Here is a 144,179-nt window from a genome sequence, read left to right on the forward strand (position 1 = left end):
TTCCGACGACGACTAGAGCTAACAAGTCGATTGCCATCGCTACTGATTACATGACACGCTATGCGATAACAAAGGCATTGCCGACTAGTTGTGCAACAGACATCGTCAATATTCTCCTCCACGACGTCATTCTCCACCATGGTGCACCTCGACAGTTATTACAGACCGCAGCTGCTCATTCCTGTCTCTAGTTGTCGATGATCTCGTTCGCTCTTGTGCCACTGAGCATAAGCTGTCCACCGCCTACCACCCACAAACAAACGGTCTTATGGAATGTCTCAACCGAACAATCACAGAGATGCTGTCAATGTAGGTCTCCAACGATCACCACGACTGGGACGCCACGCTGGCCTACGTGCCGTTTGTGTATAACTTGTCCCGAAGTGACACTGCAGGATATTCACCCTTTTATCTCTCGTATGGTCGTGACCCCACTTTGCCCTTTGACACCATCCTCCCTTCTGTGCCACGTGTTGCAACTGAGTATGCTCGTAAAGTCATCGATCGCGCTCACAGGGCATGTCAAGTCACCTGATCTCGTTTATTAGCCCCGCAGCATATACCAAAAGAGTTATGACTGTGCCATCGTGATGTTAAGTTCGCGCCAGGTGCTTGGATGCTCCTTTGGTCACCATGTCGTCGGGTTGGCCTCTCCCAGAAGCGTCTCTCTCGCTACACAGGGCCTTATGAAGTCCTAAGTCAAGTTAACGACGTAAATTACGAGATTTCGCCGCTTCAGTTTGATGCATCCTCAAGTCCGACGCCTGTTGACGTCGTGCATGTTTCGCGGCTGAAGCCATACTTTGCTCGCGATTCTTTGCCTACCATGAGCCGAGACGGCGCTTCACCACCCGGGGTCCTGTTACGGAAGGATGAAAAAAGATAGGAAGAAGACCGCAGCACGCTGGCTGCTGCGTGCTGTTGGTGGTCAGCCATCTTAACTACTCTGCCTCATCTTGTATATTGACACGTGTACTTCATCTTTATTGGGCGACCACTTCTCGCCCAAATGTTATCGCACAGCACAGGACATGCCTGCATGTAAAAGAAGTTTCTGGAATGTTATCGATGGTTCCGTCCACTGTCTTTCACCGCAACTTGTGTTATCTGATTGCATGTGTGCGCGATGCAAATAATGTGAAACATTGTGGAAGGCACGCAGGTCCCAGTGACTGCTCTGGAACATTCGACGACAGATGTATAAAAACCGACGCGCTTGACCCGCTCATCAGATTTTCGACGACCCCCGATCGTGTTCGCCGCTACCATCCTTCTTTGAGTGTAGCTTCTTTTGAGGGCACAAGTTCGCCCAATAAAACGCTCGTTTCATTAATCATAGTTTTGCTGCCTTCTCAACCGTCACTATCACGTGACAATATATATTGTAAATACAGTCTTTCTATACTCCCAACATCCCCGTAACAGTATGCTTTGCCTCTGGCATGTTCATGATCTCTGATGGTATATAAAACTGTGATGCAGACTAAGCTTCACAAAGAATTATGTTCCGTCTCTTCCTTACAGGCTGCTGTGTTTCAGCTAAATCTGCTTTTCCTGTGTCCAGTGGTCTTGTCGCTCAATTAGTGCTTGCCTATTTCTGTTACACTGCAACCTCTCTTCTCCTCTCTCCTCTTGTCCTCCTGTCCTTTTACACTCCTGCAAACTTTTAGATTTCAATACTCGAATGATTAATACAAAGATTGATCCTACCATATTATATGTGACGGCTGTCATGAAGGCAATAATTTAGGTGGACCTGAAACTAAGTGAAAAAAACAGGCATGTGTGAGTAGGAATAACTTCCTTGTGACAAAACTGGCTCCATGCTAAACTTTGCCTCAAGGAATTTGGTCTTATAGTCTCAAACCCATTTGCGCATACTGCATAAGCCAAGTTTTCCACTCGTCAAAACAGCAGCCGCCACAAAGTGTTAGGAAAGAGGCAAAGAAACCATGCCTTTGTATTCGTACTCTCCTCACAAAGCTTGTGTCATATATGCAATCACTCACCATACACAAACACATTGGTCAACACTGCAATGTTTGGAAGAACCCGAACCAACACTATGTAGCCATTTACCTACAGTATGCCTCCTGTAACATGAATCCCCACTGTGCTTGGAATCTACATAATTTTTTTTAATTTCTCAGGCATTTGGTGGTAGAGGCCAATGCATTAGACAGAAATCCTGCTACACTGCAGCAATGTTCAGAATGTAGTATGAGGTACTCTGTCTGGCTGGAAGTTGAAGATAGAAATTATATTAGTCATCAAAATATAGTAGCCAGTATTGAAACTACACTTGCACTCAAGGCTGAGCCACATCATGAGAACATGGAAGAGCGGACACACACTTGAGCTGCATTGTGTAGCTTTACCAACAAGTCCAGCTGTACACTGAAGTAAGGCATGTTTTGGGCTAATCAGCTCGTAGCTTCAGCAAAATTTTAAACTCTGCGAGGAAGACAGGACATGAACCAAAACATAGATGCATGCACAAAGTGCAGACTTCCGACTGGCTTTGTTTGGTGAAGGCAGAGAGTTTATAAGGTTCTTCAAAATGGTAAAACAAAGAACATTTGCAAATAAATTGTGCACGAGGCAGTGACAAAAAATAGCAAGGCCACCTGTGCATTAAGAGCGCAGTAGAGTCCCAATGTGCCCATCTAAGAATTCTATTTCTTTCCTTGATAGGGATCAAAAAGGTGAGCTAACTTATCACAACTTTTAGCAATGTGGAATGCCTTGATGACTTCTCTTTCTCTTCTTGAGTTTGCCTTCGAAAGGAATTTATTCTGTTCCTCATAAGGCAGGCAGCTTTTGCTGTCGCAGCTCCTGCACTGCAAGAGGAGATTCTCAAGGAAAGAATTAGTCTTAGATTGGCACATTAAGACGCTCCTGCACTCTTAATGCATACATGGCCTTGATATTTTTTGTCAATACCTCGTGCGCAAATTATTTGCAATTGCTCCTTGTTTTGCTATATTGAAGTACCTTATATATTCTTTGCTTTCACAAAATAAAACCAGTTGGAAGCCTGTGCTTTGTGTGTGTCTATGTTTCAGTTCACGTCCTGTCTTCCTCGCGCAGTTTTAAATTTTGCCTAAACAGTTGTATAGCTTGTGTATACGATGAGTAATTAATATTATGATGACTGCAGCACAGCAATGGTCTAGTGGCATAGTGTCAACATAGTATAGAGATGGTACTAAGTTAAAAATTTGGAAATGCCATAAATTGTGCAATCAACCCTTATCCCTCGGTTTCCTACAGCTGCAGAGCACTTGACCACTGCAGCAGTCAAGCATGCTGTATATTGGGCAGTGCCAGGAATTGCGAGATCGAGACAGGCTGCCACTAGAAGTTCCTTGGGCCAGGTGATAACTCAAATACATCCAGATATTTCTATATTTCACTATATAAACCTTTGTAGAATGAGGAACTTTTCAAGGGTGAAGTTGTTTCACACAAAGGAAAACTGTTACTAAATAGTGACCAGTTCCTTTTGTTTTGTAAGCCAGATTGCATGTATTTGACATTGCTTACTGACTCTTAATTATTCTCGCTGTCAAATACAAGCATATGTACTCACATATGTTTTCAAACAAAACTATTGTGTGGAGCCATGTTTGTGGTGGAATAAAATTGGTCCCAATACAGAGCTTTGTGGCACACCAGATCTTACTAGCGATCGCAGAGAAGAAAGTTAATTAGTAGTTACAAATTGGTACCGGTTAGTTAAAGGGACTTTAAAGCGAAACAATAAATCAATTTAGACTAATGCAGCATTGTTTGAGAACCCTGCAGGCAGTCATTTCAAAAAGATAGTTTGATTAATAGATGAGAAAATGAAGTTCCAAGTATCAGTATTTGAATTTCGTGCCGAAACCCGAGCGCCGGTATGTCAGCGTGACGTCAGGGATTCCAAAGTATGTTTTCGCATTTGGGCCGCGTTGGCTGAATAAAGGTTCCCGAAACTTGGCATGTTTAATATTTGGTTCCTTTAGAACACAATGTAGTCAATCTGTACCGCGATATATAATTAGTAGGCCCTAGAAGATGTCATCAAAATCCAAGATGTCACAGCCCCTAGGTGCGGGAACTTAAGTAGGCGTCGCCACCCGTATTTCGTTTTTGCGCTTTTTCTGGCTTACCAAACGTCTTATCGATGTAAGAGTGGTGTTTTTGGTGTTGTAGAACGGTAATTTACTGATGCAGAAGAAATCATTTTTCACTTTAGTGTCTCTTTAAGAATTTACTAATCCAATTTGTAGTCCTGTCAATTCGAAGTTTACTGTCGTTTTGGTATCGGACCAAGCCGATGTCCCCTGGCCTGGGCGGTCCCTGGCGCTTCACCTAGTGGTGGCCTTTGAAAATAGCAGCGTGGCACCAGTGGTTGCATCAGGATCTAGGCTCATGAAGATAGACAGCAACGTGCACAGGGCAAGGAGTTCGGCGGCCTGGTACTCGTCACAGTTGTGGATAACACCATAGTTTTTGCGAGTCCTAGCCCCTACCTAGGGTACCAGTCTGTGCACTGCGTGTGTGTATATATGTGTGTGTGTGTGTGCGTGTGTTGTGCAGGATTGCTCGTTGGCAGCACGTGCTCATGCAGCCGCTGACGGGCCTTTGATGTGTTTCGCCCTGGTAGTGCGGTCGTCTTTATGGTTCTAGAGCTGCGTTGGCATTGCCCAAGAACAGGATATATCGGCATGGCGCAGAATTGCAGAGTGGGGGCGCTCCATTCTATTCCCACTTCATTCCTTCAGAGTTGTGGTTTATGTGATTCCAGTCCTTTTGTCGGAGTTCTGACAGTTGAACCATTCCCACTCCTTCAGTGGTCGAACTAATCTACTGCAATCCTCCAATTACAGTACATAAAACGCTTTCTGTATAATTACTTACTACTTGCGCCCCGATGCGATAGCATAGAGGTAGAGCATCTGCCTCATGTGCAAAAGCACTGTGGTTCAAATCCCGGTGCCACGCAATTTTCCACTGGATAAAAAAAAATCCACATGTTGATACAGCTGTATAAACAGGCCTGGTAGCCCGACCCCGGTGACCAGAACCGGTAATGCACTCCCTCACCAGAGCAGGATTGGCCACCTTGGTGCAGTACTTGGCCACAACCTTCTATATGAATAGAACAATCAAATCCCGGCTCTCAGTCCCCAGCAGCTACAAAGCAACTGACCATTGCGGTGGTCAGACCTGTGATGCAGCAGAGCGTGCTAAGAATCTCTGGATCTGGACAGGCTGGTATTGGAATCTGAACCTGGCAGTGTTTAACGCTAGAATGTTTTCTAGTGAGGAGAGTCTAACAGTGCTATTGGAGGAATTAGCGGGCATTAAATGGGATATAATAGAGCTCAGTGAGGTTGGGAGGACAAATGAAGCATATACAGTGCTAAAAAAGCGGGCACATGCTGTGCCACCAGGGCTTAGCAGAGAGACAAGAACTAGGAGTCGGATTCCTGATCAATAAGAATATAGCTGGTAACATACAGGAATTGTGTAGCATTAACGATAGGGTGGCAGGTCTTGCTGTGAAACTTAATAAGAGGTACAAATTGAGGTCATACAGGTCTACACCCGTACATCTAGTCATGATAACCAGGAAGTCGAAAGCTTCTATGAAGACGTGGAATTGGCGATAGGTAAAGTCAAAACAAAATACACTATACTGATGGGCGACTTCAATGCCAGGGTAGGCAAGAAGCAGGCTGGAGAAAAGTCAGTGGGGGAATATGGCAAAGGTTCTAGGAATAGTAGGGGAGAGTTATTAGTAGAGTTTGCAGAACGGAATAATTTGCGGACAATGAATACCTTCTTCCGCAAGCGGGATAACCGAAAGTGGACGTGGAGGAGCCCTAATGGCGAGACTAAAAATGAAATAGACCTCATACCCTGTGCTAACCCTGGCATCATACAAGATGTGTACGTGCTCGGCAAGGTGCGCTGCAGTGACCATAGGATGGTAAGATCTCGAATTAGCCTAGACTTGAGGAGGGAATGGAAAAAACTGGTACATAAGAAGCCGATCAATTAGTTAGCGGTAAGAGGGAAAATAGAGGAATTTCGGATCAAGCTACAGAAGAGGTATAGGGCTTTAACTCGGGAAGAGAACCTTAGGGTTGAAGCAATGAACGAAAATCTTATGGGCATCATTAAGGAGTGTGCAATAGAAGTAGGTTGTAACTTCGTTAGACAGGATACCAGTAAGCTATCGCAGGAGACGAAAGATGTCATTTTACTACCACACCTTATACATAGCTTTCATTGATTACAAGAAACTGTTTGATTCAGTCAAAACCTCAGCAGTCATGCAGGCATTATGGAATTGGGGTGTAGACGAGCCATATGTAAAAATACTGAAAGATATCTACAGCGGCTCCACAGCCACCGTAGTCCTTCATAAAGAAAGCAACAAAATCCCAATAAAGAAGGGTGTCAGGCAGGAAGATACGAACTCTCCAATGCTATTCACAGCATGTTTACAGGAGGTATTCAGAGACCTGGATTGGGAAGAATTGGGGATAAGAGTTAATGGAGAATACCTTAGTTACTTGCAATTCGCTGATGATATTGCCTTGCTTAGTAACTCAGGGGACCAATTGCAATGCATGCTCACTGACCCAGAGAGGCAAAGCAGAATGGTAGGTCTGAAAATTAATCTGCAGAAAACTAAAGTAATTTTTAACAGTCTCGGAAGAGAACAGCAGTTTACGATAGGTAGCGAGGCACTGGAAGTGGTAAGGGAATACATCTACTTAGGGCAGGCAGTGACCGCGAGTCCAGATCATGAGACTAAAATAATCAGAAGAATAAGAATAGGCTGGGGTGCGTTTGGCAGGCATTCTCAGATCATGAACAGCAGGTTGCCATTATCCCTGAAGAGAAAAGTGTAGAACTGGTGTGTCTTACCAGTACTCACCTACGGCGCAGAAACCTGGAGGCTTATAAAAAGGGTTCTACTTAAACTGAGGACGACACATCGAGCTATGGAAAGAAGAATGATGGGTGTAACGTTAAGGGGATAAGATGAGAGCAGATTGGGTGAGGGAACAAACGCGAGGTATTGATATCTTACTTGAAATCAAGAAAAATCTGCATGGGCAGGGCATGTAATGAGGAGGGAAGATAACCGATGGTCATTAAGGGTTATGGACTGGATTCCAAGAGAGGGGAAGCGTAGCAGGGGGCGGCAGAAAGTTAGGTGGATGGATGAGATTAAGAAGTTTGCAGGGTCAGCATGGCCACAATTAGTGCATGACCGGGGTAGTTGCTGTTTATTCAAGCATTTTGCAAATGTGGCTCACTTTTACGCACCCCTTCTTATGTCTAAAAAAAAAAACAGAAATGAACATCCAGTATTCTTTTTTAACTTTCACTAAGCTTATCGTATAGCTCAGTGTTAACATGTAGGTCAACATACAGTATTTACAGGTGAAGTTACAGAAAGCAGTAATAATTGACAGTAAACACTGCTTGGATGATGAAAAATATGGAAATCAGGTCATCTTATTTCCGACAATTTTTTTTGGCATAGGAGGCTTAACAAATGGTGATGTAGCAACACTGTAAAGACTGAATAAGATGGATGTGGAATGCCTTGATGACTTCTCTTTCTGTTTTTTATTTTGCCTTCGAAAGGAATTTATTCTGTTCCAGATAAGGGAGGCAGCTTTTGCATCGGCAACAGAACATCAGTGGATGTTGTGTGAAGCACTTTTTCCATGCTTTTTTCACTACCTGAGCAAGGTAACTTTCTTGGTGCTTCATCACGCAATTTATACAATCAACTTCCATTAATTCTACCCTCACGAGACTGACGGGTCGAATTAAGATGCAAAAACCTGCTGAAGCACCGTTGATTCATTCGGCAATATGTGCTTGAGTAACACGCCTCTGAAACGAACGTGCATCAAATTTCTATTTGTCCACAGTATAAAACTAAAGTAGAAATGACTTAACTCCAAACCAAAGTAGAAACCTACATGTACCTCATTTTTTAGAATGGCAGCTGATTTTCTAAAGCGAGCTTCGCCGTATTACAGCCATGATATGTGGTAAAGCATACGAATGCTACAACCACGGTTTTAGTTTCGCAATCGATTGCACAGCTAGACAATTTTCGTCTCAATGTCCTTCTAAAACAAAAAGTGTTCATTAGAATCAGATAAGTACCACAAACGGACATTGTCAGCTACCGTTACTCCTTGAAAATCTTTTTCGGGTGGGTCAAAAATAGGCATTTCAGAGAGGAGATGGCATTTGTTTAACGCATTCACTGTCCCCTAAGCTCTACTGAGACATGCGCTGCCACTAAAAGGGGTCATTATTGGGGTCTGGTCAAGTTCGCATTATCCGGCGCATGCCAGTTTTAGGATCGAAATGATGAATGTTTAATCCCATAGAAATGCATGGGCGTCGGCCAGGTTCGAATTAACTGAAAAAATTAAATTAACGTAGTCAGATTATTGGAAGTTTACTATACACCCTTTTCTGTTCTCCAAGAAGTTGCCATTTTAATATGTAGTTTTCTACTATCAGTGTGGCAATGGTGCTAAATTTAGCATTTGTTTGAATCATCCATTGTTCCAAGGACAAGCTACAAAGTAGGGGCACACTTTGAGACTTGAAACATTTCCACATATAAAGGAAGGGCATGTTAACATCTGTACAATTAACATAAGTTGGCTGTATTGTCTGCATATATATGCATGTGGTTGCTTTTTTGGAATGTGGTCTTTCTGTAAAACAAAGTTGCATTTGTTTCAAATAAATTGCTGAACAATTGCTTGTGTGTTTTCCTGTGCTCTCTGTGCTGATTGCGCTTTTGAAAGTGCAGTGAGCAACTGCAGACTGAAATGCACAAGGCTTCACTTTATCATGCCAGGAAGCATTTTGGCTTGACAAAGGAGCCTTAACCCCTTCCATGCACACACTTTTTTTTTTTTGTATAAACACATCAAATGAAAGACAGTGACCTCTTCTCATGTATTTTAAAGCCTGGCAGTGTTAAAGACAGAGTGAAGTTGTACAAATACAATTTACTGTTAAGTATTGCTGCTAAAACCTCATGCTTGTGTATAGTATATGCATGCAGTGCTGGCTATGCCGTGGTAGAGCCGTGAAACAGCTTTCACCACACTGCTTGCTATAGCATTGCTGTGTTCTGCAACCTGAGGTCAAAACTATAAATCTCTAGAAGTTCAGCAGCACAATTGACAGCTATTTCCGTATGTTCGATGCACTCCTGGCCAAGGACTTTTCGTCCTGTAGGCAAAATAGATGGCTGCCTCGGACGCTGTTTTGGAAAGAGCGCAGCATACCTCGAAAGCTTGCTCACAATGCTTCACCAGCAGGTTTTGCCAGCGAGAGTGGAGGGGGGCACAATAATTTGACTTTACATGGTGCGGCACAATACCTTAAAATGCTGCTGCTTCTGGCTTCCATTTAACTATGACCTGCTGGTGCACCTCAACATGGAGCAACCCCATTTCACTAAAATTCTTAATTCTTCTACCAACATGGTGTGGTGTGGCTATCTATGATCACTGTATAAAACCGGGGCAAACAGCATGTCTAAAAAGTACAAAAGCTGGTATAACTAATGAATGACCTGCAGTCATCTGAAATGTGCAAAATCGCAAGAATTGGTCAAACTCAAACACTGCAGAGTTTAAGTAGTCCTGGCACAATTTTTTTCTTATGCGTGTGTAGCTGTCATTCAGTTAACTACACTACAAAACTTCAAATTCCTTTTATGCGCAACAAATATATCCTAAACGCCAACATTTAAACATGTGCCAAAGGCAGTGTGGCCCCATAATCTGGTGACAACATTGCATGGTAGGTCACAAACAAATGATGCATGCTGCAGTTGTTCATCAGTAAGCGATGCCATTATTAGGTCATTGAAAACTGAGCATGTTAGGACCACTATGCAGCACAACATTGGTCTTTATGTCTTGGTGCACACTGTGGAGTGGGTCATGTTAAAAACCTCAGGCGATTAAAGTTAAGCCGGAGTTCGCAACTATGGCATGCCTCGTAATCGTATCGTGGTTGTGATTTATAGAACACTAGAATTAAATTAATTTTAATTTAGATGTTTGAGAAGAGTCATAAGAAAATTTATTTAGTGAAGCAAGTCTTAGCACACAAAGAATCACTCAAAGCACATGCAGCTTTCAGTGGCATGGTGTGGTCATGAAAGCTGCCATTTGGAACCAGATTGATATAAAAAAAAATTCAGTCCAAAAGTTAAATGTCAGTGCTCTTTTACATGTAAGCATGAGGGACACATATTTAAAGGCATCATCTAAATCCTGTGGAAGTATTTATTGGTGAATATCAAATGGCCCTACATCTAAGGAAGTTATAGAGTGTTATGATAACAGGAAGCCACAAGATTTTTGTTGTGCACTCTTCCTATAGAGACAATATAGGGCAGCAACAAAATAGTTGGGTCTAGTGAAGAATCCATTCAAGATCCTTGCCAATTTGGCAAGTTCACTATGACTAGAGATAATGAAGGCCAAGCACGTTGAAATGCATGCCCAAACCTCATCAGCATTGCATCACTTATTTCAAATAACTTTCATTTTGTCATCTTGCCAGATTAAAAGTTCTCAAAAACCTGCTTGACTGGTTTCAAGAACTTTTCGAGAACAGTTTGTTTCTATTCGAATGCAGCATTGTCAGTCTTTAGTGAACTAGACACATCTTTACTGATATGCAATTAGGTAGGTCAAAGCAGATGCTGTCAAAGTGCATGTGCAAGAGTGTTTGGAGTGGGCATTCCTGGGTTATGTTGCCAAGAAGGGAGTTTTGAGCTTAATGCACACTGCAGCTATAGCATATGAAAACCAGCACTTTACTCATTTTTTAGATACCGCAGGGCTTGCGCTAATGCTGGTCATAGCCTATTATAATTTCTACCGTATATTGCCCTTGTCATGACAAGTTATTTTTATTGTCCAACAATATATTCCCTCTGTGTACAATCAACATCTCTGCCAAGGACAACAGAAACAGTATGATTGGAAACTGCAGAACTCTCCATCTGCAGAGGTGGCTGGCTGATTGCCGTATTAGATGCTTTGTGAGCTGGCATTGATGTGTAAATCTCAACTCATCTGCAAGCATACAAAATAGGCTTTGGGATACTTTTACCATAAGAAGAGAGACTAAAATGACTGTTGCCTGTGACATATGGCACATGCCCATGACGACGGATCGGCTAGGATTCCCTATGAATACAACATCAAATAGCTTTATATTCCCACTAACTTGATAGTACATAACACTGATATGTAACAAAAATAAACAACAAAGTAACTGAAAAACGAACAGGTCTACTACGATTGAGCCACAAGGGGAAAGATGGAAACATTTGTGTTAATTGTATGAAGAAAATGTGCCTAATATGTCATCTTCCCAGCAGCAACAATATGATCATGCACAAACTAGCATTGCTCTTCAGGCACACCCCAGGCTGCTCACACCATTTTTTACAAGATTTGAAGCCCAACAGGCAAAAGGGGTGAATACCTTCAGCATCAAAGAAGAAAGTTATTCTATTCCATATCCTCACATGAAACACAGCAATATTGTTACAAGCCATTTTCATACATTGAAGGCATCAGCAATGTGATGAAGACAATTGAAGCACTCATGTTCTTATTTCCATTGCAATACAAACCTACACTTGGTCATATGAAGGTGCATGTGCCAAATTCAACTGTGTACTGTTATGAGGCACATGGAACAGACATTCTAAGGAAGTGAAATATTTGTAATGCAGTTACTTAATTTGTCCAGTCAGAAGAACAATGCGCTAAATACAAAAAAAAAACCTACAGGCCCACTATGCAATGCTTTTGCCAAACTATCCAAAACTTCAATGTGTGCAAGTCCACAATGACCAGGAAAAGAAGTAAACAAATTTCTTGAAGATGGAATGAAAAAGAAATGTTGCGACCATTGAGAAATGAGTTCTTTGCTTTCTATTGGCACAGGGATAGACAGTCGGTGGGCACAATTTGAACTTGAACTCATGGCAGTGTTGCAGGGCCAAATACCACTCACACTTCCGAGAACCGTCGGTTACAATGCTGAATTGGAAGGGAAACTTTACAAATACTTCTTCGGAAGTTCAAGCATCTGACCAGTAAGTAGTTGAGCATGACTAGGGGAAATGCGATCAATTTCACAAATAGCACCATTCCAAAAGAACTGGCACACTGCATTGATTTCTCAGGTGACAACTATTTTTCCAAAAGCCTCTGCGCGCGTTAATACAACCTGAGGCAGCTTAAATCTAGGTCACATGGAATCGAAAAATACAGCAGCGGGTGTAACACTTAAATTTGCTATATCTCGCGAACATGAGCGAAAACTTCAATTTGAAAAGGTTTGCTCGAAAGGAAAACTCACGGCCGTAACACTGCTGCCCATCGCCAGTTGTGTGAATAAAAAAAAAAAAAAACATCTGCACGATCGATACAATAGACAGTTCGTTGATATTTGAAGCAGATCGTTAGTGGATATCAAGAAATGTGCACTGGATAAGAGCGAAACATCTACCCGACTGACTGACGGAAGTAAGGCTCACAGGATAAGTTTTCTCTATCTGCACCGATAATGCAGCACGTATTGTGCAATTAAATCGCCCGTAATGCGCAGCAATTACCGCACTCGACTGAAGTCACCATCGCAGCGACGCGCTATTTATTTCAGGACCACGAAAAACAAGGTATTCACCTAAGTTCAGCGGCGGTTTACCTGTCGGCAAGCCCCTAACTCGCATATGACGAAAGCAAGTCTCACGGAGTCCAAGCCCACAATTGCTCAAGTCAAACTGCGCTCGCACGAATATCGCGCACGTTATACGCTCTCGACACGCACAAAAGCGCGCCAAGCGCGCGCAGAATGTCTTGTAGCCGACACGACGGCAATGGCTAATCTACGTTCGAGACAGTGTTGCCACGACACATTGAAAAATAGTAGTAGATTTTTTTGCGAAAAATCAGTAGAAATCAGTAGAATTTTTATTTCAATTTTTGCCCTCAGTTTATGAGCCCACGAATTCAGCGCTTATATTAGTACTCTGTTGAAGTATTGTAGCTTCTAGGAAATAGTACAACAATTGACCCCGAGATTCTTAGCGATACTTTTCAAAAACCCGGGGATCCAGAGAGCCGTTGTCAAGCACGAATTTAAAACAGTGACGCCCTCTGATGGCCTATTCAAAGGCGTCAGATGGTAGTTAGTACCTGAAAGCTTTAGAGTATAGTATCTTCCAGACAGGGGTAATTGGAGATCGCTGGGAGAGGCCTCCATAGAGGCCTCCGTGCTGCAGTGCACATAACAATAGGTTCTCATGATGATGATGATAAATGTCGTTTCGTAGTTGTGCAGTTTGGTAGTGCACCCACTTTCACAAATTCACCGCCTCACCATTTCCCATAGAGCATAGAAACTCTATGCCTTTTCCCCACTTTGCTCAAAGACAGAGGTAGCGCCACGTTTTTGTCTCGAAGCGCAGGAGTGTATGTTAACCTCGGAGCCAACCACGCTTTTTTTTTTCTCTCGCTAGGTGACATCACATTAATATAACCTCTGTAACCTCTATAACCATCTATCCATCTAATCCCTGTACTGAAAAGTTGTAGATTTCGCTTTCGTTTTTGTAGAAAAGCAAGAAAATCAGCAGATTCAAGAGCTTTATCACTGAATCAGCAGAAAATTTTAAAAATCAGTAGATCTACTGATAAATCAGCAGCCGTGGCATCACTGGTTCGAGAGTAGCTCTTTCAAAAAAGCAAAAACAAGCAACAATGTGACGTCACATCCTGCGAAAAAGAGTTGTTCTCCTTTCTCACCTTCTCTCAGCTCACGCATGCGCAGCGATCACGGAGCACTCGGGGGCGATGTTCAGGTGTGGTTACGGCGGCGCCCAGCTGTCGTCTGCTCGACGCGCCGCCGTCTCCTGAACACGCCGTCGTGCTTGTGTTTATTTCGTCATTTTCTCTCTAATTGATTTTTGTACCAAGTATGTAAAAAAAGAATACAATAAAATTACTACTTTGCCATGAATTGAGGTTCCTCGCTTCCGTCAAACGATGCCGTCTGCACGATATCTGCGCGCGCAGACGGCCCTCGCATGTGTGTTATGTTTGTCTCGTAATCGGCGACCTGGCACAGTGTTCGATGAATGAGAGGATGAGCACACTTCGGCGAAAGAACTACTGTTGTGTAGTCGGTTGTATAAGATTGAAAGGTCAGACCAAGCTCTCGCTCTTCGGAGTCCCTAAAGATGAAGAACGGCGACGTGTGCAGAAGCTCATTCTTCACCGCACCGATCGGCCCTTTGGAAGACACCGACTGCATTCGTGAGCTGCACTTTGATGCAAAGTACATACTGAGGCATTATGTGCATATATCATTGAAGGCCAGGAAGTATATACACAGCGTGGAAAGCCTGCGCTTCGGTCTGTTGCGGTGCCCACAATCGTTTGCCATATTTTCAGGATTATCTCTACGAGGAGCCTACACCAGAGCAGCCCACGCGAAAGAGAACGACCGAACTCATATGCAACAGATGAAGACCGGTCATCAAAGAGAACGCTCCCGCTCTCAGTTGAACGGTCATTCAGATTGGAGGCATGTGTCAATGGAAACCTGCGCGAGCTCGAAGACATAGACAACCGATAACATGCTTCCTAATCCAAGCAAATATATAAACAATCTGTTTTGCTTTATTCGCAACTCCAGCAATTCATGCGACACCTAGCGGCAGTAGGGAGAAACGAAATACAGAGGTCCAGTCGCCGTGTGTGCCGTGGAGGCTGCTGTCGCGGACGGAAGAATGAAGCTGCTAGCAAAGAAAAAGCGAACGGCCAAGCAGTTCTGCTGTGTTCCTCGGTGCGTGCCAGCGAGATGGAAGGACCGCGATATTTCCGTTCACGCACTTCCCTCCGAGTGGAAAGGCTGAAGCCGCAGAACCAGGTGGATCGCTAACCTCCGCATCGGCAAGGCTGTGACGCTTACAGTGACTGTTTGCTCACGGCATTTTGCACGGGATAATTTCTCCTTACCAGGTGAGACACTATTGTGAACTTGTGAACTCGACCCTAATGCATGACCATTGTGCGTGGCCATTATACATGTCACTGTGTCACCTTATGTAAACACGTTTCGCATTGCGGGCACTGGCGATTGGGATATGCATTATTTGCTGCATATGTTAGCCGCAACGCGAAATTCGAGCACAGGTTCGAGACCTGTCACAGCGGTTTCTCCGAGGAACGTCTCTTCTGCACTCGTTAACCACATTGGCTGTAATTAGAGCTCATGTTCGACGCTTCACAGCGGTTTCTGCGAGCAACGTCACCTCTGCGCTCGTTGGCTACACCCGGCTGTAACTCGGGAGGCTTTTGATGCCCAGCACGTCTCGCGCAACTTATACGGGCGTCGGAGATTCAAATGTTTACGAATGATGTACTAGCAAGTTCGGGAAGTGTTGAGTGTAAACGTGCCACGTATGTGGCATGCTAAAGCGGAATAAATATCATGCGTGGTGCGGATGAACTTGCAGCACAGGCGCACTGCACGCGGGCACTTCCCAGCGCGACTGATTACGAATTTGCCACTTGCACTTGAGAATCTCCGACGTGCTCAAGAGTGGCCATATGACACTGGTATTTCGCACCGACGGCGAGCCTATCGCGTTCATTGCAGAAGTTTGCCACTTACGCGACAGCCACATGTCAATTTTACACGCGTTTGCTAGTTTCGAGGAAAATTTACGGCGTCCGCCGTCTACTGACGTGTCGCATATGTATGTGCAGTATTAGTACCTAAGCTAGCTTTATCTGTGTTATTAAATCATGCCCAACTCAGTGGCATAACTACTCCGGTCATGTGGTGGTGTTTGCACCTGTGTACTTTGTGTTATGAGCAGCTTTCAACTACGTTTTGCAGATGCTACATTCGGTGTACATCGTTGCATAGCCTTGCACACTCAAACCGTGCTTCATTTCCTTGCAAATGCTTTTTTATAAATATTGTGGCTTTGTTTCTGAGGTAAAAAGAAAAAAAATTCTGGGTGCAGCCCATATTGAGGCACAACAAAGCATAAACAATTCATTTATTTTTTCAGATGTAGCATGTCAAAGACAGCGGCTGAAAAAAATGCAATACCAACTGAAAACCTGCCAAGGACGTCATGTTATGATGAGAACAAGGATGCTCATATGAAAGAGCTTTCACTGGCAAGACTTCGCTGACGTGTGTATCGGTCAGCCAGAGTAAGTTAATTTGACTACATGGTGCAGCACTTATATGCTTATGGTACATACACCATGTCTCAAAGCATGCAATAGATGTCAACACCTTTTAATGCATTACAGAATGAATCAAGCAAAGAAACTGTTGCCTCCCCATTAGAAGCAAAGGTGTTGCCCCATGCACCTGTCAGCACGACCACCATGGTAAATTGGCTGCCTGCAACTTGTGCACACATTGCTTCACCACTAATTCCTTGGGATTAAACTCTGACATTGCAGGACGATCTCCCATCCCCTGACCGCAACAGCATGGACCAAATAAGTGACAAAGGAAATATGGTAATTTCTTTTTGTATATGTATGTGTTGTGGTAGCTGTCTTTACCTAGACGGTGGCATGCTTTCTGGATTTACATCGTAAAAGCATTGTAGCACGTGGTGTGTGATGGGTGCACATTAATTGCAACTTGTGCACACATTGCTTAACCACTGGTTTCTTGAACTGAACTCTATCTGACATTGCAGGACGATTTCCCATCCCCTAACAGCATTGACCAAAGCCTTGCAAACACCATAAGGGACAAGGACATAGCAAATATGGCAATTTATTTTTTCTATATATTTGTGATGTGGTAGCTGTCTTTACCTAGCCGGCAGCATGTTTTCTGGATTAATTCGTGAAAGGATTGTGGTGTGTGATGGGTGCAAATTAACTGATGCAAAAAGCTTGGCTTTCCTACTTCCAACATTGAATTTAATACACTGACGTGCATTATTGGAATGACAAAAAGAAGCTGCATTTCGCGTCAGATATGTCAGACATTACAACTCTTGCTTTTGTTTTGTGACAGGAATGTGCTTGCCAACCTGGCCTCCAGACATTAATGGCAGAGTACTCAAGAGAAGAAAAAGACGTGGCAAATTTCCTACTAGAAATGGCTTCACGGACAAGGCTTACAGAAAGCAAGGCTGCCCAAGTGACATCGGGTACTTTTCCACAGAAGTTTGTGAACACGATAAATAGTAGCGACGTAAATACATTCACAGGCCTGCCATCATTCGATGTTCTGAATGCTCGTGTGACGTGCTACACAAAAATTCATCCACTTTCAGGACGGCACCAGTTATGTGTAAAAACAATTGCATTGACATTGGTGAAATTGAAGCATATTTCCACTGCATTCTTGAGTCACCTTTTTAACTGTTCTCTAACTACATGTAGCAACATAATTGCAGAGACTGCTCAGTTGATGTGTGAAATTTTAAAAGTAACTGTGGCTGTGCCACCAAAAGATGAATTCCAGTGGCGCGTTTGCATATTCGGCATTAGGTGATTCACCTGAAGTCGTGCCATGGCTGGCGATATTGCAAGTAGCCTGTATTGCATAGAGGCATTTGTGCGTGTGACCTTGGCTCCATCAAAGCGTGGCGGCCTTGAGAGTAAGTGCAGTCTTCTGTTTGGAAATCCAGCATTTTTTATGCCACTCAGCCACTTCATACTTTTCAGACACGGTCGTTGCCATGTGATCTACATGCTGCACTTGTTTGCATTGGCCAAACCTGCAGACTTCAACTTCAACACACTTTTTGTAAATTAGCAATGCACATTCTTTTGCAACTTGTATTCTTCATTGAAGTGCTGATTTACACTACGCATTCTGATGCAAGTTTTCATCTTATGGTATTCCGAGATATTTGCAGTTCACTTATGATCTGTGTGCATAGAGTTGTGGTTATTCTTCAATGGCGGTTTGTTGTCCCTTTCCTTACTTGTATTTTTTCACAAAATAAACCACATGCACTCAATATTTTGTTCACTGTACTTGCCTCATACGTTTTACTCAAGCCCATTTTTGTTGCACTTTTTAGCATATGAGGGTATATCTGGCCAAACAGAACATGAGAAGTAACATGGAACAGTGTCAAACCTGCATACGATGAGTATTTAAAAAGTTTGGCCACCAGAGTTGAGTACTCTGAAAGAATGGTTTGATTCAAATGACCCCAGCTGGTATATGTACCATAATTTATGCTTCTTCCCAGCTTGTTGAATACAGTGCAAATGGCTGTCCTGGGAAGCATAACTAAACCACTGGTAATACAACATGGGGAGACACTTGTGCAGACTTAACATCAGTGAATGATAATTATTGACCTCCAGAGAGCATATAGAGCTGTCCTTACTATCAACATATCAATAAATGGAAAGTAAGTGACATAAAAGTTTAACACGCACTTAAAGCACTTAACAAACACTTAAAGGGGCACTGAAACACTTCCGACTGATCATAGTTACCTCACTACAAAAGGACACCGCCTGCTGCAAAAATTTTTCGAATCATTGAACTGTAAGCGGAATTAGTAGTTATTGCACTGATGCATTGCTTTCTCCTTTCGCCTCAGCTAGTGTGCTGGAAGCTACACGGTGCATGGCAAGGTAGCAAGGTCCTGGTCAAGTTTTTTTTTTTACACATTGCTACTTGTGGTTCAGGCATGTGTGGCACTCTCTAAACGCGAGATGGACGCCTGGAGCTACATCACTTACAGAGACCAATAAATACACACGGCTGTCTGATCGTCCTGCGAACAGAGCTTGTGGTGGTCGTGGTATCTATATCATGCGGCATGCCAGTTTCAGGGCCCCTTTAAGAAGGGCACTAACAAAGACAACAAAAGTTGGTTTCATGAGTTCTGCCTGAGTCGCCACTGATATCACGCAGTTGCTCGAGCACAAATTGTGAAACAATAGCGTATGAGCCATAGGAAACGAACAGTCATGTCGGCAAAAAAAAAGAAAAAAAGCAGGATATGTATTGTGATAGGTAACCCCAAGCGCCACAGCACAAGGTGAAGCTAAGTTGCAGTTCGGCACATAATAGGATCTCTTCTGCTTACAACGGTGCACGCACATGAACATTCCACTTTACTACGATCTTTGCACTATGAACAGCATTGAAACGCAATGTAGAGACGAAACGTTAAAGGGACTGACAACTACACCAAATGTTCCAGGATAAGGTGCCAGGAGAAACAGCCGAGATGTGCTTGCACTTTTGCGACAATCCAGCAGTGCACGAACACTTTGCCTCCACGATCGATGGGTCCCGGAATGCGTCGGCGATTCTCACCACAATCTCGTGCGGGTCCGCTGTCACGCCGGAGGTTTGCACACACGCGCGACCACTTCTACTTAATTACTCTTTATACCACTGGTGCCGACTAAAATGAGGTGCTCGACGTCCACTACCCGTTCTCCCCCCACAAAACAGCGCGAATTAACATCGCAGTGCAACAAACTTAATGTTTTCACCAAGGAAAGCGTACGCGGGGACCTCCGTAAAGCCGCCATACTGCACAGTGTAGCCAGACCGGGTCAGGCTCCGCAGCGCCCCCTAATGTTGATTTGAGTTGCCAATACACCCAGGGGGTCTGGAAAACCAACTACATCTCAGGCGTACATGACGCATAAAAATAGGGAAGAGAAAGGCTATTCCGTAACTATTTTCAAAACCCACAATTAACCTACAAAAAAAAAATGTGCTGCACGTAAAGAATAATGTGACCCATATAGCTAGGCTCCCTAAATCTCAAATTGCTGCATTTCTTAGGGCATCGGAGAAATTTTGTTAGCATTCAATATATCGCCTTGAGAAAGGAAGAAAACAAAGGTTTACCAATTTTTATTTAACACCTAATTATGCCACACAGTTCATTAATTCCTGTAACTCATCCCATTACTGCGCATGATCAGTGGCATAGCAACAGGGGGGGGGGGGGGGGGGCCGTGGGCCCCGGGTGCAAGGGGCCAGTGGGGGGAGGGGGGGGTGTCATATACGTCTGAAGACATCCCTCTTTCCGCCGGCTACACCCGGGGGGGGGGGGGGGGGGGTGACAGAATACCTATGGGCCCCGGGTGCCAGACCTAGCTACACCACTGCACATGTTCCCTATTTCTTCGGAATATCAGTTATGTATTTCGTTTTCTCATGACACAGTGAAACACGCACATAAGGTAAGGAAAGCAAACTGCAAACGCGATCCATCTGACTGCGTGCCTCCAGCTAATCCAGGCACGGTCATCCTCGAATGCAACTGCAACGCTGCGAACTTTTTTTTTTCTTTCGTGCTTCTGTTCGGCACGCTCTCCGACCGGCGCCGGCGCCGCGGCGGCCGCCGCCGCGCGCGGGAGCGTGGCCTCCAGAAGAAGGCGATGGTGGCGCCCTCTGGATTTTCAATAAAAAATGCCTCAGCGCGGCGCCCTCGTTGGACCCACTCTCCGAATCTAGTACTTTCAACGCCCCACATGGCGCCACTATCGCGCCGCCCTTCTCTCTCTAGGCGCCTAGGATCAGGTCACGTGAGGGATTTTGAACGACATTTTAGACGCACGCCCCAGCCCGCGCTGTTTGGACGTTGTTGTTTCTAGCTTGTCAACGGCGCAAAATGGTCCGTAGCCCTGCGAGGTCGAAAGAGAGCAAATGGGACCATTTAAGGTGAGCACAGTCTTCCTGCCTTACAAACGCACAAGTGCAAACAAGTTGTTTTGCTTATATAGCGAAGACAGCTTCGTTGCACTTCACAGTAGTTTTGCCTAGAAAGAATAAAACAGCAATATCTGTCGCACAAGTAGCCATAGATTGTCGCAGAATGTGGGAACTTGTCTGTGTGACGCTTCACTTGCTCATGCATAAGAACTATGTCTTGTTTTCTAGTGACCACAGAGGTATGGTCTGTGTTAGGTTGCATGGTTTGTTCATAATTGCGTGCACGAAAGCATGCATGTCCATCTTCCCGCGGCACTGTAGTTTCGGCCACTTTAATTCAGGCAGCTCTGCTTCCCATTGAGTGTGCCTGTAAAATCGTGCCGCTTATTACGTGTCATCCTGCCTGCAGAAATCGCCTGCCGGTTGCCACCATGACTTTCGGTCACATTGGTTCTCAGCATTTTCACCAGTCAACGTTACTATCAGCTGAGAAGTAACGTTGGTACTCCTCAACCATTTACAGTCGTCTGCAAGGGTATTCCAGGCTGTTGTGCTAAAAGCATTGCGTTGCTTTGTAGGAGCGGCTAGGCCAGGTTGCGCATAGCCCCTGGAGTAATCTTTTAGGTCTGTTCTGAATTTTGTTTTGCCCATTCAACGTGGCAATTTGTCGGCTGCGCGTTGACAACGCCCTTTCTCGTCTGAAGAACCCCGAACCCCCCCCCCCCCCTTGCTATTTCATTTTTTTTCCGACTTCCTGCGTCATTTTGATAGCGTGTGAAAATACCTGGCCAGGTGAAAATTTTAGCCCGTGTTCCTGCTGCTAATCAAAATGAGAGTACAGGCTTTGCTTGAGTTAAATCTGTTCTCAAACAGTGGAGGTGCGATTCTACACCTTACCACCATCTGAAATTTCACTGAAGCAAGGTTCAATATTTATAGTCATGGCTACAGCCTGCCCCATGAACCTGAAAGGATAACCATCCTGTATCATGCTCTGCTTGCCCTCATTCAGCATGTAGCCGTGCATCTCATCTTCCCTTGTCGAATTCAGAGAGCTTATCAATGAGACATAATGACTCCACGAAAGTTCTAAGCTGAGCTAGTTGGTTTCCATTCAACATAGCAAACAGCACAGACGCGACAAGTGAAGGAACAGAACAGATGCGCTGACTATCAACTAAATTTTGCTTGCAGTTGTAAAGTATATAAGGCACATGATACAATCAAAGCACACGAAGTTGCTCGGCCAACCGGCAAGAAAACTCTGTGAAAGCAAAATACTCGAAGGGCAATAGCATATATGGCAAGAACATGACAATCTAACTGCAGAAGATCTTATGTGGCGCGAACCGGAAGGTGCCTTAATGACAGACTGGGTGAGCATCCAAATTTAGTTAAAAGAACATCAGGCAGTGATCTAGTTATTCGTTGCAACATGTGTGGTTGCTTGCAGCTGTTCTATGGAATAGATATGTTGCAGTAAACAAGTGTGTTCCACTTCTCTGCCAGTGTAAATTTTCCAAAGCAGCCTAATAGTGTTCATAATTATGCCGTTGCCGAAAATTTACACCATCAGCAAAGTAGAATGCACATTGTAACTGCAGTAATAGCTCTGTCTGGTTGAGCTCTAAGCCACCAGGTGGCTGCACTATGCAGGCCAGTCACGTTTGCGTCCCCGCTCACCCGCTATTTGGCCTGATCTGCCAGTGTTTTGTGGAATCAGGACATGCTAAAAAACTGAGTTTTAGCGTGTCTGGTATTCCGGTAAATGCAGGCGGACTGCGTGTTTTGCTAGATGGGCAAAGCTGCAAGCGTGAGCGGCCTACAGGGTGCAGCGACCTGGTGGCACACACGGAAATAGTTAATATAGCAGTACTCAAGCGTATTCTGCTTTGCTGCTGGTGTAAACTTTAGGCAGCAGCGTGATCATGTATTTAAATTTGTAGACTGTTTTACGCTTGGTTACAGCAATATTAGTTCTTTATTTGCTAGTTAGGCCCTGTGCCCCCACGTGCCTGCACCATGCAGGCTGCTCACATTCAAGGTAAAGCCTCTTCATCACAGCACTAGTAATATGGAAGTACTTCAGTTTACGCCTCTGCCTATCTGTGAAAACGCCCAGCTCACCTACGTTTACCGCAATACCAGACATGCTCAGTGCTGTGATAGAACACGCACAATGCACGCTACTTGGATGGCTATCTGGGCATTGATGGCCAGGCGGCTACTGGAAAGGTTGGAGAGGCTTCGTGCGCTGGCTCCAAGACACCGGAGGGAAGGACTAAGCTCCGCCAGTGAAGGCAGAGCAAAGCATGGCTAGGTAGGAGGGTAACTTGTAGTTGTTCGCAGATCCCATATAAGGTGTATCACTTAAATTGTGGTGCGAGTGTTTTACTGTTTCTGTACCCTACGCGTCTACAAAATTTCTGCAAACCTTTTCAGGGACCCTTTAAACAGGAAAACCATGGAAAAATGAGGTTTTCATTATCTAGCAGCCTAAAGTTCACGATTTTCCTGGTAACTTTCACCATCGATATACACAGAAAATGGTCTTTTGGCCACAAACATTCTGATTAAACAAGTGAAGTCACTTCATGGGAACATGTAAAGAAAAATAATGCTGCTCGTAAATCGTGTGACGAGCTCATTTGTACAGATGTTCGTTGGCATGCAGGGATTATTAGTACTTTTAAAGGAAACCACATGAACAAAAACAACAAATAGACGTGTTTTTGTGATCCTTTCTTTACTTTGTTCTTTGTACTCTTTTAACAAGGGAAAAGCATACAAATATTAGTGCACACATACATGCTTTGCAAGAAGTGTGAGGCTTTACCTTCTTGCAAGCCTTTGTTCATGTGTATCATGTGGATTTCGTGGCATTTGTCCTAGACCTGTTGGTCCTTTCATCCTTGTCCTATTTTACTGGTTCCCACCATATCTTTTTGCAGCAAGGTTATTGGATTACCAACTACCCGAATCAGCTACCCTTTGAATGTAACATGGTTGGGTAAACGTAGTCACAGCTACTGTTTGCAATGTAAAGGAATGTCAGTGCTGTGGTCACTTTGTAGCACATTACCGGCATCTGCATGTATGCAACATGCATTAAATTCAGTGCAATGCGCCATAGTTGTATTCATGTAAATGCAGCTTCTGGGAAAGTAACACACTTTCGTTCACTCAAGGCCATCACAAGTTAAATAATGCAGAAAGAGGTGAACACACTTCAGCAATGTTAGTCGCCTTTTCTGCTAATGTTTCGTCTTTCTGCTGTTGATGCAAATGCAAAACAACCAATTCGACTCATCATAATCCAGTGCCACTGAGATTTGAGCATTTTTTTTCTGTACATTTGCAGTGCAGCTATGTTGAGCACTTGCCTGTTGTGAATTCTGGGTGCTACTGTACAAACTATGAGACATTATCACCGCAATGTCATTGTTGGCATTCATGCTGTTCATGCTTTTGATGTTGTTTTCCACTAACTGCCTCTATTGGGGCTGTGGGCCATATTTGAGGCTGATCACCATCATTGTGATGTATGCCTCCTTTATGTCACCGACAGTGAAGAATTTCATGCCAACACACTATCATCTTGTTAAGAACAATATCTATGCGATGCACATAATGTCATCTTCATGCAGTATTGGTTATTCTGGCATCCAAAATACATGCACAGGCTCCACCACCCTCAGAATATGTGTACAGCACAAAATCCTTGCTGCGATTGCCCAGTGCTGTGGTACGGTAGCCTGGTGGTTAGTGTGCCCTACTCCAAAATGCATATTGCTCCGGCAACATATGTTCAAATCCCATTAGTGGTGGTTGTAGATTTTTTTCTTTGTTTTGTGGCAATGAGGATGATGAGGTGGCCTGATGAAAAAATTGTTAGACGTTGTTGATGGTAATGGTCGTCGTCAGTATAATGGAGTGGATGGAAAAGGCAAAGGCAATTATGTGCACTTAACTGCTGTGGCAGTAAAAATTCAATTGTGAGTCAGCACTCATGCTTTGTTTCCATCCTTTGTGCACGGTTACCAGTTTCCCAAAGTGTTCCAACTTGCCCAGCTCTCGATTTTGGCAAATCGGTTAGCGGAATCTCGCAAGGTGGAAAATGGTTCATAAAAGGGAAAATCGTCATCCGTCCAAATGTAGCACAAAGCTGTAAAGGAAGCCCATATGGATTTCTCAGAAAGAAAGCTTCGCAGTTGATGAAAAATTCATCCTGATCTGGGATTTGAACCTGGGACCAGTGCCTTCCTGGGGAGGTGACTCTACTATCTGAGCTAACCAGGAGGATAGCAGATCGCAGCGTGAGGGTGAACTATTCAAGAACTCAAACCACGGGGACAATGAATATGGCAAATCAGTTCTGCAAAATCCTGCAAGATGGGGAACGGTTCATGAAAGGAAGAATTGTCATCCACCTGAATGTAGCGCGAAGCTACAACAAAAACCCGTACAGGTTTCTCGGAAAGCTTTGCAGTTGAGCAAAAATTTGCTGTGGTCTGGTATTCGAACCCGGGATGAACGCCTTTTTGGGGCAGTCTATCACGTGAGCTAACCAGGAAGGTAGCAAATTGCAGCACGTGGGCAAAATAACAACTCGAAGAACAGGGACACTGAATATGGACATTCGGGTGAATAATTTTGCCCTTTCATACACCCTGTTTGTATATCCTAGTATATTTACTTTTTGCCGATTGTGTATTTTTTCGCTCTATATATATCTACTTATTTATTTAAAATACCTACAGGCCCTATGGGGGCATTGTGTAATGTGGGCTACAAAATCAAGGCAAAAAAAAAGAGTAACCAGCCTTCTGAAGTCTAATACAAAAGATACGCCTCAATGCAGGACTTATCAACATTACTACCAAGATCAAAACATGAAAAAGGAAAAACTGAAGTAATGAAAGGCCACAAAGGTAATTTAGGAAATAACACGAGTAAAACTTAACGTAATGCACTAATACTAGAAAGCAAAATACACGAAAAAATAACAGATCAGGGAGTACAATTCTTGAAGGGATATTTCGGGAAAAAGACTAAAAAAAAGCAATAATATAGGGAGCATATAATATATACAGGCCATACAAGTGAACACGTGACGCAGCATAAAATAGCAATTCATAAGAGCGAGGTAGCAATGCATCAATAAAAATAAAAACATCACAAGAAGTTCGAAGCACATTGCCAAGTGTAAGAAACAAGATAGTGCTTTGTAAGTGCTATTATGAAAAATGCTCGTGTTGGAGATGACAATTTTTCTTGATCCGACTCGGAAGCAATGTGATCAGGCAGATTGTTCCACAAGCAAATGGCCGTAGGGAGTGTGGAAAAGTTAAAAGCATGTGTCGTACCGTACATGTGTACAAAACTTAAGTGCTTATTTAATCGGCGAGACGTGTTCGAGGTGATCTGGATGTGCAGTGTGGATTATGTGGCATTATAAGCATATTTGCGAAACAAGGATAACAGAGCGATACTACGGCGAAGAACTAAAGGCGGGATGGAATGATGGAGTTTGATTTGCGTTACGGTGGAGTGGTGGCTACAATTACGTGAATCGAAACGGGCAGCTCGGTTCTGGACTGATTCAAGCATGTCGATTAAAGTAGGTAGGATGTGGGGACCAAATGGATGATGCATACTCGAGCTGTGGACGAACAAATGTCTGATAGGCCAATTTGTGGATGTTGGAAGGTGAATTACCCAGATTACGATGTAGGTAACCTAATGTCCTTGAAGCTTTTGCGCAAACGACTGCAATGTGGTATGTCCAGGAGAGGTTTTTGGTTAGGTGAACACCCAAATATTTATGATACTGTATGTAACAATTCTTTATTATTGACGTATAAAAAATGAGTTGTCACGCTTACGACGAAAATAAATTACCTGACATTTTGATACATTTAAAGCCATTAACCAGGTGTGACACCAATTATGAATTAGGCTAAGATCATTTTGAAGGGCCAGGTGGTCGTCAGTACTGTTAATTGATCTGTAAATAATGCAGTCAGCGAAAATACGTAAGCGAGAAGAAACATTAAGTGGCAAATAATTTATGTGCATTGAATAGATCCCAACTAGTCATCGGCTAGTAGGGATTGGCTAGTTGACTAGTTGGGATTCTTGCGTACTCTTTGTGAGATTCTTTTTTCTGAATAAAAGGCGATGATCATATTGCTACAATAATGCACCATGCTTTACATGTCGCACAAAAGTTATTGCAGAACGATGACTGGATGATGTTTCTACTGATGAGTCCAGATAACGCGTCCAGATGATTTCAGTGCTCGTCTATGATATGTGTCAATCTTTCTGGTGCCCTATATTAAACTAATAGCCAGGCATAAGTCTTGCAATGTTCTGCAATATGCAATATGCCGGGTGGCCTTCTTTCATCATTATGAGGTCATTCACACTGGCGACTTGAGGAGGTCGCGCGATTGATTGGAACTGGCTACCAAAAAGCAGTTCAAGGCGACCAATGTTCCACACTGGTATGTGCTTCCGGCAAGTCGCCACATTCAAATGCCTTGCAATATGCTGTTCACACCATTCATGTACATATACTCGCAATACCATGGCAACGTAAAATAAGCTCCAGCATATACAGACGTCCTGTTTCTGCGCATCTGATTGAGTTTTGCAACTGCGGTCACATGAGTGAAAAATCTAGCTGCGGGCCACTGGCCCAATGTGGCCGATTTATTTGGTACTAACTTGGTCGCATAACCGTTGTCAGTAATTGGTGTGAAAGATCCTTAACAGATTTTTAAAAAAAATCATGATTGGCATCATTGTGTTGCACAGCTGAGCTCAAGGTCGTGGGTTCGACCCTAGTCACATTTCAATTAGGCCGAAATGTACAGCGCTCGTGTACTCTTTAAGTGCATGTTAGAGCCAAAGAGGTCAAAATTAGTCCCGAGTCCCACACTATGGCATGCCTCATCATATTGTGGCTTTGGCAAGTAAAAGCCCAGAACTTAAGTTCATTAAAAATTAATATCGGATCATAATTCAATTCTGTCTATCCAGGTGAAATACTTGTAAGTGTAGACATTACTTACACAACATTTGGCCATAGCAATATTTAGCTATCACAGAAAATGACAATCAATTTATTCGATTTGTGAAGTTTAATTATTTACTTTGGGCCACATGTTGCCATTGTGAAATTGAAGCCGGTCAGTTAGTCATGCCCATTTGGCAAAAATCGTGAGACAAGTTTCCTGCTATCTACTACAAAAGTCTGCTACGAAATATGGTGTTCTAGTTAACTTTCCCAAAAGCCTCCCGTAGCCCTTGCACACTTCAAAACAAAACTGACTTGAACACTAGTTAATTCTGTTGCACGTTTTGGGGATAGCTGTCCTGAAACTCAAGGAAAATGGACCTAATCTTGTATGTTCACTAAAGTCAGCAATTTAATAGTTTACTAGTGCACCTTTGTTCAATAAATTATTTAAATTTGCTGCACGAGTAATATCTGCATATACAAGGGATCCACCTGGGAAGATGGAATTGCACTGTCAGTACAATGTTCGGTGTAAAAAGACATCTGAGGACACCTTAGCTCTTATGAGTTGTGAATGTGAATGCCATTGAGCAGTCCTTTGAGGTTTGTGAATAAATTGCTGTGGGTTATAATGTTTCTTTTTACACTTTACGTTAGCATGTTGGCTGTAGACCGAAATCATTTTGGCAATATTGCTGAGAAATCAAGGATGTCCCATGCTACCAACATTCTGCACAACGAGAGACCAAGGAAGATACACTGGCCAGCAGGCACGTGCAGCAGCTAATCTATATGTTGCAACAAAACTGCTTGTTGGCCTAGTTGGTGCTTGCTAAGACGTTTTTTTTTTTGCTGCAAGTTAAAACACACACAAAAAACAAACAAAACACACACAATGCTGCCTGTGTCTGTCTTCCTTTTGTGTGCACTGTTGCAGCTAGTTAACAGAACTCAAGTAATTCAACTTCAATGTTATATGCCTTAAGATGCATGCTGCATTTGCAGAATTTAAGCCTATCAGTGCTTGAAGCATATCCATTTGATAGGCACCCTGACACTAGCACCAGTTTCGACATATGTCCCCAAAATGTGGCACAAGATATAGCACTCTATGTAGTGCTATGCAAAAGTTTTTTGGTAAAATCCCTAATATTAGGTATAACACCACTGTAGATTAAAGCGAAATTTCTTGTTCAAGTGCTTTTCATCACTACTGTAGTGTATTTCATGGCCCATGTTAGAGGCAGATGTGTTAAAAGTAGTACTAGTCTTGGAATTCTTGCGCAACAGACATGCCATGAGTGCTTATTGGGTTCAACTCCTCTATTGAAAGATATCTCCTAAAGTAAATTATTATGGTGGTAATTAAGACTCTAATTTAACTATTTTCATTTCCCGAGCTTAGTTGCATTGAAAATCGTGTATTTTTCGCAACAAAGTTTTCGGTCATTTAAATCATGTACTTGGAGCCTGTATGTCTAGTAAATCTAGCAAGAAACTATGTCGGCCGAGGCAAAAGTTATTTCAAGCGTCCTTCTGCATGAAAAGTTCGAGCGGCAAAACTGCTGTCAAAGAACACACGCCAAGATGCGGTAGGCGAGAAACACCGTTGTGCCATTTATTGCATTGTTAAATAACTCGGAGAAACATGAGAGCTGACGATTCCTTCTGCACAAAAGGGATAGAGGGAATGAAGCAGGTTGGGGGGAGGAAGGAAAGTGCACCCATCTGCCTTCTCCTCACTGTGCGGGCCACACGCCCTATCAATCTTGGAAGTACTCTCAATGGCAAGCCGAAACGGATTGTTATACCCGCACTTCTAGTGGTGCTGATTGTGTAATCTCAAGCTTCCGATACAGAGACATGGTACGAAGCGCTCGCTCGCGTTGTGACTGAGTTCATGGTCATTGAGTGAGATCTGTTAATGTTTGCCTGAGTGCGCATGACACCGATAAAACTACGAACCCTACTTTGTGTGGTCTCTTTGCTATCGCCATCAATGCTCCACCTTTCTAGTGAAACTGACTTTCCTTCTTCCTTTCTTTTCCTTTTGGCTCAGGACTAATATCCGTATCTTTCTACACTGTTGTTTTTAATTTGTGGTCACAGGCTGCGGCAGTCAGCAATGGCATACAAGATTTACCAGCGCTGCGTGATGCAACACGCGAATCTCGGATGCCATGAGCCATGTTGATGCATTGCTCTCGGTGCGATCTGCACCGCACACGCTGGTGCTCATAACCACGCTATTATTAGAGAGGTTTATCTTGTCCGGTATTCGGGTAAACGCAGGCTGACGGGGCGCGTTGGGGCAGAGCTCAAACAGACAAAAACAGCTATTATTGCCTTAACAAAATGTATTCTACTTCACTGCTGGTGTAAATTTTCGGCACTGGCATAATCGTGTTGCTGCCAAAAGTGTACACCTGCAGCAAAGCAAAATACACTTGGTTACTGCAATATTAGCTGTTTTTGCCTATCTGAACTCTGCACCATGCAGTCCACTCCCATTTACACCTCTGCCCCAACACCCTAACACCCTGTCCGCCTGTGTTTACCTGAATACTGGACAAGCTATACCTCTCTTATGGCCCGACATTCTTGCGATTTGTTTATAAGTGCCTACTAACAAGATAGTGTCCACCTGGAATGCTCTGGGAATTGGTAAAGTTGTTTTTAATGCTGAAACTTTAATACCTCAAATTAATGAAATTCACGGTCTAATAGTTTTTCGCTGCAAGTACAACTTTGTTCTATCGTGGCTCGACTGTATTCCTTGAAAACATTGTTTGCTTTGGTAACTGTAGAAAATGCGTTTTTTGTTTCAGTGTAAAGAACAGTAGATTATTTGTCTAAAGGCACGCTGCCATGTTTGGTTGAACCCTACAAAAGATTGTATTAGGATATGGTCCTCACTTGACATATAATGCAAGCTTCTCTACAGCAGTGAGTCATGTTGAGCTACCGTGCATTTAACCCTTTCAAGTGTCGCTGACTTACCGGTACATTTTCGAATTTCTGTCTTGCCATGTCGCTTGTGTCAGATAAGAATGTGAGGACCATACCAAAAGAGCATTTGCCTTTATCCATGTCATTGTTTCCCTTTGCGTAGCGAAAAACAAGCTGTTAGTTTTATTATCTAGAAAAAACCCGACGCAGGAGATGTAGCTTCTTCGAAAAACTTAACACTGAAAGGGCTAATATGTCGCTCTTTTTGCATAATTGCTTTGTATCTGCAGTACATTGAAATGTGGCATTCTTTTACAGGAGAAGACCTAGGTATTTCAAGCCAACACACCGTTCTTTCACAGTTACTTGGAAAGACAGTACGGTATGTACGATACTTTCACTTGAAGCTCTGTTGCACGCTTTCGCAGACTTAGTTTTTGTAAAGATGACTATTGAAAACTGAGTGATGCCCTTTTAACCTTTAACCTTGGATCATTCCATTTGTCTATGTTAGTGATTTGTACTACACTGATTTCTCTAGCTACTGGAGCTTTCATTTATTTATATTTGTTTGAATTATACATAGTGTTTTGGAAAAATGATTGCAAATATGGGGAAGGAAACATTGCTATATAATTGAGAGAGGTAGGTTCAAATAGGGAAATGTTCTAAACAAATAATATTTGAAGAGCATGTGCTTCAAAAATCAGGATGAATATAAAATATTTTTCCACCTCCTATAAATACAAAATGAAATATGCAAAACAAATATGACTGAAGAATGCAATTGATTTTTTACAGCTTGTGCAATGTTGTTCATAACTCTCTTCAACTCGGAAATTATCAGGAAGTGAAATATCACTGCAGTTCCTGGTTAGCTTTCTGCAGGGACTTGAAGCAGCTAGCAGTGACAGGTAGGGTCCAGTAACTTCAGTAACCTTGTATATCCAGTCACAATTGAATATTAAAAGAAATAGAGTATTAAATTCTTTAGTTGAACACCTTTATTCAACACAAGTATTTCATTTGTATTCAAAATTTCTAATGTCCATACAACCTTTGTTTAATACAGTTGAACTTTGATAGCAAAAGCTTTTCAGTTTTCATCTGAGCTCTGTTGAACTCCACATATTTCTTCGAACAATATAAGAAATTAATTGTTTCAGGGTTTCAATTTAACAAAGGGCACGCTCATTGCATGCAGATACTTAGAGCCTGTGTGGCAAACAGAAAAACGTTGTCCAACAGTGAATTTATCTTTTGCAAAGCATCCTTCTGTAAGCAAATGTGAACAGGTGCATATAACACTGACTGTCGAGCAGATTACAGTAAGGACGGAACATACCACTGTTCTATCTGTTGTGCTGAGTAACCATGATAGGCGTGCTCCATTCAGGATCTTATTATTGTGGATATCCTCCCAAGTGTGTCATTGGTCAGCCAGAACCGATAAATACTAGGGGTGTGCGAATATCAAAATTTTCGAATATGGCTCGAATACAAAAACTTCCCATAAAATATTGAATAATATGCACATGCACTTATTAGTAAGCTGGCTTATTTTGACATGTTCGAACATTGCAATTACATTGTCATAAATTAACTATTAAGTCATTATACTAAAAGATTGTATATTTGGCTCATGTTAGCTTTGGAAAATTTAATATCTGCTAGTTGTCTGTTCTCACCAACCTGTGCTTTAATATATACCGCATATACTGCATCAGTTTCCCGTTAACTCGGATACATCTGACCCTGCATCAGTCGTCACTCATCGCATTTGCTGTTGAGCAATAAGCTCAGGATTGGTTGGTGGAACCTGCAAAACTGTGCCCCCTCGCTGTTTGCAAACCCGTGCCCCTTGCTACTGAGAGGCTGGCTTTTCTGCAATTCTTAGGTGTCCAATGGCTAAGCGGGTTTTACAGGTGAAATTTTGCCACCATCATGAAATTATAGCAAAATTCAGCACAATATCACACTTTCTCAGATTAAATAGAAAAAGAAATGCTAAGAGCCATATTTGCTCCCGCACAGCCAGCAATATATTCGATTTTTTTTCGAGTCGGATGCAAATATTAAAAATAAAATATTCGATAACCCAAATTTTCTAATATTTGCACACCCATAATAAACACTCAAAGTGGGCCTACAAGAGTCTTGGCGACGATGAAAGGAATGCACATTGTCTCAGTGTCATCACACCATGTTGTTGTCATGACTGAATATAGGCGAGCTTGGCCTCACGACTCGCTACACCTCTGTAAACAAACAAAATGGCAGCTTATGATGATTACAACACACATGTACTCATTATGATACACATGCACATGTATTCAACTTACAGAAGTTGGGCTCATAACACAATCTCTACCGTACCCATCAGTGCTTCTGAATCTTGTAGGGGTCGAGGACGGACTTCGGGATGAAAACAAACTTGGAGGATTTATTTTACATTATATACAGTGAGATGAGAGTCAAGTAACAGTCGTACAGTCATTACGGGCTGGCAGCAACTCGGACGCTGCGGCCCGCGGCAAGAAGTTCGAGAGAGGTCAATCAGGGAATGCTCTGGTCTCTCTGGAATGCTCCTTTTAAACCCTTCGAGGACTGGAAGTCGCGTCATGTTCGGCCAATGGGAGAGTCTGCTCAGATAACGCCATTTTCGGCCAATGGTTGGCGCCCGTGTCGTGGTGTCACACCCGGCGGCTCTCTGCGGTCTTGCCTTGCAGACTTGCAATGCGCTCTTCAAAGGCGGAGAAGGGGGACGCTTGGGCTCCATTGTCCGAGGGCCCACCTACTCCCGACGGTACGGCCCCGCTGTGGTGGCAAATGCCTTCTTCAAAGGCGGAGAAGGGGGACGCTTGGGCTCCATTGTCCGAGGGCCCACCTACTCCCGACGGTACGGCCCCGCTGTGGTGGCAAATGCCTTCTTCAAAGGCGAAGAAGGGGGACGCTCGGGCCTTCCCGGTACATCACAGCCGTCCGGCTGTCACGGCGCATTACCGCCGTCAGGCCGTCCCGGCACAATACCGCCGTCTTGGTTTGGGACCCACTTTACTTCCAACAGTGCCGGGCTATCCCCTCGCTTTCTGGAAGAGTCAAGCAGAGAATAGCTACCGGCGGCGTACGAACTTGTTTGCACGTGAACGTGTGGCCTTCAACTTGTTTGCTCGAGTGCTCCTCTGGAATTTGCTGCGATTCGATGTGGTCTGGGGAACTCGAAGTAGGCACAGGAAACAGCTCCATATCTAACAATCTGTATGTTAGTTTGGTTTCCTGCGGGATTCTTTATATAAGTAATTCTGACAAGATGCCGTCCACAAGGACCTTTCTAAAAACGTGCAGTAATTTTTACAGTAGAAATGTTGTTACGGAAGGATGCAAGAAGACTGAGAAAGATAGCGAGACGCTGACTGCCGCATGTTGTTGGTGGTCAGCCATATTGTCTATGCTGACTCGTCCTGTATATATTGACACAATGATGTGGGGCTCCCGCACCGCAGGACGGCGCGCGCAAAGGTCGGCGCCACAAAAGACGATGCAGTGCGTAAGCTGCACACTCTTCTTCTGGCCCGCCATTAAAAGCGAAACAGCTATTTTGTAAGACTCCGTCTTCAATCTACGTTACATTGTTCTGGTGGAGGTGCTGGGTACATGCTACTACTCCCAGATCGAACGCCGCCTATGAGCCCAGTACGAAGTCCGGTCGAGCTGACTCCTGTTCACGTACGGACAAGCTGTCGACTTCAAGGACTGCCACCTGAGCACGAGCCTCTACCGAATACAGTCAGAAGGATGACCACATCGGTTCCGTCTTCTTCCTCAACGGCACCGATCGAGGTCTTCCTTAACCAGCTGCGAATCCCCACATCCTTCCATGGGGACACCTTCGTGGATGTTGAGGACTGGCTCGATCACTTTGAGCGTGTCGCAGAATTCAACAGCTGGACTCCAGAGCGCAAGCTACGCAACGCCTACTTTGCCCTCGAGGACTATGCGTGGACCTGGTTTGAGAACCATGAGGTGGCCTATCGACATGGGACGAATTCTGGCGGCAGCTAATCGGCACATATATAGCCTCGATCACAAGGAGCGAGCTGAATCTGCAATTCAGGCGAGAGTACAGTGGCCGAACGAAAGCGTAGCAATGTTTGTCAAAGATATGTGCCGACTTTTCCGATGCATGGATCCATCCATGCCGGAAGAAAAGAAGGTAAGGAACTTGATGCATGGCGTGAAGCAAAAGTTATTCGGTGGCCTAATACGCAACCCACCAAAGACCGTTGCAGAGTTTCTTGCCGAAGCCATATGAATAGAAAAGGCACTGCAGCAACGAACAAGGTAGTACAACCGCGACGTGTCGACCCTATCGCGTGACCCTTGGACAATACCGACGCCTTGCGGGAGCTCATCAGGCTTGTTCGAGAAGAGCTCCAAAAGCTTCAGGTGTCTCCGGTATCGGATCCGCAACTTGCTCTGGCTGAAGTCGTCCAGGAAGAAATCGGGCAGGCAGTACAGGTACCAGAGCGAAGCGAGACACCACAGCACGAGGTACGGCAGCCACAGCCTCGCATGTCGTATGCGGAAGCTGCGCGAAGTTCGTTGTCTCCGACTTTTCACGATGCGCGCGGCGTCCCGTACTTGCATGGTGTGCGCAGTTTAAAAAGCAACTGGCGACATCAGGACTCGCCACACGCCATTCATGGCTGGAGCGCGACCACCCTACAAGAGTGACGTATGGCGCACCGCAGACCGGAGGCCTTGCGATGAAGCCGATCACCTCTACAGGGCGTGTCCTTACCACCGGGCTGGGCTCTGTGGATTTTCACTGAATGCGCCGTGCCCGCGCAATGGTGAACGCCCCCTGGAGATTGAAGCATTCCTCACAGACGCCAGGACCTCGTTTGCCCCACGATTCCGTGAACCACGATCACCGTCACCCGCCCGAAACAGGTCTTCTAGCCCCCTACTCACGCCGATAGCAACGAGGCGTCGCTCGCCCAGCCCAGCCTCCCGGAAAAACTGAGTCCAGCGACCTGCGGAGGTGAGGTCGCTGACGTTGCGAACGCTGAAGATCCTCCACTACGACGACCACGATATGATAGATGACCACGAAGTCACGGCGTTAATCGACACGGGTGCGGACACGTCTGTTAGGAGCCACAATCTCGCACGTATACTGGACAAAGTTTCGACGCAATGGACCGGAACTCAGATTCGTACTGCAGGAGGGCATCTCATAACTCCAATGGGCTGGTGCATGGCACGAGTCAACATTCGGAGCTTCACATACATCGGCGACTTCGTCATTCTTCCTGAATGTTCAAAGGACGTTATACTCGGCATGGATTTCCTTCAGGCGAACGGTGCCATCATTGACCTGCGAGAGTCCAGAATCAGCTTCGCTACTGCGCAAGGCATAGTGAACAGTAATGACAGCGACCGTGACATCGCGCTTCACGTAGCTGATGATCACGTCGCATTGCCACCCAAGAGCAGCGTGTTTACCCTTGTCAGATGTGACATGGAGGACGACACTGAAGGAATTGCTGAGGCAAACATGCCCCTGCTTCTTGAGCGCCACATTTGTATAGCCAGAGGGCTTCAGGTGCGAAACAAATGTTCAGTCGTTTTACTAACAAACTTTAGCAACGAGTATCGGCATGTACTGCAAGGAACGACAATCGTATTTCTTCGCAAAATCACAGATGTTACTGACATTGCCACGTTGGAAACCGCATCATCTCGGCAATCTGAGTTACCCAGTCTAAAAGAACGGATTCACGGTAACGCCGCTCTGCCAGACCATCAGAAAGACCGTACTGAGTCTCGTCAATGAATTTGTGGACTGTTTTTCAATGTCATCACAAAGCACTGCATTATTACGGACTAGTCCGCACGTCCTGTTCGTCAGAATCCTTAAGGAAGCGATCAAGCATCAGGTGAAAGATGCTCCAAGACGACGTGATCCAGCCGTCCACCAGCCCGTGAGCCTCCCCTGTAGTGTAAGTCAGAAAGAAAGACAACACACTACACTTCTGTGTAGATTACAGAAAGTTGAACCGTGTCACCAAGCGTGATGTTTATCCATTGCCACGCATCGATGGCGCATTGGATCGTCTACAACATGCCAAGTTTTTTTCTTTGTTGGATCTTAAATCGGGGTATTGGCAAATCGAAGTTGATGAACAGGATTGCGAAGAAACAGCGTTTGTGACACCTGACGAGCTTTGAGTTCAAAGTTCTTCCCTTCGGTTTCTGTTCCGCACCTGCCACCTTTCAGCGGACGATGGATACCATGCTTGCTGAACTCAAATGGTAAATCTGCCTTGTATACTTGGACAACGTCGTCGTGTTCTCGAGCACGTTTGACGAACATCTCGCATGACTCGAGAGTGTCCTCGCTGCGATCCATACTGCTGGCCTCACCATCAAGCCTGAAAAATGCTACTTCGGGTTCCAAGAGCTCAAATTTCTTGGCCATGTCGTTGGTTCATGTACCTGAGGCTCAAAGTTGTGAGGATCGGTGCTAAACTTATTACGCAGGTTCTCCGAGAGGAACGAAGAAACAAAACAGCTGTTATCCCATACGTTCATGGAATATCCCACAAGCTTAAAAAAATAAGACAAAGAGCAGGTATCGACGTTGTTTTCTCTGCTCCAAAAAAACTTGCCCAGCTTTGTGTCGGCACCAATCCTGCTGCAAAGAAACATAGTATTTGCAGCATTAATCATAGAAAAAAGTATACAGTTTGTTCAAAAGGTGTTGTTTATAAGATACCTCTGAAATGCGGTAGGTCTTGTATAGGACAGACAGGTAGATGTCTTAGTGTTAGGTTGCAAGAACACAGAAATAAAGTGCGCAAAGGGCAGGAAGGCTTTCTAGGTGTTCATTGCACACAATGCGGCTGCGTCCCGATTTTTGAAGAAACCACTATCTTAGCTAGGCATTCTAATGAATGTACCAGACTTATCATTGAAGCAGCAGCGATTGCCGATGGTGACTCGGTTAGTAAGCCATCAATTGCATTAACAGACAAAGAACTGGTTTTTCTGAGGTTGCACATGCGCTCTCTTTCATCTTAGGTAATGGATTTTGAATGCATACTTATGTCAGCTTGACACTTTTTAGGTGGCGCTTTTGTCTTGGTGTCTCAGGATATGTAAGTTTGTTTCTGAAAATAAAAATCAGTTGGAAGTCAGCGCTTGTCTTCGTTGTCCTTTTTGTCCCTCGTCTATGTATGCGCTGTAAGTGACGATTGATACCATGGAATACAAACTAGCCCGTATCCAAACCTTGCTTCGATAAAGGCAGGCCGAGTTCCGTTTGGCGGCACGGCTGCCTTGGAATTTTTCACCGATTTCTGTACTTGGACGTCACTTTTTGTATTCTTTTTACACATTATTTAGACGTTTCGCATATTCAAAAAGTCTTCGAGCGCAGCCTTCTGCGTCGGATTACATCAACATCTACAGCCACAGCTCGTTGTTATCGTCAAATATTGTGGAAAAGGTCCATCGCTGGTATGAAAGTGTCAAAATGTAGCAAAACATGCATATCTGCGCATATGTGCCATGTTGTTACACACTGAGACGAGTCAATATGAGCGGCCGAACCACTTAAACAACGGCAACTGTGATCCAGATACATATATTACGGGCTGTTAACTCATTCTCGCTTTTCTTTAACTCCATCATATTTAGTTTTAGTGTGACATAGAGCATTATTAGAGAAAACTGTGCTCGCATAAGTGCTCATTTGTAGGCCATGTTGTGCTCTCACGAAAACGCACGGAAGCCATCGCTCACACGGCGTTGGTATAAATGAGGAAGGCGGTTGTTTATGCTGCTGTATACTGAATACACCGTCTCTTGTTTGCCGCTTGATGCAGAGGCAAACAGTGCATCTCTGAAATTGAGAAATGTCTGCAAAGCAACACGTACAGGCCCACCCATATACGTAGCGAATGCGGCCGACAGCCCTACAGGTGCGGTGACGTACAGACGTTGGCACAGCGCTGTGTTGCCGCTTACCGCTTATTGTGTACGCGCCGTGCGAAGTGAAGTGTAGCTGGTTTCAAATCGCTAAGGCCAGAATTGAACTATAAAGGCAGTTTTGTTCATCCTAACTGCTTACATTTCAGTTCAGGTCCGCCGGTAGCGAGTGCATGAACTCGACGGCGCCAGGTTGACCTTCGCTGAACAGGAACAACATTGGCTCAAACTTCGTGGGCACGGCTTGAGAGGGTTAAAGCTTGTGCATTTCAACTTGGTAGGCGTGTATGACTCATTCTGAGCACGACTAATTATATATACAAGCAAAGACGCTGTCGCTATTGTGTTGTCGATTCGACGGTGTCAGGATTGGGGGCTCAATCCCATCGCTCATGATCCGTTGTCAAGATTGGAGTCCGGCATGAATTCGAAGGTAGCTGGCCCATGCCGTCGTCCAACTTATCCACGCTGAGGACGTTGAAGGGAACAACTGCTTCTCATCGAGAACGAGGAATATGGGTTTATTTACAGTATTTATATCAGTCTAACATGACTGCTTGAGAAAAGTGGATCAGTCTAACATGACTGCTTAAGAAAAAAGAGTGTCAGTCCAACATGACTGCTCAAGAGAAGTGTCCCGAGCATTCGCACCACAGCAGTTTTTAAACACTCCGTCCTCCCGTGATACAAGGTGACGCCAACGTGCGTTTACTCATTGTAAATTCGCTGCCGCCCCGTAGAAGAGTTTACGCACACAAAGGCACACACATTCCGACGTCCGGAGCCGACGTCAGAGGGGCGCCGTCCCGGGAAGCTCTGAGCCATTCTGGGTAGCTCGTTGTCTTGCGTCCCGTTCGGCGCGTGGGAAGCAACGAAAAATGGCTTTCCCACGGCAGCTCGGGCACAATAGTTCGCCTGCCAAACTCGTTCCGTCACAACGGCGATTAGGCTAGAGGATGGCGGCGGTGTCAGCACAAAGCCCGCTTCATTGAACGCATCCTAGTTGAAGCGACGGAGCGTGGGGGATGCGTGTCTTGTTCCCCGGTCGTAACTGGGTGGCAATCTTGCATTGCAGCTCTCCATTCTTAACAATGGCCGGTCGCACGGGGTTCAGACGAACGATGGTCGGCATGCTGATTTTGCCGGTGCCTTCGACATAAAAGCCTGCCGCAGTACAACTCGCGCTTGTCGATTGCGCCATTGTCGACCTGGTATGATAAAAAGGTTTCAGTGATGCACAACAGTCGGTCAATCATTGGAGTGAGCGTCTTGTCGGTCTCGTATTGACCCAGTGTTGCAGCGCCCTACGAGTACGTGCAGTCAGGAACATGCTGCCACCACCAGCAAGTGAGGACCGACGCTGCAAAAAGATGTCAGCAATGTGATGTACTTAAATGTCGCCCAAGTGTAACGTACAGTTTTTTCGGTAAATTAGCCAGCCATTCATGAAAGGCGGCAACTACCCGGCTCACGGTGCAGTCCGGACAACTCGGACGATGCCCTGGCCGCTTTCTCTTTTAAAGTGGAGTTGCGGTCTTACGCTACGCACATTTTCGGCACCGCACCGACGTTGAGCTACCAGTAGTTTCAATGTGGTACACGGCACAAGTGCTTGCAGCAGCGTGCGTCCGAGCGCACTTATTTTTTTTTCGAGGGACTTCCCGGCGCGCGGCCACGCGCACGACCCTTCCAAAACGTTTCACGTCTAATCTGCTAGGGCAGAGCGCATGCGCCGTCGCGCCATGAAAGAGGCGGATTCTTCGCCTACCATGTTTGAGACGGTGCTTTACCACCCGGGGGTCCTATTACGGAAGGATGAAAGACAGGGGAAGAAGATAGCGAGACGCTGGCTGCTGTGTGTTGTTGGTGGTCAGCCATCTTGTCTACGCTGACTCATCCTGTATATATATATTATAAATACAGCCTTCATATACTCCTAACATCCCCGTAACAATATAAAGACTTCGAATGAATTCAATTTGCAAACTAGCTAAGTTTTTCGCTGCAAGTTAGACTTCATTATATTGTTACAGCACAACCAAGAGTGGCGCCAGTCAGAAGACAATTCGACATGTGGAGGAGGAAGCGGTCTCGACACTCATCTTGTTTATGCATCGTTCTCTCTTGTAAATATTGTAAACACATCTTTGTATTATGCAACCTCTGCAACATAACAAATTCATAGAGGTGTTGCGTAGCCAAGAGAAACAATGGAGTCGAGAGGAAATTGAATGTCCCGATGTCAGCTGTCATACTGGATCTTTTGTGCGGCCTAAGACTCGGTGAGCCAGAAGCCGGCAGTCTGGCGTGACCAAACCAAAGCCTTCTCCGCCCTCATACACTTGTTCATGGCTCCCCTGTTGCTGGCTCATTATGATTCATCTGCCGCCACTGAACTTCACACGGATGCTAGTGGCTATGGAATTGGGGCTGTACTTGTTTAATGGTAGCGTAACGCAGAGCGCGTAATTGCATGCGCCAGCCGCCTCCTGCCACCCACCGAGAGGAATTTTTCAATTTCCGAACGGGAGTGCCTGGCGTTCGTTTGGGCAGTTGCCAAATTCTGCCCCTTCTTGTACGGCCACACGTTTCGTGGTTACCGATCACCATACCTTGTGCTGGCTCGCCTCGCTTAAAGAACCCACTGGACGATTAGGTAGATGGGCATTGCGGCTCCAAGAATATTCATTTGCTGTTTTAACAAGTCGGGCTGTTTGCACAAGGACACCGACTGCCTCTCCCGTCATCCTGTAGACCGCCCTGAATATTATGCACATGACACCGAATGTTGCGTCCTATCCATTTTTGATCTTAAGACATCTACACTGAACAACAGCGTGATGACTGCTTATGTGTTCTCATCGATCATCTCAATTCTGGACATTCGGAGCCCACGCTGTGCATGTTTGTGCTCCGCAACAAAGTTCTCTACTGTCGCAGCTTACGCCCTGAAGGACCAGAATTTTTACTCCTTGTACCACGCCATCTCAGTGTTTCACGTACTTACGAGTGTGTGCGGCACCTCTTCTACTGGCCAGGCCTGTACCGCTCTCTGCATCGCTACGTTGCAGCCTGTGCACTCTGTCAGCAGCGGAAAAAACCTGCTGTGTTACCCGCTGGACGCCTTCACCCCATCAATGTGCCCTCGGAGCCATTCTTTCACGTCGGTGTCGATCTTCTCAGCCCTTCTCTGACGTCGAAATCTGGCAATAAGTGGGTCGTTGTTGTGACTGATTACGAGACCCGTTATGCAAGCTTTGTGCGCAAGCTGTGCAACTCAGATGTCAGATTTCCTTTTTTGATTTCCATCACGGCGCACAATGGCAGCTCCTCACTGATCGCGGCAGCACCTTCCTGTCCAGAATAGTTGAAGACCTACGTACTTTGCTTCTGTTCTGCCAAGCACTAGTTTTCCATTGCCTATCACCCACAGACAAATGGACTGACTCAATTGCATGTTGCAGGGCCTGCAAGGCTCAATCGCATGTTGCCAGAAATGCTGTCTATGTACGTTTCTGACTGCAGTGATTGGGACAGTACATTACCCTTTATGACCTTCGCCTATAATTTGTCCCGTTGCGAGACCTCTTTTCACCCTTTTACTTTCTGTTTGGCCACCACCCTTCTTTGTCTTTTGACACACTGTGTGCAATAGTATAAATTTTCTACTTTGTGGGTTTTGCAAGCATGCATGCACCATGTGTTCCACTGTTGAGGGCTGTATGAAAGGTGCAAGGTATTGCAGTGCTTTATTCACTGCTGTTTATAGTATGCGAAGTTTATTATACATTGTATTACATGTGCCGATCATTGAAAGAGTATTGTATTGTTGTCCTTGTTGCATTGGAATTCCATATATAAATGAAATTATGTTGGCTATTAAACCGTTCTTTTATCAGATGCTTACTGCACAGCTGAGCGTGAGTTCATAAATGTAAACAGCACAAGGCTAATTTGTCAAACTTTAAATAATGAAGTCCTCAATCCTTATCCCTGTCTCCTTGTATTTGTTGGATATTAATAGGTGCACAGAACTACTATACAGTTTTTGTCTGATGCAGCTTTTGTTGTGAACAGTACATATTATACTGAAAAATTCAGTTCTTTCCACTTAGCTAACTGGAGAACACAATTCAGCCTTCGTTTTGACTGCTAGAAAGTGGCGAGTTTTTAAAGGTACGTCACCTGTCTGTGCAGCTGCTCTAAAGTGTCAAGGTCCAAGCCTCGGGCAACATGTCACTTTCCCTACTTTATATTGGTACCTTTAGTCATACCCTTAAGAAAATTTCTCTAAAAATATCCATGCCTTGACAAAACTTTTTGCCACACATCCAAATTTGCTGTCTTGGTCTGCAAGCCTATGTAGGTACCTGACACATCAGGGATGGAAGCCTGCACAATAACAGAAGGCTGTGCTGTCAGATGTTTGTAACAACACAAAAAATTGCGTACATAGTTTTCATACTAGAATTTCTTTGCAGACACCACAAGCTTATGGCCTGTAGACCTGTATAACTGTAAAGGCTAAATTAGGAAAATCATTTACTGTGTATTAAAGGGAAGCTGAAGAGTGTCGAATTCAATAAGACGCTCATGTACGGATGCGGGAACCTTGTAAACCATGTAGGTAAAATTTGGTTGTTTGTTTTTTCCAATTAGGAGTGACGTAATCGTCGGTTGAAATTGCGCTGTAGCTCCGCCCCCCGTCGAGTGAACGAACGGAGCGGAGACTGGAAACCGCGGTGTTGTGACGTCAACTCTAGTGTTTCGTTCCTTCGCAGCATCAGCGACCGTGCCTGACCGCGCTTGTTTCTGCGTGCGTGCCATCATAATCTGCTTCGATTGACCCTGCATTCCTTTGTTGGTGCGTCTGCGTGTATGTAGAGTGGTAGTCAACGTGCGTGGTAGTCAACGTGCGTGGTAGTCAACGTGCGTGGTAGTCAACGTGCGGGGTAGTCAACAGATGGTCACTACACGTACTGCATGAACCGGTAAGCTTTTTACGCGTTTAAACCGTCTTTGTAGATTGCCGACAGCTTTGAACAGTGCACAAATGCCGACGATCGCATCCCCGCTTACGTTCCACGAGGAGGCATGCAGGAACACAACACTACAGTTGTTTGACCGGAAACGAGCTCACTAGATCGGCGAAAGATCGGCGAAAGATCGGCGAGATCACTAGATCGCTTTGCAAAAAACATACTCGCCAAAGAGCATTTCCAACACGAGGAGATCCCAAGACCTTGCTTTCGTTCGCGTCGAAAGCACTGCTCGTACCTGCATCGTTTGCTTCTTCGAGAGGCCGGCTCTTCGCAATCGGCTCGTGCATGTAGGGAGTAACGCCGAACTCCTCAGAAAAACGCAGTCTCTCTAAATTTTCCATTAGTCTCAGAAAAACAGCACCAAACTACCTGGCACCGCGCTTCATGTGTAGCGGCAGCGGTCGGTTACTAGAGTTGACGTCACGAGGCGCACCGACCAATCACAGGCGGAACCGAGACGCGCGAGCTGGGCGTGTCCGCTGCTGCACTTTTCGTCGAAATAAAATATATTTGCGCTTTCTTTCGCTCAATTTCGATACGATATTCAAATTCGGAGGGTTGAAAACCATTATGTATAGATGTTCACTCATTTTTTCTGAAAAACCTTTCAGCTTCCCTTTAAGAAAAACTCTGCACCTAAAATTTGACAGCTGACACTTTGTTGCTCTGCAGTCTGCTGTGAAATGCTATCTTTCTCACATCTAATTATCAACCTTGTTTTCTTCAAACAGCCTAATACCACTGAAGATGGCAAAGGCTCCTCTGGCAATGTCTCAAGTGCTGAAGCCGTGCCTACTGGAAACCCTGTTAATGACCCTCGTGCAAACCTTTTGGCGCAGTCAAAACTGGACTTGCTTGACAAGTCTCCAAGTTTGGAACTCGATACAGTCCCTCCATCATACTCCACATCACCCGACAGTGGGGAGGTTGTTAATAAACACACATTCGAAGTGGTGAGAAGTGGATATGAAAGTGAGCTAGAAGAAGACCCAGTTCCACATCATGTACCAAAACTGAGACTCTTGCCATCATCTGGAAAAGCCTTATCTGAGCTGCTACCCAACTTTCAGCCTCGCAAGTCCATTGGACTCTTGAGGCATCTGTGCGTTGACTCACACCCACTTATAAGTGAATGCACAAGAGAACCTCAGCTAGTAAAGAGGCCACTGCTAAATATAATTGCCGAGCAACAACCATCAAATAGTGAAAATCTAGCCGCAAACGGAATGTCAAGCTCTTTTGGAAAGGAGCGATCAAGAAAGAAACTAGACTTTCAAGCTGACACAAATGGTGTAGCTGTATCAACGTTTTGGAGGCAACATGGAACATTTTCTACAAATGAGAGTGCAAATCTTCATGGGAAAGAAGAAAGGTCTGCTGAAAAAGAATCAAAGAGCAGACATTCCAAGATGCATCATGTGGAAGTTCCAAAAGGCAGCTCACCTGAGAATCAAGAAGTAGCATCGGTTAAAAACCATATGTCAGACGTTGCATCCATGTCAAAGGGTCAATGCACAACTGTCGCCAAGAAGATCCAAAATGAAGAAAAATCTGTATGTGCCTGTGAAATGGAAAGTCATAAACACAACTTATTTGGAAATCAGCTAGTTGTGGCACCCAGAAAGCACACACTAGATCTTGCAGCATTCAGGCCAAAATCTCACAGTACACCTATAATTCCTATGAGACATGTTACTGCAAATGCCCATCCTAGTATTCCAATGGAGCTCGGCCCTGTGTTGTTACCAAGAATACTTAAAAGAATTGCACTGAAGTTGGAAGCACAGCCTGTCTCTTCAGACATCATTCATGCTGCCAAAAATGCACCGCATATGAGTTCCGCTTCCCCATGCACACCAGCTCAATATCAACAGCACAGCAGAGCTACTTCGCACTCATTAACAAAACAGAGGCAACATATAACACATCCAGATAACATTGCTTCTGGAGGAGCTGACAAAAACAATGAATCATCTATTGGCAAGGCAGGCAAAGTTATTTTGGTAGAGCAGCAAGATGTTTGTATTCCTAGACATCAAGACTGTGATAGTGCAAAACAGTTGTGTTTGCCAAAGCATAACCGAAGCCAAGACTGCGCTGAAGATATGCAAGCCAGTGAAAAATGCTTTGCACGACTACATGTCTCCTTCTTTGATGGTCAAAGTAGGCATTTGGAGCGCAGTGTCATCAACAATGTAAGTGACTTTTGTTCTGTATATGCACATATTGTCATCTAGGCTCTTGCAAACAATTCAGCTGCAACTTGGGCTCTTCAGCTGCATGTTTTTGTGCTGTAAGATGTTACTTTGTACTATTTAAGTTGAAAATTAAGGTTTCTGCATGTAACTGTTACAGTTCAAAAAGCATGTGCTCAAGATTATGCAAAGGTCTTTCGAGGTTGCCAGGGCTCCTTGAGCTGTTACTACGGCATTTTGCTTGGCCGTTCCTAACAATTTCCCCGGTTATAATATTATTATTATTATTTATATTATTATTATTATTATTATTATTATTATTATTATTATTATTATTATTATTATTATTATTATTTAAATTATTGGGGGTTATTTCTCACAAAGGCACGATCCCTGAAGTAATCTACGGGTAGCTATATTACAGTTAATTGTTTGCCAAGCTTTAAAATAAGTTGTGAAGATAAACACTGAATAATGTGCAAACTCTATTATCACGTACCACACAAAATAATATGGACTGTCCACTATAACACACCAGCCCTCTGTATTGGCTTTTAAGTAAAGATGGGCAAATATTAACTTTTTTTCAAAAATGAAATGAATACCAATAGTAAGTTTCGAATATTGAATAGACAAATGCAGGTGCATATATTTAAAGTAGGATATTTATTTTCATATAATTAAGCCTCTAAGCTTTAGAGCCTGATTTCAAGCAAGCTTTCCAAAAAATAATGGCTGCTGTATGACTAGCTTACCAAAAAGGCTAAATAATTTAATTGGTCACAGCAAAAAATTTTTTTGCAGAAATTTTAAAAAAATGCTGCTGGAGATCTTGTCTGCTATAAACACATGTAAAAGTGCCCATTGCAAGAAAAGCCTCGCAGGTTGTAGTGTAAAAGAAAAAAACTGCTACATAACAACTGTCGAAACACTAAATGAGACTACAAGCAAAAATTACAAATGTAGGTTTCCGCCATGAAACCAAATACAGAGCTCGCACTGCTAATTTTTCTTCATCATTGCATTGAAAACGTTGGTCATTGTCTCACTTCTGATAATTTGTGACACTTTGTTCAGCAGATGGAGAACAGTAACCAGATGTTAACATTCAGTTGTAAAATATGTGGTTACCTTTGAATGTCCAAAAATATCAAATAGTTACATCTTGAATACGAATACAAATAGTGTACAGTATTTGATTCACATTCAAAACTTTCGAATATTCACCCACCCCTACTTTTAAGTAATGGATGCCTGAAGCAGTGACAAAAAAACTAACAAATGAATCTGCGTATTGCATAAAAATATGTACTTGAAAATGGCCTTATCAGAAAACCATTAATTCTAGTTTACTTGCCATTATCTCTGAAGTCTTCAATAAATGTTTTCCTGTTTTTATATATGGCGGAGCAGTGCTAAAGGTCGTCCTATGATACATCTGTTGCGTCATACTACAGGCCTTGTGTTGCAAGTTGCTTGTAGCACTAATTCTGTAAATATGTTCAATTATTACCATACTTATAGTAGATTCTCTTGGGTGAGCAGGAGCACTCTCCAGACATTTAAAAGTGGCCTTTTCTTTTTTGCCGTGGGGAAATTTTATTGCGTGCTCTGTTTGCGTCGTGCAAAAGTTCTCTCCAACTACAGTGATGGGTGGAGATATGTACTGCAACAGCAAAATACTAGATTTTGTAAGCAAACTATCAAACATTCCCTTCAAGAGTCATCTTCTGGCCATTGGCCATGGCATGCTGATTATCCCAGTCCTCATCAAATCGCCAAAGCTGAGTAGTATTGTGCTTGGACAGCTTTTGGGAAGGAGATGACTTGGAAACACCGAGTGCTGTTCCTCTGCCAACAATAGTTGAGATATCCGTGATGAGCAAGACAGCTTTGGGGTGTGTGGCAGGAGGTCGTATCTTCAAGCCCCGAGATTTACCTTGCGTGTTTTTTCTTCCATATCTTCTGTCTTTAATGCAATGCCACAGCTTTCAATTACACCTCATTGCTTGTAGCAGCCACTGAATCCCCTTATATCTTCTCATGCTGGTACTATAAGCCATTGAAGGAGCTGGGAACCGTACCGGTTTTTGTTGGGGTCTTTGATACTGCTGTGGTATTGCCATTGCAACATCACACTATGAGAAATAACTCACTACCTGTAATGAAACTTCACAAGCATTTGAATGCATGAACAGAGCTGCTGCTGGGTCCATATGAATGGTTTCTGCAACACTTTAGGCACTCCAAAACTATGGAGTTTGGAGATGAGTCATCCTCACCCTCCCGAGCTTCATGGTTCTAGGTAAGCAAAGCAAGCCCCACTGCCGAGCCCAGAGTCGGCATTGATCACTCGTGCGTACTGTCCTCAGCAATTTTCAGCGAGTGTTTGTTACATACACTGTCCTATAGCACTGCCAAAGCAGACACTGCAGCCATTCTGGTCACGATTGGGATCAGGCACATGCACACTGAGCAGTCAAGTTTGAATTATCTGGCGAGGACCAATTTCAGGATTGAAAGAATGAAAGCCTTGTCTTATAGAAATGTGTGGGCATCTACCGGGACGGCACCTTCGGTCGAGATTGAACTAACAGAAAAGTTGAATTAACGAATGCCTACTTATATGCAGCCGTAGACTGTGTGCATATGAAGTTCTGCCAGCGGTGCCTTGAGCGTATAATTTATAATTGCCTTTAGGCTAATGATAAAGTGCATTTTATATGCCTGAATCGGGACACCTACAATAATTTCGGCCTTGGTTTAATGAAAACAGTGCTATGCTTTGTACTTTTTGGTACATGGCTATTTTTTTACAAGCCATTCACTTGTATAGGCAAAAAAAATTGTAGAATTAACTGCTTGTTTCATTTTATGAAATCCTAGTTATTTGTGATGATGCTACGTTCTTAAACAAGCCCTCAAACGATTTTGACAATTTTTACAAATGTACTGAGTCGTTGAAGTAGGTCCTTCTGATTATGTGACGCATTTAAGTGCTCCATGTAAAGCGTGTAATTTATAAGGTTTCAAAAATGTTCATTGCTACTGATTGCAGTGGCACCGCACCCCTGAATTTTCAGCTGCCCCCTCACAATTGTAGTTAGCCCAATTGATGCCAGTTCAGTGAGCTATACAATTGGCTACCCAGGTTGAGTCATCAATAATTTTCCAACTTTATGGTGAACAAATGTTGTTTGTAATAGTTGGAATCTTGGTGAACTTGTTTCTATAGAAAGCAATGTAACAGAGAAAGAATCCTAGACAAGTTTATCACTACACTCAAGCACTTCTGGCACACAGCGACGTCTGCTTGTGTTCCAACATTCTCCGTGTTGATGCAAGCTGCGTGGTCACTGTTAGTCTCGAGCTTTCTTTTCATGAGCACCATGGATAACCCCTGGCTATGTTGTGAGCTGCAATTCTAGATATTGGCTGCAGCACATCGGGCTGTCAGTAGATGATAGACACCAGCATCTGCACGTTTGCAGCAGTCACCATGCCGGAGGATTACTACCACAAGAGTTTTAACATGTTCGGTATTTGGATAAATGCAAATGCAAGCGGACTGGGCATTTTACTGTATGAGCAGAGGCACAAACATGAACAGTCCTGCAAGGTGCAGCCACCTGGTGGCACAGAGCTCAACCAGACAAACACAGAGCTAATATAGCAGTCACCGAGTGTATTCTACTTTTCTACTGGTGTACAGTTTCAGCAGCGTTCTAATTGTGAACATGTGGTCTGTTTAAATGTTAATGTTTTACACTGTATTACAGCAATATTAGCTTTGTGTTTGGCTGGTTGAGCTCTGCGCCACCAGGTGGCTGCACCATGCAGGCCGCTCACGTTTACGCTTCTGCCAATCTGTCAACACATCCAGCTTGCCTGTATTTGCAGGAATACCGAACGCGCTTGGCACTGCGACAGAATGCTTTAAATGCACGCTGCTTGGATAGCTCTCGCAGGATATCGACATCCAGGCGGCTAGCGGAGAGGTTGTAGAGGCTTTGTGCATGGCTCCAAGACAACTGGAAGTAGATGACACGATGTCGCATCATGACACAGAGCCAGTGAAGGTGGAGCTTAGCCCCAATTTCTCAGGGAATGAGTTAAGCAGAAAAAGCATGGCTAGGGAGGAGGGTAACTTGTAATCGTCCGTAGCTCTCGTAATGAGACGCTTCACTTAAATTGTGGCGGTAATGTTTTACTGTAGCTGTACCCCACGCATCTACAAAACTTGTCCCAACCATTTCTGGGGCCCTTTAACTCTTTCCTTACCGCACCTATAGTAATCGATCAATTTGATCTACAGTTTTTCTATGCACTGTTAAACATTTCTGTTGGATTCCACTAGCATGTCATGCACCATCTCAAGTGGCGACTGAAGTTTAAATATTTGTCACACATGAAAATTTTTGGCAAGAACAGCAACTTGGGCTTGTTGGTTTTTCATCCTGGTGTTAACAGTGCAGAATGTAGACGCGGATACGAGACGAGAGGACGACACCTTGAGCGCTCATCTCGTGTCCCCGTCTATGTTCTGTGCTGTTAACACCAGAATTTTTGGCAGATTGTGGAGCCTTGAAAATTAAAACTATGACTGGAGATACTGTCAAAACTAGCCTCCAGTGCTCCTAGCACTTCCTCAATAACACGACGTAAAATTTGCGCTTTGGCCGACTTGGCAACACAATTGTTAAATGACAGCAGCAGTGAAGACCGACGTTTCTCTCGAGTTGCCTAGTTCTCTGATGTGATGTCAAAGGAACTGACAACCGATTTTTATGGTACTCATTTTATTTAGTGCTATGGAGAGCTTACCCTTCGAAGTGTCTAATCGTGAAGTGCTAGTGCAGAAAATGCCGTGGAACATATTTTATCAGAATTTTTTTATCTGCAGTGAGGATGTAGTTCACTGGAAGCATGCTGAAAATGGTGATAGGTGAGCAAGATAGCGATTATACGCTGATATTAGTGGGAGGCAGACGGCAAGTGGTGGCCATAGCTGTAACAAAGCACGAGTTTGTTTATTGAGTCGATGTTCATGTTTTCAGAATTGTTAAATTATTTCTGCGATAATCCCTATGTGTTTTCATGGTTTTCTGTCCAACTGCTTAGGTATTTAACCAGTTGAAACAAAAGAGGTCAGTTCGAAAATAAAATGACACCTTTACGCGTGACACAGAGTCCAGCATGTTGCCGTAGCAATGTGGGCATTCTTGATTCCCAAAGCATAGAATAATTCACGCATGTCTAATAATATACTGACTGCAATTTTAAGCAATAGTTATGTGCTTAATAACAGTCGACTTATGTACAGTAATATCGTAGAATACATCCGAAGTACCAAGATTTAGCCGCCATGTCTCTCCACTTACTGGTATTTGAGACTTTCTTGGCCAATTTAAAATTATAATTCCTACTTAAATTGTGAACAGTGTGCTGGATTCTATTGCTATTAATCATGGTCATTTCATTTCCATCGTCTTGCAGCACATTCTGGGCAGTTGTCAGTCCCTTTATACTGCTTTAATGATGTCTCGAACAACAGTAGATAATCATGAGTGCATGTTATTTTGATAATTGTGTACATATAATATCAAGTGCAACATTATTTTCCCCACCACGGGCTGCTTTTATACATCAGCACTTCGACAGCGCATGTACAAATTATTATGAGTAATCCTGCTCATCATGTGGGGTTCTCACTCGCACAAGAGCATGCAGTCAGCCTCAGACTGACCTTCAATCGAAGCTTGACTAGCTGTATAATCTCGTACATTTTTAACGCTGCCTTTGCAAGTGCCCTTATTCATTACTGTACAATATTGTGCAACACTCCACATTACTGTACAGCACTGTACAGGAACTGAACAAAACCTGTGGAGGCTCCAGTGCCAGTTGAATGCACACTAGAGCATCTTGCTTGCACAGAAAAGCTCATCTAATGCAATAATCAAGTGTGCTGAAGTTTCTGCATATTTCCTGGCCTGAAAACTATTGCTTCTTGAGCCTATAGGTTGCAGTAAAAAGCAAACTAGGTGCCAGCTGCAATGAGTAAAAACAAATGCTCCCATTACAACAAAAGCTTGCCTGTTTTCACATTTGCAAAGCTACTGCTTTCTTACATAGCATGGGCATCACTATTGCTAGTATTGATGCAAACGAATCTTCATAATTTTTTTTTTGTCTGTGATCTGACTTGCAAAAGTTGGGAACTAGGAGCCAAATGCATATTGTATATTTTAGAATTTTGTTTAATCTCAGTATTTATACTAAAAATCGCAAATTATTATTTTCATTCATGTTCCTTGAGGTGGACCCGCCGTGGTTGCTTAGTGGCTATGGCATTGGGCTGCTAAGCATGAGGTCGTGGGATCGAATCCTGGCAATGGTCGCCATGTTTCGATGACTACGAAATGCGAAAACGCCCGTGTACTTAGATTTAAGTGCACATTAAAGAACCCCCTGGTGATCCAAATTATTCTGGAGTCCCCCACCGCAGTGTGCCTCATAATCAAATCGTGGTTTTGGCACATAAAACCCCATAATTTAAGTAATTTTTGTCCCTTGAGGTGCTTCTTTAATGTTTCGCATAAGAATTCTCAAAAACTGCCTGAGCAGTTATTACCGCTTAACATTCATTCTGGAAACCAGTGATCAGGCTATCATGTTATGTATCACGGTATACGTTCTGACTACCATGTATTGAAACAAAACATTCAGACATAAAAGCACCGAAAATGAGCACATTTTTAGTGGTAATGAAAGAGTTAAGACACTTCTTCATGCACTTAACTTAGTAGGTCATCACAACATTTATGCCAGCCTTGCTTGGCCTAAGAAACAGTGGAAAACTTTCAGAATTTTATTGCTTTTCATTTTTCTTAACTGCAGGAAGCAGTTGCTCCTTCTCTGTACATCTTTGTACAACTTGCCAGTAATGAGTTTCTCGACTGTTGGCCTTTCTTTGCTGCTATATCCTGCAGGCACAATGGGAATCAGATTTGATTCTCCGAAAGTTTGGAACAGACCCCAGACAAAAACCTAGTCAGTAGCTCGACTGGGTCTGAAGCCCCTGGTCACATGGCATCACATGGAAGCACGAAGTAACAAAAATGCATGATAGTGAAATAAAATGTACACACAAGTGGCCTATCGTACTGCCTAGTGTTTTCATGCAGCTAGTGCTAAAGATGAAAATAAATATAAAAACACATGGCACAATATTCAGAACAAAACAAGGGAAGATAGACTTAAATAAAACAAGAAAAGCACAAGTACCACTTATGATCAAAAACACAAAAAAAGGTATTATAATGTAAATAAATATGGACATACACAATTATTTTAGAGTGTATCTATACTATGCTATACTAATAGATGGTACCTGTTTAAAATCCAGTTAGAGCTCTGGACATTAAGTGTACCTTTTATTCAAGTAGTTATGCCCACTACAAGCTTTGAGCATTTCATGCTTTTCTTTTTTCTCTCGTTTCTTTAAACTTCTAGGACATGCAGAGTGAAGCAGGGTCTCCAGTCATACCTAAGCTTCAGGAAAGTGGTCGTACAAGAAAAGGCAAATTGGATGCATGCAGTGAAAGAGAGCATCAAGTACTCGAATTAAAGCTTCTGAAAAGTGGTCAGACAAAGAGCAGTAGGGATGCACAGTGTGGAACAGAGTCGCCAATCATACTCGAGCTTCAGGAAAGTGCTCAAGCAAAGAAGCCCAGAATGGACAAACATGACCTGCCGAAGTCTTCAGCCATAGCCAAGCTTCAAGAACGTGCTCAAAGGAAGAAGCGCAAAAAAGCCAGTTTGTACACTTTTATTCTTTTGATTGTGCATGCTATTTTAACTAAATACCCTGTATTTGCTACATAACTATATATATCCAACATGTATTCTGCTAACATTCGATTAAACTTCATGTGTGAAAATCCTGGTGTCCCTCAAGCCAGGTTTTCAGTAAACATATGCTCGCATCAAGATGAGTTTGAACAGTGCATCCTGTAAACGCGCTCCTAGAACACGAGGGTTGTCTCTGGTCGCTATTGTCCTTTTTTTTTCAAATATTGTACTAAACTTATTTTTAATCTAAATTAATGTTGTAGCTCTGAAAGTAGTCTGTGCTTACATATGTTATAAAACGGAGGTTTTTGTGCCTGTTCTTTAGACTTTTGCACTGTTGGCTGTGGCTGCTGTGTTCTTGCACGCCACGTCGGGGGTGGTTCAGAGTGTGTATATACATGGCAGGAGTATGGCAGAAAGGAAAGTCAATGTGAAAAACTCGTTTGGACCTCTCCATCGCGTCGGATGTGCACAATGCCCCCTGGTGCACCTTGGGTGTCGCCACATTAGTCTCTTTACAGCTGTAATTATCTGTGACCCCCCCCCCCCCTCAAGAGCATTGCAGAAACTGCATTGCTTACCTGAAAACTATTGCTTCGTGAGCCTAACGAACGCAGTAAAAAAACCGAATAAGTTGCTTGCTGCATTGAGTAAAAAACAAATGCTCCCATTACAATAAAGGCTTACCTATTTTCACATTTGCAAAGCTACTACTTTCTTGCGTAGTATGGACATCACTATGGCTAGTATTGACGCCAACAAGCCTTTCTTTTTTCTTCTCCTGCATGATCTGACTTGAAAAAATTGGAAACTAGACACTAGGTGCACATTGTTTGTTTCAGATTTTTTACTAAGTGCTTATACTTAGAAGAGCAAATAGTTACTTTCGTTGTTGTTCCTTGAGATGCTTCTTTAATGTTTCACATAAATCTCAAAATTGTCTGAGCAATTATTACTGCTACACATCAATTCAAAACCAGTGATCAGACTGAAATTTTATATATCCCAGTATACGTTGCAACTACTATGTCGAAATAAAATGTTCAAAACTTACAAGTACCAGAAATGAGCACATTGCTAGCGGTAAAAAAGGAGTTTAAGAAGTGCCTAGTTCGTACCTTTAAAATGTTCAGGGTAAGCAGTGCAAAATGACTAGAAACAAATGTGATAGAGCATTACTTTACTGGGCATATTTGTACGAGTACCATGTGGTGCTGTTAGTCAGTGTAGATGAATGTTTTACAGAGCATGCAGTTAAAACTACACAGTGGTTTGAAGTGTATTAAATGGCCCCTAAACCACCGAGTTGGAATGGGAGCAAGCAGTTTCTCTCACCTTCGCTACCCTCCCCAAGGTGCTTTCTTCTTGCTGTGTGCTTCTGTAGAAGACATGGGGACACACTGCGTCAGTACCGAACATACTGGCGAGCGAGCGGTTTCTCTCTCAGCTTAGCTACCCTTCCCCGGGCACTCTTCTTGCTGCGTACTTTTCTAGAAGACGCATGGATATTACATCAGTGCCGAACGTACTGGCAAATGAGTGGTTTCTCTCACCTTCACTAACTTCCCTCCAGGTGCTCTTTTCTTCTTGCCGGGTACTTCTCTAGAAAACATAGGCACTACATCAGTACCATATGTCACACTGGAATTCTTTTTTTGTTTGACCATACCATCAACTTCCACTTATCAGCACGCTTTAACTACATATTGTTGCCACTGCCCATGCAGTGCAGAACATCCTATGTGAGGTAAAATTAGCTGTTGGCACATGACTGTTTAATGAGACGACGAAAAAGAGCAGTTGTGCAATGGTATGGCAAAGACATGCTAGCAGATAGAGTGGAACTGATGTCCCTCGTATATGGATCAATTGACAGCCTTCACCCTGGTGGTGCTATCAAGCATTATCCACTTACCAGAGGTGGTTTTTGAAAAGGGAACCAGCATTTGCGGTGGCTACCATGGTAACAAAAAATAATGTATGAATGATTGTCATGTATTGCTTGTGCATTGAGCAAGGATAAGGGTATCTGAGAGGCTAAATTTTTTTTATTCACAATATGAAGAAATGGACGATGTAGCCACAGAAAGCATTGGGGAAATCGATTATGTTGAATAGAGATGTATAAGATAAAAGAAAATGAAAGACAAAACAGTAACTTGCCACAGGTTGGAGCCGAAGCCACATGTTTTTTGTAAATGTTTCTGAAGCATGCATAAAGCCTTTGTGTAACTGGTTCTGCACACATTCTTCCTTTATAAGCTGCATTCTCAACTTATTTCATTTACAGTAGAATCTAAGTGATCCAAATCTTAAAGGACTCTCCAAAGATTTGTAACATCACAAATTCATATTATATAATGCAAAATTAAAAGTAAGCAGTGAAGTAAAGGGCATGCATTGTTTTTTTTCTAGTCAATAGTTTCAGTAATGAAAATTGATACTCAATTGGGGCCTTCTCTCCTTATCATTATGGCACATAAAAATATACACACTCGCTCAGATTGCCAGAGTTGAGTGTTCCATGAGTTGTCTGATGAATAAAGTGTTTCAGCAATCAGTAGGACCTGGTCGTTAAGCTTGTACCCACTTGCACTGTCACTATTGTTCCTTTTGGGCTTCATCTTTGTCGACAATGCCCTCAACTTCCCCAAATAAACCCCGCAGGGGCGTCTGCGTCAGCAGGCGTTTGGTGTGTGGCGACACCACGTACCCGAGCACACGAGGGTTGGACCCTCCTGCGTGTAGCTGTGCGCGGCTTAGCCGTGTCTGGGGAAAGGGGGATCCTGGGGGTTGAGCTGATGCTGGGTGTTTGGACCTTTAAGGCCCCCCCGGCTGAGGCAACACACCTTTTTGGCCTCTGCTTCACATAGATGGCACCCCCGGACTGACCCACCCCGGGGGAAATCGGCAGTCGCCTTTTCCTGTCTCTTCCTGTCAAATCTTCGTCTTTATCTCTTACTTTTTGACCTTTCCTGTCTTCTCCTCTCTTCCATTTACTTCATTCTCCTCGGCGGCAAGGATTAACCTTGTGTGGGATAGCCAACCTTGGTTATAACAGATTTGGTTATAGTAGTGTCGTACAGCTGGCGCATGCAGGCCGTCTTTTCACGGTCCTGCAGCGTCCCCTTGTTGGGCTCCATGGTGGGTGGCTGGCGGCGCTGTCGAATTTTCACACATATCTATGGCAAGTTCTTTTCCAACACTTCCTGATCGCCCTCACAAACGAGGGCGCACCGAAGAAGTTCAAGTTTTTTGGCCGAAATAATGACAATTTTTTATGATTTCATGTTGTACATTCAGAGAAAAAAGAAAAGGCAGCGAGAATGATCTCACCTTTTCTTGTTGCAAAGACACTTAGTGAAGCTTTTGGCCCAAGTTATAAAGTCTCTAAGTTGGCAAGTGGCGACCTCCTCTTAGAACTGTGTGATAAGACGCAGTACGAGAAACTCTCTAATCTAGTATCCTTTGGGAATCTTCCAGTGGTGGTCACACCGCACCACACAATGAACACCACCCGCGGAGTCGTTTCCGATGCTGATCTCATGGAACTGACTGAAGCCGAACTACTGGAGGGCTGAAGCGATCAGAATGTGACCAATGTCAAGAGAATAAAGATCAGGCACGATGGCAAGGAGATTGAGACAAAGCACTTAATTCTAACTTTTGCATCAAGTATGCTACCTGAGACAATTGAGGCTGGCTACATAAAGATCAGAGTGAGACCGTACATCCCCAATCCTCTCCGATGCTTTAAGTGTCAAAGATTTGGCCACAGTTCACAGAACTGCCGAGGCTGCCAGACTTGCGCGAAATGTAGTGCCCAAGAACACCCATCTGACAATTGCGAGAATGCTCCACACTGCGTGAACTGTGATGGGGAACACGCCGCATACTCGAAGTCCTGTCCATCATGGAAAAAAGAAAGAAATAGTCACAATCAAAGTTAAGGAAAATATATCGTTCAGAGGCACGCAGGCGGGTAGCATACTTGCCAAAGAAAAGCTTTGCCGAAGTGGCGCGTCAGGGGGCAGCGTCACAACGGCCTCCGGTGGCTGTTTGACCCACACGCAGTGAGTCGGCAGTTACGCCATCTGCCCCCACGGTGGTTGCAGCTAGCGCTGCTTCGCTAACTGAGCAGAAGGGACCATCAACCCCGAAGGTGGGCGCAGCCGAGTCTGCCCCAACCTCCTCGGCCCCTTCCAGCGCTGGCAACAGCCGGCGCAGCCAAATTTCTCAGGGAGCCCCACCGACCTCCGGGGAGGTGGGCGCAGGGGTCTTGCCCTCCAAGGCGGGACTCCCTCTGAAAACTTCGCGCTCGCAAGAGCATGTGTCCGGAGCCTCACTAGAGGCAATGGACACAACACCTATCCTCAAGGCGCACCAAGCGCCTAAGGAGTGGCGAGGCTCCCTCGAACGCTCCAGAAAGGGCAAAACTCCCGTTACAGGGCCTCGAAAGGGCTCTGTAAGTTAATCTCTGTAATTTTCATAATCACTACTTCTGTTTCTGTACACACAGCACCAATTGACCTCCAATATGCATACACAAATAATTCAATGGAACATCAGAGGTCTTCTTAGGAACCTTGATGATGTGCAAGAGCTTATCCAAAAACACACTCCAACAGTGCTGTGTCTACAGGAAACACACCTAAAACCACAACATACAAACTTTCTCCGACCGTATGTCAAGTTTCGCAAAGATCGCGATGATGCTGTCGTATCATCAGGCGGTGTTGCCATTTTGATTCATAAAAGTATTTCCTGTCAGCGTTTACAGCTACAAACGCCCCTTGAAGCAGTGGCGGTTCGAGCTGTTCTTCTAAATAAACTCATCACCATTTGCTCCCTTTACGTACCCCCACACTACAAATTAACGAAACATGAATTCCAATCCTTTATAGATCAGTTGCCAGAACCTTATGTTCTTGGCGATTTCAATGCGCACAGCTCCCTGTGGGGTGGTTCTCGTATAGATGCGCGAGGTCGTCTTGTTGAACAGTTCCTTTTTTGGTGCGTGCCTTCTGAATAAGAAGAAACCGACATATTACTGTCTTGCAAACAATACCTTTTCTTCCATTGATCTGAGCATAGTTTCCCCGTCCATACTGCCTGAACTCGAATGGGAAGTTACGAATAATCCTTACGGAAGCGACCATTTCCCCATACTATTAAGAACACTTAAGACGAATATTCACCACAGACTCCTAGGTGGAAGATTGAGACAGCAGACTGGGCGAAATTCCGAAACTTAACTGGTATATCATGGAATGACATGTCCTCGTTAGGAATTGATGCTGCCGTGGAATATTTAACCCCCTTCATAATAGATGCCGCAACTAAATGTATATCACAAGTAAATGAATTAGCATGCAAACGGCGTGTCCCGTGGTGGAACGACGATTGTAGGATTGCTCGTAAGAAACAAAACAAAGCGTGGGGGTTGCTATGCGCCTCCCCCACTGCGGAGAATCTTATCAATTTTAAAAAAGTAAAATCCCAAGGCAGGCGAACCCGCCGACAGGCCAGAAGAGAGAGTTGGCAGAAGTTTTTATCTGGTATCAACTCCTATACAGATGAGGCCAAAGTCTGGAACAGGGTTAATAGGATAAAAGGGCGACAAACATACTCACTTCCTTTGGTGAACACACAAGGTGAAACACTGAAAGATCAGGCAGACTCACTTGGAGAACACTTTGAGAGCGTGTTGAGTTCAAACCATTACTCGCAATCCTTTTTGAAATACAAACAAATAGAAGAATGTGAGCCAATAATACAAAAATCCAGACAGAATAAACCTTATAACCGGCCGTTCAGTATTGCTGAGTTGAGAGCTGCCTTGACCACATGCAGAAGCTCTGCACTGGGACCTGATAGAGTCATGTACGAAATGATCAGAAACTTACACACTGACACCAAACTTACACTACTCACGCTTTTCAACGCTATTTGGGCTACGGGATACCTCCCATCCACATGGAAAGAAGCGATTGTGGTCCCTGTTCTTAAGCAGGGTAAAGACCCTTCCTTGGCAGCAAGTTACCGTCCGATAGCTCTTACAAATTGTCTTTGTAAGCTTTTTGAAAAAATGGTTAACCGCAGACTTGTACATTTCCTTGAACTCAACAATATTCTCGATCCCTTTCAGTGTGGCTTCAGAGAAGGGTGGTCCACAACCGATAACCTTGTGCGCATTGAGGGAAACATTCGCGACGCCTTACTACATAAACAATATTTCCTATCCGTATTCCTCGATATGGAGAAGGCGTACGACACTACGTGGCGCTATGGAATCTTGAGACTTGTCGGGAATTGGCATCCGTGGCAATATGCTCGTCCCCAATAGAATGCTATTTGTCCAACCGTACATTCCGCGTGAAACTCGGCAATGTATTGTCGCGACCTTTTATACAGGAAACTGGTGTACCTCAAGGAGGTGTACTTAGCTGCACGCTCTTCATCGTGAAAATGAACACCCTTCGTGCTTCATTACTGCCAGCCATTTTTTATTCTGTTTACGTGGACGACATACAGATGGGTTTCAAATCCTGCAACCTTACTGTATGTGAGAGGCAAGTTCAACAGGGCTTGAACAAAGTGTCCAAATGGGCAGAAGAAAACGGATTTACAGTTAACCCCAACAAAACTTCTTGTGTGCTTTTCACAAGAAAGAGAGGGCTCATTCCAGAACCCAGTATCGAAATGTATGGTCAGCGAATCCCTGTGAACAAAGAACACAAGTTCTTAGGCATCATACTTGATTCGAAATTAAATTTTATTCCACACATAAAGTACCTCAAGATCAAATGCTTAAAAACAATGAACTTGCTTAGTGTTATCCCACACAACATAGGGCAGCGACAGGAAATGTTTAATGAATCTTTACAAGAGCCTCATCCGATCACGGTTGGACTACGGTGCCGTGATCTATCATTCTGCAGCGCCGAGCCCGCTAAAGATGCTAGATCCGCTCCACCATCTAGGAATCCGACTGGCCACTGGAGCTTTCAGAACAAGACCTATTGAAAGCTTATATGCAGAATCAAATGAGTGGTCACTTCATCTGCAGAGAGCATACATCAGCCAAACATATTTTTTGAAAGTCCACTCTAATCCTCAGCATCCGTGTTTTAATACCATTAAAGATACGACATATGCTACACTCTTTCATAATCGTCCCTCCATAAGACAGCCTTTCTCGCTGCGTGTGAGGGAGCTTAGTGACGAAATGCGTGTCCCAATCCTCGGGCTTCGCCCAATGCATCCAGCCAAGCTGCTACCTCCTTGGGAGTGGCAGTTGATACAATGCGATATATCCTTCATGCAAGTTACAAAACATGCTCCAGAGATTGAAATCCAAATGCATCTCCGGGAACTCCAGCACAAATACTCCTGCACGGAGTTCTACACAGACGCATCGAAGTCACACGACGGGGTGTCCTATGCAGCCGTCGGCCCATCCTTCTCGGAAACCGATGTACTGCATCCGGAAACTAGTATCTTTACGGCTGAGGCTTACGCACTGCTTTCGGTCGCAAAGCATATAAATAAATCAAAACTCCAGAAATCAGTTATATATGCGGACTCGCTTAGTGTTGTGAAGGCCTTGATGTCTATCTGTAGCCACAAAAATCCGTTAATTAATGAACTCTACTCCGCACTGTGTAAAGCATATATAGCTAACCAACATGTGATTATATGCTGGGTACCTGGTCATAGGGGCATTGAGGGAAACGTACTAGCGGACCAGATGGCCACATCCATTTCAGTGCATGCAGTTAGTCCTACTGCTTCGGTCCCTGTCGCAGACCTGAAGCCTTAAGAAGAAAACTGCGAAACCACTGGCAACGTATGTGGGACGCAGAAGTAAATAATAAACTGCATGTATTAAAGCCACAGTTAGGTTCTTGGTCCTCCATAACAAAATTACGGCGAATAGATGTCCTGTTCTGTCGCCTCAGAATAGGACACACGTTTGGCACGCATAACTTTCTACTCACTGGAAGTGATCCTCCAACCTGTGGTAGATGCGGGGAGAGGCTGACCGTTCTCTACGTCCTCCTGGAGTGTCGGGCAGCCGAATCTGAAAGAAGGAAACATTTTTCCCTAGCATACCGGCAGCACATCCCCCTACATCCCGTAATGCTACTCGGCCCAGAACCTTTATTTGACACCAACGCAGACCTAAGTTTTCTTAAAGATGTTGCCTTGCATGTTTTTAGCCCCACATGTTCGTAGCGGGTCCTTTCTTCAGAGGATGCCGCTGCGATAGGTGTTTAGTATAGCACATGCCTCTAGGCCCTTGTGTTTCAAGGGCTCTGGCGAGGCAGCAGTGCTCCAAGTAATTTTACCTTCCTATATATTTTTTATTTTGCATCATTCTTCTACGATGGATTTTAATGTTCATAGTATTCGTCATTAGTCATCGCCATAATTTTATAGTACATAGATTTTACGCACTTTACAGCGACTATTTTTAGGTCACTTTACAGCCAAGTCACATCTTCCATAACACATCGTTAACACTACCACTTGTCATGGTGCTCTTTGGCCAAACCTGGCCCTTGCGCCACAAAACACCACACATCATTCCCCAAATGAAGCAGCGAGATCACCACCTGTGATGACAAGGTTATACACTAATGCTTCTGTCTCAAATTCTCAATCTTCATTCATCTAATTCTCCACTGAGCAGTGGAGACTCGCCAGATGAACCTAAATATGCATACTAGCTGAACCTGTTTAAAATGGTGGCTGCACTTGCATCACTGCATAGCATATCATTGTGTGGCATCCAACAGGCTTAGTTGAGTGCTCTTCCTAGTAATGCTTGTAAAGAGACTGCAGTAAGATCATGATTCCTTTGAAACTACGTCCAACATTTTGCTATGTGCCAGTGTTGGTGGCAGTGCCTTGTGCATACCTGGCAGCTGGGCTGTGTATAATCCACCACAGCCCAATAAAGCATTTGCTTCATTCCAAATGTGGCATATTGTACCTAATCTGATCTGGTTGGTATTCCTTAAAAAATTCATATTCGTAGATTTGCGGCAGGTTTTGTTTCAATCTAGAATGTGCTTACTACAGGGATTATTCATTCACTTCAATGCTTGTCTCAAACCATCTTGATATGAACTTGTTGGTGAAATTAATAAAAATAATACTATATTGTTTCAGAACAGATAAATATTTTTTAAATGTTTATTTCACCTATGCCTTGTTTTCGTTCTAAGGCATGGGAGCAGCGGGCAATTTAACGTTACAGAATTTTACAGCTACCAATTGTGCTTGTGGGCTGTATGTGCACATATTCTGCATTGCTGTTACTGTATAGTGGTAAAGGCACACTTTTATGCTGAGTGGATCGAACAAGGGAAAAAAACACTCGCTCACCAATGTGCTGTGGTTGTCCTTGCAGAGGTTTGGGTTCGAGTTCAACTATATGACCAGCCTAATGGAACGCGCTCAAAAGCTGATGTGAACATGTACGACATCTACCTCACACTTGCACTTGAAATAATTGAAGAGAACAGGTAAGTTGCTTTGGCTGTATTCAATTTGAGGCCACTTTTCTCAGTTCTGTGGCCTATCAATATTTCAAGGGGCACTAAAGGGAAAAATAGTTTTAGCTGTATCAGTAAATTACTCTTCCACAATACCAGAAAGGCTGCTGTTGCTGCGAGAACTTTGGCAACCCAGAAAAGATGAAAAAAAATGGAAGACTTGTAGTGATACCACCTTGATGTTACAGCACAAGCTCCGTGTGATGTCATGGATTTGGATGGTACCTGCTAAGACCTAGTCAATTTTTTGTTGGTTAAGATGGACTACATAGTATTCTAATAAAGCCAAGGACTTGGCAAGCTTTAGAAATTCTCATCGATCCATAACTGCTCAGAAGCGCAAAAGTACTTTTGAAACCCACAAAGTTGCACTAACTTGCCAGTGAAGGGGTTCAGGTGCAGAATTCAAAAAATTAAACTTTGATCTTTATTTTTTCTTATAATAACCAACATATCACCCTCAAAATTAACAAAAATAGTTTTGAAGCAATATTTTATCAGTTCAGACTGATTTAGTGTTTCTCTTTAATGTCCCTGTAAGTGTTTGTAATGGTGCTGTCATCTTTCTTTTTTTTTTTTTGTGCTAGTTAGCTGCCATGTTTGCTCAGTGACTATATTCTGTTGCGGAGCACATGATCATGGTATTCGTTACTCAGCACTGCAGCTACATTCCCATAAAAGAACTTCGAAATTCTCGTCCCTCTCTCAATCCAAGATTTCAACTATTCTCAATGCCCGTTCGGCTCATTTCAGTTCTGTGATAGCAGACAGTAAAAAGTCTAATCTCAATGTCGCTCTTTGGTCTTTTTTTTTTTACTTTTCTCCAAATATTGTACAAATCTTGTTGAAACTTTCCCAGAAGTATTAGTGTCCTCCAATGCTTGTAATACTGTAAGGTCCCCTTCAGTCTTTTACAAGTCATGTTCAGACCACACCTTCCCTTGACAATTTTACAGCATTTTCTGATGACACATTTTTATTGTACTTCTGCTGCTTTACTAATCTTTTCTGCTTCCTGCTACTTTGATTCATGTTTCTGTTCTTTGCACAGCTCTGCAACATCAAGCATCTTCCTGTCACTTGCAAAATGCATGCATATGTTCCCACGCTGCTGCTTATGTTTTTTTTTTCATGCTCCTTCATTCTATACAAAGCAGCATCGCACCTAACTGCAACTCTTTCTCTGCTTGAACGGTGAGTATCTTCCTGTTGTGTGGGAGCATCCTGCACTGAAATGTGCACCCGCCATGGTTGCTTATTGGCTATGGTGTTGGGCTGCTAAGCACGAGGTCGCAGGATCAAATCCCGGCCATGGCGGCCACATTTCAATCATGGCAGAATGCGAAAACATTCATGTACTTAGATTTAGGTGCATGTTAAAGAACCTTAGCTGGTCGAAATTTCTAGAGTACCCCCACTACAGCGTGCCTCATAATCAGATTGTGGTTTTCGCACGTAAAAAACCATAATTCTTTTTTGCACTGAGAGGTGCAGCACTGTGTGTTACTGCATGCTATCTTACATGAAAGAACTGCTGAATGCATTCTAGCATTTCGAGTCGTCTTAAGCTTTGTGAGTAGTAGTGATGTGCTAGCTATTGCTGTCATTGCTTCATGCAGTTGATGGAACTGCAGCCTTTAGATGTTTTTGTGCCTTATATTTACAACAGGTTAATAAGAAAGCAGTGATGCAGAAAGAGTGGTTTACATTTATTATCAGAATCTTGATATTGTTGTGGTCTGTTTTCTTCATGACTTGTGAAGGAACAGGTACCAGCACACACTGCAGTAATCAACTATGCAGGAAAAATTTATGCTGTGTACCGAACTTAATTTCTTTTTTCTTTTGAAGTAGCATATTCTAAACTTCACTTTAAGCCAGGGTTTTGTTTCAAGTTGTTTCCTCTGACTGTTCTTGCCTTCTTTTCTTTTTGCAGACAGAAGTGTCAGTCAGACAAAGAAAAAACAGTTATGAAGTGGTTTTATGAAGAAGTTGCCAAGGATGCCACTGCAATTGTAAGGCTGCCTTCAGTATCTATGTCTGGAAAACACCTAGCAAGCACAGTGTAATATTCTTTATCAAGGTGCTTTGCTCCTCGTGTGAGCATATGGTTGACTATGAACACACGTCTGTACTTGGTGTGTCCTAATTTATGAGGAAGTGACCATCTGCCTCTTTTTCATATGGTTTCTGATATCTCTGAGGCCATTTTATACATTAGAGCCTGTCTTTTTACATTTATTGGGTACAAAAGTGCACATGGTAGACAGTAGCACACATAGCCTGTATGTCGAGCAGTGTGAAGTGTCCACAACTCATGCAACATCCATTGTGACAGCCTGGAACAGCTGCCATTAAATTCTTTCCACTTATGTGTATTGTCTCATACGTTTTCTTGCCCATTTTGGTCTTTTTTTCTCTATCGCTCCACCAATACTCTCTCTCCCGTACTTATTTCAAACTGTGCTTTATTTCTTATCCTCTTTCTGCCTTTATTTTGCCAGGGCCCATCTCTTCAGTTTTTGGCACTGTGGCCACAAGTTAGCAGCAACACAAAAGCATTGTGGCTGGCCCTGGAGTGCCTTATATTTAATAATTATTTCCTGATACAAAGACTTTTGCCCTCATGTAGTTGATTGGAAGTTCTGAAACAGATCCAGTGCTGCATCTTTGAAAGCTGCAAATGCAATTCTTAAAAATGTGCAGTAAGTAAATTCTGAAAAGCAGTAAAGTGCACTTTCTTTATCTGAACTATTTTTTTCACCAAGCTGATTACATGCCAGGGACAGCACAAAAATCCTAATGCTGGCCCTCTTAATGCTGTGAAAAAGGGGGGGGGGGTGAGGGGGGTAAAAGTGAGCGTGGAATACTGATGTACATGAAATTGCAACACCACCAACAAAGCTATAATTTGTAATACCATCTATGATCAATTTGACCAGATGAATTTCGAACAACAAAGATGTAGCCCTCTTAAAAAAACGGTACCAAATAAGCCTTCCTCTTTCACAAGAAAAATTTAATTTATGGCTTTGGCATGTGTAACTACTATTATTGTTATCGCAATAGAAGGAACATTGACGCTAGCACTTGTCGACACCGCCGCTACACTTTCAGCGATAGATGCCCGTATTTGCCGCAACTTGGGAAAAGTGCCGACGACGCTTTCTGGACTGTCCCTTCGGACTGCCAATGCGCAGCACATCAAGCCATCCGGCGCCTGCACCGCTCGTGGCGTCATTCAGGAGGTCCTTTATATCGTAGAATTCATCATGTTGCCATCATGTTCACACGTCATTTTAGGTTCTATCGACACATCATGCGATCATTGACTGCGCCCGCGCCGAAATCGAGCTGTTTCAGTTTTCGGGCGATATTATCACTCACCACAGGGACCCTTGTCGCAAAATCGCCGTTTCTGAAGATACCGTTCTACCTGCTTGGTCTTCCGCTCTTGTCAGTATCTCTTGTGAATCTATAGATGACGGCGCAATACTCTTCGCTCCGTCTGAACTCTTAGTTCGCCGCCGTTCACCGTCCTCGAGTTCAAAACTGGCGCCTCTCACATGTGCGTGTCAAACCCGTCGACTGAACCAATTACTTTACGCCACCGTGAAAGCCTTGGCAGAGCAGAGCCCCTGGCCTCACCTTCAATATTTGACACGATGGACGACTCCACTTATCTTGCCGCTCTCGAGGCCTCGCCTCCTCAGTCACTGCCGCGTCCTTTTACGCCAGCTATTGTCAGTGACCTTACGATGACCCAGCATGAGGAACTTCTTCACTTGCTTGAAGGCTTCTCTTCTTTTGACTGCCAAGCAACATCACTCGGCCACACGACTGTCTTTCACACTCCGATGCCACACTCCGAAGCCTCCGCTGATGCCTTTACGACTCTTCGCCGCCTACTTACGTCTCTGCCGATCTTGCGCCATTTTGATCCAAGCGCACCTACAGAACTTCACACTGATGCCAGTGGTGTCGGCCTTAGTGCCATGCTCGCACAACGTAAGAACACTAATGCCAAATACGTGGTCACTTACGCCAGTCGTGCCCTCACAAAACCTGAGGCCAATTACTCAGCAAGAGAAAAAGTGTCTGGCTATCGTATGGGCTCTTTGTAAATTTCGCCCATATCTCTACGGTCGACCCTTTGATGTGGTGACGGATCATCACGCTCTTTGCTGGTTTTCTAACCTCAAAGACCCATCGGGCCGCCTCGCTCGGTGGGCCCTCCGAATCCAGGAATATATCCGTGTCATCTATCACTCTGGACGCAGAAAGGCTGACGCCGATGCCCTCTCGCGCTTCCCAGTTACATCAGACAGCAGTACTTCTACCTGCAGACATGATATCTCACCACTTGACATCCTGGACATGGCCTCGGAGCAACGAAAAGACCCGTGGATTGTCATATTAGACTTTTGTCAAATCCTGCGGCAGCTTCAGTACCTCGAGCGTTAACGCCGACAGGCGCAGCATTTCACCTTCCACGACGGACTTTTATACCGCCGAAACTACCACGATGATGGTTGCACATGGCTCTTGGTAGTGCCTCGCCACCTTGCACAAGATTTATGCTCTGCTTTTTACTCTGACCTGCAGTGTGGTCACGGCGGGGTGTCAAAAACCTACACACGGCTTCGCCTATATTATTGGCGAGGGATGTACAACTTCGTCCACAAATACGTACGCTCCTGCATTGCTGGCCAACGCCGCAAATGTGTCCCACATTTCTCCACCGCACCTCTCCAGCCGCTTCCCTGCCCAGCTCAGCCATGCGACCGTGTCGGCATTGATTTATATAGGCCTCTTCCATCTACTGGCACTGGCAACCAATGGATTGTTGTCGCCGTAGATCATTTGACACGATATGCTGAAACCGCCACCTTGCCTGCCGCATCAGCAAAAGACATCGCTTCATTCATTCTAAACAACTTCGTTCTCCGCCATGGCATACCTCGTGAACTGCTGAGCAATCGGGGTCACGTATTCCTCTCGGGCATCCTGCAGTCACTCCAATCGGAATGCCAAATCGATCACCGCACTAGTACTGCTTATCATCCACAAACCAATGGCTTAACAGAACGATTCAACAGAACTCTTGGTGACATGCTATCAATGTATGTTGTGTCCGACCACTCCAACTGGGATCTTGTACTTCCATTCGTCACATACGCCTATAACACTGCCTCTCAAGCCACTACCGAATTCTCGCCATTCTTTCTCCTTTACGGCCGCCATCCCTTCAGCACCATCGATATGGTTCTCCCCTACCGGCCGGACCCTGCTGAATGCTCACCTGTTTCTATGGTCGCTCAGTACGCCGAGAAATGCCAACAACTGGCCCGTTCTTTGACGTCTGCTCAACAGTGGCTTTGGGGTCCCGCCTGTTGCAGCTCCTGGCCTTTCGTCCAAGCTCCTCCCGAAGTACCACGGGCCCTACCATGTGGTTGCGCAACCATCACCAGTCAATTACGTGGTTGAACCCGTATAGCCATCTCCCGATCTGCGTCGTCGGGGGCGAGAGACTGTGCACATTGACCGGTCCAAGCCGTATTACGATCTGCTCACCTCTTCCTAGGTCGACAGGATACCTACTCTTCAATTCCGGGGTTGACTGTGACGAAGATCGGCAGACTAAAAAAGCCCCGTTGCCATCACGTGGCTCATACACAGTTCGCTGTCTGGCTGCGCCCTACCTGCCGTTGCTGCGTTGGTCGCTGCTTCTCTACGACCCGAATAAACCCCCTTTACATTATTATTATTCTCTGGAATGACATTTCTAAATCCGACAGTGACATCATAGAATGGGTTCAAAAACCGTTTTTAAGCATATATCATCACTGCTTTGCAAACACTGACACTGGGTCTTGTTCTAGCACCGTTAGAATATCAACACTTCCATGACTTTGTTGGCGACATATTCACGCTGACCTTGTATTCCTTTTCAAACTCCTTCCCTGTATCCTCACCTGCCCCAAACTCCTCAGTAGTATCATGTCTTGAATTCCACGCAAGATCACCAGGAAACAAGCTTTTCCATGTTCCTGCCTGCCCTAGCCAACACTCACCCATCCACAGAATAGTCTCTGTAACGCTTATTTTCTTGATCTCAATATTTTTCATACCTCAGTCGCTTTTTTTTTCTAAGGTTTGCATTGTTGTTCATAGTTTCCCACATTGTTAGTTTCTTTCTACTCTTTTTCTTTTGAACTTACCTTGTGTTTTGTTGTGTAAACTGTCCTTTTCATAATTGTCTTTTTTATTTATTGTGCTTGTTCTCGTATTATGCTTTGTTCTCACTTTGTTTATATTTTCTCTCATATTTTTGTTTATATTCTCCTGTAGTGTTCCTTTAACACTAAAGTGGTTTATGCCAGGAAGCACTGCAAATGTCTTGAGTGCCTACGTCACATGATCATCGTGCAAATCCACGAGTTGGCAATACTTTGCCTACCTGATTGTTAGGATAGTAGATATAGAAAGGTTAGAATAGTTTGGTATATTAAAGTAATTGTCCTCTTCAAGACATGTATTTGTTACAATGAGAATATTTAGCTAACATTTATTTTATCGCTGAGTAATTTCATAGACAATATGTCCTGCTGTCTGGAGACCTAGAAGGGTATTAAAGGTGAGGTCTGTTTGATTTGCCTGCACCACTGTGACCAAGGTCACAGTGGTTCACGAGAAGTTCAGAAATTGTGCAGATAGATTTCTGAGGTGCAGGCACAGCGAGACACTCGAAACGAATGCAAAAGTGCAGACACGGTGCAGGTGTTATCTCGAACTAATGTGCATGGAGTGCGTAAGTTTGAGAGGTCCTGAACTGCATGTATGATTGGCTTTTGGGACGTAAATATACAACACACTTGCATAGACACGCCAGACGTGTGAAAGTGGGGTTTTAACGGCGCTCGCGCCCGTGTGCATCGTCACGTGCTGCGCCTGTACGCTTGCACCAAGCGGGCGCCAACAGTGGAGTGGGTGCAACAAAATCATGAAGCAACCCTGCACACCTTTTGATATGAATGCCGTGGTTCAGTGGGTACCGTTGCTGCACCGCTGAAACGAATGGCAGGGTGCAGGCGAATCGAACATACCTATAGTAGTGCTTAAAAGTATCTTTGCCGTCATATTTTACCATTTTGTGACTACCTAATGGTTAGAGAATTGGACATAGAAAGGTTAGAAAGGTTTGCTTTATTTATCTAATTGTTCTTTTGATGACTTTTATTTGTTGCCATGAGGATATTTAGGTATCATCAATTTTATCACTGATTAATTTCGTGGACAATATGCCGTGTACCCTGGGCATCTAGAAGGGTAGTAAAGATGGCAGTGCTTTGAAGTGCTTTGCTGTCACTTGCTGTGTTCCTAGTAGGTGACAACCGTCACCGTTCAGGAGCGCTGCGGCACCTCAACTTTCAGACATTTTGTAAGGGCTGGAGATTAACCATAGGGCGGCGAGCCGACTGACTTTTGGGGCTCGTGGTAAAACCACAAATGAGGCAGTGCAAGGTGACATGGGTTGGGCTTCTTTTGAAGTCAGGGAAGCTCCGAGCAAGATTAGTTTTGAAGAAAGACTAAGGAACATGGATTGAAATAAATGGCCAGTTAAAGTGCACAAATATCTACCTCAAGAGTGTAGACACAGAATGGAGAAAGAGGTCAAAAAAGTTCGCAGCCAGGTGCAGGGTAAGTGAAAGTGTAAATAGACAACCAGGAGTCACAAGACGAAAGCGAGAGAAACAAACAGCAAATTGAATCGAAAGGATGGAAACAAAAAAGACCATGGATATTTACAAAAATAGCAAGAAAGACATCAAAAGGGAGATCTGTACGATTAGCAGGGGGGAGTGCCTTGCTTTTTAAGGCCCGAGCTAGCTGCCTTAAGACAAACATTCTGGAGCAAATTCGTGCCACAGTATGCGGCATGTGTATGCTGAAAAAAAAAAAAGCCAGAAAATGACTCGGCACATTGTAATGGAATGCCAAGATAGACCCAGCGAGACCCCTAGGGAGTGTCCACCTTCCAGAAGCATTGGGATTCAAAGGTGATGGAAGATTTTCAAAAGAGGAAGCACCAACAGAAACAGCACACCAATAAAGAAACAACACTGACAGCACAAGGTGCTACTTGCAACTGTTTATTGAGGTCAAAGGCAGCTGAATATATAGCCATGGGGAGAGGGGGGAGAAAAAGAGGAAGCACTGAATATTTGAATGTGTGCATGCAAGAACACCGAAGATGTATAGGAAGGGAATCGCAGGATTAACCTAGATCTAAAACCTATATGTTTAATGCTTTGTGCCTCTTATTGGATCTGATAACTCTAAAAAAGTAGTGTTCTATTAAACAAACAAACCCTTTTGTGAAGAGTGAAGAAAGGGTCGTATGTTGCATACCGCTGAAGTGTGAGAAAGAGTATATCGGCCAAGCTAGTTGATGTATTAATGAACACCTGCGGGGGAGCACAAGCTTTCGCTGAAGAATGGTTATGCCTCAAACTTGCCGCTTCATTGCAAGGCCTCTGGGAATGAAAATAAATGAAATAAGTAAGAATAATAAATGAAATCAGTATGTGAAGCAAGGCTTCATGATACGACAATCGTGTTTAAAAGCAAAGATACTGGTGCGCGTGAGCTGTTGGAGCCAAACCAGATTAAGAAAAGAGAGGATGCCTGTGTCAGTCTCTGAATATTTACAGAAATGAAAGCATATATTTAGGTAGGTTTTAGATTTTGTTTAATCTTGTCATTCCCTTCCTATACATCTGCTGTGTTCTCGTGCATGCGCACTCATATGTTCAGTTCTCCCTCTTTTTCTTCCGCCTTACCCCATGGGTTTATATTCAGCCGCTTTTGACCTCAATAAACAGTTGCAAGCAGTGCCTTGTCCTGTCATTGTTTCTCCATTGGTGTGCTGTCTCTGTTGGTACTTAATCTTTTGAAAGCTATGAACCAACTAGCCCCACAATGTGTTCTACTACAACATGGAAAGATTAAGTGGTCAGAAGTCGAGATAAGTAAGACTATTAGAGTATTGGAAGAAAAGCAGGGAAGAGGTTTATAGAACCGGAGTCATAGTAAGTAGGGCTCTCTGAATAATTTTTGAGGCCGAATCTAATATGAATATCGAATACTTCTCGAATGGTTCTCAAATAATAAACAGCCGTTGTCACAATTAATATCAAACGATGTTCGCACCTCAGTATTTTTCAGGTTAGCAAGTTTGTCATTACAAAGTATTTTATGAAGTATTGTTTATTAAAAGAACAAATGGAGCATTAGAAGCAAAGTAGTTTCTTTTGCATGCAAAGAGCTCTCGGAAAGTGTAAACAATTGCTGTACAGCCTGTAAAACATGGCTACCTAAATGACATAGCCTCACCATGCAAGTTCTCATACTTTATGTATACACTATACCTGCAGGGGGGAAAATTTACCGCACTTTTGCTCCAATTTTATGATTATTTAAGTGTAGTTGACGTTTCAAAATATCCTAAAAGCTTTAAAAAAATATTTGCGTTTATGAACTGTGACTATTCAATTCAAAGACCGAATAGGACACTATACGATTCATTATTCAAAAGTTCCAAATATTCACACACCCCTAGTGTAGGTAATGGTACAGTATGGTGATAGTTTTTAAATACGAAAGTTAAGATTGAGACCATATAGTCAAAAGGCTGGATAGCAATAGATGTAGTCAAACCTGATTAAGTCAAGCAGGCTTCAGGACTATTTGTCCCCGCCCGGTTCCATAGGGAAATGCCAATAAGCATCATCATCATAATTGTTAGAACATGTGTATTGGCACGCTGGAGCTCTAACAATGCACTCTCGCCACATACGAACTGACCATTGCATCAGACTACGACGCATTGGTAGCATTCAGGGTGCTGTTCATGCTGGGCAGCACCGCAGCTCTCGTGTGCTGACTATTGCTGTCATTGCTTTGCACTTCGACGAAACTAATTAATGAAATACTGTACGTTTATGGACTTGTTGATGTGCAGTGAAGCTGCCACTGGTTGTTAGAATACATGTTTCACTTTCGTGTTATGACCAAATCCCTTGAAAGAGGGGTGAAACAATTTTTTTCGTTAATGTATGCATGTGCCAGGCACTCAGACCTTAAGTATTTTCGTGGCAGGCTAAATAAACCTTGGCTGATTGACTATTATTATTATTATTATTATTATTATTATTATTATTATTATTATTATTATTATTATTATTATTATTAAAAAACAGCTTTTGCAAAAACTTTTGCGCTGCAACTAAGCACAATTTCTTATGTTACTGCATCAGTGAACGTGTCAAAGATTATGTTGTAGCTAAGTACAGCACAAAGTGAATTTCTTTGTTGGGAAATCGGAGAGGCACAGCACAGATCAGGAGCATGAAGATTTCTGTGAATCCACGTGCACTGCTGCTACTACATGAACTGTAACAACCTAGAGGTCATAGTACATGTATTCCTAAGGTGTCAGTCATATGTGAAACTCTTCAGGAATCTTGTAAGCCTGTCTCGAAGCTGTGCTAGTTGCTTTGAGCTGTGATCCAGCATTGAGTTTGCGATGCATACAGATCTGCGAAAGCAACTACATGCATGCTGAGGATACGTGAACGCATATATGTGTGTACTCATAGATATCGTATTGGTTCTTTGGCTTGATGACATGTCTCATGCAGCTCTTCCCTTTATATGCTAGAACATTAATTTTAAAAAATCGTAAGAGTTGGTTTCATTTAGTACAAATTAACTAATAAATTGTTGTTGGCAGTCCGTTGCACATCCAAGAGCATTTATGTCTCCCTTGAACCATGTACACTTATAAGCTATGAGCAGTCATCCTTAGTTTAGAAAATGTGAAGAGAATAAAGAACTAGTGTTCCATTTGCACTCATGGGAATACAGTTTCAGTACCACTAATCTGCACCTTCCGTAGAGACTGCTGCATGCTGCTTGAGTCGTGTCTTCTTTCTTTCCTTCTCTTGCTCTCTAACTGCAATTGTGTCAACATTGATATAGAATACAAACAAAATAGCTTAGAGAAGCCACAGCCAACAAGTGGTGTGAGCAAATACTTAACAGAAAGGGTGTAGTAGGAGCCAGAGCCCACAGTGAGGAAGCAATAATGGCATGGAAATCTGCTGAGAGGGGAGCATGTAGTACAGCAGTGTGATTGTTTTGTATATTGTGCTGAAAGAACCTCTTGAAGAGGCTTCATTTTTAACGCTAGGGCTGTATCACCTGCCACAGGCACATCTTGATGAAATTTACATGATCAAAGTACAAACTTGCATCCTGCGTTTACTCAAGGTGGTAGCTTAGCAGCTTTGGTGTTGCCCTGCTAAGCACATGGTTGGGATATAAAATCCCGGTCACGGCAGCTGCATTTTGATGGGGGCAGAATGCAAAAACACCCATGTACCGTGCATTGGGTGCACATTAAAGAACTCCAGGTGGTCAAAATTAATCCCGAGCATTCCACTATGGTTACCTCATAATCAGTTTATGGTTCGGCATGTAATGTTTAATTTTTATAAAAGTCCTGCATTTTCTGACTCGTTTTACTACCACTGGTTATGTTGCATGTTTAGGCCATGGATCAACTGAGCTTTGTTGTATTTCAATAATATCCTGTGGACAGGTATTATCTTTGTGTACAAATTGGTCCACAGTTGGAAACAGCTGTACGTATTCATGTCAATATAACGTAACAAAAAAAGAGTAGTTGACAAGCCTTTATGCCTATTCTATCCTGCGCATCTAATCAATGCTGAAATACTAGTAGTTAGGTGTTTTATCTATTAGTGCAGACTCTCTTGCACATCTTTATTCCATTTTACTTTGGATGCATCCTCACCATGAGTCTGAAGTTGATAGCTTACAAGTATCAGCAACAATGATCCGAAAGTAAGGCTTAAAACCTGTGTCGTTAAAATGTACACAAAGAACCCGTCGTGGTTGCTCAGTGGCTATGGTGTTGGGCTGCTGAGCACGAGGTCGCGGGATCGAATCCCGGCCACGGCGGCCGCATTTCGATGGGGGCGAAATGCGAAAGCACCCGTGTACTTAGATTTAGGTGCACGTTAAAGATCCCCAGGTGGTCGAAATTTCTGGAGTCCTCTACTACGGCGTGCCTCATAATCAGAAAGTGGTTTTGGCACGTTAAACCCCATAATTTATTTTTATACGTACACAAAGAATAGAGGCAGAAAAAGCAATTCGTGTGAAGCTCACCTGGTATGTGGCCAGCTGATGCAAAAATTCTGGTTGTCAAGCCGTTGTGCTAATCTTTACTGTCTATACGTTTCAATAAGCTGGAGGAACAAAACCACCACAAATAAAGGCAATGATTTGACTTCTCATGATAGGGGAAGCATAAAAGAAAAGGGACGTCCTAGGAATGGAGAGGACACAGTGCTGACTTTCAATAAAGCATTAATTGCATGACAATATGTACACGGAGGATTTTTCTCTGATTACTTTTGAAATTTATCTTTTAGATTGATGATGTCCAGCTGTACACCAATGAGCTCTTCGAATTGGAAAAGGTGAGACAATGTACAAAAATTCATACTTGCATTGGCAAAAATGTACATGCAGTGTTTTCACCCTTTTCCGAGAAAGCACCTTCAGTTGCTTTTGCTGCATGGAGCAAGCTGAAAGTTTCCAAACCTCTCAAATGAAGTAATTCCAGAATACTACATAATCGGAGAAAAGAAATATTGTGCGTGCAGTTGTGAATTGGTGCCGTTAAGTGCACACACACATTGCAGTGTTCCGTATGCCTCTTTCCCAATCATCTGGGGAAGCCAGATGGTGTGAGAAAAATTTGTGCTCTCCAGCCTTCACTAAAATCGGGAATTTCTGCCCTTGCTCTCCCTATTGTTCATAAACAACCTTTATGATTAAAAAAGAAAACGAGTATTGATGATTCTTACGCATAAAGTTTCTTACTGGCTTTAGCAGTATGACTTTAATTTTGTTAAAGGGCCCCCAAAGCACCCTTGACATTTTGAACACATTTTAAATTAAACACGTGCATTATATACTGAATGTCATGACGGTCATCTTTCACAAACATGGCAACGCTACGTGCCGCGTGGAAGCCACAAATTCATAAAACAATTGCATGCTCATCAGGGTAAAAGCTGTCGATTGGTTAATCTACAAGGGACATTGGTTCCAATCTGTATGCTAGCGTTCCTTTTCCATGATATTGCACGCCTCTTTATTGTAATCTTGCTTGCCTGACATTAAAAATGAACTAATTTCACGTCATGTACTGTGTTTTGCCCTGTGTGTGGGGCGGCAACTATGTGTAGCCAGAAAGCATGGAGTCATGGTAACCAGAAATAGATGGTGTTTGCAAGCAAAAAAAGAGCGCCATGACGTTCGGTATTAACTTGGTGTTCACGTGTCTCCTAGAGAAGTACGCTGTGAGGAGAGTACCCACGGGAAAGGTAATGAAGGCGAGCGAGCAGTTACTTGCTTACATTCGAGGTCTCGTCGTAGATTTTGGTTATAAACTAGAATTTCTTAGATGCCTCTCAAGGACAACTCCACCACAATATTCCTTGAAAGGGAATAGCAGAGATAGAAGCAAATTAAATGTTGCAAGTCAATGGTGCAAAAAGGTGCCTGATGGCGTGAAAAGGTGCCTGTAGCGGAGACTCTCTGCCATCACTTCGACCAGTTCCTGGAGGCAACATGCCTCCCCTGCCTTCTCTAATATCAGAGATAAGGGCTTATGTGACATTTGCATGACTACCTCCATTTTTCTGCCCCCCTCTCCCACTAGACCTTTCTTCTTTCAGCATGTGCCTGTGTGTCTGTTTTCTTTTCTTTCTGCACAGCATATCTACAAGGCAGCTTTACGTGCTCTGTATTTCACAGGTACCCATGAGTTCGTGTTGCTTCTTGTTATTCGTGTGCTGCATGTAGTACCCATGTGATGCAGAGGTGATAGCCTGTGATATCATCTCTGCTGGTGGAGAAAGTGGCTCCTTCTACAATAAGGGCAAATGTTTTCTTGTACACTGAGAAAACAGCTCAAAATTAAGACATCAATGTAATACTTTGCAGACACAATCATCCTGTCGTCTACCCACTGCACTTGTCTGTTTGCAATGCCCAAACAAGCGGAGGGGCTCTTCAGATTAGCTAAAAAAAGATGAACATGCATTTTTGCTAAAGAACATGTTTTCTTTTCTGTTGTCTTTTTTTTCTCCCTTGTTGTAAGTTGCGGAGATGGGCTTTTGCAAATCTTACAAGCAAAGGATCTTAAAAGGCCAATCAGTCTGCGTGGCCACTGTGTTATGGTGACTGGATAGTGGTTCTTTGAACTTGAGAAGTCATAGAAACAAATGGTCTATGTTCAACTCGTAGCATGCATGTAGAAAATCCACTGCAGTAAGAAAAGCACTCAGTGGTTCAGACTGTTCAGAACTCGGGTGTGAGAGGGTGCCCCGAGGGCAATCACAAGTCAATCGGGACAAATCATAGTGATGTATGCTTGCACATGTGACTCCACTCTTGGAATCAAAAGCATGGTTGGTGTAGGAAACTAGCTCTAGCATGCAATGTTCCTGCCCAAGGGACCACTCCCTGAGATAGAGCTTGACAAATGGCTGTCAAATGTATGAGCTGGGGTAATGTGTGAAAGGTTGCATTGATCCTCACAAAGTATTGTAATGGGCACGCTGCCATAAGTATTTTAGGAAAGCCATCAATGTTCCCACTTTAAGCATCAGCCTCTTTATCATCAGTCACCTTCCACTGGCCACTTTGCACAGGTGTCCTTATACCCCTCAGGGGGGTATTTCTGTAAGCGTCCAGCTAGTGCACTTTCCGTTTCGGCTGCTGCTGATTGACTGGAGCTCAAGCAGCAAGAAGGAAACTGGCTGTGGGTGACTGTTTCTTTCTCACTGGTACCTCAGCCCAGCCAATCAGCACTTCAGCAGCAGATGAAATGGACATGTACATAAGGTGAACACTTACAGAATACTTTATTTGATATGACAAGGCCTCCTGGCCACATTGAGGCAGGCCAGTCGTGATGAGGTGTCAGATGGTCAGTGTGGACAACTTCATGCCGGAGTATGTCTGGATGCTTCGTACTGAACAGCAGACTGTATAAATATGCATCAGTGTGTAGGGTCCTACCCACACATTAGAAGTGCTCGGGCAAATTAGTGATATTGCTGCAACTGAGCACATAGGCAACCACTGTAACTCTGCAACCTTTCTATGCAGTTAGGGTTACTAGACTCTAGCAGACGGCTGCCAAAAACCAAGACATGAAACAGCCATATACAGTTATGCCACTGGGTGCACAAATTTAACAAAGCTGAGGAAGCTCATGCTTTTTGTCTGTACTCCTGTCATCTGTATATGTATAGATGCAAATAAACTTGAATTGAATTGAAAAACTCAATTTAAGCTTTCAACTAAGCCATTTGACTGAGGGTGTAGTGTTGTGAGATGTTTACCAAGTGCTAACTGTTTCACACATTCTCTGGAAGAGGTCACTCAAATGTGACTCCGTGGACATTTATTTCCAAAAGGGGTACCATAGTACGCGTTCTCTGTGTGAGGCAACTATAGCTGCCATAAATGGCACACTGAAAAAACCTCTGGCCATTTGGTAGTCTAGTACAACCACAAAACATTTGTTCCTGCTTCGTACGTCAATACCAATACTCTTAAAAAACTGCACCAGACATGCACTTCTTTGTGGAGCTCTTCAAAATTTTCAGCATGCAGGCTGATGAGAAAAGAAACTGTGTGCTAGGAAAAGATCTATCATTTGGCTCACATTGTTGGTCTTGCAAAACTGGCTAGTCCTACATGACTCATATACATTGGAGGCTGAACTGGCTGATGAGAAAGCCTCCCAAGCCAGGTGGGATTCAGCCTCTTTCTAACATACAGCCAGGTAGTCTGATACAACTACCTACAAGGTACAGTTGAACGCCTTTTACAATGAACTTCTCTACAGCAATATGACCTGTATAACAAAGGATTGATTATGTCCCGGTCAAATTTTTACCTTTGTGTATTTTGAGCACCTCTACAACGAATTTGCCTGTGCACTGAAGGAATTTAGATGTAAAGCAACGAATCAGCGATTAAGGACAACGAATGCCATGTAGGGATGCCAGCACTGCCCTCTGCAAATGTCACCAAGGTATGCTCTCTGCGAGAGCTAATGGCAGTGCTAGCAACGCGCTTGTTGAATATGCTGATATAGGTAGTAGTCCTGCTGCACTACTCCAGAAATCGCTCAACTTGTGTGTTACTTGTAATGCAGCTATGGGTACAATGGATGACGAATACCTCGCAGTTGATTACGACTTGATCATGTAGTCGTAACTGATGACCGAGAACATCTTAAAATCCATCTAAGGCAGAAAGGACGCAAACGTCAACAAAGGCAACAGTGTTAAATATTCTGTAAACAAGCCAAGAATTTTGAAAGCGCGAGACGCAATAGCTGCATTCCATGATCTACAGCATTGCTTTCCTTAGCTCTTGCGTTTCGCCACGGAGCACACTGTGAACCTCTGTGCAATAACATTGGCTGCAGTCGCATATTCTGTCAAAGCTTACAGAGAATAGTTAGCAACCTACTTCGCTAAGTTTCTCTTGAATTCATATTAAAAAAGACAGGCAGACCCAACTCCAGTTGACATCTACGTAAAGCAAAGCATTCTTGGTGTGACTGGCTCATGAACCACTTGCATCTGTATATGAAGTGTGGTTTTTGAGGTATATATATTAGTATTAAAGAGCAGCATGTTATATGGAGAAATGATTTTATTTGCAGTGAGTTATAGACAGGCTGGATATTATACACATATTTTCATGCAGTACCTCATATATTCAGGTTTTCAGAAGTGAGTCATAGTGTCGTGTAGCACTCGTGGTGTTTCTGATACGTCAGTTTCTTATAGTGCAGCTGGGATCTATACGCACCAAGCGTCTCAGCACGCTGACTAGCCTGTGAGAAAGGGTGTTCTATGCCACTTGTCTACGCATGCATCCGTGCCGTAGGTTTCGATATCAGGCTTGTGTGCTAAAGGTCCTCTGTTCGAATTCTGCTGTAGGCCAGTTTTACTATTTATAACACCATACTTTGTTGAAAATGATAACTTAGCAAAGTCACAAAACTGTTTGAAACCAAAAGGATGGATTTTAGGCAAATCCATGTACTAACCATAATTTCCATGCTGGCTGAATCACCTGGCTTCTAGCTCCTGTTGACACTAGCACGACATTTTCCTTTCGCAATTATTGTATGAACCTCTATGCTTCAAATGGTAAACTCTTAAACTACTTGTTCACTGCACTATTCTTAGATGACGCCACCATTCCGTCTAATGCGTTTGGCATGAGAGACCAGATACATAAGAAAAAGCGCCTCGAACTCGGCAAGAAAGCTTTAATAAAGGTTTGCTTTTGTTGGACATGCTTATCCGATGTTGGACATGTTTATCCGATGCTTAACAAGGGACGTCTGACCAAGCGGTTGATTGTCAGTGTCAAATATGTCGCGGTAGGAAAGCAAAAGGCGATAGAGGGCGACTGCTTGGTCAGGTGCGAGGTCCGGAGCGACCATGGGACGTAAAGGGCCATAGAGGTTCAAGGTATCCTGTGGGCAATCGGAAGGATCTGGAGGCACATCGGCTGCAAAAGCAGTGACGTGGTCGTCTGTCACTGACCGGAGCAAGGCCACCGCTATGCCTTCAGGTAACACTTGCTTCGTCAAGCCAAAATTGATAATGGGGAGACACATCCTATTACCAGCAAGGGTTACGACGGAGTGTGGCGCAGAAATGTTGCGCACCAGGAGGACATCGCGAATAGGTGCGACGACAGTCTCCATCAGGCACAGTTGCCGTTGAGGCCAATTCGACGAAGGTTAGGGCTTTTGAAGGTAAGCAAACAAACACTGTAGTGCAGAGGGTGTTCAGTTGTTCAGGGTGGATGTCTGAAAGAAGAGGAGGCTCTAGGCACAGCGTACCGGTGGCACAATCTGAGGGCAGAATGCGTCATCAGAAAGTCGAGCCTGAAGATTAGGTCATCAGGGCAACTGGTCAGCACGGTGAACAGGACGAACGTTGTGATAGGCGCCGCAGGTCTAGGTGGCGACGACGTGGTTCCATCAGAAGCCATGGCTGAGAAGACGACGGTGGCGCCGTTTTGGAGCTCCGTGGCGAGGATGGGGAACGTTCCACCTCCACCACAGTGTTACCTGAAGAACGAGTCAGTAAGACGAGCAACTATTTACAGGTTATATTTACAACAGCGGTTGCAGCGCTGACCAGTTAGATTCACAGCGCGAGCCCAGTTTGTTCTTCTTCCTCTTTTTTCAAGTGATGGCGCCCACGCACCTCGTTCAAACAAGCAAATAGCACACGCGTGTAGCAAAATCAGCAAAATGTACGAACCACCAGTACAATACACAAAGGCATAGTGATTGAGGAACAAATACCAACATTGGTGCAAAATATTGATACTATATTGATGCACATACCTATAATATGCGCATACCAATAGTATGCACAAAAGCTTAGATGTATTAACTCTTTCATTACGGGGCCTGTAGAAATCAATCAATAGGATCAAGTCTTTCTACATGTTATTAAACACTTCTGTTAGAATTTTTCAACTAGCAACACCATTAACCGTCTGAAATGATGACTGAACTTTAACTATTGGTCAGATTTGACAATTTTTGGCAGGTTGTGAAGTCCGGAAAAATAAAACTTTGACTGGAGGTATCATTGAAATTAGCCTCTAATGTTCCCAGTGCTTCCCAAGTAAAGCAACACATTTGCTCTTTGGTCACCTCTACAATGTCATTTTTAAATGACGGCAGCAGTGAAGGCTAAGAAGCTTCTGTCAGGCTGCTGAAATTTCTGATCCGACGGCTAGGCCGTTTTAACTGTCTTAAACAATAGATGCTCCTGAGTACATGCTATTTTGATAATTATGATAATGAATATCAAGTGCAATATTATTGTGCCCCCCCCCCCCCCCCCCCCTGGGTTTCTTTCATCCATCAGCGTTACCATGGCGAATGTGCAATATATAACGAGCAATCCAACCCATCGTGTGAAGTTTTCACACATACAGGAGCAGGCAGTTGATTTCAGACAGACTTTCGACCGAAGTTTGACTACCAGTCTAATTTCTCACATTTTGAACACTCCCTGTGTTAGTGCTCTTCTTCATTACTGTATAATGTTGTGTGCAACATTGCACGTTACTGTACAGTACTGTACAGGAACTGAACAATGCATGTGGAGGCTGCAGTTCCAGTTAAACATGCACTGAACCAGCTTGCTTGCACAGAAAAGCTGATTGAACATAATAATCAAGTATGAGGAGGCTTCTGCGTGCACCCTGACCTGACAATTATTGCTTTGCGACCCTAAACGATGCAGTAAAAAAAGAACCAGGTGCTAGTTGCAATGAGTAAGAACAAATGCTCCCTGCACGGTAGAAACTTACCCGTTTTCACATTTGCGCAGCTACTGCTTTCTCGCATAGCATGGACATCACTGTCTAGTATTGATGCCAATAAATCTGCATAATAGTTTGTTTTGCATGGTCTGACTTACAGAAGTTCGGAACTAGGACCCAGCCGCATAATTTGTACATCTAAGTTTTTTTTCTCAGTACTTCTACTAAAATAGCAAATTATTATTTGCGTTCATGTTTTCTTGAAACACTTTTTGAAGTTTCACATACGAATCCTCTACCACAGTTAGAGCAATTACTGCTTTACATCCACTCGAAGCACCATTGGTCAGGCTATAATTTTATGTATCACTGTAAATGGTGCGACTGCTAATTCTTGAAATAAAACGTTGGAACATGAAGGCATTGAAAGTAAGCACATTTCTAGCGGTAAGGAAAGAAAAGAAAGCTAGCTCAAGGCCAACTGCATGTAAAGTGACAAAATGCTTTTGAGACAGGTACTGGACCAATTTGAATGAAATTTGCATTTAGGAGAGAAAGATAGCATTTTGGTGACTGTAGGAAGCAGAAATTCAATTTATGGTTATAATTTTTTTTAAAGGAATTCCCGAAATCAGTTAAGTTTGCAATCACGTCACTCTGCACCAAAAACAGGTATTGCTGTTCTGTAAACTGCATCTCCTAGAGCATCTGAAGCGGACAAATTTGATATGATACACCTTGCATGAAATTACAATACTTATGAGGGCTTTGCAAAAGTCCTACTCACAAATTTATTACATACTTCAGAGTGGTGTATAATACATGAATTTTGTTTGCTTTAGAGGCATTAAGTGCAGTTCACAGCATTGCGATATTGTTTTTTATTGCTGGGTTACAGAGTTGTAAACGTAACACTGGAGTTTTTCTCACTTTGGCAATTTTAAACTTTTTCTGTTAATAAAATCGATGACCTATATCGAAAATCGGCTTCCTACAGTCACTAGAATAAATTTTTATTTTAATGCGACAAACCTCATCAAATTGAGTGCCGTAATTGGCGAGAAAAATTTCTCCTTTCCCATGTGTTTGCGAGAGTGAGTCAAAATTATCTACACTTATCAGTCTACAACTTAATTTTCCACAGATAGCAGGGCTCCAATGTGTACATAATTTTTCTCATAATTTTTCTACATTGTCATCCCTCTTTTCAATGCATTTGGTACGGCAGTCTACAAGATTGCATATTCCTTCAAAAGAGAACGTTTTTAGTTGGTTGTGAAGCCACTTTTTCACTGCTTCTGGCAAGTCGTAAGTTTGTGGAAAATTGAGGACCTCATAAAGCATCCTTAAGCGACCAAAACAGATTAGTCTCCTCATGGATGATTTGGTGGGCAGAACCGTGACTGATGTTCAGAAAAGATGTTATAGACGCTAACTTGCCTATTCACTAGAGCCATCTCTCGTGCTTGCTGAATCTTGTCGTCCATAGTGGAGGTTGCCAGTATCCAGCTCCCGCTTCATGCCTCACACTCATCTGGCCAAATTTAAACTTCCCAATCGACGAAAAAAAAATCCTTTACCTGATAAAGCACTGTCTCCATAATGTCATAATGTCTATGTGGAAATTCAGCCCCTTTCTCATGCTCCAACCAGAGCAATCAGATCATGGCTCATTGTTCTTCCTTGGCACACACTTGCAGAAGAGTGATCATCTCATGCAACAGGGAAAAGAAAAAATGGAGCAATTAAGATTAAATTTTCATAGCATTATCTTAACATTACAATAAGCAAGGACAGAAGGCAGTGTACACAATATAAGGAGAGTTATAGTGAAAGTGTGTACTATCATTTTTTATTGTGATAGCAATTGTATGGACACTCCAGGCCCATTTTATCTGCTGCCGGCGTCAGTGGCCACATATATATATATATAGATATATATATATATATATATATATATATATATTTATATATATATATATATATTTCATATAATCCAAGTGCGATAACATCACGGCCACGTGCCGTATGCTGTGGGTGCTGTTAGATATGGCGCCGTTTCCTGAGGCTACTTCGAGTTCCCCAAACCACTTCGAATCGCAGCACAGCTAATTGAGGAATGCAGAAGCAGGAAAGCACATTCCAGAGGAGCACCAGACAAGTGCAAACAAGTTTGCGGCCCCCAGGTCGTGCGCCGCCGGGATTAGAAGAAGCCGTCGGACAATAGAGTCCAATCATCACCCCTCTTCGCCTTTGAAGAAGGCATTTGCCACCGCTGCGGAGCCGAGCCACCGGGAGCAGGTGGACCCTTGTACAATGGAGCATGAGTGCCCCCCCTCCTTCTCCACCTTAGAAGTGGGTGCAAACCAAGACGGCGGTAATGCGCCGTGACAGCCAGACGTGCCGGGAAGGCCCAAGCATACCTCTTCATCGCCTTTGAAGAAGACAATTGCTACCGCTGAGGGGGCGCAGCACCGGGATCAAGTGATCAAGAGAGGAGGACCAGGCGCCGACTCTCTTCGCCGGGTATGACACCATCGCACGGGCGCCTACCATTGGCTGAAAATGGCGTCATCGGAGCGGACTCTCCCATTGGTCAAACATGACGTGACTTCCAGTGCTCGAAGGGTTTATAAGAAGCCTTCCAGAGAGACCTGAGCTTTCTGGGGCAGTCCCCGATTCCCTGATTCACCTCTCTCGAACTTCTTGCCGCGGGCCGCAGCGTCCGAGTTACTGCCGGCCCGTAATGACTGTACAACTGTTAATTGACGTCTCACCTCCCTGTACATAATGTAAAATAAACCCTCCCAAGTTTTGTGTTTCCATCCCGAAGTCCGTCCTCCAACCCCTACATCTGGTTGGCAGCGGTGAGATCGCCTCCGAATGCATCAGCTGGTGGCAGCGCTAAGGATAAACCTTCGTCGAGAGAGATCCTAAGGAACCGGGAAGAGCGAAGAAGAGAGAGCCTTCGTCGAAAGAGGTCCGAAGAAACTGGGAGTAGCGAAGAAGGAGCGAGCCTTCAACCCAGGGAGTCCGGAGGAACCAGGAACAGCGGACGAATGAACCGGATGGCAGGGTGCTGCAACCGTGAGCGCGTGGTTTTTTTCCTTATGATTCGCCAGACTCAAATGTTGTGTGTTCATTTTGATAGTTCTGGGAATTGGGAGTTTGATGCATTGTGTGTTTGCACAAATTAATTAAGGAAAACAGTTTTAACCACCTGTCGGGGCAGCTGCCATGGATCTTAGAAGGTTGACGAGGTTAGACTTGTTGTTGGTGTGCGACGATTTGGGAGTTGAGGCGGACGAACGGATGAAAATGCCAGCTATCATAAAGGCGATTAACGATAGTGGCAATGATGGCAGAAGCATTGAGCTTGCTTGGGAGGTGATACAGGAGCCACGGGAGCCTGAGCGTCGTGTACGTTTGCGGGAGCGTCATGAACTTAAGAGTGAGCGTAAGCGTGAAGAACGCGAGAATGAACGGAAGCAGGAGCTTCAAGAACTTACTCTTAGGTGTGAGCGTCACGAACGTGAGAATAAACGCGAACGTGAGTATCAGGAATGTAAGCTGGAGCGTGAGCAAAAGTATGAGAGAGAGAAGGCAGCACTGATCAAAGAAATACAGCATTGTGATCAGTTATTGGCACAGAGACAATGGCTGTCTGAGAATTCTGTAGGAAGTACAGAGCGAAAGAATGAGGAAGTGTCTAGCAGATTTTCGCCAAAAGCCGACGAGAAGAGTAGTGCCTGTGAGATTGGCTGCCGATTCATAAGTGAAGGGAAAAGGCTAGCTGCTAACGATGCCTTAGTGGCAACAGAGGCCGTTAAAAGCCGCAAGGAGAGCGACGAGGTGCTGTGCCAACAGATGACTGTAGACAGCTAGGCCAGCTGCGAACAAATTGGCACAGTTACCGCGTGTGTGCGTCGCTGGTAATGTTAGCGAGTTTCCTAGCGAAGAAAAGGGTACTGCTGACCCGAGGGACGCGAGCACCCATGTAGAGCCAGATGTGCGTGCAAAAGTAAAGTGCGAACTGAGCGATGCAGTTGAGAGTAGTTCTCGGGATGGCGAGCTCCGTAGTCCACGAGAGAACAACTGCATTGTTCAGGGATCGGTGCGGCTCTCCGCCAGTCTAGATAGCCTAGATAGGGATGATTCCGTTGTTAATCATTCGGACTGTGCGCGTGAGACAGCGATCGATACCGACGGGCTGTGTGCCGATGCACAGCATGCACTGGGCAATGTAGTAGAGGGCAGTTTGCAAGAGTGCGAGTTGTCTAACTCGAGTAAAGCCTGCTGCATTGTTCCAGAGTCGGTTGAGCTGTCCGCCAGTCGAGGCAGAGAGAGTGTTGGTTTAAGTAAGAATCACTCAGACTGTGCGGGTAAGAGACCGATCCGGGCCGACGAAATGTGTACCGGCCAGCACGAGGCACGAGAAGGCGACATGAAAGCAAGTGCAAAGAGAAAGCGCCGTAAAAAGAAGCGCGGTAAAGACCGAAAGACGGTAATTAATGTAGCGCCGCCAAAGATGGCGAGAAACCCAAATGGGCAGGGCGCGAGGAGAAGAAAGGTGCGGTCGTCACTGACGATGTTGACGCATCCTAAACGTTCGAGCCACAGGTCAAAGGGGGACCGCGAAGCATGTTCTGCACGGACGCGGACAAAGGGCACGAGGCAGTTAAACTCCTCGTCGTTCCGTAGTTCTTTTCACAGCTCAGCGTGCAGTTCGAAGAAACGCAGGGTGGCAGGACGAGACCAGGTGGGGAGTAGCGACGCAGTCAGTCGAGTTTGTGAGGAAAGCGGGGCGCCAGGACGCAAATTGGCAGGAGACCGTAACGTCTTGGGGGAGCTGATAGTGAATCAGCCCTTTTGTTGTCTCTCGGCAGCCAGAGTAGCTTTGAGACCGCGCCCACCCCGAGTACGGCTCAAAGTATGAGTCGGTCAAAAACGTTTGAAACGGGAGGCCAAGAGCCCTTCCGTAGAAATGAAGTGTGTTGTTTTTATTTTTGAGCATCGGAAAATTTCGCGATTTGAGACTATGATTTCTTTCAATATGTAAGGTTTGAGCTTTGTTTATGTTTTTGTTCGAGAAGCTCGAGATTTGAAAGGTGTGTTTTAAGTAAACCTGTAGTCTCGCGAAATGCTCATTAATAAGTAGATAGGCTTTTTTTTTTGTGTGTGTGTGAGTAACCGAAGGTCAAGGTTATCGTCGAAAGGCCTATGGTAACGCGCGTGTGTGTTATTTAACCTTCTTTCTTTTTAAGTGTTTTTGAATTTTTTAAGGTTAAGCGCGTAGATTTTCAGTGAGTGCATGATTTGCACATAGAAGCGTTCTTAGTTCCATTAGCGCGTGTCCTGTGTGGACGGAAGGAAGCAGACTTTATGACTGGGTTGCTAGTGTGTGTGGAGGGCAGCCGTATTCTGACTTCTCTGATAAGTACGCGTGGAACGAGTTATTAAAAGACGCATCATTTTAAGGGTTCTGCGGAGTGTGCAAGTCCCGCGAGTTTAATTGTTCGTTTAAGCCACGTGTCCTAGAAGGACTAAAGGAAGAAACGTGAATAAGCGTAAATGAAATGTTTGCCTACAACGCAAGTACGCGTTTTGTTTAGTGACCACAACGCTAAGTGCGCTTGTGATTACGTGCTTGTGAGGTTGACCAGATTGTTCTGTGGCACCAATACGTGCGATAAGTACGCCACTGCGATAGATTGGAAACATGCTGTTCGTGTAGTTAGGCCACTTAAGTTATGTTCGGCTGTTTTCATTTGTTGTTTGCATCGTCAACGACCCTTTTGTTTTGCAACAACAATAGTACTCTGGTCTTGTCGGCATTCGAGGAGAAATGGATGGCTGTTTGGAAGGGTGGTTACAACTGCTTTGTCAAAATTGGGGAACTAAAAGATCAGGGTTGATTTTGACTCAGTAATAGCCTGGCGAGTCAGGGATGAAGAGCCTGCGCTTGCGCGTGGTGCAGCGCTGTGTTGTTTGGTTTGTTTGACGTTTGTTCTCCAGGGCCTAGGATCCCGAAGTTCGTCAAACGAGGCTCGAAACCAATACCCTGCAGGTTCTTTCAGCGTTCCTCATGGCCAGCGAATTGAGTTCACCGGCCATTCAGAACAACCGGGGCGAGGATGAGCTGTTAGATATGGCGCCGTTTCGTGAGGCTACTTCGAGTTCCCCAAACCACTTCGAATCGCAGCACAGCTAATTGAGGAATGCAGAAGCAGGAAAGCACATTCCAGAGGAGCACCAGACAAGTGCAAACAAGTTTGCGGCCCCCAGGTCGTGCGCCGCCGGGATTAGAAGAAGCCGTCGGACAATAGTCCAATCATCACCCCTCTTCGCCTTTGAAGAGGCATTTGCCACCGCTGCGGAGCCGAGCCACCGGGAGCAGGTGGACCCTTGTACAATGGAGCATGAGCGCCCCCCCTCCTTCTCCACTTTAGAAGTGGGTGCAAACCAAGACGGCGGTAATGCGCCGTGACAGCCAGACGTGCCGGGAAGGCCCAAGCGTACCTCTTCATCGCCTTTGAAGAAGACAATTGCTACCGCTGAGGGGCCGCAGCACCGGGATCAAGTGATCAAGAGAGGAGGACCAGGCGCCGACTCTCTTCGCCGGGTATGACACCATCGCACGGGCGCCTACCATTGGCTGAAAATGGCGTCATCGGAGCGGACTCTCCCATTGGTCAAACATGACGTGACTTCCAGTGCTCGAAGGGTTTATAAGAAGCCTTCCAGAGAGACCTGAGCTTTCTGGGGCAGTCCCTGATTCCCTGATTCACCTCTCTCAAACTTCTTGCCGCGGGCCGCAGCGTCCGAGTTGCTGCCGGCCCGTAATGACTGTACAACTGTTAATTGACGTCTCACCTCCCTGTACATAATGTAAAATAAACCCTCCCAAGTTTTGTCTTCATCCCGAAGTCCGTCCACCAACCCCTACAGTGCGAGTGTGAGCTCAGGAGGACGGGGGCTCAATCCCTCATGCTCAGGGGGGGAAAGGCGGGCAGGAAGTGCGCCATTTTCCATTGCGTGGGATATAGCAGGGGGAAAGGGGGAGACATTCTATTCCGGCAGTGACTGCATAAGGCACGGCTGCGTGGGTCCTGTCTTGAAAGCCATCTGTGGTAGGTACAGAGTCTAGGCACACTGAGGGCTTAGGGCTTTGTGTGCGCTCTGTTCTCACCACTTAGTTTGTGTTGAAGTGAGAGGCAGCACAAAGGGCAATTCGTTCACTGCTGCTGCCACTCTTCCTCATGCCAGCATTTTGACAGCGAGCATCCACGGTTATGGAGTCAGATATATCCATTTCGCCCTTGTGCAAGTAACACCATGCTTGTTAATTTAGTTAGTAAAGGAATGTTTATACAGCCAATAAAACTGCTATTTTTACATCGTATAGCTGTCTAATAATTTGATTGATGTTGTGCCTTTTGGGTGAAACTGCAGCATTTTTACTTTCCCACGTAGATAGGAGTGCCCGAGCTAAAGCTTCCTGTTTATGCTGGTTCATGGGCTATAACCTATTCTCTACACTACAATTCCACAGGGTCTGTTTTTTTGCGGGACGTGTTGCAGCTCGGCCTCCTACTTAAAGAATTTGTTGAGGGATCAAATACATGAATAACTGCATTACCATTGCCAAAGATGCTGCAACCGAATTCTTGAACGCTATGCACCGTCAAAACAAGTAAAAATATGTATTTCTTCATAAGAGAATATACAGTCGAACACTTATAACGATACCGGTTTTAACAATATATGTCAACTTTTGTATGTTTTGCATGGTGAAATAACCTGCTTACTACAATGCCCCGATGCCGCATTATCGCTTATAACAATGAAATCTGGCTGCTCGGTGTCCGAGCCTAAAGGTAGTGAAATGCGAAAGCCTTGAAAAGAAAACGTGAAATTTGAGCCACTGCATTCGAATGTTTCTGCTGTAAGCTTTGCCGTCATTTCAGGCTCATAGTAGTGGAGACATGGTTCGTCCCCGGTCACAATTGTAGACAAGAAGTCATCGCCCTCATTGTGATATCAGATTAGATGAGTCTAGGCAGCGCCGAATCTCTCCATTTTCTGGCGGTGGTTCAAAATCTTGGGCATCCGTTGCACGCACAAGAGCCGATAACTGAGATGTTCATGAATTATTGTGTGACATGAACTGTGACTGTTGTTCACAAACCCTGCCCATTCATCTACGCTTATCCTCCGATCTTGCCTGATGAGCTCGTCAACCTTTGCAGTTGTTGGGAGTGATTGCACAGCGGCTTTGGCCCGGTCTTGGATCATCATTGCAACTTTCACGTCCTTTTTTGAACCGTTTGCTCCAACGCTTCACAGTAGTGGCCAATAAAATGCAATGTTCAACATGCACAGCAGCCATATGGCGACTAATTTTCAATAAGTCTCCAATAAATCTACGTATCTAAGAAAAAAATCTATGTATGTAATGCGTCAAACAAGGCAAATAAACATGTTGAGCCCACAGATGCACAGATCACAGCACCCCTCCCGCCACTCGCACTGATATATTGCGCGCAACAGGAGGCGGTGTACTTCCTCCCCACTTTTCTCCCTTGTGAACACAAGACTGAGCCACCATCGTCGCCTCACCTATGCCCCCCCCGCGGTTTCACTCGCACATACAGCATGCAGGGTGCGGTCACAATGTTATCGCTCTTGGACTTTATCCAGAACATCAGGGGAACGGCGATGGCAGGAATGCACCTGGAGTGTTCATATAATTGCTATCGCAATAATATAAGAGTATCCGGCAGCTGAAGCGTCCCGTGGCCCATTACTTTCTTCCAAGGAAGTAACAAGATCGAACTTTCACCATGCGTTAATTTGCGGCACCGCAGCAATCTTTTTCTTTTGTGGGGTGGGGGCAAGGAAACAAAAACTCAAAGAAAACGTGTTGGCCACAATCGAATGCCTACTTTCGGCACGTAGTGTAACTACCGAAGGGAATATCGAAGAAAACATGAGAAAGAGAGAGAAAACATTATGTCCTTGATGGGGTTCAGGGGTGGCGGGGGTCGGGAGACTAACCCCCAATCCCCCCCTTCCTCAGACGGTGGCCAGTCCTTGCTTTCTGGCGGCATCTTCGGCCATCCGGACGACCCAGAGCTGCTCCTCTGGGTCCAAGCTGAGCAGCAATGTCTCCCACTGCTCGGCCATAGTTATGCATGTGTTAGTGTGGGAGGTGTTGGTGGGTGAGGCTTTGGGGCACTGCCAGATATGATCGAGGTCAGCGCGGGCCTCGCATGCTTTGCAGAGTGGAGAGTATGCATCAGGGTACATGCGGTTGTAAAGCAGGGGGTTCGGAAAAGTTCGTGTCTGAAGGAGTCGCCAAGTGGTAGATTGAGACTTATTCAGGGTTTTGTGTGCTGGGGGGTAGCGTAACCGCTCCCTGCAGTAGTGCAGGAGAATTTCTCTCAACGTGACCATTCGGTCCTGCGCGTGACCGCGATGCAGAACAGGGCTGGTCGGGATCGGAAGACGCAGGAGAAGGATGATGCACCCGGTGTGCGAGAGTTCGGGCGGCATCGTGGGCGGCTTCGTTTCCAGCCAGACCCGAGTGACCAGGGGCCCAGATGATCTGCACGCGGCGTTGCCTTGAGGGAGGAGTGCCAGAGAGAATCTTCTGTGCTTGGGGTGCTATCAGTCCTCTTGCGTAGTTACGAATGGCCGTTTTTGAATCGCTTATGATGCAGTGTGCATTGGTAGCCGCGTAGGCCAAAGCGATGGCCGTTTCTTCTCCTACTTCGGGTTGCGTGGTGAATATTCATGCGGCCGCGGTGAGGCGGTACTGCGAACCCGTGACTGCGACGACCGCCATGGCGTTTTGGTTGCGGTATTCTGCTGCGTCCACGTAGGTTACGTCAGCGGCTTGGTCGTAGCGCTTTTGTAGTCGTTTAGCTCGTTCTGCACGTCGCTCCGGATTGTGTTCAGGGTGCATATTGCGAGGTATGGGTGGGATAACTAGTTGAGCATGAATGTTTAGAGGGATGGGTACTTTTGGTCCGAATTGGGTGGTGTAGGTTATGCCTAAGGTGCCTAGAATGTGCCTGCCCGTGGTGGAATTGGCGAGTCGTTCGTATTGGCTAATACGCTGCGCTTCAATAAGCTTGTCTGTGGTGTTATGAATGCCGAGGGCATCCAGTTTCTCGTTAGAGGTGGTGATGGGAAGATGTAGGGCTTGCTTATAGGCTCTCTTGATCATGGTGTTGAGTTTGAGCTTGTCAGTTGCATTGAGGCTAAGGTACGGGGCGACATAGCTGATCCTGCTCAAGGCGTAGGTGGTTACCAGGTGTATAAGGTTGCTTTCTTTCATGCCGCGATGTCGATTTCCGATGCGTGCTATGAGGCGAGTGGTTTGGTGTACATGATTATCTAATTGCTTGAGTATCTTTGTGTTTCTGCCGTTTTGTTGGATGCGTAAGCCAAGGATATGAATGCTAGGTACAGTAGGTATGCGTTGCTGGTGCACGTGGAGTTCTATCTCGGGCGGGTGAGGGTCTGGACGTCGACCTCCCCAATTAGGCTTGTACAGAAGGAGCTCCGGTTTCTGTGGGGAGCACGCCAGGCCGCTCGGTTCTACGTATGCAACGACCTCGTTGATGGCTTGCTGCAGCGTGTCTTGGATGTCCCCGTCGCTGCCCCCAGTGACCCACAGGGTGATATCGTCTGTGTAGAGGCTATGCTTGAGGTTGGGGATGCTAGCTCATGCAGGCGGTAGTCCGAGGAAGGCCACGTTGAACAGAAAAGGGGATAGAACCGATCCTTGCAACGTGCCTTTGCTGCCGAAGTGAAAAATTGGTGACTGCAACCCTCCGATGGTAATGGTGGCCGTGTGACTTGTAAGAAAATTCTTCACGTAGTTATATGCTCGATGTCCAACCTGGAGTTGTGCCAGTTGGTTCAGTATGGCCTCATGCGCGATGTTATCGAATGCCTTGGTTAGGCCTAGTCCCAAGATGGCTTTGGTGTCCAGCCTGGAGCTTTTGTCGCCATCAGTAATTTGGTGCTTGAGCTGAATCATGATATCTTGAGCAGAAAATTTCGGGCGGAAGCCAACCATGGTATTGGGGAAGAGGTCGTTGTCGTTCATATGTCTGTGCAAGCGTGTGAGGATAACGTGTTCGAGGACCTTTCCGACAAACGAAGTGAGGGAGATAGGGCGGAGGTTTTCGAATAGGAGGGGCTTCCCGGGTTTGGGAATCGTAATTTTGGCTTCTTTTCATTGTGAAGGGAGGTTTCCAGTTTCCCAGTATGCGTTAAAATAAGCTGTGAGGTCTAGTATAGAATCCTCATCTAGGTTGCGAAGCATTTTATTAGTAATGCCATCAGGTCCCAGGGCCGAGTTAGGGCGGAGTGCGAGGATGGCTTCCCGTACTTCTGCTGCTTGTATGGGCGCGTCCAGGTGGTCGTTAGCGGTGCCTGTGTATGCTGGAGTGGGTGTAGTAGGTTGAGGTCCTATGTATCGGTCTATCAGCTCTTGAAGAACTAGTGCGTCCGTGCCTGGATGGGTGTGAATAATTTTTTGCAAGTTGTGCTGTTGTGTGTTCTTGCTGTTGGCCGGATCGAGGAGGTAACGGAGGATATTACACGTTTTGGGCAGGTTTGGTTGCCGCTCCATGCTGTCGCATGTGCTGTGCCAATTTTGACGAATAAGTTGTCGTGCGTAGTCTTCGATGTGAAGGGTGATAGTGCTAATACTTTTCCTGAGCGTTCGGTTGAGCTTGTTGTTTGTATCTGCATTGCAGACTGGCGAGGGCTTCCCACATATGCAGTAACTTGCTATCTGCCTCCTGCAGATTGGCTTCCTCAGGCACCAATTTAGTGGCTTCGCTCGCGTCTTGCAGAAAGGATGCGACCCAATCTTCGAAAGGAGGTTGGGTACCCGAGAAAGAGGTGAGGGCTCTGGCCTGCCGGAAAGCGTCCCAGTTCGTTATGCGGAGTTGACGGCCCTCAGGCTTTCGCGGGCCCGCTGGAACTGTTGTTTGGATTATATAGTGATCGCTGCCCAAGTTGTCTTGTGTGTTGATCCAGCCTGCTTGTGGAATTCATTTTGCGAACTTTAAGTCCGGAGTAGTGTCTCTGCTAATGCTGTTTCCCATACGAGTGGGACAAGTTGGATCCGTGACAAGAGCAAGACCTAGATTCTGTCCGTCAAGCCATAGTTGTCTTCCCTTTAGGCGGTCCATTGGGTATCCCCATGCCACCACAGGGGCATTTAGGTCCCCTACGATGAGCAGGGGGGCTCCCCTAGCTACTTGATCTGCTTTGGTGAAAAGTTGTAGAAACCTGTTGTTGTTTGGGGCTGCTTGTCAGGATTGGGGGCTCAATCCCATCGCTCGTGGTCCTTTGCCAAGATTGGAGTACGGCATGAATTCGGAGGTAGCTGGCCCATGCCGTCGTCCAACTTATTTACGCTGAGGTCGTTGATGAAGTGAAGAACTGCTTCTCATCGAGAACGAGGAAAATGGGTTTATTTACAGAAATTAAATCAGTCGAACATGACTGCTTGAGAAAAAGAGTATCAGTCCAACATGACTGCATGAGAGAAGTGAATCAGTCTAACATGACTGCTCAAGAGAAATGTATCCAGCATTCGCACAACAACAGTTTTTATACACTCGGTCCTCCGGCCATACGAGGCGGCGACTGTTCGTTTACTCATCACCAACTCGCCGCTGCTCCGCAGATCAGTTTACGTACACAAAGGCAACTGCGTTCTGATGCCCGACACCGGCGTTGGAGGGGTGCCGTTCCGGGAAGTATCGACGCCCATCGTGGGTAGCTCGTTGTCTTGCGTCTGGACAAGCAAGAGAAGCACCAAAATACGGCTTTCCCACGGCAGCTTGTTCATGCGTAGCAGATCAGGTCTGCACTGGAGAATTCCGGCACCATTGTTCGTCCAACGAGCTCGTTCCGTCACAATGGTGATGGGGCTGGTAGATGGAAGCGGTTTTTGAGCACAATGCCCGCTTCTTCGAACGCCTCCTAGCTGTAGCGACGGAGAGTGCGGAATGCGCGTCTTGCCCCCTTGTCGTAATTGGGTGGCAATTTTGCCTTGCAGCTCGCCATTCTTAACATGCTGTACACATTGAGGATGAAGAGACTCTGTTGCTTGCACCTTGTAGAAGGGATGATCTCCAGGAAAATGTGGGCTGCTGTATCAATGCCTGTGTGATGCTGTATAACCAAAATGTTTCGCTTAACTAGTGTGGTTACTTGGGGCCTGCAGTTATCATCGCAAACTGCGGTGTATGCCGCATATCCCGACAGCTTAGCCGCTACTCCAGTCTCTTTTAGAGCAATATATTACCTCTCTCGCACCACATACTTCTCCTGATGTTATCGCATTAAGTGTTCTCGTTTTCGCCGGAAGCCCCGGCAGTTCCACTGCCAAATGCAGTAGGTAGCACATTCTGGATTACTTGCAGCCATCTTTGTCGGGACGCGAGTACGGCTTCTTTAGGGGACCTGCTCTGGGACACGGAGTAGGGTGTTTTCCAATTCTGTCAAACGGGTGTTGTGATTTTGAGCCAGAGTCGCGACCATGTCTTGAAACACTTTGCGCGTGTCGTCCATGTTTTCCTGTCGCTGTTGTTCTCTTGCCGCAAAGGCTTGCTCAATTCTGGGCAGTAGTAGCGTTTCTAGTTTCGCAGTAAGGAGGTTGTCTATTGTGCGTTCGAGAGCCTTTGCAATGGAGGCGTCGAGCAATGTGGCAAGCTTAGTCTATTGCTTCGTTGAGGTTGCGTTCTATCCACTGTTGCAGCTCAGTGAGGGCCTCACAGTTGACATTTCCTTCTGAAGTGTATGCTGGTGTTGCCACTGTTGAGATTGGTTCGAGAGCTTTGCGCTTGTGCGGGGTTGGTTGTTGGGTGATTTGCGGGCAATCTATTGCAGGGACAGGAAGGATGTCTGCATTTGATGGTAAGTGTTTGGGTTGTGTGTCTGCAAGTTGATTTGAGCTTAGCGTTTTCTGTCTTGAGGTCTTGTATCTCAGCACGTAAGGATCGGAGCTCATGCATGAAGCTGTGCATGGTACCGTCACTGTGTTCACTGGGGTTGCTATAGGTTGTGAGGTGTGACCTGTGTGGGGGACAATGCTGGCCCAGCTTACCTTGGGGTGTGCGTCTTGCACTTTAACTGTGGTCGTTCGAAGGCTTGCGTTTCCTTGCTGCTGCGGTGGTGTTGAATCCGGTCCGCTCCGGGAGTGACTGCGTCCTTGTGACTGACAGCGACCTCTGGAGCAGCTGCGTCCACGAGACCGACTGCGTCCGCGTGAGTTGCTGCGTTCGGGAGCCTGCGGTTGTGGTGTCGACTTCGGTGTTAGCAGAACCGAGTCTCCATTTACTGAAGTTGATGACCCCGTCTCCTGGTCCGCTCCTTGCTGTCCCAGTCGTAGGCGTTCCCATCGTCGTTGGAGTAGGAGGTGTGGTGTCTGGAAGCGGTGATGGCAGGACTTATCACCAGTCGGGTGGCCTTTGCCGCAGAGTGCGCAGCAAGGGTGACAGGGGCGATCAGCCGGCGGGTTGACTGTGTCACAGCTCTTGCATTTCTTCTGGGTTGGAGTGGGGCATACATCGGCCCTGTGGCCGACGGTCCCACAGATGTCGCAGACCTCGATGCACTTCTTATGTAGATAGCATTTGTATTCTGCTCCGCTGTTTTAGACATGGTACGGTACTTGCTTTTCGTCGAATACGATGAGCACTGAATTAGTACTGCCCATTCGTCGGGCCTGCAGAATCGTAGGGTTCTTCTTGTAAACATGACTGTTGGTGTCCTCCGGCGGTGTGACGTATGCTGTGGCTGCGTAGCGGACTGCTCCGATGGGGAGGCTGCGGATGCGGCAGTATTTTTCGGCGTTAGACATGATTGGTGTGCTAATTACAATGACGTTATTATCCGTGCATGAGTGGTAAATGTCGTCCTCTGCTTCTTTGGTTGTAATGCCTGTGATCTGTAGTGTTGAGTCGCATATCTGGGCGTCTCCTAGTTTGGACACATTGAAACCGTCTCTTGGGCGTTTGACGATCTTGATATCGTTCTTCGGAAGTCGTGGTTGCCGTGGTGGGCGTAGTGCGGACTGCTGGGTACTCTTGGTGCGTGCGCTTGCTGTTGCACGGAGGGATCCGTGTGTGAGTAGGGATGATGCCTGCGTAGTCTGTCGTTGCTTACGGTGGCTGACAAGCCACCCTGCTTCAACGGTAACTTCTTCGGGGGCTATTTCCGTGCCCTCAACCTCTACTACCTCCATAATGAGGGGAGGGGCTGTGCTTACTTGATCTCACGGGGATGCGAGTTGTTGGGCGAAGTCCTCGGGAGCCGGGACTGCGGCAGCGACGCCGCGCACCTTCGTAGCTGTGGTGCACCTGTTTCTCGGCCAGACGGAGCAGCTGAAGATCTTGTTAGGGTTAGCAATCTTGTGGTCGAAACTCTTGTCCTGGGTCCCTGGCGTCGGGACTGGTCTTGATCGGTAGCTGACCACTTCCGGAAACTGGTTCCGACATTAGTTTGGGTCCAGCGGTGATTGTTTGGCCACAAGAGTTTGAAATATACGGAGCCCATACGAGGAAACATAAGAAAACATGAGACGCTTGGTCTACAGAGAACCGTACGCATACTGCTCGGTATCCTACACCGGCAAGACATTTTCCGTAGAGGTCGCTTTCAAGTGAATGCGTTACAATGCATTGAGTCTCCGCAGTAATGTCGGTGAGCAACAATGCATCTTCTTTTTCTCGTCTGCTAGCCAGAAAGCGTCCAAAACTCTGGCAGGCAAAAATCCACTTGGCCAGAGAAAAACAAACGCACATCGAAGTGCGCTATGCGGTGGTCGAGGCAACATGAGAAAAGTGCATGTGCTTTGGCTGGCTCCACCAGCCTGCGGGTAGCGAGAACAAAAAAAGAAAATCGAAAAGGCTCAATGTGTCCTCACGAGAATATAAGTCAAAGTAGAAAAATGAATAAGAACATAGTTACTTTTGCTGGCTTTAGTGTCTTGACATGGATGCTTTGGTGAAGGTGAAAAAAAATGTTATTCTTTTCTGTGACATGACGGCAAAAATGAACCACCACAATGCTTTGTCTCATCGGAACTCGCTGCGTGCTTTGTCAACTTGTCTGATATTGTGTTGATTTGGCTGTCTAGTTGTATGGTCCAATCTACGACTTTAGAAACGTCAATGCACCTTTGGCGTCAAGTGTTTATAACAATTATAAACCCACAAAGTTCCGGAATTGAAATCTAAAGCGCAACCACCCTGAAGTTTCAGAATTGAAATTCATGCACCCCATAGATTTCGTGACCACTGCAAGATGCTGTGACGAGCCCACTTGCCATCAAAACGGCCTTGAAACTTTATGCTCAGATAGGGCTGCTTGCGTTATGCGACTCCTAGTGCAAGGGCTTTGTGGTGAAATCCAGCCTGATATCGCAATGTTCGCACTGAAATGTCATTTCAAGCTTGAAAAGGACATTCTAGACAAAATCCAGCATGATTTCTGATGACAGCATGAAAAAGTTTGGGGGGGGGGCACTGATGCCCCATAAACCCTCCCCCCCCTCCTGGCTACGCCCCTGCTATCAGTGTCATAAGGGCATTGGAAAGTGGCAGTTCAATTTCATTAAATGCTTTTCCTGGCGTGATCCACACTGTTTTAACAGTTGTGGGCCAGTGACTGCAAAAATATGAATGGGTGGAACCATCGAGCGCAGTTACGAGCACAGGGGTTTTATTTGTACATATCATCACATTATCTATTCCATCGTTTCTAACTCCTCTTCATCTCTTAAGCCGTACCCCAATACTTGCTCATGTCTAAAACCAGTGACATGCCAGAAGAAAAGTTTGCCACAGATGGCCCCTCTATGGGAAAAAGAGGTGGTCAGGCAGAGGTGTTGATTCTGGGAGCCCGTTTAATCCTTGCGATATCAACTGTGTCTGCGCACCCATTGTGCAGGATTGTGAAATGGTGTTCAGAATGTTCGATGACGGGGGAAAGGACAGTCATAGCCGGGCATGACGAGGCGTCTCAATACGGACAAAAGCGTGCGAGGATGTTTGCAGGTTTGAGGGTAGGAAAACGTCGTGCTTATTCGTGTGAGCAGAGGTTGGCGATGGACACAAGTTGTGCATGAAAATGCATAGACACTGGACGAAAGAAGATTGGTCCGCAACATTCGTTGTAGATATGGGGTTGACTGCGTGGAGACGCCAGTCAGCTTTGGGCAAAGGAATTATGCTGACCTCCGCACCAGTGTCTACCAACAAACGCACTCCTGTGGTTTAGTCAGTTATATGGAAAAGGCGGCTTGACCTATGGCTATGATCGCCCGCTGCTGTTATTGACAACTGGCCTGAGCGTTTCCCATGTGCCACAAACAGGGTGACGCACATCGCCGAGCCATGGCAAGACAACGTCGGCGGTAGTAGCGTAGGCCCTGTGATGAAAAACTGCACTCAGGTAGTTGAAATAGTGTTGCATAGAAGGCGGCATGAGAGGCTGAGTTGCATAGGCTTGGTCATTGAAGTTGCAAGTGTTGTGCAATTCCTGACGCAAGTTGGCAAGTTGAGATGAGAGCTCTTTTACTGTTTCCCGAAGGGAATGCACTTCAGGAAGTGGAGAGCTACGGACAGCATTTATGACTGCCGGAGCAACATCCATCATATCGTCGGCCAGTTCGGCGAGTTCCGACAAGGGCTTATGCTTAGCTGCGATGAGAGCCATGTGCATGTTAGCTTGAAGGCGTTAAAGTGAAGTCCAAGCGGAGTTTAAACCGATTCAAGCATCTGAAAATGGACTAAGTTGAACCCACTTATAATGATACTGGTTTTAAAAATATATTGGATGTAACCATGAGCAGCCGATGCACTATCAACTTGTAATATGTTTTATGGTGAAATGAACCGATTATTACGATGCTCCTATGCGGTGTTATTGATTGCAACAATTAAATCTGGCTATTGGGTGTGTGCGCCAAAAGGGGAAAAAAAATCCAGGAAAAAAAAAAATGCAAGCCACCATTCACCTTCGCCACACCTATGTTTGTGCAACACACATGCCTGGCACGTAGGCAGGATTTTTTTCAGACGTGGCCCAAGCCTCCAATTGTGGGAACACAGTATTTTCTTTACATATATATATATATATATATATATATATATATATATATATATATATATATATAGGTCAGTCCATTCATCAAAACTGTTGAACAAATAAACCTAAGATAACTGTAAAATTGTGCTTCTCATCGTTGTAATCACACACATGCACTATTTTTTAATTCATTACAAAAACGTTACACGTGCAGATTTTAGAAAAGATTAATCAGTAAGAAGCCAGCATGATGATTCCACTATGCCAAGCTCTGTCCTACATATGCGATTTTAACAGTATGACTGTAATATATAACACTGCCTTTAATACAATTCCTTTTCCTTTTAAAAGATGTTTTGTCCTGGGTTTGAATATTTGCTTCACAACATGTTTTTCATATGCTAGGGCTTCTTTGTAAATATGGAGACTTCAATTATGGCTGACACCTGGTGAATGGACATGAGATCCAGCTGATTAAATTGCTCTTCAGCAGTCTTGTTCTGCAAATGACACTTCAGTGTCGACTGTTGTCAATAATTTGAGAATTGTGTGAACTTTTGGGAGCAGGTCTCTGTCATATTCAACTAGGGCGTCTCTTGTGTAGCATATCAGGCTTTCTTCTTGCATGGCCGGCCATTTTGCCTTCCAGATCTTCCACTAGCATTGTAGCATAGGAATGTGCCATTCTCATATTTTCGTTGTAAAATTCAAAGGCAGGCTGCGCAGGCTTAAGGTTACCCTTTGCAATGTATCTTGGTACCACAAATTGCAAGCTGTGTATAGTGTTGTCATCCAGTGTCCAGCGGTTTTCAAAAAAGTGCTTGAGAGAGGTTCCCAGATCGCTGATATAGAAAATTTATTAAGCTTACCTGTAGTGCTCCTCTACAGAACTTCAAGAATAACTAACCCACTACAGTAGACTCATTAATACGTTCCGACGTTCCCATTCTCAACATCGAGAACACAAAATGACCCAATAGTTACGCTAACTTTTTACTGATTCATACGTTCCAGGAAAACACGATCTTTTGGCACCAACGTTCAGTACGCCGCCAAACTGTGATCGTATGGTATGTTTTCCGGCGCTAGATCCCATGTAAACAAAAAAAATATGCTAGGCGCACAGTCTAGAACAGTATATAGGTGGCCACCGTGGCAGCTTCACCGTGATACTTGCCGGCACCCCCCCCCCCCCCCCCCCATGTCTCGCATGAAAACGCCGGCGTGCACTCAGTTTCTCATTTCGGTACCAGCAAATCTCCAGGGTCGTAGCATGCGGCATCCACTGCTATCGCCGCCCATCCTATTGCGATAAGCATCTTCGCCTATCTGTTCCACAGTGCATGCCGCCATCGGAAGCGTAGCACACGCTTTTAATAGTCGATAACCGAAGCTCGCCGCCGTTCCCTGCTACCCACTGCAGTCATATACGTTTTCTGGCTGCTAGATAACATGTGAACAAAAGGCGCAAGGCGTCTCGGTCAGGAACAGTATGTAGCCGCCCTTCTCACGTGAAAACGACGGTGCGCAGTTTCTTATTCCAGTACCAGCAAATCTCTGCCCAGGTAGTCGCACGCCGCATTCACAGCTATCGCCACCAAACCTATTGTGATAAGCATCGTCATCTGTTCTGTTTTAGAGGATGTTGTGCATAGTACCATTGGCAGCATACTGCATGCTTTTAGTAGGCGATGATCCAAACGCTCCGCCATTCCCTGCTGCAGGCGGCGCGATATAGGCGTCACGTTTACGTTTAGCTTCGGCGACATCCCGGGTCGCCCACCAGCTCGATTTTGTCTCCGTTTCCCGTCGCCCTTTTAAAGCACCGTGCAATAAGAAAGCAACAAAATGCGTCTCGGGCTGCAGGAACACCACCAGCTCGATGCGTGTCAGGGTCTCCTGCCACAACGATCTGCACGACGCTTCGCATGACATAAGATGTCAACAATAGTGGAGTCTGTCAAATTTTGTAGTTACTTCAGATCGTAGGTTTTCCTGGTTAGTACTTTTTCCTTGCGTTTTTTTTCCAAAACGTATGAACAAGGTTCTATTTGTATTTAGCAGTAGGAGGTTCTACCGTATTTATCTTTGCTGACCGTGTACTCATGGCACTTTCCACTTCACTGAGAACTCTGTCATTCTGTGTGGGTCCAAAACGAAATTCTCCGCAAAGCTGACGCTAGACTCTCTTGCCCGAGTCACAGCGACGACTTTAGCGTTAATATTTATGCCTTCCTATGACAGTATGTTGGGGAAATTACATTCTTTGCACATGAGCAGGTGTATCTCTTAAGGGAGAGAAATGGGCACATCACTGTGTGTACGTACTTTTATTCCTCTTTCACTTGTGAAAATTGGCGAAGTTTCCCTTGTGGGGGGACCCAAGCTACCCTGAGCACTCCCTTTGAATATGTGCTTGCACCCCACACAGCACGCCTTCGTCGCATCGCCTTAATCATCGCCAGCTTCACGTGCCTCTCCCCCGTCTTCCTCCACCCCTCCAATGTCGGCACAGTCGACTCGTGTGTCCTGTATCGGAGGGGTAGAAGGGAAACGGGAGAGAGTCGCACGAAGCTGATGATGCAACAAAGGCATCCAAGGTGTGCTGTATAAAGGCAGGTGTGGAGAAGGTGTGTAGCACGCATACAGGTGCAGCTGCTCGCGCTTACTTCTATTATTACTTTTTATTTTACTTTTTTCGGCACAGACACCCAGTAGCCAGATTTAATTGTTATAGCCAGTAATGTGGCATGGGAAAATTGTAGTAAGTGGTTTATTTTATCATAGAACACAACACTAATGTTCAGTGCAATGTCTGCTCATTGTTGCATCCAAGTATTCTTAAAACCAGTAATACATTGGCAATATAGTTTCACATTTGAACTCTGCTGTTGCTGTCAGTTGAAGCTCATGCCTGGTTCATTAATGTGTTCCTGAGCATTCCCATGCTTGAGCATTCCAACGGAAATGGCATGTGCCAAGCACAAGAACTATTGTGCCAGACAAAGAAAGTGGGACAGCACTACATTTTGCTAGTCACTTCTATGTTGGCAATTCTCACAGCGGCTGCCAAAGTGTGTACGTCCCATGCAAAGACATTATATATATTGAAAAATTTGAACTACAGCAGCGTGCAATGGTGAGCTAGTTCTGTGCCGAGTTTTCTGCCTTTTTCTATCTCCCATCACAATGCTCTTTTTTGTCGTGAACAAAGTAAAGTATGCTATTTTATAGAACATCTTAAAGAGCTCCTCACCAGGCCCCATTGCAAGTTTTGGTTATACACTGGAAGTTGTAAAGTCCATCTTGGGATTGTTTTGCCGTAAAGAGTTTTTCAAGTCTGTTCATTATTGGAGGAGGTAGAAGAAATTAAATTGTTTCGATACCATGCTGCCAGGAGGCAGCATGCTTTGAACAGTTAGCAAACACAAGCGACATTCGTCCCCTGCCTTCTCCCCAGACCTGTACAAATTACAGAAAAAAGTAGCTAATTAGAGTTTCTTCATTTAAAAATGTAATTGATTACAGACCAATTACTGCCCCAGGAAGGTAATTGAGCAATTACTAAAAAATAATCGATCACTTCTTTGTTACTTTCCCACTAACTTAACATTGCACAGATACACTAAGCAGAGCATACAGTACAGGCTGGCCTGCCTCTTTCAACGAATCCTCTTGCACATTGTTTAACTTTGCTAACAATTGCTTTTCAACATTTTCGGCGGTCATCTTTTCTTGCTTTCTTCCGAGAATCACAGCACAATACTGAAACAGCTCTAAAAAGTAAAGTCCAAACTAACTGAACATGAGCATTATGATGTGGTGGAGCTCGTGCCGCATAGAAGCTCATAAACATTGCAAGATGCAGAATGCAGTGCTGACAATACAGGCCACATGACCTGCCTTTAAGATGAGGAATCGAACACTGAGTGCCGAGTTTGCCTTCCGAACATGTGAATTCATAAGGCTGCTGTATTAGGGTGGCTAGAATAGCTGCGTGACACGACTGCAGGCGTTCTGCCGAATTCAAATGCCCAAGCTTCACCTGTTTGTTTTGTAACATCAATATAAAGTAGCCGGTTACATGTCATTGGTTATTGAGCAAGGTAAGTGAATTACAGTGAGCATTACCGAGTGAGAAAAGCAATTGATCAATTATAAAATGATCAAAAAATGTGATAGATTACATTAATTGAATGTAATTCCTTACATACCAGTCTGCTTCTCCCATACCAAAGCCAAGCGACCTTGGTCATGTTCATGTGACAAAACCCGCCTCTCTCTCCCCCTTTTTCTCTGCGTGGCACACTTTCAGGGGCGACGTTGTGGGTTTTGCATTGGATAGTTAGCCAAAGTCATGCGACATATTTGTGACATTGTAGGCAGTGCATCTTGCATAGAGGCGTTTGTGCATGTTACCTTGACTCTCTCGCTCAAAGCACGGCCCCCTCGAGAGGAAGGGCACACAGCCTTCCGTTCGAAATTTAAATTTGCATCATTTTCGCGCCACAAAGCCATTTTTTACTTTGCGGACACAAGGGCTACTACTTGGTCTACACGCTGCGCTTATTTGTTTGTAATGCCCAAACATGTTCATAATAAAGCAAACTGAATGAAACTAATGCAGAATGTAGAGTTCAACCTCATTATTTTGAATTTAAATAAGCTGCACCTGCTTAAACCGCAATTAACGAAACCTTTCCCACTGAAGCTTGATAGACACACCGAAGTCACCCTGGCACGACTCAGAATAGGTCACACTTATGGCACACACAACTACCTCTTTACTGCAACTGACCCGCCGACGTGCACACGCTGCGGTGAGAACCTAACCGTCCTACATGTCCTCATTCAATGTCCTGAACTTCACCGACACCGATTGGCTCGTTTTAGAGAACTCTACTCACACCATATACCCCCCCATCCCTCGATGTTCTTATCAGAGGATGCAATATTTAACTTTAAAAGAGTGCTTAATTATCTTGCAGAAGTTAACTTTGTCGACATCATCTCATACCATCCTAACATTCAGATTATGCCTCATAGGTGAGGTACAATCTGATGCACAAAAGTATGTCTGAGCTCTTGCACTTCTTGCGTAGGCAAGAATTGTACAGCAAGGGACTCGGGCAATCCGCGATAATTTACCATGTGTGCCCATAACCAATGCATTTAAGGCTTTATGTTTATTTTCGTGGTTATTTTAGAATTCATTCACTAGTATTTAAAGATATATCTTATGTGTAGGCCTCTATAAAGCCTTTATTTTAAATCATTGTCCTAATCTCACAATTTTGCTAAACCATAACACATGTCCTGGCGCTCTTTGGCCTTAGATGCCCTTGTGCCATTAAACATTAATCATCAATCATTATTTTGAATTTTAGTTTTTCAGTATCTTATCTGGTTATCTTTCTGTGATCCTTGAAAGTAAGAAAAGTATGCTCTCATGTTGCAAGGTTGGGCTTCATGCCAGGCTGAGGAGTGTGTTATAAAATAGCATATATTGCTCCTTATGGACAACTAATTGCAAATAAGCTCAAATTCCCTTTTAGCTTTACTAATCAAAACATTTTTATACCAACTATTTATTGAGAACATCAGTGGGGAGTGGTTTCCTAACAGCACATGACCAACATTGTTGAAAATTACAATAAGGCCTAAACACTTGCGTTCTACAAATACTTGTGCATGTACATGCCAAATTTGGCTGAAACTGAGTTGCTTTAAGTGCCAAAATTTTGGTGCACAATTAATGAAAACAGCAGAAATTGAAGAAACAGAAAAACGAAGTTAAAAGTTGGAAATAGTCAATTTCCATAAAGTTCGGCCAAAATGCAGACAGTCTTTGCAGAAAAAAGTAAAACTTCAAGATCCTCCTGCTGTGTCGGTGGTACTCTCAAAGCCTTGCGAGCTCCCTCCTCCAGGCAGGCTTTCTTTGCTGCACTACAATGATGAGATTTAGCATCAGTTGTGTGTTTTTCAGACATTCTTCTGATTCTTCTCTGGTCTGTCTGGTTCCTCAGGCTGAATAAACTCCAGGGTTCGAAGGATGCCGATCTCTTGTAGAACCTCCCCGAAACCACAGTATGGCTATAGAAGTGGCCATCACAATGTGTGGATTTGGCTAAGCACTGGAGAAAATAGTGAGCTGGTGCCAGCTTAGTCAGGGCTACTGCTTGCTTGTTCTTACACCATGAAAGCTCATCATTTGGGCAAAACTAGCGATTGTGACCTTCATCTGTGGAAAATTAATGGAAAAGTAAGGCCCCTACAGCTACCATGCCTCAAAAAATCATTGTTCGCAGTCTTCTGGATGAAGAAACAGCCTTTTTACACATGGAAATAGAATACTGAAGTGTAATTTTGCAAACGAAATATAAAATTTTAAGGATATTTTTCTACCCACATGTTCCCTTAATTAAGGGCATGAGGATCACAATGCCATCACAAATTTCATTACACCAATATTCCTTAGGTAGGACTGCTATTCTAATTTGAAACATTGCAGAAGATCATATTTATAAGCTTTAGTGCACTTTAGACACACCTACAGCCTGGCTTGACATGATGCGTAACAAAGTTCTGTTCTATCACTAATAAAATTTACTTATTCATGAAATAAGAAAACATGAAATTGATGGCTCAGTGGTGAGATGTGGGCTGGTTGTATGTTTGTTTACTTCAAATGGCAAGAAAGAAGAGCATGCTTTTCTTATCATTAGACCTCTTTCAAGGCTTGGAAAGCTGCCTCAAGACACATCTGTACCAATCCAGTACTGCTCAGGTCAACTATTCTGAAAGCACCTTACATGAGCTGGCTGTGTGTGGGTTGCCAGAGCAACATTCATCTCATGCTTTACTTTCATTTTATACATGCAGGAAGTGCAGAGAATGAACGATTTGTCCGAGCAACTTTACAACATTGGCCTTGAAGTGCAAAAGTAAGTCCTTTTATCCTTTTAAAAGTTCCTATTTATGAGTGATTAAAATGAGCAAATGGAAGTAAATCCTGAAGCCACATATAAAAATATAGTTCACAGGTGCTGCCATCTTGATGTGTAATGCAAACATTTTCTCAATTTTGTGCTTGATGAATTGAATTTAATGTGCTTGTGAAATGCCAAACACTGGCTGCAAAACCACTTTGTGCAAATACCAGCCACAATACAGTGCATTGGCCAATAGAGTTGTGAAATGCCTGCATTAACATCAGCCCATGGTGGTGACACTTAGAGCTCCTTCACTGCCCTCTGCCCCCCCCCCCTTTCTTTTCAACTTGCTTCCTGTGTTTGCAATGTTTGGCACACTGCAGTGCCAAACAGTCAAGCCTTATAAACTAATGGATATTAAAAAGTAATTTTTTTCCTCTTGAAATTCCAATACAAGCGCTAACATGTATAATCTCATTTTCATGAAGCAGGCATTTCCTATAAATGCATATAATTAACATTTTAGTTCATAATGAAGGTTTACTGATCATATCATGCTGATTAAGCCAAAATCTGGCAGCATGCAATGCTACTAGTAACTTCAGGGTGTCTAGTGACCTGGAAAAGTACTGGAATTGCCTGCGATTTTTTTTTTAATGAATAAGGTCACGGAAAATGACTTAAACTGTCAAGTTGCAAATTCATGTAGGTTGGTCCCCTGCAAAGTTACTAGGCTCCTTGCAGCACTGCAAGTCAGCCTTTCTGCACAATTGTTTTCAGTCACCTTAATAAAAAAAGATTTGTAAATTACGTGCAGCACTGGCTTCTGGCTCAATTCAAGTGCATGCTTAGCTCCTGCATGCACTTGCGAGACAGCATGACCTTCTACTACAGTTGTTTATACGGAGGGCTTGCTGTATGTGAAACATCTTGTATTTTGCATTAAAGGATATTGATAGTTACAAGTGTGTGTGTGTGTGTGTGTGTGTGTGTGTGTGTGTGTGTGTGTGTGTGTGTGTGTGTGTGTGTGTGTGTGTGTGTGTGTGTGTGTGTGTGTGTGTGTGTGTGTGTGTGTGTGTGTGTGTGTGTGTGTGTGTGTGTGTGTGTGTGTGTGTGTGTGTGTGTGTGTGTGTGTGCGCGCGCGCTTAATGAATTGATGCTACATAATGGCTGCATTGTAGCCCAACAGAAACAAGCACTTATTGCAAACAGTATTTGTTAGTACAGAAAGGTCAGTGGGTTGCGTGTCATACACGTGGTGCAACAACATGCGGTGACTGTAGATTAACCCTTCAACAGCCAATCCTGAGCCGTGCTTGTCATGGAGGTTTTGCTAATGTCGCCAATGACGAGTCTCACTCATTCAGCCCGATATTGCGCAGCTCTTACTGCCAAAGACGAGTTGCAGTTGGTAGTTGGCTTTGGCTTCAATTTTTAAGTCTGGAGTCTGGAAAGGTAGAAGTCTGGAAAAAACAGGTATTCAGTTATGAAGAACCAAGTAATATATTTTCAGAAACAAAATAACAGAACAGTAATAACTACATAAAGAAATTCAGGAAGCCTGGTATGTTTTTTGGTAAATATTTTGGGGGGTAAAAGGCTGGACATACCTCGAAAATGCCGCACCAACGCATTTTGTTACACTACTAAAACCCAGTTGTACTAAAATGTCCTCATCGGCTACTATAGTGCAGCTATGCAGCTTAAACCAAATCTGCCATAATGAAGTAAGCTTCACTGAAAAGCACCACTGAAAAAGGTCCATTCTCATGATGAAATGCCTACAGCATAAATTTCAACTCAGAAGTGTATAGGGCGTAGTTGGAACACGCAGCAGGAAAAACTGCAAGGCAGTACGATGAAAGCCACATGCCCAGCATTCCTGCAGCACTCTTGTATAGAAAAACACTCCGTCAGCACATCAATTGCTCACTGGACTAAAGTGTGTATTGCAGTGAAGGTGTACTGCAGATCAAGGACTACTGGGTGGAGCAGTAACCGAACTTTTTTTTTAATTTTTCTTCTGTAAAACAATACTTTGACTAAAATCACTTAAGGTGGAGGGCCACACACACACAAAAAAAAAATTGAACTCGGAAGCCAGTACTGAAATAGCTTTTTTTCCTGACTAAAGTGTCTTATTTAACTTACCTAAATATTTAAAGTGCAACAAATAGTTCATTTTATTTTTTGGCCAGTAATTCTCATAAAATGTGTTAAAAGTGCTAGTTGCACTAGAAATTATAAGTAACTAATGAAGTGATGAGTTGAAGAAAGCTTTGGCATGTATGTAGCTAAGTGTGGGACTTCTACAATGAACTAGGATAAATGTAATGTGATAAATATTAAAGGGACACTAAAGATTAATATTAAGTCAATGTGGGCTGTTGAAATACCATCCCAGAAACCTCAAAACGCTTGTTTCATGCGAAGAAGATGGTTATTTTAAGAGAAAATGCGTTCTGAAGCGTCCACCTACGTCTAGCGCTATTCAAATCTCCCGCCCTCCGATCGAGGAGTGGTGACGTCATGGTCTGTGACATTGCGCCATCGGTAAGTAAAACGGCGCCCGCAGACATCACTACGGCCTTTCTGCGCAAAACGCAAATGCGCGGCCAGAAACAGAGCCAAGACAGAGCCGACAGCAGCGCGTAAGCGAAACTATAGTGGCTAGCGGAAAGGAAAGCTCGCGACGATAAGCTGGTTCTTTATTTTATGACGCCAACTTTGACGCTCGTTGCAATGGACGACCCTGACAATGACACATTGGTTCGCGATGCTGGGCTCGACTTCAGCGGTTTAAGCACTGATGAACGTGACCTGCTGCTGAGGGCTCGCGCTGCCGGCGTCGTTGCATACTATATACTACGACGGCAACTGTATGTCATGGTTGTACATATTCACACATTTGTAGCTTTTCCTTCCTGAAAATCAAATGCCGCACTCACCGCCTCATCTTCGACCTGCAGTTGTTCTTGCGCTTCGGAGAATGCAGGCAAAACCGACGGAACAGCGCTACGGGAACACATTGCTTTGAAAGGCACTCCACATGACTTCAGTAAGTCGGCGTTGAACTCGTAATCCTCTCGCCGAAAGTACAGCGAGCACACTATGCAATTTTTCGGTTCTTTGCCAATGCGCTGTGGCAGAGGTACGGCACTTAATCACTTCGAACAGAGAGGTTCACTTGTTGGCACACAGCGCGCGTGGCGCAGAGTCAGTCGAAAACGAAACATGTCGACCACCCATACTACTGAAGGGTAATGTCAAAATGTTATTTTTTCTTAGAATCGAACAGAAGTAGACAAGTAGCATTTTCTTCAGTCTTATAACCTAATGAAATGATCTATTTAATACGAGTAGTTGAGTACTAGTGACATAAATTATGATGAGGAGTGCCTTCATCATTGGGCTAGTACCGGTATGTCGCTGGGGGGTCTCAAATTGTCATGCATTTACCTCAATTTTTCGGTTACTAAAGCTCTGTTCACAATTATATTGACGCCTTAGACGTTCTAGAGCATTGCTTTATCACTTTAACTTGACTTAATGCTAATCTTTAGTGTCCCTTTAAGTAAGTAATGTTTGAAAAACTAATTGAAAAAAATGCCCATTTAGACAATTTATTCGCGAATTGAGCTGTGAATTCAAAAATATTGCATCAATTTTATTTGTCCTAGTTCGTTGCACACATATCTATGTGAGGAATGAGTGTGCTAAATTTCTCTTGTTTATTGTCACTTGTTTCAATGTCTATTCTGAAAAAAGTTATCAAAGATTGCATAACATCAGGTGTAGGAAAATCTTGTTTTCATAAATATAAATAAATGTTTCGAACTATGTGAAAGATGTCAGAAACACATAAAGGCCTAAAATGCACCAGGTTCATAGCTAGGGCCCCTATAAAGTGCACTAGTCTCTTGTTCTGCTCATCGATAACATAAAATGAAAGAAAAGTATTTTGAGTAATATTTATTTATATAAATAGAAATAGTACTGATTTTCGGAACCAATGCAATGTGGTTTTGGTTTCGCAATACTGAGGGTATGGGTTGGAAAACTTGCTGTAACTCCCAAAGTAATCATGATAGGAAGGTAATTTGTTTTGCAACATGTTTCTGAGTGTTTGGGCATACATAAAATTTAACTAACAAAAACAACCCTTGTGCAAGAAAATTGAACGTGGCTTCCCACCTCAAGCAAGTTACAAGTCCTGCTGTCTAAAGAACTATCATTGATATTTTTAGATGACCCATAACAATGTGCCATCTACAGCAGAACACACAGCAAAAGTTTGATTTTTTCAAATCATCTGTAGCTTTGAGAGTGCCAATGTCGGATAATAAAATGACAGTGAACAAAGCTAAAAGTTCTGTATACTTTAGACCTGCCCTGCATTGATTGTTCAGCTATAATTTCAGCAACAAATACAGCAAAATAAAATGACGTCTAATTACAGATGGCACACATCAAAGTGCAATTTCCCCAAAGTACCCACAAAATATTTCTGTATTCATGAATTTAAGACTTAAAAAAAACCTTTCTTGTACATCATGCCTCATTTTTTGTAAAATTTTAATGGCACTGAGATAGTTTTCTGCTATAAGTTGTCTGGGAATACTTACCTGAGTGTAGTAGGCATCCACAACATTTTAAATAAAAATTGCAGGTGGTTAACTTCATGGCCTGAAATTAGGCTTGAAAATAAATGCACGCAGAAACTCCACTTGAGTTGTCCAAGTATGTATAAGCATTGTGCGGCTTGCTCATCTCCACTCAGCCCACTGTCATCAAACTTGATCGGACCAGTATAAACACTTATCAACCCTTATCGCAGTCGATCCATTCCTTAGCCTTATTAGACATGATTCCACCCTTATCAACTATTATCGTACTTATCAACCTTATTGCACTCAATCCAACCTTTATCAGTTCTTATCAACCTTATCAGAATTGCTCCGATCATTATAAGCCCTTACCACTCTTCAGCACTTTATCTATCTGCTTTGAACCATTATCAACTGTGATGAGATCCATATAACCCCTCATCACTCCTTATTGTCCTTGTCAACTCACTGACTGCTTATCTGTCAGCTTTGCACAACACGAAGTGCACGAGTTCTCAGAGATCAGTGGCAATTAGGGCGGTGAAGGAACGGCCTAACGAAAGGAATATCCTGCGACCACCAAAACGCATCAAGGATGCGACATGTTTGGCATTAAATTTTTGCAAAATCGGAATTTTCCTAATGTCTACAGTGCTCAAAGTCGGGCCTACATGTGGTCCTAAGATGGCTGTTATTGCACCATCGCCAAATCTTTCAAGAAAGCTTTCATAGGAACCGCTTTTCCTTAGAAATTTGTTTTGTACTGCTTTTACAACCCATCCTAATGGTTCTGATATATTCACCTTTTGCAAGTGTGGGTGTTTAGTAAGGCTCTCAGCTTCTGAGCGTGGGGCCATAGGTTCGAAACTCACCACTGCCAATGTTTTTCCTTTCGAATTTTTGTTTTATACATTAATTCCTTTATAGCAATTCATCTTACGTGATGGACAGATGGAGTTCCTCGTTGGGTAGGCATAGAAATGCTTACGCATTTAATAACCCTTTTGGACTATTATTAAAAAATAATGAGCAATATTCCACCTGGGATTGGCAAGGGGGTTCTTAACTGTTATAGTACCCGCCGTGGTTGCTCAGTGGCTATGGTGTTGGGCTGCTGAGCACGAGGTCGCGGGATCGAATCCCGGCCACGGCGGCCGCATTTCGATGGGGGCGAAATGCGAAAACACCCGTGTGCTTAGATTTAGGTGCACGTTAAAGAACCCCAGGTAGTCAAAATTTCCGGAGTCCTCCACTACGGTGTGCCTCATAATCAGAAAGTGGTTTTGGCACGTAAAACCCCAAATATTATTATTAACTGTTATAGCTATGATCACTGGTTGCTAACTTTTTGAAGAAGCCCTTTTGTGCAATTTCATCTGTTCTTGCTTGATGAGTAGTCCGTTTAGAGTCGCTGTATTAGTATTCAGATTTTATAATGACATGATTACTCACTCACCCCATAGAGCTCGACCATAATGGTGTTCGAAATTTTAGATTACCTGCAAGGTTTCACTTGATCTTGTCAGACGTCATCTGCCCGTATGGCATTGCAAGTGATAATCTGGCCAGATAATTTTAAGTGCATTTGTCCACAGAAGCTTCAGAGTTTAAAAACAAAACTGCCGTCTTTTGTGGTCTTGGTGCCCATTATTTTGATGGGAGATGACATTTGTTCAACGCAGTCATTGTGCCCTAAACATCGCCAAGACAGAGGCTGCTGATATTGCAGTTACCACTTGGATCTCCATTGGGGTTGGGTGTGTGCATGCTGACCAGCGAAGGCCAGTTTCAGGATCGAAATAACTAAAGGTTGGGCCTACAGAAATGCATGGGCACCTGCCAGCACCTTTGGTTGGGATCAAATTAACCAAAAGATTGAATTAACTGGAGTCCAAGTAACGGTAGTCTGCTGTACTTAGTGCTTACCTGAAAATTTGTCCCGAAGATTTGTTTACTCTGGATTGCATAAAGTTTTGGACGTTGTGAAAAAATTGTGCTTAAAAAAAAGAAAGGTTGCTGTCGTGGAGAAGTAAGGGAACATTGAAAAAGAATTTGCTAGACAGCCTGCAATTCTTCTGATGCAGCAACTCAAAGCTTTATCAAGCTGTCGGCTACTTGTCAACACACCAAACCATTAGTGCCTGCACTATACCACTGCTGCCTTCACACTACTCGCTCAATGCTATTGACTCCAGCACTCTTCTGCGCTGGCTTATGCCCGAAATGAAATGCCATCAGCTGTGCATGTTGTTTATGGTATATGGAGGGAGGATTCTTTGGTACATGCTGCGCCATCTAAACATGGCTGCATTAAGCTGATGCACATGCCAGGTCAAGCAGTTTCTTGCGTCAGACTGCGAATTATAACAATCCAGTTGATTTTTCATTCTATTCACCCAGTAAGAGGCAAAGATAAAGTTGGTTGTTAGGAAATAGGACCTCTGTTGCCACTCGGCTTATGAGCATCTCATGAGCATGCCCATGGAGCACTGCAAGCCTTTAATTTGTAATTTCCTGTAACCTTCGTCACTGGATGCCAGTGTAAAATTTTTTGTTGCAGTAGTCCTGATGCTTGGGCTAGTTGGTATGTAGTTAATGTGGATTCTATGGCATGAAAAATACTACACACGAAGACACATGAAATACACACCACAAACACCACCACTGGTGCTTGCAGTATGCCTTTCATGTGTCTTCATGTTTTCACACCATAGCATCTAGATCTTTTTTGTTATTGTTTAGACACGTACAGGAAAACCTTGTTATTGTTTCGTTATTGTTAGGCACATACAGCAAAAACCATAGGGCTTGCTGTGCTTCGCCAGCACACTCATGAAACTTATTCATTAGGCGATTGCAAGTGTGTCAGGAAAAAAAAGAAATGGGTTGTGTGAAAGTATCAGACCATGTCCAACTGCTGCATGAGTACTTTGCAATTTAACAACACTAGTCAAGCTGAATAGCTGTCAACAGTTTTCTCTCTTGTTTTGTATTGCAGGTATGTTAAGGAAAACAACATCCAAGGTGTGGACCCATTTCAGTTCTATTTCGAAGGGGAACTTTTATGAATAATCTGCAGAAAGTGCTGTATGAAACAGATTTATTACCATTTGTAGCCATGCAGCAGAAAGTGGCTGCACAGATTTATGCATAATCTGCAAAGAAGTGTTGTATAAAACAGGTTTATTTCTATTTTTAGCCAACTGACTCCACAGAAGCATCATTACATTGCCAACATATTCTTTTTTTTTTTCGCATTAAACTGTGGTGCAAATAAGGTGCTTGCTTGAGTCTTTCTTGAAACTATATTATAGAAGAATGCTAACATTTGCACACGGGTACGTAATGAGCTTGCAGATCTAATGCTAAATTCCAATGGAAGATCGCGAGTACTCGGCTGGATCATGAACAGGGAGCGCATCATTCTGACTGAGGTCGCTCTCATGAAATCTGCGAATGGAATGAGTGCTGCCATGGGTGCACTTAGTACAGGGAAATCAAGTGAGAAGGCGTTAGACTAGAGGTCGATAGGGTAGGCCTCACCGCCATCACCACCATAATCTGGATCATCCCAGCATTCCACGAGTTTGGTTTTCTTCAGTGTCTGAAGAATCATCGCTGGACTTGGGAACTTAGTCTGAGTCTGAGCTGTCACTATCCAGGAGCAGGAACAAAAACGCACGGCACGACATAGCATCCATGTTTCCCATGTTGTCCATAGCTGCCGCGACCAGAAACAGGCGACTGCGACACTAAGCAGAGGCGGGTGAAGGAAATACGTCACATGGACTTCCGGTCAAATCTGCCAATTTCTGCGGAGCAAATGTTTTTGCTCCACAGAGCGATCCGGAATTGGTAACTGGTCCCAGTCTGCCATTGGAACACACAACTCACGTTCTCATTCTGCCATTAAAATAGAATTGCTCCATACAGAGGAGAAAAAAAAACTTGATCTGGATCTATCACTGGAATTCAACATAACCCAAATGGTCTTTGAAGAATCCTACTACTATAGGTAGCCCAAATTTGGAATGTCACTCATGACACTGGCATTGGTTCATGCTGTAGGAGTTGTCGGACGATCTCGCCGCTGCCACCATTTGTAAGCGTTGAAGGTCGTAGAGAGGAACTTGGGAGGAACTACGTGAACAGGGTTTATTTACAGTATTTACATTTGAACATGGGATACATTTACACAGTTTAGCGCGACTCCCAAACGGAGCCCGCAAGACGAAGCATACAGCAAACGAGCTCACAGCTCACGAGTACATTGACGAGCACAGAGCATGACAACGAGCACGCACTAGCAGCCGACAACCAGCCGTTTTTAAACACTTCGTGTTCCCTAGATCCCTAGGTGAGGCAAAACGTTCGACATCATCGTAAACAAGCCGCCTCTCTGCGGGACGGTTTACATACACACGTACGCACTTTCACTGCACTCGGAGCTGACCTTCGCAACGCAGCCGTCGTGTTGTCCATTGTCCTGCATCCCCGTAGCCAGGTGGTCACGCCCGACCCCAGCTGGCACCTCTAAATTCCAGAGCGGACCTCGCACAGTGGCCTCCGCCGCTGCCCATTGTCTGGCGTCTTCAAAGGCCCGTGAAAAGGCACCGCAAGACATCTCCTTCCAGGAAATCCCCTTGCTTCAGTCGAACCGCGAAGGCGTTGCCGATTTCACTAACAATAGCTGATCGCGTTTAGTCATGCGGCGCCGAGGGGTTGTTGACGCGGCACCTCGCAGCCCCTACGAAACGAGTCACCGCGGCAGGTATTGAAGGCTTCCATGGTATCTTCGGGGAAGCTCGCCACGCTCGCAGCTGCAGCTGGCTACGAAAACTTGCATGTTGCCACCTCGGCAGGCCATTCCTAACAATGCATAACGGGCAAATGCAACCCTCTTCCTTTACCACAGGTTATAATGATGCTTGCATAATACCAAACATGTTGCTCATAGAGGCGTTTTCATAATCTATGCTGAATTCAACCCCATCAGCCTAGGAGAATGGTGGACAATACTATATATTTGCCAATGACTGCCATAAGAACCTGATGAACACCAAGTTCTGTAAATTACCAACCAAATTTTAGATTCCCTGAGTAGTTGCACAAAAAGGAAGAAGTGGGGATAACTGCTGCCTGTACAAATGAGAACTTTCACAAGCATTTCACTACTACAGCAGACAAGTGAAAACTCTAACCACTTTTTCCTGCCATCAAGTGCTACATACAAAGAAACAATTTTATTCTAATTTCAGTCTGGCATATGTGTTTTGCAACAGTTTACTGGCATTGTCAGTGGTAAAGGGGACGTTAGTACCCACCTGAAAGTAGCTCAAAGCTAGAACGGGAAACTCGTACAATGTGCCGCTACTCACGACACCAGGTGCTGCCTTCTGGTGAGGACTGCAGGAGATGGGAGAAAATCGGTGCACTTGCGGTGCATGTTCGCATATTGTTTTTAGACGTATTCTTGCGTAGGTGTTCTGTCATCTTACATTTTCTGAGCGGTGTGTACAATGGTTGTTCACCCGAACGGCACTGTGCCGTTGTCGGCTGCACTAACCAGTGAACGAGGAAGCTGCTCATGCAAGAGCCCTAGCAGCGATCTACGTTTACGGAGATGCAAGAACCTTGTGTTTGTACATGGTGCATTCGACTGTGCACAAGGTTCCAGTGGCACGTGAGAAACAACACAGTGGCTTTAAAGAGGCCATGATATGGTCGTCCAACAGGTCTAAGTTTATATTTGTGACTAAGAGCAGAGGGCCCAATACAGACAAGAAAGGGGGGGAGGCTATCGGCAGACATTTTAACGTGAAATTTCAATTTGAAATCGACCTCAGAAACTGAGGGGCCACCTATGTGTCAACTGGTTTGAAACACTTGGAGGCCACGTTACAGTGTACTAGTACACTGTAACCACATCTGCATGCTCTGGCATGCAACGGTATAGCAACAGTGCCACCGTTGAATTGCACCCATAATTCCTTTACTTGCGCAACAAAAAATGGCACACCATAGAGATGTGCTGAGATGCACAGACAGAATAAAAGCACGCACATCTAGCCACCATAACGCACATGCAAAGGCAAAACGATGCATGGCGGCTATGACATATTTCCAGCTCCTGCAATCACGTCCGCTGTTTGCATCGCCTTCAAGACTGACTTCTGTTACCCGAGGGAGCCGTTTCTTGGGGTGGCCATTCATTTTGTCATTGCTCAGTGCCGGCAGACTGTTTTACGGTTCAACTGCAACAATAAGAAAATTCAAATACAATTTTCTACTACACCAAATGCATTCAAGTTGCCAGCTGCCAGCTTGCTGTGGAACGCGTACTGTCATGTTTGTAGTCGGGCATGAAATAGATGGTAGCTGGCCCATGCTGTCGTCCAACTTAATTACGCTGAGGACGTTGAAGGGAGAGACTTGTTCTCATCAAGAACGAGGAATATGGGATTTATTTGCATTATTTACTTGAGAAGTTACAAGTGATCAGTCTAACATGACTGAAAGAGGAATGCACAGTCAGCAGCCGCACAACAGCTGCTTATAAACACTGTCCTCCCTAGATCCCTAGGTGAGGGAAAAACTGCTGTTCAACCTGCTACCAATTCGGAGTGTTCAGTTATTGTAGCCGACCCGTCTTTGAGGGGGAGGGTTTATACACACTTCCGCACAAGTTTTGCTGACCATGCTGAAGTGAGCAGGTTCTCGCAGACACGTGTCTTGCCCCGAGCAGGCGCCTCTTCATCCCAGTGTTGATTCCGCAGACAATGGCCGCCGCATCTGTCCATGACTTCTGAGCTGCGTGAGAAGGCAGCGAAAAATATCTTCCAGGGGCTCCCCTGCTTCAAACAGCCCGTGGCGGCCACGGCGAATCCACGAACAATACTTGGTCTGCCGACCACGTTTAGTCATAGCGGCGCCGAGGGGTGTTGATGCGGCACATCGTCGTCCCTACAAAACAAGTCACCGCGGCAGATGGGGAAGGCTTCCATGGTCGCTTCTGGGAAGCTCGCAGCTGCGGCCGGCTGGGAAAATTTTGTATGCCGGTACCCTTGCAGGCCATTCGTAACAGCTCCTCCATGGCCCGGAAAATCTCTACTGGCCGGCCATTGCTGATAACTGCTGGGCAGGAAGAGAATGGTTGGTGGCAAGGGGGGGATTCCTTGGCTTGCAGCAACCAGCTGTGAAATGATGACACCGCCCCAAAACATCCAACAAGGACAGGCAACTGCAAAATGAACCCCACAACACAGCTCTGCGCAGAGATGATGTATCTTGGATCTCGCTTTAGACCTGCTAGGCTTCAAAGAAAACAGAAGTGCAGAAACAAAAAATGGTGCATTTCGCTACTACAATTTGGAAGGAATTTCGTGCTGACAAATTGGGCAATCATGGAGGGAGTCCTGCTAAATGAGAGGAGATCTTCTTGGCTTAACAAAATTAACAATAACCCCAGAATTTAGGTGGGATCCCTAAACGCAGAATTCAAATTAGCCTGCTCAAACCATCCGCATTGCTATGCAACTTTCCCTTCTTATCTAACGGAGAAGCTGTACTCTTGCAGAGTGAGGCTCCATCAGAGCAAGCAGCGGCCATTTTTGTGTGACATTTGATTGAGCCACGTCAGAGGACATTGGTCGGTCTCGAAGAGGAACCTCGCTCCGTACAAGTAACACAACTTCTGGGCTGCCCGAACTAAACAAGCACATTCCTTCTCTGAAGCGCTGTAGGCTTCCTCTCTTACAGTTAGTTTACGGCTGTCATAGAGGATAGGATGTTCCTCATTATCGTCGCCAACCTCGCTGAGTACCACGCCCATACCTCTGTCGCTTGCGTTGCATTGAACTATGAATTCCTTTGCGTAGTCTGGCCCGCGAAGCACAGGGCGAGAAACCAATAGCATTTTCAAATTTTGGAAAGCTTTCTCTTTGTCCTTATCCCAGTGCACGCTATTCGGTGCTCCCTTTCTGAGGGCATCCGTTAAAGGACTTGCCATTTGCAAGTAATTTGGAATGTACCATTGATAGCACCCCACAAGTCCCAAAAATGAACGAATGTCTGTTTTCTTGCGCGGCTGTGAAAATTCTCCAATCGTAGCTATTTTCAGCTCGGCCGGCCACCTCGTGCCCTGGCCAACAACATGACCCAGATAAGTGACTTGCGAACAGCCAAATCTACACTTTTCCGCTTTCATCGTTAAGCCAGCTTCCCTCAACCATGAGAACACCTGTTTGAGGTGTGATACGTACTGTTCCCAGCTGTACGAAAAAATTGCTACATCAAGATATGGCAAGGCGAACTCCTGCAAGTTTTTTATGACAATATAAACGGCGCGTTCTTAAGCCCGAAGCTGAGGGCGAAAAGTGCCCACAGGCGAGATAAATGCGGCATAGCGGCTGGCACTTCCTGAAAGGGGAACTTGCCAGTATCCCCGTACGAGATCTATAGTTGGAATGTATTTAGCAGCGCTAACTTTTTTGATTTGTTCAATGTTGGGTATCGGGTACAGCTGATGCCTAGTGATGGCATATAACTCCCTGTAGTCCACAAACAGTCAAGGGTCCTTACTAGGGGTTTCTACAAGTATTAGCGGTTACGTGTCAGCAACGGGCTCAATAACTCCCAACTCAGCATGCGCTGTATCTCTGCCTCCATAATTCTCTGTTGTGGAGAAACCCTGTAAGGCTTTGATCTTATGGGTTCGGTTGATGTCAACTCTATTTCATGCATTATTTGTTTGGTTCTACCTGGCCAATCGCTGAATCTGTCAAAATATCCCCATAACATCCCTTTTAGCTCGTCTAGCTGCTCAGGTCTAAGAGCGTGCGAGCTTACTGAATGTTGTACCACTTCTTCCAGGCTGATTTCAGAGTTGGAGGTTGCCTTACGCTCATTAAACTCTGTACTAGTCCCATCCTGCTCTTTAATGGTACAGTTAACGGCTCCGCTCCGCTCTACATACGGCTTCATCAAATTGCTGTGGTATATCCTCACCTCCTTCCTGCGACCGGCATTTTCAGAGCATAGTTAGCATCTGAAAGTTTGTGCAACACTTTAACGGGTCTGTCCATGATCTTCAAGCTTGTTCTTTCTTGAAGGTTCCCCGCAGGAGCGTCTGCGTCAGCAGGCGTTTGGTGTGTTGCGACACCACATACCCGAGCACACCAGGGTTGGACCCTCCTGCGTGTAGCCATGCACGGCTTAGCCATGTCCGGGGAAAGGGGGTTCCTGGGGGTTGAGCCGATGCCGGGTGTTCGGACTGTTAAGGCCCCCGAGCGGAGGCAACACACCTCTTTGGCCTCTGCTTCACGTACACGGCACCCCCGGACTGACCCGCCGGGGGGAAATCGGCAGTCGCCTTCTCGTGTCCCCCTCTTCAATCTTTTTCTTTCCTATCTTCTTTCTTTTGCTGTCCTATCATCTCTTCTCTCCCATCACTTCCCAATTTCCCTAGGCGGCTAGAGTTAACCTTGTGTATGTGCCCTCCCTTGGGTATGTTATATTAGGTTATTGCAGCAATGCACGGCTGGCGTCTGCAGCCTTACACGTTAAGTGCTACAGCGTCCCACTTTTGGGGGGCTCCGTGGTGGGTGGCCGCCGAAAATAAACTGAAATACTATGGGAACACCCGCTTTTCCCCACCTACTTGATCGTCACCCTCAAAAGAGGGGACGCACCGAAGACTTAAGATCATGTTTGACCCGCACAAAAGAGACCTACCGAAAATACCACGTAGCACACAGTGAGAACTCTGAAAAACAAGCCAGATTCATTTCACCATTCACAGTAGCAAAATCTTTGACAGAAGCCTTAGGGTCAAGTTATAAAGTGACTAAAATGGCTAGCGGAGACCTTCTTCTTGAGATCCCTCAGAAAAATCGGTATGAGAAACTAGGCAGGCTCGACATTTGGTAACATACCAGTGTCTGTTACACCACACCAATCAATGAACAGCTTGCACGAAGTCGTGTCAGAGGCAGATCTCCAGGATTTGATAGAAGCTGAACTCCTGGAAGGGTGGAAAGAACAAAATGTGACTGGTGTAAAGCGTATTATCATTAGACAGGAGAATAAAGAAATTCCAACCAAGCATCTTATCTTAAAATTTGCATCCAGCACACTACCAGAAACCATCGGAACAGGATATATCAGGTTAACTGTGCGACCATATATCCCCAACCCTAGACGGTGTTTCCAATGTCAGAGGTTTGGCCATGGCTCGCAGAGCTGCCATGGTCAAATAACTTGTGCAAAGTGTGGAGTCCAGGGCCACCCCTCCGACAACTGCAGTGGCACACCTCACTGTGTAAACTGCAGTGGAGACCATCCAGCCTACTCGCGCTCCTGTCCGAACTGGAAAAAAGAAAAGGACATAATCACCCTCAAAGTCAAAGAAAATATTTCGTTTAAGGAAGCCCGTAAGAGGTGCTCACCTTTCCACAGCACACCTTATGCTGATGCGGCACGTCGGAGGGGCAGCGTCGCAGCGGCCAATACCAAGTGCCCAGCCTGCGTGCAGTGAGCAGGTACCTTTGGCTCCTGCCCCCAGGGTGGAAGTAGGTAAACCTACTCCATCCAACCAGCAAACAGGCCAGGCTACCCTTGCGTTGCCGGCTCCGCAAAAGCTATATGCGGCAACTTGGGCAAAACGCAGCGATCCCGCAGGACCGATAGCGGCCCCGAAGGCGGGCGCAGCCAAGGCTGCCTCAACCTCCCTGGCCCTTTCCAGCCCTGGCAACAGCCAGCGCAGCTCAAACCCAAAGGCAGCCCCATCGACCTCCGGGCTGGTGGTCGCAGGGGTCTTGCCCTCCGAGGCGGGACCCTCTAAGCTAATTTCTCGCTCGCAAGAACGAGTGTCCGGCGCCTCACAAGAGGCAATGGACACTACACCTATCCTCACGGCAGACAAAGCACCTAAGGAGCGGCGAGGCTCCCTCGAACGCTCCAGAAAAGACAAAACTCCCGTTACAGCTAGGCCTCAAAAGGGCTCTAATCTAAGGCACCATTTCTGTTTCGTACACACAGCACCAACTTACTCTTATGGTGGATACACAAATTATTCAGTGGAGCGTGAGAGGTCTTGTGAGAAACCTTGATGTGCAAGAACTCACCCACGATCACAATCCAAAAGTGCTGTGTTTACAGGAAACAGACTTAAAATCAAAACAAACTTCCTTCGACAGTATGTTACTTATCACATAATCGGCCGTTGTTACCATTCTAATCCAAAAAAGCGTAGCGGGTCAGTTTACAGCTACGAACGCCCTTTGAAGCAGTGGCGGTTCGAGTTGTTCTAAACAAACTTATCACTATTTGCTCGCTTTACATACCCCCACATTACCAATTAAACAAACATGAATTTCAGTCCTTTAGAGATGAATTGCCAGAACCTTATGTTGTTCTTGGCGATTTCAATGCACACAGCTACTTTTGGGGCGATTCTCGTATAGATGGCCGGGGTCGTCTTGTTGAACAGTTCCTTTTTTCCTCTGGTGCGTGCCTGCTGAATAAGAAGGAACCCACATATTACTCTTTCAAACAGAACCTTTTCTTCAATATATCTAGTATAGTTTCCCGGTCTATACTGCCCGAACTCGAATGGGAAGTTATGAACAATCCTTATGGGAGCGACCACTTTCCCATACTGCTAAGAACATCTGAAGAAAATTAATATCCTCCACAGGCTCCAAGGTGGAAGATAGATACAGCCAACTGGGGGAAATTTCGAACTCTCACTAGCATCTCATGGGCTGATATGTCTTCTTTAGAAATTGGTGCTGCTGTGGAGTATTTTAAAGCATTCATAATAGATGCCGCATCTAAATGCATATCCGAAGTAAGTGGTTTGGCATGCAAACGACGTGTACCGTGGTGGAACAACGAATGTAGGATCACTTCTAGGAAACAGAACAATGCGTGGGGATCGTTACGTGCCTCTCCCACTGCAGAGAACCTTATTAACTTCAAGAAAGTGAAGTCTCAAGCCAGGAGAACGCGCGGACAGGCCATAAGAGAGTTGGCAGAAGTTTTTATCGGGTATTGACTCTTATGCAGTTGAGGCGAAAGTCTGGAACAGGGTTAATAGGATAAAAGGACGACACACATATTTACTCCCTCTGGTAAACACAGCAGGCGATACCCTGCTTGATCAGGCAGACTCGCTTGGGGAGCACTTTGAGAGCGTGTCAAGTTCCACCACTCATTCAAAACCCTTTCTCAAATATAAACAAATGGAAGAATGTAAGCCACTCACAAGAAAGTGTCGGCAGAATGAACCGTACAACCGTCCTTTTAGTATTGCAGAGTTGAGAGCTGCCTTGAGCGCATGCAAGAGCTCTGCACCGGGATCTGATAGAATCATGTATGAAATGCTCAAAAACTTCTTACACAATGATACGCAAGTTACACTACTTACACTTTTCAACACTATCTGGGATGCAGGGTACCTTCCAAGCGTATGGAAAGAAGCCATTGTGCTCCCTGTTTTGAGACAAGGCAGAAACCCTTCCTCAGTGGCAAGTTACCGCCCAATAGCCCTCACAAGTTGCATTTGTAAGGTATTTGAAAAAATGATAAATCGGCGACTCATCCATTTTCTTGAACTAAGCAATATGCTTGATCCCTATCAGTGCAGCTTCCGAGAATGGCGCTGCACAACCGACCATCTTGTACGTATTGAAGAAAATATCCGTGACGCAATTGTACACAAACAGTTCTATCGATATTCCTCTATATGGAGAAAGCATACGACACAACGTGGCGCTACGGAATATTGAGAGATTTGTCAGAAATGGGCATTCATGGTAATATGCTAAACCTAATAGAAAGCTACCTGTCCAATCATACCTTCTGGGTAAAAGTCTGCAATGTAATGTCGCATCCTTTTACACAAGAAACTGGTGTAACAAAGGGAGGCGTGCTCAGATGCACACTTTTTATTGTTAAGATGACACTTCGTGCTTCCTTACCACCGGCCATTTTGTATTCCGTCTTCGTGGATGACATTCAAATAGGTTTCAAATTCTGTAACCTCGGAGTGTGCGAGAGACAGGTACAGCATGGCTTGAACAAAGTGTTAGTGTGGGCAAAGAAAAATGGATTTAAATTCAATCCTAACATAAGTTCTTGTGTTCTTTTTACAAGAAAGAGAGGCCTGGTCCCGGATCCTTGCTTAGAACTGTGTAGACAACAAATACCTGTAAACAAAGCACAAATTTCTAGGTGTTACATTTGGCTATAGACTCCTTTCATTGCACACATTAAACATATTAAAGAAAAATGTCTAAAAACAATGAACATAATGAAACTTCTATCCCAGACTACATGGGGTAGTGACAGGAAGTGTCTAATGAATCTCTACAAGAGCCTAATTCGGTCACAATTGGATTATGGTGCCGTAGTGTATAACTCTGCCCCCCGAGCGTGCTAAGGATGCTGGATCCTGTCCACCATCTAGGTATCCGCTTAGCCACTGGTGCTTTCAGAAAAAGCCCGATCGAAAGCTTACATGCCGAATCGAATGAGTGGTCACTCCATCTACAGAGATCATACATCAGCTTTACATATTTCCTTAAAGTAAACTCAAGTCTTGAACATCCATGTCTTAATACCCTTACCGATATGACGGGTGCTACACTTTTCCGCAATCGTCCCTCTATAAGACGGCCTTTCTCGCTGCGTGTGAAGGAGCTTAGCGATGAAATGCATGTCCCACTCCTCGAGCATCGCTTGATGTACCTAGCCAAGCTATTACCTCCTTGGGAGTGGCAGGTGATAGAATGTGATGTATCCTTTCTAAAAATCGCAATGTAAGCTCCAGAGGTCGAAATCCGAATGTATTTCCTAGAACTTCAGCACAGATGGTAGCTGGCCCATGCTGTCCAACTTAATTACACTGAGGACATTGTTGAAGGGAGAGAGTTGTTCTCATCGAGAACGAGGAATATGGGATTTATTTACAGTATCTACATGAGAATGTTACAGTTAATCAGTCTAGCATGACTGAAAGAGGAATGCACTCAGCAGCCGCACAGCTGCTTATAAACACTCTGTCCTCTCTAGGTGAGGGGAAAACGGCCATTAAACCTTGTGGGGTCTTAGGGTCTCACAGGAGTACCGACAACCGCGAGTTCGAGGTTAGCGAGCCACAGGGCCGCGTCAGCCTCTAGCACCGCTGCGCGCGAGCTCAGGCCACAAGGGGCTACAGAGCGACGCACGCAAGAACGCAGTATTGCCCTAAGTTGGCGGAAACCGTTTATTGTCTCCAACGGCACCCAACACTGCACGAACGCCCGGTCCCGGGACGGCGGGGAACCAAAGGGGTCCCGCATCAAGGGCGAAAAATACAGTTAGGGGCGCCTGTAGCACGTCGCTGCGAGAGCACAGGCTCAAGCTGGGACGCGCCGCTAGGAAAAGTTCCGGCGGCTATGCTACTTGCTCTCGCGATAACCAATGGGCCAACTCGCGAGAGCTCGGGCAATCTCCTTCGGCTTGGGCCTCCGATGAGTGCGGCTCGGCGTGGTACGACCTCGCGCGAGCACTAGGCATCCGTTCTTCGGCTTAGCGTCGGCATAGGCACAACACGAGGTGCGCGCTCCCCGCACGGGCAAAGGCACCGTGCGTGAGCTCAATCCTAGTCACAAAAGTGTCGGCGGACAAGAGAGAGCATGTACGTACCGGCGCAGTCCCCAAGGAGAAAGAGAGTCCGTACCGTCACGGCAGTAGCCACCAGGGGCCGCTCCGTGGCGTCACTAGCTCCGCCCTCACCGCGAGTGGAGCGCCACCGCTAAAAACCGGTTCGGAGCGAGGGCGACGTGGCTTGGATTGCAGAACATGGGTGAAATGCGCCCGCGCAATGGCGCGTCGAATTCCCCAAATCCCCACATCCTCCTCTCCTTAATTTCCCCCCTACCAGACTGGCGAAGAAGCTGGTAGGGGCTAATGCACCAAAGACAACTGAGCCTTTCATGCACTAGCTAATTGCTACCTCAGCCCCGCAAGCACTATGCGTACAAAAAAAACATACAATGATAATGGAAAAATAATAAAAAAATACACTCTAAAATACAAGATAATGACGCCGCGAAGGGGGGGGGGGAAGAAATCTTAACAAAAAGAGTCTGCTGCTAGCGCGGGACAATGTCCGGGGGTGCGAAGAGAACGCAGCGCGTAAAGTTCTGTCGCTATGGCGGTGGCCGAAGTCGCGGGAGTTGCGAACGTAGGCTTGATTGCAGGCCACGTAACACAGGAACGGGCTCACCGTTGTTCCGTCGAAGTTGCCGGCTAGCCCGATGGGTTCCGCTTTCGTGGTGGTGGTGGTGGTCCCGTCCACCATCGTTGTCCGCGGCGATCCGATGGACTTGGTGCGGCTCCTTAGGTTTGCTTCAACGAGCAATGGCCGAGCATGTGTTGGTGGGCTAGTTGGTTAAGCATGATTACAAAAACGGCGCCGAATAAAACAACACACGAAGAAGGGAAACACGAGACAGCACGTAGGCGCACTAACAACTGAGTGTTTTATTTCTTGACATAGCAATATATAGCTGCTGTCAAAAAACAAGGACTAAACAGGGCAGTCATCTGCATCGCACAAGGAAGCGAAGATACAGAATAACATTTCAAGAGTCACTCTCAAGATATGCCAGTTCCTTTGTCGAAAGCGAAACTGAGGCTTCACTGATACATTCAAGACCGCGCAGATGACTGCCCTGTTTAGTTCTTGATGTTTTTTGACAGCAGCTATATATTGCTATGTCAAGAAATAAAACACTCAGTTGTTAGTGCGCCTACGTGCTGTCTCGTGTTTCCCTTCTTCGTGTGTTTTATTCGGCGCCGTTTTTGTAATCGAGCAATGGCCCCCACGCACGCACGCACACACACACGCGCACACTCCTCGTGGTACCGCGCATCACTCCTCACCGTCCGCCATGCCGCCCGTCGTACACAACGCGCCGCGCCGATCCAGGCGCGAAGCTTCCCTCTCTCCCGCACCAACGAGTCAAGGGGACCACTGTCACCCCCCCCCCCGCCGCGCTGCACGACACGCGAATTACCGACCCCCTTCTTGGCAAAAAAAAGCAAGGAAAAAAAATTACCGACGATTACGTTACTTCCTAATGCGAAATTTGAGCGCAGCAAATAAGCTGTTTCACCTTTTCGATAGATTGAGGCAAAGAAATCGAGCAACACATGTATGCGCTATCACAGAATTTTTTTTTATTTTTCACACGTATTCCTTTAACAAAGACTCCACTAACAGTTCTTGACAGTCATGAAGGAAGCTTTGTGGTCGGAGAAATAGACTGATATATGTTCGACTTGGTACACCAATGCTTGATTCTCAAAGACGTTCACAAAGACGTTCACAACTGGGCCCTTAATGCCATATTGGCCTCCGCCGTGCATCAGTCGTCGCACTTGCATGAATGGGATTCGCGGAGATACGAGTCTTACACTCACCGCATTAAGTTGTGGAAGGTGCGCTGGCCTCGAGGGATATTTGTAACCGTTTGTTGTCGAAATAACAACCAAAACAAGCGCGAACGAGACCGACCCAACAGAACCAAACAGGCGCGGGCGAGAGCTGTGGCGCGAGCAGACGATAGTACGAAACGAGCGGATCGGCTGAGACCAGACACGAGTGCGCATCGAGCCGTGAGGAGGGTCCGCATGACACCAGCATCGCGCGCGCACGTCACTGAAGGGGCCGCTCTCATTGGTCTCCGCCATTCGCGGCTCGCGTCCTTCGTCTCCCACTCCAGCGAAGGGGGGCGGAGCTGGTTACGAGGCCGACGACAACGCCGACGACGACGCGAAACCCAGGAACGGGCGCCAAAGAGCTGCGCTCTAAAACGAAAACGAGGAGAAAAAAACACACGCACAGAAGAAAACAAGAATGGTCCAAACCTATGTACAAGTAACAAAAAATGAACTGTACAACTGTACACTTAAAACATTAAAACAATAAACACTCAGCATGCGTACCCAAAAATAAAATTAAAAAAAATGCACACTGAACAACACACTGTCAACACTGACTAAAGCTGGGCTGGGGCCAGCTTGTTTTCGCGCACTGGCCGCAAGGAATCTAGCCCGCTGAGGCTAAGCAATATTACTGAGGGCCTTCGGTGGCGGAAAGAGTCCGCCGGGAGGCGCGATATCACACAGGTGACCGTCTCCTCAGGTTGTACCGGTGCGTGGTCTGAATGCGGTCCTTCGCCCCGGGTGTGCCCTGTTGCTTGCGGGTGGTGCCACTGGGCACCGGCGCGAGCTCGTCGGACCGCGACGCAAAGGCTTTCAGGTCGGCAATATGGGCACGGCTGAGTTTTCCCGAAGGGGAATCCTTCAGCAAGTACGCGAGCGGAGACCAAACTTTCTCTACTCGGTACGGACCAAGCCACTTAGGAGCGAGCGAGGCTGAGAACCCCTTGCTCGCGTCGCTAAGAGCGTGGTTGCGCTTCAGGACTAAATCACCTACCTTAAATGAAAGATAGCGATGTTTCCGGTCGTATTGAGCCTTCTGCTGGGCCCTCGCCGAAGTCAAACTCTGCCTTGCTCTACAGAGAGCCCGACAAAGCCTGTCCCGAAGTGCTGAAGCGTACGCAGAACAGTCTGCCGGCGCCTTCTCATCCCCGAGCTGACATTGAATGACACTGGTCACCGGATTTGCCAGCTCCTTTCCAAAATTGAGGAAAGCGGGAGAGAAACCAGTCGAGCGATTCTCGGCGGTTCGGATTGCGAACGCGAGCTCACTCAAGTGGTGTGCCCAATCCTTTTGACTCACGGCAAAGGCCGCCAACATTGGTTTGAGGGTTCTATTGACCCTCTCCGTCAAATTGGACTGGGGATGGTAGGGCGACGTGGTGCAGTGATTAATGCCCAGGGAACGGCACGTAGCACCAAACACCCGAGCAGTGAAATAGGACGCGTTGTCCGTAATTGGTCTTTTCGGAAAGCCGAACCGACAAAAAACTTCCTGTAGCCTCTCCAGCACTGCTCGCGCGGTCACTTTTCGAAGGGGAAACAACTCCACCCACTTCGAAAAATGATCGACGACTACCATCAGGTGTGTGAACCCCGGCTTACTCCTGGGGAAAGGCCCCATAAGATCGCAGGTGGCCACTTGCCACGGACGCTCACTGTCAATTGGTTTCATCAACCCGGGCGGCTTGCCACCCCTTGATTTCACCGTTTGACAGACATGGCAGGAACGGCAATAGCGAAAAATGTCACGCTTTATGCCAGGCCAGGTCACAGTTTGGCTTAGTTTCGCAAAAACTTTGGAGCCACTCGAATGACCGGCCAAGGGTTCGTCATGAGATGATCGCAACAGTGCGCTTCTCAGACTCTTGGGGATAACCACCTTAAACGGGTCCACAGCCTCGTCATCGGTAGCTATGTATTTCAGCAGGACCCTATCGTGATCCAGCAAATATGAATCCGTGGAGGACCCAGCGACACACGCTGGTTCCGGCCCCCCTGCGCCCGCCGCACTACCAGCAGCGTCTCGGCGCTCCGTCTCCCTGAGACCGTCGCTCACTCCGCGACAAAACGGATCAATTTGCTGGGCCTTCAGTAGCTCTTGCCTGCTGAATGCGATTCCAATTCTCCCAAAGGGAAGTCCGGTCACGCCCCCACTCAGGACTGCAGCCAACGGCGTCGTAGGTTCGCTTTCGAGAAGCTCCCCCGCTCGCTTGTTTTGCGGCGCGCTGCTTGCCTGGAGAGCGGAATGACAGGTTTGCCCGCTTGCGGACTCGCCTCTCTCTGCGCTCGTTTCGCCCCCGACGCTTGCTGGCGCAAAGGCACCGGCAGTGGCTGTAACACCTGGAGGAATGCTCTTGGTGGACAATGGGGCACGAGATAGTGCGTCAGCTACCACGTTGGTGCTCCCCTTTCGATACTGCACTGAAAAGTCATAATGCTGTATCAGGAGAGTCCAGCGCGCCAGTCGGCCCGCAGGCTCACGGAGCCGCATCAGCCAACTGAGCGCACTGTGATCCGTTTGCATTACGAATTTCGTCCCATCAAGGTAAACATCGAATTCACGTAGTGCAAACACGATAGCGAGGCACTCCTTCTCGGTCACGGAATAATTCCTCTCTGCCGGAATCAAGGAGCGGCTGGCAAAGGCCAACGGCTGCAACACACCATCGTATTCCTGTAGGAGGACTGCTCCTAAACCCAGATCGCTCGCGTCGGTCTGGACAACGAACGGTCTGGTCAGGTCGGGGAGTCTGAGCTGCGCTGTCTCCGCAATGGCGCTAGACAGTTGGCAAAACGCCTGCTGCTGCTCAGGTCCCCACTGCCACGCGGCCGACTTACCCAAGAGCTTGCTCAAGGGTGCCTGCACTCGGGCACAGGACGGAATGAATGACCGGTAAAAGTTGGCCATTCCCAAAAAGCGGCGAAAGCCACGTACGTCCTTGGGCGCGGGGAAATCGAGGACTGCCCGAAGTTTTTCCCGGTCCGGCGCAAAGGAGCCTCCGCCCAGCGCAAACCCCAGTAACTGAACTCGGGTTTGCGCTAGTTGGGCTTTCGCAGGATTCAGTCATCCCGGCGGCCCGCACCCTCTCGAGCACATCGGCAACATGGGCCAAGTGTTCTTCGAAGGTCCGTGAATAAATCACGATGTCATCGAGGTAGCACATGCAGTATGACCACTTTGCTTCCCCGAGGACGCGGTCCATGAGTCTCTGAAAGGTCGCAGGACCGTTGCATAGACCAAAGGGCATACGAGTAAACTAAAATAACCCTCTGTGGGACGTGAACGCGGTCTTGCACCGGTCACGCTGATCCATCCGAACCTGTAGGTAACCATTGGAGGCACCCAGCGTAGTAAAGTACCTCGCACTGCCCAGGGTTCCTACGATGGAGTTAATCGTGGGGAGCGGATAGGCATCCTTACGAGTCACTCCGTTCAGACGGCGGTAGTCTACGCACAGGCGATGACTGCCATCTTTCTTAGGCACCAGCACAATTGGAGACGCCCACGCGCTGTACGAGCGGCGGATAATGTCGGCCGATAGCATCTCGTCCAGCAAGCCATCGATCACCTGCCTCTTGGCTAGGCTGACGGGCCGGGGGTTACACTTCAAAGGAAGCGCGTCTCCAGTTTCGATCGCGTGGCTCGCCAAATCGGTACAGCCAGGTTGATCGGTGAAGAGCTCTTCGTGCTGGCATAACAGTGCCGACAAGCGAGCCTTCTGTGTATCATCCAAATGAACCGCACAGGCGGCCAGAGTATGTGGTGCCCCTTCGTGCCGTGTCGCTCGATCCCTATGGGGATTTTGAGTCGACAAGCGCATAGCGCATGGGCTTGCCCCTGAATTCTGCGCGCGACGCGGTTCGTGCCGTGCCTCTCGTTCCCAAAGGGGAGTCTCAGCAGGCAAGCGCACAGCTCGAGGGCTTGCCCCCGAACTCGGCGCGCGGCACGTTTCCGACGCCCCATCTGCACAGACAAGATCGGACGCCGGCGGGCTGATGAACGGCTTTAGCAACGTGAACGGTCCGTCGCGATAGCCGCCATTCGCAATGTCCACAACGATTCCTGTTTTAAGGAGAAAGTCCCTTCCGAGGATCACAGGGACACTGAGCCCGGGGAGATGAACGAAACGCGTGCGTCTCATTCGCTCTCCCCACCTGACAGTCAGCCTTGCGGCGCCCGCCGAATGGGCCACGCCTTTCGCAAGATTGAATGTCGTTCGGCAATCCCACAAGCGCACTGAGTGCTTCTGCAAGTGGGATAACACCTGTTCGCTGAACAACGAAGCGCTTGCGCCCGTGTCCAACAGCGCAGGAAATTCGCGGCCGACAATGGTCACCGGAATGAAGGGCGCGGGCGCCCCAGCAACACAACTTGCTCGGTACGCCGAGGGGACAAGCAAGGTTTCGGTCACTCGTGCCTTCACGAGCGACCCGCGCTCCCGTTTCCCGACCTCGCAGGAGGCCTGGGCGCGGCGCAGTCCCTTGCTATGTGCCCTCGTTGTTGGCAGCGAAAACAGCGCACTCCTTCTCGGTACCTTTCCCGAGGCGGAGCGGCCTCAGCTCCCTGCCGAGGTCGACTCGCTGCTTGACCGAAGGGCCTGTTGTCACGAGCGTCCGCATCTGCGATGCGTTGGGTCGAAGTGCGTCCCTGCGCATGCATTTCGGGCGGTGGTGCAGCACAGGCTGCCCGCCTCCCGTACGTGTAAGGATCTAGAGCGTGCGCGCTCAGCTCCCAAACACACCCGCTTGTAGCCGCAAAGGCAGCTTGGCCGGGTTGTTGCCGTTGGGGGAGGGGCACAGGCCCTCCCCACGCGCAGCGTGGCTCAAGGGCCTCGCTGGCGGGCGGCGGTGGGCGATAGGCTCGCGCGGCGAGAATGTCGCCTTGAATGCGCTTTGCCTCGGCGGCCAATTCTTCTAAATCTCGGAGCGGCTGCCGCGCAGGTACGCCGAAAAGGTCGGATGTGCCTGCCTGATCACCCGCTCGACGCGTTCCTCGGTCGAAGCTTGGGGCTCGGCGACTAAGAAAAGGTCTTGCATCGCGCGTACGTACTCCTGAAGCGACTCGTAAGGAGCTTGTGTACGTAGCTCAAGCTCTCGCCGCATCTTACTCTGGTAGTCAGCGGATAGGAATTCGCGCAGGAATGCCACGCGGAACTCATCGAGGGTTGTTGCACGGTATCCGGAAAGCCGGTACCACCTAGCCGCCGTGTCAGTAAGTGCCAGTGGCGTAGCTAGGTCGTCTGGCACCCGGGGCCCATAGGTCTTCTGTCACCCCCCCCCCGGGTATAGCCGGTGGAAAGAGGGGTGTCTTCAGACGTATATGACACCCCCCCCCCCCCTCCACAGGCCCCTTGCACCCGGGGCCCACGGCCCCCCGGCCCGCCCTATTGCTACGCCACTGGTAAGTGCTACGGGAACGACGCGTTCTAGCACCTCCTGATCCTCCAAACGATTTGCCATCTGGTAGCGTACCAGGGAGTCACAATAATCTCTGGCACTGAGCAGGTCACCGTATCCGCTGTAAGTCGGGACTGCCAACCGTACAGCGGGGTGCGCTTTCGGGACAACTGCCCCCGAGAGTGACTGAATCATTTCGGCGGCGTTTTGCAACAGCGTCTGCGCGCCTGCTCCAAAGGGAACCGTTGGCGCGTTAGCGGCGTGGTCGAGCAAGGGTGAACAGTCGTCCAGCTCGATTAGCGGCGCGGTTTCCACAGGGATACCGGCCGCGGCGCCGCCAGCCCCAGAGCAAAACGGGCTCCTAGCGGGGTGCGCCTGCTGTCGTTCACAGCCGCCACTTGAGGCTGCTTGCAGCCAGCGTCGACAAAACATGTGCGCGCTCGAAGGTTGCGCCACTGGGCACAACCGAATGCACTCCAAAGGGAGACGAGTGAGCGAAATTCGTGGCTGCAGCATTGTAATCCCCACAGGGGGCCGTGGCAGACCACTGGTTTTGGCTGCTCATTTGAGTAGCAGCCATCGGGCAAACGTCGGAGAGGGCTAAGGCCCCGTTTCCGTGCTGCGCTCCGTAAACTCCACAGGGAGCCGATCGAGAGCGCTGCGACATCGCACTGCCTTGCATTCCGAAGGGAGCCGTGGCAGACGAATGTGCTGGTGTGCACTGTTCGGGGAGGGCTCTGGCCCCGTTCCCAAACAACGCTACTGCTCCAATGGGAGATGGTACGTAGCGCCTCGTGTTTTCGTCCCCACAGGGGGCTGCGACAGGTGAGGGTGCATAAGTTCGCTGCTCAAGAGGAGCACTGGCCACGTTATCGAGCAACGCGGCGTCTGCTCGCGGTAACAAAGGGCAAAAGTCACCTAACAAATGACAAAGGTCACTCGGCCTAGCAGACATAACGCGGCAAGTATAATATGCAAAGGCGCACTAACTCGGCTAAGCACAGACAAAGGCTTAATGAGCCTTTGAATCCGCGTTGGGCGCCATTGTGGGGTCTTAGGGTCTCACAGGAGTACCGACCACCGCGGGTTCGAGCTTAGCGAGCCACAGGGCCGCGTCAGCCGTCAGCCTCTAGCACCGCTGCGCGCGAGCTCAGGCCACAAGGGGCTACTGAGCGACGCACGCAAGAACACAGTATTGCCCTAAGTTGACGGAAACCGTTTATTGTCTCCAACGGCACCCAACACTGCACGAACGCCCGTTCCCGGGACGGCAGGGAACCAAAGGGGTCCCGCACCAAGGGCGAAAAATATAGGGGCGCCTGTAGCACGTCGCCGCGAGAGCATAGGCTCAAGCTGGGACGCGCCGCTAGGAAAAGTCCCGGCGGCTATGCTACTTTCTCTCGCGATAACCAATGGGCCAACTCGCGAGAGCTCGGGCAATCTCCTTCGGCTTGGGCCTCCGATGAGTGCGGCTCGGCGTGGTACGACCTCGCGCGAGCACTAGGCACCCGTTCTTCGGCTTAGCGTCGGGATAGGAACAACACGAGGTACGCGCTCCATGCACGGGCAAAGGCACCGTGCGTGAGCTCAATCCTAGTCACAAAGGTGTCGGCGGACGCGAGAGAGCATGTACGTACCGGCGCAGTCCCCAAGGAGAAAGAGAGTCCGTACCGTCACGGCAGTAGCCACCAGGGGCCGCTCCGTGACGTCACTAGCTCCGCCCTCACCGCGAACCACCGCGTGTAGAGCGCCACCGCTAAAAACCGGTTCGGAGCAAGGGCGACGTGGCTTGGATTGCAGAACATGGGTGAAATGCGCCCTCGCAATGGCGCGTCGAATTCCCCAAATCCCCACAACCTGCTACCGATTCCGAGCGTTCAAAGCCATCGTAGCCGAGCCGCCTTTGAGGGGGAGGGTTTACACACACTTCCGCACAGGTTTCAGTGACCACGCCGAAGTGAGCGGGTTCTCGTAGACATGTGTTGAACCCAGTGTTGACTCCGCAGACAATGGTCGCCGTATCTGTCCATGACTTCTGAGCTGCGTGAGACGGCAGCGCAAAAGATCTTACGGCTTCCCTGACGCCCTCGCACGACCTGCACGTGAAACTAGACCCCTCCGCGTCTGCTAAATTTTGGAATTCAGTCTCGTCGAGGAAGCACCATCGCAACCAACTATCAACCGAACGCGCACCGAAGTGCGCCGCGCGGTGGTCGAGGCAACACGAGAAAAACGTATGCGCTCTGGTTGCCTCTGGCAGCCCGCGGATAGGGTAGCGAGTCAAAGTATAAAAAATATATAAGAACGTAGTTACCTTGGCTGGTTTTAGTGTCTTGACATGGATGCTTTAGCGTAGGTGAAAAAAAAATTGATATTTTTTATGTGACATAACGGCACAAATGAACCACCACAACGCTTCGTCTCATCGGACCTCGCTGCGTGCTTTGTCAACTTGTCTAATAAAGTCCAAAAACTGGAAGGAAATTGGGCGGCTAAGTTCGAAGAGCTTAAGGCAAACCTGAGGGAGGAGCTGGAGAAGCGGGTAGCACTGCAGGCGAAAGTTGAAAATTTCGTCAAGGTGGAAGCGGCCCAGGCCGCGCAGTTAGTAAGGACTGTGGCCGAGCTTGACGAAGAGAAAGAAAGGAGCGCCGAACTGAAAAAGCGGCTCGACGCACTTGAGACGTGGGCAGCGCAGAATGTCGGGTCAGGACACCAAAGCGGTGGCAAAGACTCAGAAAGTAGGGTAGACCCTACAGGCGAAGTGGGAGGCAGAGAGCCAAAGCAAGCGGTCGCCAGCTCGCCGCCGGTGAATCGGCGTAGCTACAGTGAAGCAGCGCAACACGCCCCGAGTGAGGCGACGCTGCAGCCACAGGAAGCTGGAAAGAGCGGCACCTACCTTGAGGCCACGCGGAAAAAGCAGGAGCCCAGCGGACAATGCCCTTTGTCGAGTCAGAATCACGCGGAAAAGGACACAGGGAAGCAGGGAGAGGTAGGAGAGAGTGAAAGGGTGATTATCGCTGGCGACTCTCAAACATGGCCGGGTGCTCAAAAGCAATTGTGTGGAGGGTGAAAGGCGACAAAAGAGTGGCGGTAGGCACATTTCCAGGGCGGACACTGAGTGCTGTCATGGAGCGAGCAAAAGAAAAGCTCACGGAAAATGCCCACGTACGCAACCTTGTCGTAGTAGCAGGTGGGCTAAATGACGTCCTAAACAGGAAAGGGCCAGGACTAGCCCAGCTCTTGGCGAAGGGGGTGGACGACTTGCGCGAGCTATCCCCTCAAGTGCAGATCGTGGTGTGCACGGTGCCGGAGGTGCCTGTGCGTGACAGTCACGTACAAAGAGCCGTAATGGCTGCCAATGAGGAAATATGGAAAGTGAGCCGAGAGAAGGGCTTCGAGGTTGTCGAAGTAAACAGGGAAGTGAGAAGTTGTGGTGGTTTTAAATGAGATGGGATCCACTTGATCCACAGATCCACAGATCCACAGATCCACAGATCCAACCTGCACCTTATTATTCGGCTCGTCGTGACCACTTACATAAAGTTAACGTACCCCGTCATAACACCGTTGCGTGCTCACAATCATTCCTTCCTAGGACTTCAGTCGACTGGAATAACCTACCTACATCATTAGTAAGCATCAGTGACCCCACTCGTTTTAAGAATGCACTAACCAACACAAAATAATGTATGGTAGCAAACGGCATGATTATGTACTTATCCGTCAACATTGTCTGCTTGTTAAAGTGTATTCTTTGTGTATTTTCATGTTATGTAAGCCTCTGAGATTTGTTATGAATGTGTTGCTACTTTTTTCATATTGCTTTTGTTCGTTGGAAATTCCTTGAACTAATCCTGCATTTTTTACTCTTCGAATGTATTCGCGCCCCTCCCCTCTGCAATGTACAATTATGTACCTTGAGGGTATCACAAATAAATAAATAAATAAATAAATTACAGGCTAGCACGAGAAGTAGGCTGGCGACTGGGGGGTCGCGCTGTTGCTTTTTTAGGGGGCCCGCGGGCGCTCAGGAGGTCAGAGTAGGTAGTAATGAAGAAGGTCCCATAGGGGAACATCAGAAGAGCATCGCCGTCGATAACAGAAAAAGGAGGAAAGCAAGAAAAAGAGCTCGCCATGCAATAGGCTACATAAACATGCAGGGCGGCAGAAGAAAGGAGAAGTGGGCAGAGATTGAGGAGCAGTTACATAGAGAACAAATAGGGGTGTATGCGGTTACATAAACGCACCTTAGAGACTCAGAAGAGCCGCCAGTTATTGAAAGTTATGTATGGGAAGGGTGCTACAGAACTAAGTCGGAAAGAAAGGGAGGGGCAGTCGGAATGCTCATCCATCAGGGAACCAAATGGAAAAGAGTAAATTCACAATGTCAAGAGCATCTTTGGTTATCAGGTACAATGAGTGGGAAAGAAACTTGGCTGGGAGTTACGTATTTGTGGACCGGAAAAAATTGCACAGAGAACAATAAAGAGTTAGTGGAATGCATAAGCGCTGATATTAAGGGTTTCGGGAATGGTGCTGAGATTGTCCTATTAGGTGACATGACTGCCCACATACAGGATTTAGATGGCTATACCGACAATAACGGGAAGTCAATGCTAGACCTTTGCGAGCAACATAACCTCGTAATCGTGAATACAGGGCCTAAGTGTGAAGGACAGATCACGTGGGAAGTGGGAAACCGGCAATCGACCATTGATTACTGTCTGATGACAGAAGGAATTCATGATAAGTTGAGAGAAATGGTCATCGATGAGGAAGGGTTTAGCAGCATAGGGAGTGACCATAAACGCATCATTTTGAAAATGGGATATGTAGTTTGGAAAGAGAGCAAGGAGAGCACAATGGCCAGTCCAAATTTGAATGCTGAACAAATAGCAAATATAGTTACTAGAGTTGAAGAACTTGGCAAGTAGCCAAGTAAGGAGTGGGAACATGGTGAGCTTCTAAGTGTAATAACGACAGAAATACGGAAAGAGAAACATGTTCGTTGGAAAGGAAAAAAGAAACCGAAAAGCTGGTGGAACAAGGAGATAGGAGAAGCGATCGCCGAACGACAGAAAGCATATCGAGAGCACAGGCAGGAAAAGAAGGCGCAGTTGCCACAGGATGAAGTAACTAGTAAATGGGAAATATACCGGCAGAAAAAGTCTATGGTTCAAATACTGGTGCAAGCAAAATTAAAAGGTGAAAGTGAACGTTGGTTGTCAGAAATACGTGAGAAAAAGAAAGCCGCGCCTAGAATATTTTGGAATCACATAAAATTATTAGGCAGGATGTCAACAACAATACAACAACATATCCTAGACGAAGATGAAAACAGACTGGAAGGAGAAGCGGCAATAAATTACATCCGAAACGCAACAGCCGAATCCTTCCAAGGCAATGACGAGGTTGTACTTGATGAAAAAAAGAGCATGAAAGAGACCCAAGTGGAAAAGGAGCTGGTGCTGACAAATTTAAACTGGAAGAAAGCGGAAGAGAAAATTCCTAAGCGCAGAGCCACAGGGCTAGACGAGGTTCCCGTTAGGGTGATAAATGAACTGGGACCAAAAAGTAAGGCTGTTCTGGTGAAAGCAGTGGAAAAAACTTTAAGACATAGACGAATACCATACAGTTGGCGACAAAGTAGAATGAATTTAATTTATAAAGGTAAGGGGGATAAAGGCAGAATTCACTCATATATACCGTTGACCATTACATCGGTAACATACAGGCTAGCAATGCAGGCAATCAAATTAAAGCTTCAAGCATGTGCAGAGAATAATGGCATTTTGGGAGAGCTTCAGAATGGCTTTAGAATAGGTAGGCGTTTGGATGATAACTTGTTTGTTCTTACTCAGTTTATCGAAATATCAAAAGCAGAAAGCAGACCGTTGTATGTGGCCTTTTTGGACATTACAGGAGCATACGACAACGAAGACTGCAACATTTTGTGGGATATTCTGGAAGGGGAAGGCTTACGTAACGATTGTCTACAGCTTTTGAGAGAGATTTACCTAGAAAATACCGTTTGCGTTGAATGGGAAGGGATGAGAAGCGCGGAGAAAGTTCATATCAACAAGGGACTGAGGCAGGGGTGCCCTTTATCCCCGCTGCTGTTTATGATGTACATGGTGAGGATGGAGAGAGAGCTAGAAGTCGGGTTTAATCTCTCATACAAACAGGCGAGTACAGTAATAGAGCAGTATCTCCCAGGTTTATTTTATGCGGACGACATTGTGTTGCTAGCTAACAAGCAAAGTGATTTGCAACGTCTGGCTAATATCTGTGGACAGGAAGGCAACAATTTAGGTTTGAAATTTAGTGTTAGAAAATCAGGTGTTATGGTATTCAATGAAAACAGTGAACAGACAGTGGAGATACAGGGCCAAGAAATACCTCGGGCAGAATATAAATACCTTGGTATATGGATAAACGAAGGCAATGGATATATGGAAACACACGAAAAAAACCATAACAGCCAAGGGGAAGAAAAATGCAGCCTTAATGAAGCACAGAGCGCTATGGGGATACAATAGGTACGAGGTCCTCCGAGGTGGAAAGGGGTAATGGTTCCAGGACTTCCTTTGGAAATGCGCTTGTTTGCTTGAAATCAGGGGTACAATCAGGGCTCGACGGGAACCAAATGTCAGTGGGTCGCCTCGCATTGGGCTCTCACGGGAAGACTACAAATGAAGCTGTGCAGGAGGATATGGGCTGGACTAGTTTTGAAGTGAGGGAAGCTCGCAGTAAAATTGAGTATGAAGAACGGCTGAGGAATATGGAAGAAAGTAAATGGGTTGGGAGAGTGTTCAGGTATCTGTACAGGCAAAACATTGATTCACAGTGGAGGAAAAGAACTAGGAAGCTTACCAGCAAGTATGCGGCCTGCAGGGTGGACAACACAACAACAAAGGTCAAGCGGAAAGTCAGAGAAGCTGAAATAATCTCATGGGTGGCGGCAATGGAAAAGAGATACTTAAGAGGAAAAAACGAAGTCAGGAAAGAAACCGTTTATGATAACTCTAAGGGAGGAGGAGGAGGAATAAACTTTTATTGCAGAACCAGCACTTTATGGTGGCCGGGCCTACGCCTCCCACGAAGGGACGTCGAGGGCTTGCCTCGCCGCCGCCTCGCGGGCGTGCTGGGTCGCCCAGGTTTGGTCGTCGAGGGTGGAGCTCCGCAGAGCCTCATGCAACCTCGACGAGAGAGTCGTGGTGTTAGTCTGTGCGTACTGTGCTGGGCACTCCCATAGCATATGCGAAAGCGTAGCCGGGTGAATTCCACAGCACCGGCAGTTGGGGGTAGTGTAGACGTCCGGAAATATAAGGTGGAGGCGGGCGGGTGAAGGGTACGTGTTTGTTTGTAGTAGACGCAGGGTCGTAGCCTGCGCCCGGCTGAACTTTGGGTGAGGCGGGGGGAAGATTCGGCGACTCAGGTAAAAGGCCTTAACAAGATCGTTATAAGTTGTCAGACTGTCCCTGGTGTCCAACTCATCTCCAGTGACTCCGGCGCGGTTGACTAGGCCTCGCGCAATGGAGTGGGTGACCTCGTTGAGATTGGGGAGGTGTGGGTGGACAGGGCCCGCATGGGCCGGGATCCATGTTAGGGAGATGATGCTGTCTTTAGAATGTGGTGCCTGGCAGAGGATGCGAAGAGCTTGGGGACAAATACGCCCTTTGCTGAAGTTAATAACGGCTGAGCGAGAGTCACACACTATGGTGTGACAGGTGGGATCTAAAGTGGCCAGGGCGATGGCCACTTCTTCAGCCGTCTCTGCAGTGGGGGTAGTGACGCTGCAGGCATGGTGTAGGGCTCCATCACGTGTGGCAACGGCCACAAATCGTGTGCCATGGGAGTATCGGGCTGCATCAACAAATGTGACGCCAGGTACGTTGGCAAGGGCTTTTATGATAGCTCCGGCCCGAGCTTGGCGCCGGGCCCTGTTATATTCAGGGTGCATATTCCTAGGGATAGGGTCTATGTAGATCCAGCTACGGATGTCGGTCGGGATCGGTTGTTTGGGGCCCTGTTGCTGATGGTAGGTGAAGCCAAGCGTGGACAGAATAAAGCGCCCCGTTTCAGTATGGGTGAGCCGTTCAAGCTGAGAGCGTTGTTGGGCTTCAATGACTTCGGAAAGGTTGTTGTGAACTCCCAGTTGGTTGAAGAGTTCAGTGCTGGTGCAATGTGGGAGACCAAGTGCTTGCTTGTACACCCCTCGTATGAGGGTGTCGAGCTTGTTCTGCTCAGCCCGGTACCAGTTGAGGTACGCAGCAACGTAGGTGATGTGGCATATGACAAAGGATTGGACGAGTCGGAGAAGGCTTTCTTCTTTGAGTCCTCCTCGACGGTTAGATATACGTTTAAGAAGTCGTAGGGTGTTTTGAGATTGGGCACAGATCTTGTTGAGAGCCAAGGCGTTGGAGCCGTTGGTAGAGATGGTGAGACCAAGAACCCGGATACTAGGGACGTTTGGGATAGGACTGCCATCTTGAAGGCGTAGGGTGATGGCGTCACAGGGTCGGTGATCAGATTGGTGTTTGGGAGGGCGACCCCGCTGAATGGGCTTGTATAGCAGAAGCTCCGATTTAGCCGGCGAACAGCGCAGTCCAGTCCCTTGGAGATAGGCTTCAACCGTGTCAATCGCCGTTTGGAGGGCCGATTCCACTTGACCATCACTGCCTCGGTACGACCAGATGGTGATGTCGTCGGCGTAGATGGTATGGTTGATATTGTCGACTTGCTGTAGCTGCTTGGCAAGGCCAATCATGACTAAGTTAAAGAGCATGGGAGAGATAACGGAACCTTGCGGGGTGCCTTTGCTGCCAAGGGGAAGCTGGTCTGATCGTAAATCCCCGGCCGAGAGGGTAGCCGTGCGATTGGAGAGAAAGTCACGGATGTAATTGTAGGCTCGCTCTCCCAGCTGGAGGTTGGAGACCTGATCAAGGATAGCTGCATGGGAAATGTTATCAAAGGCTTGAGTGAGGTCGAGTCCGAGAATGGCTTTCATGTTACGAGAACGATCGTTGAGCACTTGATGTTTGAGCTGCAACATAGCGTCTTGAGTAGAAAGGTGAGGGCGAAATCCAATGATGGTGTGGGGATAGAGAGAGTTGTCCTCGAGGTGACTGTTGATGCGTGCTAAGAAGGCGTGTTCCATCACCTTGCCTACGCATGAAGTGAGGGAGATGGGCCTTAAGTTATTCAGGCTAGATGGTTTGCCAGGCTTTGGGATTAAGATAACGTTGGCAGTCTTCCAGGCGGCTGGAAGGGCACCACTGCGCCAGCAATCGTTGATGTAGTCAGTCAGATGGGACACGGACTCGTCATCGAGATTGCGAAGGCTTTTGTTAGTGACCCCGTCTGGCCCTGGAGCAGAACGACCGTTAAGCTTGCGTAGAGCGGCGTGTATTTCAGATACGCTGAAATCGGCGTCTAGTGTTGGGTTGGGTCTACCGATGTAATTGCTGTGTGGACTGACTTGTCCCCTGGAGATATATCTGGTGCAGAGGTAGTCTAGCACCTGTTGTGGACCTTGCTTAAGGGTCTCCGTATAAAGGAGCTTCTGCAGCCGATCCTGTTGGGTGGTGCGGGTGGTGGTATTATCAAGCAGATGTTTGAGGAGTTGCCACGAGGAAGGGCGATGAAGTTGTCCATCCACCGTGTTACACAGCTCAGTCCATTGTTGCCGGCTGAGGATTTGACAATGCTCCTCGATGGCTG

The 144,179-nt window shown here is 45.7% G+C and overlaps 1 protein-coding gene and 1 long non-coding RNA gene across 6 annotated transcripts; both read left to right on the forward strand.

The window, feature by feature from the left end:
* The first annotated feature begins 14,703 nt into the window (after positions 1 to 14,703).
* LOC135906181 (uncharacterized) lies at positions 14,704 to 18,106 on the forward strand. Of its 3 annotated transcripts, none has more exons than XR_010565663.2 (3): positions 14,764 to 15,113; positions 16,175 to 16,640; positions 17,152 to 18,106. It is a non-coding gene; the product is annotated as an uncharacterized lncRNA (long non-coding RNA). The 3 variants fall into 3 exon arrangements; XR_010565662.2 differs by having other exon boundaries at positions 14,768 to 15,113; positions 16,175 to 16,322; positions 16,425 to 18,106; XR_010565661.1 differs by having other exon boundaries at positions 14,704 to 15,113; positions 16,175 to 18,106.
* Positions 18,107 to 20,632: 2,526 nt separating this feature from the next.
* Positions 20,633 to 115,846, forward strand: LOC135906180 (uncharacterized). 3 transcript variants are annotated; one of them, XM_065437442.2, is made up of 9 exons: positions 20,636 to 20,793; positions 31,079 to 31,142; positions 44,529 to 45,992; positions 53,508 to 53,811; positions 63,265 to 63,379; positions 65,346 to 65,424; positions 75,934 to 75,981; positions 107,909 to 107,970; positions 115,564 to 115,846. In XM_065437442.2, exons 1-9 carry the CDS (start codon positions 20,744 to 20,746, stop codon positions 115,631 to 115,633), a joined length of 2,256 nt encoding a protein of 751 aa, XP_065293514.1. In that variant the 5' UTR covers positions 20,636 to 20,743; the 3' UTR covers positions 115,634 to 115,846. The 3 variants fall into 3 exon arrangements, with proteins under 3 accessions (XP_065293516.1, XP_065293514.1, XP_065293515.1); XM_065437443.2 differs by lacking the exon at positions 75,934 to 75,981; XM_065437444.2 differs by lacking the exons at positions 65,346 to 65,424; positions 75,934 to 75,981; positions 107,909 to 107,970; positions 115,564 to 115,846 and adding an exon at positions 64,461 to 64,606 and having other exon boundaries at positions 20,633 to 20,793.
* The last annotated feature ends 28,333 nt before the right edge of the window (positions 115,847 to 144,179 follow it).

This window comes from Dermacentor albipictus, chromosome 1 (genome assembly GCF_038994185.2).
Source record: "Dermacentor albipictus isolate Rhodes 1998 colony chromosome 1, USDA_Dalb.pri_finalv2, whole genome shotgun sequence".
Lineage (NCBI taxonomy): Eukaryota > Metazoa > Arthropoda > Arachnida > Ixodida > Ixodidae > Dermacentor > Dermacentor albipictus.

Bases quoted from the DNA above. Each gene is read 5' to 3' on its own strand.
- LOC135906180 (XM_065437442.2), top strand. From the start codon at position 20,744: ATGGTCCGTAGCCCTGCGAGGTCGAAAGAGAGCAAATGGGACCATTTA. The intron at 45,993-53,507 runs GTAAGTGACTTT...TTAAACTTCTAG, and splicing joins AGCGCAGTGTCATCAACAAT to GACATGCAGAGTGAAGCAGG. The intron at 75,982-107,908 runs GTGAGACAATGT...TTATACATGCAG, and splicing joins AGCTCTTCGAATTGGAAAAG to GAAGTGCAGAGAATGAACGA.